This window comes from Propithecus coquereli, unplaced genomic scaffold (assembly GCF_000956105.1).
Source record: "Propithecus coquereli isolate 6110/MARCELLA unplaced genomic scaffold, Pcoq_1.0 Scaffold507, whole genome shotgun sequence".
NCBI lineage: Eukaryota > Metazoa > Chordata > Mammalia > Primates > Indriidae > Propithecus > Propithecus coquereli.
In genome coordinates, this window is record NW_012150919.1 from 15,808 (window position 1) to 159,588 (window position 143,781).

Sequence of the window (143,781 nt, forward strand, 5' to 3'; positions counted from 1 at the left end):
GTCAACAAGAAAAAGGCACATAACCTAAAACACAAAATGATGTTTATGGACATACACATAAAAGTACAAAAACATGAATGGGAAGGAAATACACCAACTTCAGCAAAGTTGGTATCTCTAGGAAAGTGAGTAAAGAGACTTAAGTACAAAATTTTTACTTGATGTTTATATTGTCTGATAAAAGATCTGAATCAAACATTTCAAAATCTTAACGTTTACTGAAAATGGGTGGTAGGTACATAGGTATAATTAATCTTGTGTTCTTCTATTTTGAAATACTTAAAAGTAAAAATCCTATAAAAGCAACATATGTGCATTTAAATCCTACCAGAGATAACCATGTTTAAAAAATGTTAAGTTGAGGCATAAGTGACATACAATAAACTGCACATGAAGTGTACAATCTTATGTTTCACCTGTGTATATCCATGAAAGCACCACCACTATCAAGATAATAAACATATCCACCATCCCCAAAAGTTTTCTTTATGCCACTTTGTAATCCTTTCTCACCCCCATCTCTGGGCTCTCCCTGCCAGGCAACCATTGATTTGCTTTCAATCACTAAAGGTTAGCTGGCATTTTCTAGAATTCTGTGCAAGTAGAATCGTAGTATGTACAATCTCATCTGCCTTCTTTCACTGAGCATAATTATCCTGAAATTCATCCATTCTTAGCATGCATTAATAGTTTATTGCTTAGTATTCCTTTGTATGGACATACCATAATTTGTTTATTCATTCACCTGTTGATGGACATTTGGGTTGTTTCCAGTTTTTAGATGTTATAAACAGATGATGAACATTTGTGTACAAGTTGTATGCTGATCTATGTTTTCATTTCTCAAGTGTGACCACTACTACTCAAAACTGTCAAAGTGTTCAAGAACAAGGGAAGTCTGAGAAACAGCCAAGGTCTAGAGAAGCCTAAGGGGACATGATGACTAAATGAAATGTGATAGTCTGGATAGGAGCCTGGTACAGAAAAAGGACATTAGGTAAAAACTAAGGAAATCCAAGTAAAATATGGATGACCGCATCAATATTGGTTCATTAGGTGTGACAAATGCATCATACTAATGTAAGATGTTAACAATAGCAGAAACTAAGTATGGGATATACAGGAACTCCGTGGTATCATTGTTAACTTTGCTATTAATTGAAAACTATTCTAAAATGTAAGTTTACTTTTAAAAACACCTAAGAGTGGAACTGCTGGATCACATGGTAAGTAAATGTTTAACTTCTTAAGAACTTACAGTATTTTTCAAATAGTTACACAATTTTGCATTCCTACCAGCAGTCTGAGAGTTCCGGTTACTCTACATCCTTGTCAATTCTTGGTAAGGTCTTCTTAATATTAGACACTCTTACAGTGTCTTACATTAATTTTTCATGTATATTTTGTTGATATATATGACATATACACACGTGTATGTGTGAGAGTACATATATGTATTTTTTTCAAACAAGATCAGACTTCCTGGTTCTTACAGGAAATTGACAGTTGCCTAAATCCAAATCTTTTCATACATCCTTCAAAACCCACACAGATCAACAAAAGCAGCAAAACTACTGAATATTTAGGAGACAGAACTTACTTTTCACATAAGAGGAACCCAACTGTCCAAAACCTAGATGTCCATTTCTGGAGCCCACACTAGAGAGAACTGTTGTAGCAGCAAACAAATAGAAAATAACACTAAAAAATATAACTTACAATTGCATTAAATGCCCATCAAAATCTAGAGATAAATCTAACAAAGGATGTATATTATGTCTATAAAACATTGAGAAAAATTAAAGATTTGATAAATAAACGGATATGGACTTTATATACCAGCTTCGTGGATTGGAGGACTTTGATTCACAGATTCAATACAATCCCAATCAAAATCCCAGCAGATCACTACGGGGTGGGAAGGGTGGACTGGCAAGCTGAAGCTATAATTTATTTGTAAATGCAAATATCCAAGAAAAGCCAAAACATAAAGGGCAAAATTGGAGAACTTCACTACCAACATCAAAGCCTATTACAAAGCTGTAGTAACTAAGATACAAGGATAAAGATAAATAGATCAAAACAAGAAAAATGTATCCAGAAACAAATCTGTATATATACTATGGATGTCTGATTTATGAGAAAGGTTTTTAACAGTTAAGTGATAAGGATTTAACTTTTTATTGAAGTATAACGTACATACAAAAAGGTATGAGTGTACTGTTCAACGAATTTTTATGTACTGAACACACCTTGTATAATCACTCACATATACAGAGGTAAAAACTAACGGTACAGCCGGGTGGGGTAGCTCATGCCTGTAATCCTAGCACTCTGGGAGGCCGAGGAGGGTGGATTGTTTGAGCTCAGGAGTTCGAGACCAGCTTGAGCAACAGCGAGACCCCGTCTCTAGCAAAAATAGAAAGAAATTAATTGGACAGCTAAAAATTAGCCAGGCATGGTGGCACGCGTCTGTAGTCCCAGCTACTTGGGAGGCTGAGACAGGAGGATTGCTTGACCCCAGGAGTTTGAGGTCGCTGTGAGCTATGATGATGCCACGGCACTCTAGCCCGGGCAAGAGAGTGAGACTCTGTCTCAAAAAAAAAAAAAAAACTAACTAACGGTACACCTCAAGCCTCCTTGCGATTAAAAAGGATTTTTTTTTGACACCTAAATCTTTTATTGGGGAGGGGAATGGGCCTCTTGGGGGCAAGCAGAGGGACTTCACCGCATGGCTTGTTCATTGGCACTGCTTCTTGAGTCCTGGGGCTTTAACACATCAGGCAGCTCCAGCAGGCTAGAGAAGGGCTCAGTGCACAAGGCCTCAAAGATTTCTTCTGCCCAAAGGCCGGCACCACTGTGGCTGGGGCTTGTGGCCATGCCCTTTGGCTGGTGAAGCCACATTCACCCAGTGTCTTGTCATCATCTAGGAGCTGCTTGTCCTTGTATAGCTGCTGGTCGTGGGGCGGCTGCTTGAGAATGCCCTCGATGCACTTCGGATTGAACACAGTGCTCAACTCCTTGGCATCTGTGAAGATGGTGGTCTTGTGGCGCCAGAACACGTCCTTGGGGCAGCAGGCCAGCTTGAGCGCTGAAGTCCACCCCTCCACATTCCCCTACACTGTCCTGCCCGCCACCCCTTCTCCAAAAGGAATTTTTCCCCCTCTACTGTCCTGGGTGAACTGGCTATTTACACAGAACAAAATTAACCTTGACCCTCTACTTTATACCATATATGAAACTAAATTCCAGCTGGGTTGTAAATCTAAGTGTAAAAGGTAAAACAACTTTTGAAATGAAACATATACTACTTTCAAGACACCGGAATAGGCAAACATTTCTTAAACAGGCCGCAAAACACTAAGTATAATGGAAAAAAGTCAATAAATTGTACTTCATTAAAATTTAAGTTTTGTTATTTGAAAGACACCAATTAAGCACATAAAGACAAACCACAGATTGGGAGAAAATATTTGTAATACATATTTCAGACACAGAGTCAATATGCAGAATATATAAAGAATTGCTACTAGTCAACAAGAAAAAGGCACATAACCCTAAAGAAAAACGAATTCAAGTCCTAAAGAGGCTTGACTTTAGGAAAGAAGATATCCAAAGGCTGACAAACATGAAAAGGTGCTCAACTTCGTTAGTCATCAGGGAAACTGAAACCACAATTCATCAAAATAGCTAAAATGAAAAAGACAATATCAACTGTTTGTGAGGATGTGGAACAACCCAAACCATCACACACTACTGCAAGTGTAAACTGGTGTAACTGTCATAAAAAACTGGCAGCATCTCTTAAAGATGAGTATATGCCTACCCTAGAACGCAACACTCCCTTCCTTCCTAGGAATATACCCAATAGAAATAAATTCACCAAAAGATGTGTTCATAGCAGCACTATTAATTATGGCCCCAAATTGCAAACTACCCAAATGTCTATCAACAGTGTAATGAATAAGCACTGGTATATTCGTACAATGGAATGCTGCACAGGAACGGGAGCGAATGACCCAAGACCAGTGGTTGCAACATGGATGAATCTCACAGCTAAAGAGTACATATTTATGATTCCATTTATATGAATTCAAAACCATGAAAAATTAACCTATGCAATTAAAATTCTCCACAGTAACTGCCCTTCATGAGTTAGAGACTGAAAGGGATGCAAGGAGGCTTCTGGTGTACCATTAGTTTTTGCCTCTGTATGTGTGAGTGGTTATACAAGATGTGCTCAGTACATAAAAATTCATTGAACAGTGCACTTGTACTTTTTTGTATGTACATTATACTTCTATAAAAAGTTAAATCCTACCCGAAGGATGGACATATTTGAAACTCGGACTTGGGGGGGGGCAACATATGTAACCTAAACATCTGTACCCCCATAATATGCTGAAATAAAAAAAAAAAAAGTTAAATCCTTATCACTTAACTGTTAAAGCAGTCACATATTAAGGTTCCAAGAAAAATTTTATTTTGTGGGAAACAAGACTTCCTGAGAGTAATTTCAATCATCTCCTGCTAGGTGGGACTGAATGTATTAAACTTTGTTTTGGAATAGTTTTTCAGACAATTTAGTGGTGATACTGTTTATGATCCTGCAAAATAAAAAAGGAAATCATCTCAAATATTCAATATTGGGCTACAACTGTATAATTCCTAAATTAAAAGTCAGCAGTCCATTTATATCTGGGAGCTGTTTCCATGGTTAAGTTTAATAAAATTGGAGCTCTTCACCTATGATACAGTATGTATTTTCCAGTATGTGTTAATACTTCAGATATATTAAAAAAAAAAAAACCTTTAAAATCAGCATATCAGTCCTAAACCTTGCTTTGAACTACTTTGGCTAATCAAGTCCTTTTATAAACCTCCAAGCTACTTTAACTGGTTATTGAAAAGTCTCATCTCCATGAGTTAACACGAAACTTTTTTCCTCTAGTCACTGCCCCCAGCCATACTATACATTTAATCTCCCTACTCACATAGCAGTTAAGGTGTCCCTTAGTGATGTCTTACCACTTTTCACACCTTTACAGACACTGTTACTAAAAACTGTTCATAAATGCTTCAATCACATGTCCATCTGCAGCCCATTTCCTCCATTCCCCCACAGAATACAACAGATCTGTGCTTAAAGGACTAGGAAATGTGCAACGTGCCCTCTAGGTGGCAGGCATCTCTCCCGTGAGGAGCACGCACACCCCCACTGCAGTTGCTTGGGTAAGGAAACCCAGCTCTGGCCTGACCTTCCAAGCCCAACCCCTCACGCAACAAGGACCTTTTCGGTGGGGCACAAGCCAACAAGCTCAGGCCTTAGGCAAAATCCCCTTAAACCACAGGAAGTAACTTTGTGTGTCAACAGGGAGAATTCAGACACTCCAGCTATGTTCCTTCCCTGGCCCATCTCCTCATCATCTCCCCTCAATCAGGGGTAGACGGGAAGTCTGCTGTCTAAGGGCTCGACTTTGCCTTCTCTTCTTAGAAGCACCCTGAATCTATACAAACGCTTCCCTTGGAAGACACTCCCCCCTGCTGTCCTGAAAGAGAAGCTGCATCCCACTCCACCCTCCTCCACTGAGAGGGGGAAGGAATCTCTTCAAGTGCCTCCCTCTCCCTATGTGGTCTTCTTATAGACCAGGGAAGGGCTGAGATAATGCTTGTGGGTAGCAAGGAAAGCTGTGTGGCCTTTTGCTAAGCCCCACAGGAGATATCTGGGCCCACCTCTTAAGGACTCTCATTACACCACAGGTCACTTTACACCTCTTTATTCTCAGCTTTGGGTCCTAATGGCCAATTCTGGGGCAACAGAAAAAAAAATCTATTCAACATCCAGTTAACAGTTAAATAATTTTAATTCTCTTTAAAGCCTATTTCAAATGCTGTTTCACCCAGCAGTGTTCACCTAGGTCCCTAACCAAAGTGACCTCTCCCTGACCCTATCACAGCACTTTTCCAATAATGCCTTATCAACTGGGCATGTACTTCTCTATTCTCAATGCTTACCATGCAATGAAATTTATCACAGCTAATAGTACAGCCTCACAAGTGACTTATACCAAAACATTTGTTCAAATGAAAAGTACATAAAATTTGCAAAGTTAAGTACATCTGTGTGAAACAAGTGTGCAATTTTAATTCTAATGACAGATAACTGAGTAAATAAAATGTTAGCAAGATAGCAGGAAAAGGATCTTTTCCTTATGTCAGAGCCCAGCACTGAAAATGAAATGTGATCTATGCAAAATGCAACTAGCCATGTGAAATTCTGCATTGGGATATACCATTTCAAAAAATTTGTTTATTACAAAATGTGTTATAAAAAAAAAACTGGTGAGGAAAAGCCTACAGAAAAAAATTACCCATAACACCTTCATTGTCACATTTATAACATTCTAGTCTTTTTCTACGCATATACACATACTTAAGGCCATACTGTTTTGTACTTTGCTTTCTTCATTTCAGATACAATGGTTATCTTTTTTTGATATTAAGCAGTCTTATACAAACATATTTAATGATGAAGAACATTCCACGGTATGTCTATGCTATGATTTACTTAACCTTCTGTTGTTGCCAAATTTTCCCTAGTTATAATGTCATAAACAATCTTAAGTTTCTACAATTCTGATTATTTTCTTAAGTAACAAAATTACTCTTGACGAGAAGCTACAGGTTCAGGTTATTTCTAGAGGTTTTTCATAGAAAATATATATATCCTAGTTTACTTCCTCATTAACCTCAAATGTGGGTATTTCTGCTGGCCTGTTCTATATGGGGTTCTTCCTGGGGAACACAAGGAAAATGCTCTCTGCTATACACCAAGCATCCTTGCTTGACCACTCAGGAACAAGGGCCCACAGCCCTGAGCACATATCTCAGGTGGGAAGTAGAGAGGGCTGACCACACAGGAGAGCTAGGCAGGTGTATGTGAAGGGCTTGGAAGACCACCTACCTTGACAGGAACCTTGCCCACAATCCCTTGAGCTCCCTTAAATCTGAGGAACTACCTTAAAATCTGAGCCCCATAAGAAACCTGTCAGTCTGGTCGGGCAGGTACCATTCCATCCTACAGTTGAGAAAACTGACCTCTTTACCTCACTGCCCAAGATCAAGCTTAGAATCCAGGTTCCCCAATCTCTTCAAGGTACTTTTCCCACTGTACCTCTTAGAAGGATCCTAAGAAGGGTTGGAAGAGGCTGAGAAGTCTATACCTTGTAGCTTGGCCAGCCACTGAGTTGGGCAGAATGTAATGGTAACACCCGCAACAGAGCCTGGCATCTTAGCAGTGAGGCCGCCACTGGGCTCCCTGGCCAATTGCAAATATACACTCCTGAAAGCTCCTGTCTCATCAATCATGGGTCCTTTCCCTTAGTTCAACAACTTAGCATATTTTCCTATAAACTAGAAAAGTTTCCAGCATGTCTGATGCAACCCAGTGAGGTTTTAAGCCACTGTTGTCATTCTTATTGAAATATAATCCATGCAGTTTTCTCAAAGGAGAAAAACATGTATTAGAAAAAAGAAAGGACTCCTTGAACATTTTTTTTTTTTTTTTGGCATGACAGGGTCTCACTCTGTTGCCCAGGCTGGTCTTGAACTCCTGGCCTCAAGCCATCCTCCCACCTTGGCCTCCCCAAAGTGCTAGGATTACAGGTGTGAGCTACCACACCCAGCCAGACTCCCTAAACTTTTAACTCAGGGTAAGCTAAAGGAGAACAGGCTCATGACTTGTATTTTACATAATACTTTTTTGGAAGTTAGAAGAAACAAGAGACCCTCCCATACCCCCCAAATGTGCCCTTCTTTCATTTGCTTTCCTGTACAATTTAATAGAAATAAATTCTACAGATGTCACAAGTCGGTCTCCTTAAGCCTTTCCCTCGAATGTTTAGCTATTTAAACATTTAAACATATACTCCTGAATCTTTGTGGGAATTATTTCCAAGACCAAGCTAAAAAATAAAAATTTATAAGTAGTATAGTTTTCCCCTTTAGTATATGCAAGGATTAGTTCCAGGATCCCTTGAGCATACTCAAGTCCTGCAGTGGGACCTGCAGAAGCCTTCTATACTTAAATTTAGCCCTCCATATATTGTTTCACATCCCACAAATACTGTATTTTCAATCTGTTTCATTGAAAAAAATCTGTGTGTAAGAGGGCCTGTGCAGTTAAAACCCATGTTGTTCCAGGGTCAACCGTTATTATCAGTCCTTGTTGTGAGAATCCCTGTTGTTGCCAAGTTTCTTCAAGGTTCATTTAAAAAATTAAAAAGATATCCTTTCGTCTAAAATAATTCAAACTTACAAATATTATGTACGCATAATAATTAAAAATAAAATAACTAAAAAAAATCCCATCAATATTCTTAAAATGTGCTGCAACTCCTGGAGAGGATTATGAAACACTGTTAGGATTCACACCTCCTTGGGAAGAGTCAACTCCAGGACACACTGCCCTCTCCCTCCACTATTCTGTGAAGTATCTTATGATATCCTAAAATTTAAATGCTTGTTGACTTGCACTCATGCTTAAAAGCTATTAAAACATTCAAGAGCTGCACTGTCCAATGCAGTAGCCATTAGTCACATGCGGCTACTAAGCACCTGAAATATAACTAAGTCCATAGTAAGATGTTGTAGATATTAAATATACACAGGATTTTGAAGTCTTAGCACTAATAAAAAACATACCTCCTTATAGTTTTTACATTAACTTTATTGACAAGTTATATGTTGGGTTAAATAAATTACTAAATTAATTTCATTTGTTTCTACTTTTTAAATATGGCTACCAGGAAATCTATAATAAAGTATATGATTCACTATATTATTTCTATACATAAATATTCTTATCACCTTTGGCCTATTCTTTAAAATCTTCCTGTGTATCATAAAATATTATAGATTTCTATATCCTAATCAAAATCAGTCTTCACCCAGAGAGGGATTCAATCCACAAAGTAAACCACAAAAGGAGCAAGTATTGCCAGAGACTCAACCATCATTTCTCACATGCTTCCCATGGAAGACCACCTGCATGCACTGCCTAGCAGCTGTTCACACATGTATCCAAGCCTAGTGCAACCAAGTTTTCAAATCTAAATCACCTGACAAATGATCATGAATTCCCCGGTTTATGGGTGTCGTGCAGACTCTACTGAAATCCAGAGAGTTATCCAATATGGCATTTATCCTCCGAAAGATACTGGCATTGCTGCAAGTGGAGAGCGCAGGTGCTTCCTGGTTGTCCCAGCAATCTTTTATCCTTCCCGCCTCTTCTTCCTAGACACGGAGAAAAGGTATTTAGGTTTTCCATGCTACTTTCTGATAAAGAGACTTCACACTCTATTTCTCTCAACGCAATACCATGAATTAGACAAAGTAACAAGGACTTGGGTTTCTTGCTTATACACTAAAATACTTAATGAGTATTTACTAGGAGGAAGGTACTCCAAGAGAACTGCAAGAAGGAAAAAAAACACCAAAATATGAAGGCATTTCCTCAAGAACCTCCTAATCTAATGGGATACACATATAGTAATTAACATGACATGGTAGCAGCATGAGCTTCAGAATGTAAAAGCTATAATGAGACCTAGTTCAAATCTTGGGATATATCCATACACTGGAATATTGTCTGGCAATGTAAAGGAATACAGTACTGACACATGCTACAACACAGATAAACCTCAAAAACATTATGCTTAGTGAGAGAAGCCAGTCACAAAAGACTATATATTATATGAATTCATTTACATGAAATGTTCAGAGTAACTAAATCTAAAGATTAGTTGCCTAGGCCTGGCAAAAGAAGGAAGGTTAGGGTCTGTTGGATAGTGGGTACCTGGTTTCTCTTTGAAATGGAAAGATTCCACAATTAGATTATGGTGATGGCTGCACAATTCTATATACATAGAGGTGATCCTTGAACATAGGTTTTAACTGTGTGGGTCCACTTATACATGGATATTTTTCAATAAACACATTGGAAAAATTTTTGGAGATTTGTGACAATTTAAAAAAACTCACAAACCACATAGCCTAGAAATATCAAAACATTGAGAAAAAGGTATGTCACAAATGCATAAAATATATGCAGATGCTAATCTTTATTTACTACCATAAAATATACACAAATCTATGATAAAAAGTTAAAATTTATCAAAACTAACGCACATAAACACAGACCATACATGGCACCATTCATAGTGGAGAAAATATAAACACATGTAAAGATGACTATTAATACATTAATACATTATTATTAACATTTTAAAATAACTGCACAAAATTAACTGTGGTATATACTGTACTACCGTAATAATTTTGTGGCCACCTCCTGTCGTTACTGTGGTGAGCTCAAGTGTTGGAAACATCCACTTAGAACACTGTGTGAAGCTAATCTCCATGTGAGCTGTTTGTCTCTCTGCTAAATTGCTTAGCGCAGTAAAGTGATCTCTCATGATTCTCCTGTATTATTCATCGTGTTTAGTGCAACACCATAAACCTTGAATGATGTCATGAGACCCATATAAGTGATGCTGGAAGTGCTTCCAAGAAGTCGAGAAAACTCATGACATTACAAACAAACAAACAAAAAAGTTGAATTGCTTGATCTGTACCATAGATTGAGGTCTGTAACTGTGGAAGTCCACCAATTCAAGATAAAGGAATCTAGCATAAGGACCACTGTAAAAAGAAAGAGGAAGGAAGGAGAAAGAGAGAGAGAGAGAGGCAAGAGAGAGAGAGAGAGAGAGAGAGAAAAGAAGGGGAAGGTGGGGGAGCAAGAGAGGAGGAGGGGGAGGAAAAAGAAAATTCATGAAGTCATTGCTGCAGCTATGGAGCAAGCGTGGGAACTTTGCACTTTTTGTGAAATATCTTTCAAATCTCACGTTTACAGTGCAACTTTTATATGAGTGCAGGAATGCTGTAAGAAAGGCATACCTATAGACTCTAATGATTTGAGAAAAAGTGAAATTGTTATATGATAACTTAAAGCAAAAGGAATGTGAAGGATCTAAAGCTGGAGAATTTAATTCCAGCAAAGGACCGTTTGATAGTTTTAGTGGTTTGGCTTTAAAAAATGTCAAGATAACAGAAAAGCAGCTTCTGCTGACCAAGAGGCAGATGAGTTTCCAGATGCCCAGAAGCCATTAAGAAAATCATTGAGGAGAAAGGATATCTGCCTTAACAGGTTTTTAATGCAGATGAAAGTGCCCTATTCTGGGAAAAAATGTCACAAAGGACATTAGTAAAGAAGAGAGCACCAGCATTTAAGGCAGGAAAGGATAGGTTAACTTTGTTTTGTGCAGTCAGGTTTATGACCAGGACTGTCCTTATCTATAAAGCTGTTAACCTCTGAGCTTTGAAGGGAAAAGAAACAACAGATACTAGTCTTTTGGTTGTATGACAAGAAGGCCTAGACACAGGCAACCTTTTCTCTGGATTGGTTCCACTAATGCTTTGTCCCTGAAGTCAGGAAGTACCTTGATAGTAAAGGACAGCTTTTTAAAGTTCTTTTGATTTTAGACAATGCCTCTGACCATCCAGAACACTATGAGTTCAACACCAAAGGTGAAGTGGTCCACATGCCCCCAAACATGACATCTCTAATTCACTCTCTAGATCAAGGGGTCATAAGGACATTTAAGGCTCATTACACACAGTATTCTATGGAAAGGATTGTCAATGCTATGGAAGAGAACTCTGATAGAGAAAACATCATGATAGTCTGGAAGGATTACACCACTGAAGATACCATCATTGTTACAGAAGAAGCTGTGAAAGCCATCAAGCCTGAAATAATAAATTCCTCCTGGAGAAAACTGTCCAGATATTGTGCGTGACTTCACAGGATTTACTACAGACCCAATTAAGGAAATCATGAAAGAGACTGTGGATATAACAAAAAAGGGGGGCAGCGAAAGGTTTCAAGATATGAATCTTGGAGAAATTCAACACCCAACAGATACCACACCAAAGAAATTAACAGAAGACGACTAGATGGAGATGAGTGCTTCTGAACCAGTGCCAGACAATGAGGAAGACGATGTAGGAGAAGCAGTACCAGAAAACAAACTGACACTAGACAATCCGGCAGAATGTTTCTAATTATTCAAGACTGCTTTTGGTGTCTTTTACAACACGGACCTTTCTATTACACAGGCACTGAAATTAAAGCAAACAGAGGAAGAAGGATTAGTACTATATAGAAACATTTTTAGAGAAATGAAAAAGCAAAAAAGGTCAGATAGAAATTATGATGTATTTCCATAAAGTTACACCAAGTGTGCCTGCCTCCCCTCTACCTTGGCCACCTCTTCTGCCTCTGCCACCCGAGACAGCAAGACCAACAACTTCTCTTGCTCTGCCGGCTCAACATGAAGACAAGGATGAAGACCCTTATGATGATCCACTTCCACGTAATGCACAGTAAATATATTTTCTCTTCCTTATGATTTTCGTAGTAACATTTTTTTCTGTAGCTTAAGAATACTGTATATAATATATATAAATATATACATAACATACAAATGTGTTACATCAACTGTTTGTATCATCAATAAGGCTTCTGGTCAACAGTAGGTTATTAGTAGTTAAGTTTTTTTGGGGGGGTTAAAAGTTATACACACATTTTCAACACAGATTTTCAAATCTGTGGGGGATTGGCACCCCAACCCGTGTTGTTTAAGGGTAAACCGTACTAAAAGCCAACGAATTGTAACATTGAAAGGTGAACAGATGGTATACAAATTATATCTCAATATAGCTGTTTCAAAATTTTGGTTCTGCCATTTACTAGCTGTGTGATGTCAGACAGTTACTTAACCTCTGTGCCTCAGTCTCTCCATTTGTGAAATGGTAGGAACAGGTTACCTACCAACTTTTTTTTTTTTTTTTGAGACAAAGTCTCACTCTGTTGCCCAGAGTAGAGTGCCGTGGCATCAGCCTAGCTCACAGCAACCTCAAACTCCTGGGCTCAAGCGATCCTCCCTGCCTCAGCCTCCCGAGTAGCTGGGACTACAGGCATGCACCACCCCATGCCCGGCTAATTTTTTCTATATAGATTTTTAGTTATCCAAATAATTTCTTTCTATTTTTAGTAGAGATGGGGTCTCACTCTTGCTCAGGCTGGTCTCGAACTCCTGACCTTGAGCAATCCACCCACCTCGGCCTCCCAGAGTGCTAGGATTACAGGCGCGAGCCACCGCGCCCGGCCATACCTACCAACTTTTTGATGATATGTATAATTAAAGCAGTTAACATGGCATACAGTACCTATTTTTATATCTGAAACATAATTAAGTACAAGAGAAGATGTAAGTATCAAAGTAATGCAAACACCACCCAAAGGTAACTGGTTAAATAAGTTATACAATTCTATGTGGTCATTAAAAGTACATACAACTCCATTCAATGGCATGAGAAGATGTGTACATTATTGAATGAAAAAAATTCCTAGATATATAATCATGAACTGAACCCTTACACAAAAACTATTCTTTTGATGATCTCTATCACAGTAAATAACAACACCATCCACAAAGTTGACTCCACCATTCTTCACTCTTCACTTTCCCTTATTCTTCCCATTCAATGCCTAACATACTAAGCAATGAAATATTGGCTGACAGATTAAATATTTTCAGGAGAGTCTGCCTCACCAGTTCTACCATTTCCAATTATCTCGGGGAAAACAAAAAATAGACTAAGTAAGGAAAGTGGCACTTAATTTCTTCTAGCTGGTCAAGTGAAACAAAACAAGGAGAAAGGCTGGGTGCAGTGACTCATTCCTATAATCCCAGTACTTTGGGAGGCCAAGCCAGGAGGACTGCTTGAGGCTGGGAGTTCAAGACCAGCCTGGGCAACAGAGCAAGACCCTGTCTCTACAAAAATTTTTTTAAATTATCCAGGCATGGTGGCATGTGACTGTAATCCCAAGGGACTGAGGTGGGACTGCTTGAGCCTAGCAGTTGGAGCTTACAGTGAGCTGATCTTGCCATAGCACTCCAGCCTGGGTGACAGGCAAGACTGTCAGAAAAAAAGGGAAGAAAGACTTCGGGAAAGATAGCCAACTAGAAGCAGGTGTGCTGCCTCCTCCACAGAGAGGAACCAGCATAGTAAGTAGATACATTTCATACAGATTATCCAGAAGAGAACACTAGGATTCACCAGAGAAGTGACAGGAAGCACCACAAGTAACTAAGCAAAGGGTTCACAGGAGCTTGCCTGGCCAGGGACTGGCTGAGAGCCAGGAGAAGCTCCTGGATGAGGGGAAATGGGAGCGAAATTCCCAGGGCTTCACACTCTGAAATGGTCTTTTATAATCTTGGCTATGGGAGAACCTCTCAACTCACACAGGCCTCCTGCCTAACATAGGGAGCTGCCTAGAGACTGCACAGAGACATTGCTCTAGAGGGGAAACCCACACAGAATCCCACCCACAGGCATCACAGCCTAGAGCTCCTCCATCTGGGTGCCATTTTGAGCACCTAGATGCAACTGCTGCCACTGTGGTGCTACGGATGGAGAAGGGGTTCCCACGTAACCTAGAAAGGTCCCCACCATCCTGCTATGGGCTGCTATTGAGACTGCAACTTGAGCGGATCACGCTCCCCACAGCTTCTTGCCTGGAAGGGGCCCCAAGGTGTCATTTTGAGAGCTGAATGCTGGGCCAGGTTGCACTCTGCCTCCAGGCTGAGTTCGAGCCCACGTAGTTGTAGCCACCACCTGGCTGGAGAGAGAAAGGGAAACCGGGCTCTCAAACGTATACACAGAATACCCACTGCCCTGCCATGAGCTGCTGTGAGACCTAGATGAAAGTGGACTGTACTTCCCACAGCTTCTTGTCCACACTTCTTGCCTAGGAGGAGCCCCACCCTCCCTGGTCACAGGCTCAAGGCATTTTTTCTTTTCTTTCTTTTTTTTTTTTTTTGGGACAGGTTCTCACTCTGTTCCCTGGGCTAGAGTACGGTGACATGATCATCGCTCACTACAACCTCAAACTCTTTGGCTCAAGTGACCTTCCTGCCTCAGCCTCCCAAGTAGCTGGAACTATAGGTGCGCACCACCGCATTCAGCCAATTTTTAAATTTTTTGTAGAGATGGCGTCTCGCTATGTTGCTCAGGCTGATCTTGAACTCCTGGCCTCAAGTAATCCTCCCACCAAGGCACCATTGTGAGAGTTTAATGCTGGGCTGCGCCCCACCCTCAGGCTGAGTTTGGGCTGATGCAACAGCAGCTACTGCCCCAGTTGAGGAGGGATATGGAAATCAGACTCTCCTACGCATACCTAGGACAATACCCACTGTCCTGCAATGGATGGCTGTGGGACTGGAGACTAGCCCACTCAACCAACTGCAGCTACCAACACCACCACCATAGACCCTTTGGGTCCTAGTGGATTGCTCTACCACTGCTACTGCCATCACCCACATCACATCAGCTGCCTAGGGGCCTGAGAACCCACCCACACACCAGCCCACTGCTCTGTTAGCTTCAGAGCAAGCCCACGTGGAGGTCTAAAGAATCGGCTCTACAGTATCCACTAACACCAGTGCCAGAGTAAGCTGCTTCTGGGGCCTAAAAACAGGCAGTCAGCCCCCTGGTGCCACCACTGGGGCCTAAAGACTGGCTCAGTTGGCATCCATGTCCCAAGCAAAACTTCACCATAGCCTCAACTAATAACTGTACTCTAAGCCACTGAAGAAATCACAGATACCGCTGACCCTGTGTACTGCTGAAGAAATCACATAAAGATCTCACTACCATAGGCACCCATAATCAAAGCCAAAGTGTCCTACTCAACCAATAACATATATGTATCTTCAGGAAAAAACTCTCCCTGGAAGGGTGGGCACAATGGCTCATGCCGGTAATCCCAGCACTTTGGGATGGATGGATAGATAGATAGATAAATAAATAAATAATAGATAGGGAAAAACCCAAGCCTGCTGTCACTCTGTTTAGCCTATTAAAATCCATCTACAAGATGGATTAGAACGACCAGGAGCATTCATAGTTTTATCCGCTCTGCAAGATGACCTTAAAGGAACAACCTTGAGCCCCATACCAGCCTTAAGCCCTTGAAAAAACTGGTATCCTTTGCAAACTGTGAAGATGACCAGAATACACAATTCTGGAAAGGTGGTTTTCACAAGCCCTCTATAGTAGCATCACTGTGAACTGTTAAATCCACTGACATCCAAGGCCCTCTTCACAAATGTAGATTTCTAAGATGATATTCAACTTCACTAAGGCAGCTCCACAAAGACTGAGATACAAGTGTGTTTACAATCTGCAGATCTTTAAGGTTATCCCCTTCATTCATTCACTGCCTAATAAACACATTAACCAACTGCCTACGCTCTATAGTGAGCACCCCAAGGGTCAGCAGCTTAGAGAGTCAACCAAAAGTTAGTTTTGAAGTCTAGAAAGGGAATTAAAATCTGATGTTATAAACCACCATAAAACAAGCTATAATGTGCTGTAAACATATACTGTCCTCTGAGTGACCTAAGGTGGCTCAGAAGAGAGAACATGCCTGGAAATGGGGGTAAAGAGGAAGGTCTTGAAGAACACAAGAGATTAGAGAGGCATTAACCAAAGTGGTAGGGCATTACGTACAGAAGTGAGAAGAGTGGAAAGGCAGCCTCATCCGCCAGGTTAAGGTGTCAGCACTGTCTTCTATGTAAGAGGTTGCCAAACTTTAATAAGCCCTTTAAATACACAAAATTAATCTAATTTTTATTTATTATAACAGAAGTACTATACATAAGGATTTCCAGATCCTGGCCACATCTAAAGGCAAGTAAATGACAACTGTAATTAAATCTTAGGAGACCACCAGTAACTACAAGACAAGAGCAGGAGGATCAGCGGTAAAAGTGCCACAGTAGTCTAGGGCTATAGTCCCCAATCCCCAGGCCATGGCCCAGTACCAGTACATGGCCTGTTAGGAAATGGGCCATGCATCACCACCTGAGCTCCGTACCACACCCCCGCACAATGACACCCCACCCCTGGGTCTGTGGAAAAACCGTCTTCCATGAAACCAGTCCCTGTTGCCAAAAAGGTTGGAGACCACTGGTCTGGGGGTGCAGATGCAGCCTTGGGAGGCCTTCTGGAAGAAACTTATTTCTCGGGAAGGGAAGGAAATCTTACCTTTTCAAGGAGCCTGAAAAAAATCTAGTTTAGGAATATGTCTGGCCACCCTGGCCCACTCCTAACCCAGTTAAGAACATATACCACAACCTCCAAACTCAAGGAAAATGGTATCTGACATGCTCCCCTCCCCTTCTCTCAGGTATACCAAGTCAGATCTAGTTTGAGATGACTCGGTGTAATTAAAGTAACTGAGGTGCTCAATTTATAACCCAACTGCTTGATCGTATCAGTAAGCACCAATGTTTGCCTTGAATAACCAATTTGGAAGGAAAAAAAATCAAAGCCAGCATGCTCAGATGCGGAACAGATCTGCCACTCTCCTTGTATGTACAATATGGATAGAAATACTAGTATCTCACAGGGCTTTTGCGAATTAACATACATAAAGTACGTAGCACAGTGCCTGGCATATAATTCTGTGCTGAACCAATGAATGCTACCAGTGGCAGTATCAGTACACCATGGGGTCGGAGGCCACCACAGGGATCCTTAAGGAAAAGGATGTATTTGCTCATTAAATGAGACAAATGAACTAAAAATCTAGAGCAACTATTCCTTTGAAGACCCCAAGCCCCTCTGTGCCTGGAACCCTGTAACTCTTCCTCCTAATCATTTGACTTAAAAAGCTTAATTAAAAGACTAGAGATATGATACAAACAGAACTACCTAAAATCTGAATCTACTACAAGTCAAGCATCCTTCATCTGAAATGCTTGGGACCAAGAAGTGTTTTGGACTTTTTTTTAAGATTCTGTAATATATATGAGCTATCTTGGGGATGGGACCAAAATCTAAACACAAAATTCATTTATGTTTCACATACACCTTATACACATAGCCTGAAGGTAATTTCATACAATATTTTTGATAATTTTGTGCATGAAACAAAGTTTTGGCTGCATTTTAAGTGCAACCCACTAAGTCAGGTGTGGACTTTCTACTTAATGATATCGTATCGGTGCTCATAAAGTTTCAGATTTTGGAGCATTTCAGATTAGAAATGCTCAAACTGTATAACATGTATTGATCCTTTTAAACTCTTCGGTTAAATGAATTAATAGTTTCTCATTTTCAAAATGGAAACCTATTATCCCACCTCCATACTAATAGACCTATTTATTTGTATAGTCTGTCTTAACTTTGATCAGTGTATAGGTCTGACTTCAGACCAATGTTTTGCTATGAGGAAATTCTATTGCCTGACAGCTTCTGCAGTTACTTTGGCATATTTTGCCATAGAGTGAGAACATCTGCAGTTTTTGACCTTAGTTGGTTTTTCACTGTAGCCAGCAAAGTAGGCTTTAAGATAGATCAGAGACTTAAAGAGTACAAACTTTAATATTACTGAAAATCAGGAGTCAACAGGAAGAATCACTTGGCAATGCTAGAAAAGAAAAACAATAACTCTTTTAAAGTTTAATGCTGATGATACAGTAGAAAAATGGCCTCAGATAAAACTAGTTCTACATACCTATTATTAGAAAGAATAGCTGATGAGGAACCTCTACTAATACAAGTTATTTTAGATCAGGTCTCAATTTTCTCCTCTTGAATAGATAAAAGAAATGACACTCCCATCATGAAACAGTGGTTTCCTATAGCCACTGATCCTCCTGGGACACGAAAAGGGAGGGAGGAGAAAGTCTAGAAAAAAAGCATTCCCCTTTTCCACAAGGGAAGAATCCTCCTCCACAAAACTTTACATCACTGTTTCAAGAAGCGGAACGACCACAGGCTTTGGAGTACAAACACCAGGTCTACCACTTAAGTACTGCTCTGAGCCTTGGTTCCCTGAGGTATAACAAACGGGGTACCACCTTCTTTGCAGACTCTGTAGCAATCATTAAGTACATAAAGCACATGAATATGCTCAATCAACAACTTACCAGTGGCATATGTTTAATTCCACATAGGTGATTAAACTTTGTTGTTTAGAAATATGTTTTCAACTTACCCTAACCAAGTTCACCAAGAAGCTTATTCGTTCATTTTAGCATATAACTGTGTTTCGTTTTTTGCATCTGTTTTAAAACTATCACAACTTTTTCTTTAAAAACATGAACTCCACACCATGTGGATATGTTTGCTGGTTAAAGAATAAGATCCCCAAATTTTATTCCTATTTGTATGGTAGAACAAATCTACAATTGTCTAATTTGGAAATCCTGGCGTTGTCTTCAGACACCATACTCCTCAGGTTCAACATGGTGATGGACAGCCATTCCCTTCAGGCTAAAATCCTGATTTGGGGATATTCACCTGTGATAAATAAATGCCAACTCTACCATCTCTGGGTTGATTTTTATTCAGTTTGCCTTTAATCAATACCACAATACCCAATACCACAATACCAACACTGAAGATCCCTTTAAGACTATCACTATAAATCATCTACTATGGATTCATCACAAGCCAGTTGAGAGATGATGGAAGATTTGTCTGAAGGGCACACAGTTTACTCCTCCAGACTGAGTTTTAAAACTAGGGTCCATGGATTGGAATCTAGTGAGCCCCCTGCAAAAATATGTTCACATTAAAATTTTTTCTGAGAATAAGACTTTTTTTTTCATTTAATCAGGTATTTAAGTGCATTGGGCTTAAACATTTAGACTTTTGGGGGGACGGGGAGTGAGACAGAGTCTTGCTCTGTCACCTGGCTAGGGTACAGTAGCATCACCATAGCTCACTGCAACCTCAAACTCACTCCTGGGCTCAAGTGATCCTCCTGCCTGGGACTACAGGTGCATGCCACCACACCAGCTAATTTTTCTTTCTTTCTTTCTTTCTTTTTTTTGTAGAGACAGGGTCTTGCTCTTGCTGAGGCTGGTCTCAAACTCTTGGGCTCAAGGAATCCTCCCACGTGGGCCTCCCAGGGGAGTGTTAGGATTATAGGCACAAGCCACCGCACCTTAGACTTTTTTTTAATTAAACCAGAGCACAGAATTATAATTAGATGCCCCAAAGAACTGGTTCTGCCGAGTTATACTTTGGTAATTTGCCATTAGTTTTATACTAAGTAATAATGAAGGTAAACAAAATCTTCAACCTCATGAGGCTGAGGCAGGAGGATCACCTGAGGCCAGGAGTTTTTTGTTTTTTTTTTTTTTTTTTTTTTTGAGACAGAGTCTCACTCTTTTGCCCGGGATAGAGTGCCGTGGCGTCAGCCTAGCTCACAGCAACCTCAGACTCCTGGGCTCAAGCGATCTTCCTGCCTCAGCCTCCTGAGTAGCTGGGACTACAGGCATGTGCCACCATGCCCGGTTAATTTTTTCTATATAGTTTTTAGTTGTCCGATTAATTTCTTTCCATTTTTAGTACAGACAGGGTCTCACTCTTGCTCAGGCTGGTCTCGAACTCCTGAGCTCAAACAATCCGCCAGCCTCGGCCTCCCAGAGTGCTAGGATTACAGGCGTGAGCCACCGCGCCCGGCCGAGGCCAGGAGTTTTGAGACTAGCCTGGGCAACACAGCAAGACCCCATCTCTACAAAACTTTAAAAGGTTAGCTGGGTGTGGTGGCACGCACCTATAGTCCTAGCTACTGCAGAGGCTGAGGAAGGAGAATCACTTGAGTCTGGGAGCTCAAGACTGCAGTGAGCTATGACTGTACCACTACACTCCTGCCTGGGTGACAGAGGCCCTGTCTCAAAAAAAAAAGACTAAACTAAGAAAAAATTTATTAGGTTGGTCCATATGAAATGTTTTTCAACCAACAAAATGGCAATTTCACATAGTTCAATCGGATATTATTTCATAAATACTGAAAACCTGCTAGGTTAGATGTTGAGATTACAGAGATAAACAAAACATAATCCTTGCCCTCAAGACAATTAGTTAAGTGGGAGAAAGAAAACTTAGCTAAGTAGAGATCAGGAAAGCACAAAATGCCACAGGAGAAGAGAGGAATAAATCAAGGTGTCTAGAATGGTTTCACAATTCAGACTTTTTAAGCTAGAAAATAAAAAGCAGAATTTCAATAAGCAGGCATGAGAAAGAGTACAACAGGCAGAGAACAAGCAATGAGAGGCTTCAGAATACAGTAAATTCAAGGAAGGGAAGTGGTCCAACATGGCTGAACAGGGAGGTTTCACCAAGCCTAAAGGAGAGATAAAGCTGCAAAGGCATTTCAAGATTTAGGGTTTTAAGTTGGGACAAGAAAATTCACATGAACAAAAAAACAAAGGCTCCACAGTTGTCTCAGAGCTGTTTCCTGACCTGGGCTCCATCTCCTCTCCAGACACAGTTTCTCAAGCTGCCCTGATGCAGAAGGAAGAGGGAGTTTAGAGTCTAGGATTCCAATTTGAGGCCCAGTGCTCCATTAACTGGTTGCCTTTGACCAGGATTTTCAATTTCTCTAAACATGTCTTTCTCTCTGTCATGTGTAAATGACAGAGTCAAATTCTCATGAGGAACAAAAGCAACTAAAAGGCTCTGGACAATTGGTCATACAAGTCCTATTCTTGCCCTCCCCAATTTGACATAGCTTCTATTACCATTCTTTTTCTCCAGGTATTGAAAACTGATTATTGAAAAGTCTGTCTTTTCTCACACCCTCAAGATCTCTTGGTCAGTTATCCCTGTCACATCTCTCACCTCTATTTGTAACCATGATCAGCTCTCTCCCATGTTTAGACCTTTCCTTAACCTTACGCTCCCCTTCAGTAGCCAGCCTGTCTTTCCTCAGCTTCCCCACCAGGCTTCTGTACAGAATGACAGTCCTGTCCCTACTGCCTCACCCTCACTGCTCTCTTTAATCCTTGAAGGCAGGCATCAGATGCTTCTTCCCATCCCACACATGCAGTTCTGAAAGACTTTTTAACCAAGCTCACTGTGCCCTAGCGAGTCCTAGGGACATTTCTTAAGTCTTTTAAGATGTTTTCATTCCTCCTTGGATGTTCCTATTAGAGCTTTGAAAAGCACAATCTTGATCACCTACTCCATCAGGCAGTGCTTCTAAAGCATTGTGGTATCAGGACTCTTTTAATGCTCTTAAAATTATTGAGGACCTTAATAATACTATTGAGAGCTTTCATACAGGTGGATCATATCAACATTTACCCATCAGAAATTAAAACTAAAAACTAAATTTATTTACTAATCACTTAAAAACAAACCCATTACATATTAACACAAACAACAATTCTCCAAAAAAAAATTTAAGAGGTTCTCACTCCGTCACCCAGGCTGAAGTGCAGTGGTGCAATCATAGTTCACTTCAACCTCTAATTCCTGGGCTCAAGTGATCCTCCTGCATCAGCCTCCTGAACAGCTAGGACTACAGGTGAGTGCCACCATGCCTGGCTAATTTTTTTAGTATTTTGTACAGATGGGGTCTCACTATGTTGCTCAGGCTGGTCTCAAACTCCTGGCCTCAAGCCATCCTCCCTCCTTGGCCTCCCAAAGTGCTGGGCGTATAGGCTCAAACCACTATACCTGGCCCCAAAACACAAAAAAATTAAGAAGTGGCATTCTTTGACATTTTTGCAAATCTCTTTAACATCTAGTTTAATAAAAGATAGCTGGATTTTCCTGTCTGCATCTAATCTGTTTCCTTTCTGTCTGTAGTTAATCTGTTGCCATGTGTTGTTTTGGTTGAAGAAGAAAATCGAGTCTGAAAGTATATGAAGTCTATGAAGAAAATGTAGTTGGAAAAAGGAGGAAAATTTAAATAAAAACCTTTTCAAAAATTGTGGCTATTCTTCTAATACTACACCAACACTCTCAACAAGTGATAACTTCTTAAAGATTTAGTTGCAACTCAGACTCCAAAACCAAATGGACATACTCCTGATATGCTGTTATATTAAAACACACAAATCTATCTCCACTTTTGATGGACCTTTTACCCATGTCTGATTTTATAAAATGAGTTAGTCATCTGACAAATACTGGTTCACTGAGTTATACGAATATTGCAATTGTGGACACACTAGTTAATAGCACCACCAATCTCATCAGGAGTCTGAGTACTGGGAAAGGTATCAAGCTCATATGGTAGCAGATAAAGGTATTCCAAAATTCTTTCTTCTTCAGAGCTCAAATTGTATCATTAGCAACAAATATTATCAGTTATTTGTTACGAAACGACTGGTTTGCTTTGTTCATTTTCAAGAAAATGTCTATCAAATACCCAAAGTTGAATAACCTGTTTGTCAGCTGTTCTATTAAAAAAAAAAAAAAAGATGTTTCACAGAAAAATAAAGAGAGGCTTATTCTTCTTGAAACTCATATACCTTTCCTTGAGGCAGTCACTGCACTTGGATATGAAGCAAAAGTACTTTACACTGACATTTCATTTGTCACACAATATTAAAGGCATATACTCAAGGGCTGAGATTTAATGAAATTAATTTTTACTGCTTCGTCAAGGACATTCGTAAGTGAAACTGACTTTTTCTGGGAACGTGCAGCATGAAGAATACGATGACTGCTACAACAGTTTCATGTCATTGCCCTGATTCCTGCTACGGTGCCAGGGGTTTTATCCACCCCTGCTGCTTTTGCACCATCAATGCAAATGTCAACATGGTGGTGGTGAGGGGAATCAACTGATGTCATCTTAGAATTATGAAAATAGTTTGACCGTGAATCTCTTAAAGAACTGTGGGGACCACAAGGGGTCCAAAGACCTAGCTTTGAGAACTGCTGCCACAAAATAAAGGCCAAGCTCCTATGGACAGCATATAAGGCCCTTCACAGTCTAGCATAGCCTAGTGGCCAAATTAGACCTCTACTACTTTAACTGAGGGATAACACAGTAAAGGGCACTAATTGTAAGTGTGTAACTTGATCAATATTCACTTATTTGTATATACTTGAGCAACCAGCACACACATCAAGATACAGAACATTCCCGCACCCTATAATGTTCTCCGGTGCCCTTACAGTTCACTATTCAGACTCCTGGTGTTGCCAATTACTTTTACCTACTTTTGAACCTCTTATATAAATGGAATAATGTAGGTATGTTTTTGAGTCTGGCATTTTTTCACTTAGAGATTTCTACATGTATGTAGTGTAGTAGTTTATTATTGTGTAGTACATTATAGATGTGGATATATCACAATGTATTTATTCATATTCCTGCTTACCAGTATACAGAAGAGTTAAAATAGCAGGTCTGACTGCTGTCTTTTGGCTGCAATCTGGGAACTTGGATTGTGAGTTCCCACCATTCCCATCAGTGGAAAATATGAGTTACTATACCTAAACTGAACAAACAGTACGGTTTATGCCGAGTACCTGCTCTCCTCCTGGAGTCTGGAGTTTTGGTACATTCCAGGCAGAGGCTGCCTATTTAACCAGCCCTCAAATACAAACAAAACACACTCTGGGTGCCAAGGTTCTAACAAGCTTTTCTAGCTGGCAACATTTTATGTGTGTTGTCAGTTGTGGGGGAATTAAATGGTGTGTAACTTCCCCTGGGAGAGGACCCGTGGAAGCTTTTACTGAACTTTGCCCCAAACGCCTTTTCCCTTTGATGGTTTTTCTCTAAATCCTGTAGTTGTAATCTCGGCCATGAGTACAACTATCTGCTAACTCCTGTGTATCCTCCCAGCGAATCATCTAACTTGGGTACCATCTTAAGGACTGCTGACAGAATGGACATTTGGTTTTTTCTTCAGATTTTGAGTATTATGAATAAAATTGCTGTGAATATTCTTGTGTATGCTTTAGTCATATGTACTCATTTCTCTTGCTATTAGGAACATAAGTATCATTGCTAGATCACAAGACAGTACCCCTTTTACACTTAAAATCCTAATCATATTGTACCTTCCAGTTACCTCAAAACAGTCCACTGTTTCATACCTCATCTTTGTACACATTCCTTTTGCCTAGAATAACCTCCACATCCCCTATAATACCTGTTTTGGCAAAGCCTTTTAATTTTTTTTTTTTTTTTTTTGGTGACAGAGTCTCACTGTTGCCCAGGCTAGAGTGCCGTGGCATCAGCCTAGCTCACAGCAACCTCAAACTCCTGGGCTCAAGCGATCCTCCTGCCTCAGCCTCCCGAGTAGCTGGGACTACAGGCATACACCATGACGCCGAGCTAACGTTTCTATTTTTTGTAGAGATGGAGTCTCGTACTTGCTCAGGCTGGTCTCAAACTCCTGAGCTCAAGTGATCCTCCTTCCTTGACCTCCCAGAGTGCTAGGATTACAGGCATGAGTCACTGCACCTCACCCCTTTTAATCTTTCATCTGCCTACTATCTCTGCATATATTTATTGATGGGCTTACAATACAGTATATAACTTATTTATGTGCTTGTGTTCCCATTAGACTATTAACTGTTTGGAAGCTGGGACTCTATTTACCCTCTTGTTTCTTATTTACCCAGAGTGGCCCCTGGAACATGACAAGAAAGCAAAAAAATAAATAAAGTTGTCATCTTTGGATTTCCAAGCATCAGACTATATTATTCATGGGTTCTTTGTTTTTTGTTATGTGGAATTGTCCTTGATCCAAACTTAAAACCCCAAATCCTGAAATGGCTGCTCATGGCTGAGAGCTTTGACACTGGGAAGAGATAGAATTGGTGAGTGAATATTTATCTTTATCTTATGGGGGGGATGCAGAGGGGAATAGGAAGGATCCAGGAAAAGGCTCCCTCATCCAGAGTTCACCATCCAGGGTAGGAGATACAATAATCCACTAAGATCCAAGGACTGAGGGTCAGGGGCATATGTCTGGGGAGCAATGACAACACTAGTGAGGCAGAGTTCCACACGGTGGAGGATGTGAGTAGGCAAGAACAATTAAGGACAGTGGAAAAAGTGAATTGAAAATATTCATCCTAGGGAGACCTGATCTAGTGACCTAGCAATGGGAATGGAGAAGGAATGAAAGGATACAGTGGCCAAAGGAGACACAAACTTGGGATCACATCAAAGCTTTATAGTTAAAGAAACTGGGAAAAGGTTTCCAAAGGAAAGCTCCAAGTAGGTACTTACTGAGCATTCTTCTGTATTGGGGCCTCTAATGGTAAAACAAACAAACAACTCACTCACCCATAGTTCTTACCCCCAAGAGGACAGTACAATCTAGTTGGAAAAAATTAAACTGGGTGGAAGGGATAGAACTGGATTAGCCCCAGGGGATGAGGAAAGGAAAGAAAACTGATTCTATTTTTAGACCTGCTGGGTTTAACATGCCTGTCAGATATATGCATACAGAAACATAGGTCTTCAGAACCACCAAGGCTAAAGAGCTCAACCTAAAACTTGGACATGTAGAGAACTGGTACTTCTATAGGAATAACATGGGCCCCCTGAATAAAGAGACAGGAATGATCCAACAGACTGAACTGTAAAAAAATGTGCATTCAGGGGGGAAAAGAAGCCCGTAAGTGCCAAGACAAGAAAAGACTGGTCAGATAGGAAAAGAGAAATAAGAAGCCATAGTCTTATGAACCAAGTGGAAATTTTAAGTAAAATAAGATAATCAGAGACCAACATAGCAGAGGTTGAGGCATATGAATTCTAGAAATAGCACTAGTCTAGGAATGAGAAAACCTGGATTCCAGTTCTGGCTCTATCATTCATTTACTGTAAAATCAGAATAATCACTTTTCATTCTAAGATTAAGTCTCCTTGTCCATGAAAAAAGGGAGTCAGATTATAACCTGGGTTTAGTATTAACTCCAAGTTATCCCTGGGAGACAGGTCTCTAACACCTTTTGAGCTTCAAAACAATTCCAAGATTACAGTTTTAAAAGAAGGTCTCAGGAGAAAGGGCAGACTCAGGAGACAGACGGATGGTGTCAGAGCGGGAACCCAGGAGCACAAAGCCAGAAAGCACAGGTGTTAAGTAGTGAGAGATTAAGTGTTCTGTCAAAACACAAAAAAACCCTAACCCACCCTTCAAGGCAACTGCTCTCCTTCCAGCAGAGGACAGCTACTCCCCACACCTTTTATCAAAGGGGACTGCAGGCAGTGGCACTGTATCAGTCAGGATGGTACTTATAGTAGCACATTACTTTGGCCAGGAAGAAAGAAGCCAGTAATAATATTAAATTACTCCCAGAATGAACAGCTACTTGCAACTGTGACCCAGTTTTAGCATATAAATCAACCTTTAGACCAGCCCTCTGGGGGATTCTCCAATTACCTCAAGGGAAGTCATCACAAAACACCTTAAAAAAAAAAAATTAAAACAAAGAGTGTTAACTCACTGCCATCTAAAAGGACTGGTCCACCACAGAGGAATTATAACAATAAAAAAAAAACACAAAAGTAGAATTCAAACGTTATCCATGCCTAAATGTTCTCCTCAACTATTGAAAGCAAATCTTAACCCCATGTAGTCAGGAATCCCTCCCGCACCCATGTTATTCAAAAACACATTATAAACTAAGGCAGCAAAATAATCCCTAACAGGAGTCTTTTTAAAACTCAACACCAAAACTCACCGGAATTACAACTACAATGTGAATTTAAGACTTTGAAATTTGGATACTCACTTTTTACAGCAAGTCAGTAATTTTCCTATGAAAAATATAAAATATTACACACAGCATGTACCTTTTAGCTCAATCTTTTCAGCCAGTTTACTATAATTGAGAAATACCCTGTTTGGGGGTCCTATCTTCACCACAAAAACTTGCAGCATTTGGAATCTGTGCTCCCAAGCAGATTTAACTCTAAAAAGACTGCAACAATGGCAGGAAAAAACACAGGGCATTTCCAGAGCTACGATGTGGGGGGCAAAAGAGGGAGAGTTTGTAGCTTATGAAACACTGAAAGGGAGCAATCAGTGCTTCTTGGTTTTAGTTCAAACAACAGAAACAAAATTCTTTACGTAACTTCTTTGACCCCAACCTCTAGGTCCAATCCCCTTCTTATCCCTACGTTCCAAGGGCTTTCTGGCAAATTCTCTCCAGAATCACTACAGTCTATACACTGCCTAGGAAATACAGATTTGCAGAACTGGATGAGATTAGCACAGCTTTTCCATAGCAGAGAAAATAATTTGCTATTTGAGTCCATGAATCTTTTGTCCTCAGAGTTAGTAGTGGAAGCAGCAAGAGTTTAAACATTAATATCCCAGTTTGGTATACACTCCTGTCCCAAACTTTAAGCCAGAAATACAAACCCACTAATTAATTCACCCCTTAAACAAACATAATTTTAAGATTTGCTCATTTAGTTAAGGGACCTAAATGAATGAGAAAGCTTGCACAGACAAAACCTAGCATATAAATGCAAAAATACCAGCAGAGAGCTATTTAGTCACCTCTATCCTTCCCCATCCCGCCCCCTGCCAAATCTGGGAACTGAACTCACAGCTGAGCATTTGGTTGCTAAAAAGCTGCTAGGAACCGGTAACATTTTAAAGTTTCCATCTCTCCAAAAACTTTCCAGGATCCAGATAAGCAAGCTATCAAGCTTATACTGGAGTTTCATTCACACAGGAAAACAAAAAACAAAAGCCTTCACAAAACCTCTGAATAATGCTCTTTACTGCTTTAAATCCTTGGGAGTAAGACAAGAAAAAGTACATACTGCTTCACATCTGCTAGTGTGACTGTATGTAATGCTAGGATTCTAAGTTTTACCCAGAATTGAAATCCCACCCCCTCATTCCTGGGCCAGGGCCATTTTATTATGCCCTAGGAGTTCATCCCAGATGATTTTACTACATACTGCTAAAAAGCTTTTATTAATTCTTCCTGGAAATCTCAGAGATAGGACTGTGAGAATTTTGTAAGATCCATTTTACTTGTATAGGACTTGAATAATTATAAAATTTCAAAATTGACTTGCCTGAGAAGGAAAAAGTTATGGAAATTGTAACTGTTCTGAAAAAGGAGTCTTTTGTGCAGAGGGTTGGGAGGGTTATTCCCATAGTGGGAGGAGCCTGCTTTCTCCAGACCTCTGGCTGTCTCAGGATCAACTAACTGCTCCGACACCCATCACGGAATGGTAGACACAGCACATTCCTCCTGATATCAGCACTGCTATATTAACCTTCAGAAGACCCACGCTGACTTCTACAGCAGAGATTCCCATCAACGTAGTTAAGGTTCCTTGCCTGTAAATATGATTAGACCACTACTCTTTTTCTACAATGTATACCACCAATGACCCCTTGATCCTCTGACATACCAGAATACACATAATGTAAAAGGATGAGCTATAGCACCAGAAAGGCCTAGGTTCACACTCAATTCCATCACTTAATAGCCTTGTGACTTGATTTCTGAGACTGTTTCCTCATGTGTAAAATAGGGTGGAAATCCAACAGGGATGTTTTAAGACAGATCCTAACCTAGGCCTCACCTCAAATCCAACATTAGACATGATACATTTGGTCCACGCAAGGTTTAAAGTTTATCTGCCACATTTAAAAGCCAGGGAATTCATCAAAATAGAGATTGCCAGACTAGAGAAAAAGTCAAAGATCGAGCAACTCTGGGCCCACATTTTTGCTTGGCAATCATCAGCCGGTGGCTGCTCCCTTTAGAAAAGCATATACTCTGTAGTTCAGCAAGCACTATTTTCCTTCCTTTTCCTTTACTCACTTATGCTACCTCGGTCCCCTGTAGCGTTTGGGTTTGCAACCCATTTTAAGGATTAACAACAACATTAACAGCTTGTGGCCAATGAAAATGCTTATTAAGGCAGCTATTATCATTAGTTTACTCCTTAACAAGTTTGGTGCTGAGCCTAGAGTCTTACTACTTTACCACCCTCCTCCCTTTTCTGTCTCATGGGCGCTGGTTTGTGTACCACAGTGACAGAAAAGCCCACGGAACTATTCCTGTATCAAATGCCTATGGCCTAAGTCAGACTGCAAGTATTTCCAAGATCATTCTCCACATGCATCAGCTCTCTAACCTCTTATTTGCTGCATAGGCTGGCACAGCCTCCCTCCCACACATGGGAGCCTAGGCGGGGAGCTGTTTATAAGACAACAGTTTGGAGAGGAGAAGACAAGTATTTTTACACGACAAAGACTGACTGACGTCCAGGGTAGTCAACTTCCACAATCTATTTCTATAAACTAGGCATCCACTGTCAGACTACCCAAGTTTAAATCAATGTGACCAAAAACACCCAACTCTCATCATCGTGCGCTGGGATGATAGTACATAATAAAAGACTGGTGGTGAACCTGAAGGCTACTGTCCTTACGGGCTCTTGACAGCCTAGAGCCCCACTGAGCTCCAGAAGCAGAACTTCCACTCTTTTTCTACCTATGAGAAAAACAAACCAGGAAAACAATCCCCAGCGTGTTTAAATTCGTTTTTTAATCTTTTAACCCAGGCTGTGTCCCCAGATTCAAGAAAAACCTGAACTAAGGGTACAAACTATCCTCAAGAGACACCTTTCCAGCTAGCACAAAAGAGGCAGGTGGCACATCTGCGTCTTCCAGATAACCAAATCGGACCCACTTGCCCCTTGTCCCACCGAAATGAGAAATGACGCACACCAGTCGTTTACTCAGGTGCCAAGAGCGAGCGGGGGAGGGAGAGCGGTAGCCAGGGAGACCAAAGCAAGCAGTTGCCAGAGAAACGCAGCGTTATCAATCAGAGCCCAGCCCAAAGACGGCGGGCGGACGGAAACGGCCTCCCCCCGGCCCGGCGGCAGGGCAGCAGTCACCCGCAGCTTCTCAGAGCTGACTTGGCGTCTTCCGCACTTCCGACTTTTCCCACATCGGCAATCCCGTCTGAGAGCACCGTGCACAGAGGCAAGGCCCGCACGGAGCTAAGCGCCGCAGAACACCGAAGCACGCGCACGCGAACGTACCAGAGGTTCGCTAAGTAGTTCTCGCTCCCTGGGCGCGCGGCCACTTACAGACACTTCGGCTTTGCAGGGCCTCTAGGAACAGAGCCACAAAGCCACGGTCGACTTGACCTCCGAGAAACCCACTAGGGGGAAAAGCCCGGGAAATGCTGCCAAGTGGGACCACCGAAGGGGAGGACCCTTTTCTGAGTCCCCACCCTCCCCGGAGACTCCAAGCAGACACAGCCTTCCTAACCACCTGGCTCGTCAGGCAAACCGACCAGTCCGCTCCAGCCACTGCGCCGCCAAACCCGAGGCCGAAGCTGAAGGCCGCACCGACCTCGCACCGGAGCTGGGCACCTGGCCTTGTCCCAGACTGAAGAGGATGACTGGAACGCTGAGGCCACATGCACACCTCTCGAGACGCCACAAAGGCCCACAGGAGCACGGTCTGGGGCCACTCCCGCCGCGCCACCTCCGAGGCCTGCCTGTGTCCCCGCCCCCGCCCATGTCCCCAGGACCCACCTCAAAGCCCCCAGACCCGCGAGGCTCCCGGCCTTGAAGCCTTGCCAGCCACCCTCGCGCACCCTACCTGGCCAACCCGCCCCGGGGACGCCAGCGCCAGCACCACTCCAAGGTGTGAAGCCACGTGATCTCCTGAGCTGGGGAAGCCCGTGGTAGCACGAGGGGATCGATCCCTCCGCCTTAAAGGGGCCGCGCCCGCTGCCGTCGTGCGCTCTCCGCGTCGGCGCGGGGTCTACGCCATCAGCAGCCGGGCTCTGCCCCGCCCCCGCCACCCGCGGGGCGCGAACGAGACTCGCGGGGGGCGTGAGGTAACAGTGCAGGTGGCTTCGGAACTCACGTGCGAAGGCCGTGAGAGAAGGCAGTGCTGGGGCGCCGGGGTTCCTTTCCGTCCGGCTGGCTCCCGTCTGGACATACGCTCGAGGCCACCAGGAGTCCCCGTGCCGCGTGGCGGCCCCACCGGCCTCCCCCTCAGGGTTGCGGCTCCTTTAAGCCCAAAGGCCCTGAGTCACGGGGAGGCTCCCTGCCCCCCTCGCCATGCACCCCTCCACGCGGCCCCACGCCCGCGGGCACGTGACCCACGCCCCGCCCGGGACTCGCGCGCACGGGGCGGGGGAGGGGACCGCAGGGCGGCCGAGGCTGCGCGCGGACCGTTAGCTGCGCCTGGACGCGGCCCCGCCCAGCTCCGCCCAGGCCGGCGGGCGGCTCTTACCAGCGGGAACGCCATGGGCCCGGCGTGCCCCTGCAGCGCTGAGGGACCGGGCGGCGGGCCGGCGCGGCCAGGACGCGCACACGCGTGGGCGCTATTTTTGCAGCGAGCCGCACGCAGCGCCGCACCCCGGGCGGCTTATAAAGCTCCGCGGAGCCGCCCGCCGGCCGGATGCGAAGCACCTGTGTCGCCCCGCCCGGGCCCTCGCCCCCGCCCTGCCCCTCCCCCCCGCAGGCCGGGCCGCGGGCGCCGCCGCCCACCGGGAGCCGGAGCCGCGCGCGGGGCCCCAGATGGGGGCGGGCTCTGCAGCCGCAAGCAGCAGCCGCTGCTGGCCAAGGCCCCCCGGGGAGCCAAAGGCCGAGCCTGAGCACGCCACTCACCTAGTGGCCCTGGCCAAGTCACTCTGCCGCCGGCCTCAGTTTCCCCCTTAGGAAAGAAAGCGCGAGTCACAAGCGCTCGCGACGCGGCGGCGATGTCCTGTGCCAGACCCTGTGTCCGCGCTGCTTCTCGCCCAGTCACCTCTCCAGGGTGGGCGCGAGCCCGGCGCCCCTGCGCTCACACCTCAGCGCCGGCTGCAGGTGGCGTACTCACTGTAGACCGGCTGCTCAGTGTGCAGGAGAGGGGGGCCGCGGGCGTCAGAGGATTCCAGAAAGTTCCAAAGATATCAGGGGTCCTCTTTGGAGGACCCCTCCCCCTGGGGAAACTGCTTCTGACGCTTCTGCCAGACCGAGATAGGAAATTTCACAGAGAGGGGACAAGGGACAGGCCGGGACATGGGCGAGAGAGACCACCGTGGGCCGGGCTGTTGTCGGGAGAGGCTCTCGGGGCAGCTGGAACAGCAGCGGACCGGAAGCCCCGGCAAGCGCGGAGGCGGAGATGGCATTCCAGGCGGGGACACCCAGCGAAGGCGGAGAGGGAGGACGGAGCAGAGCGCCTCGATCTGGGGACAGAGGATGATGTGTGCGGATACCGCAGGAGGGAAGCCTGGGCCCAGTTTGTAAAGGACCTTTATTCTGCGGACAGCGGAAAACTTACTAAAGAATGGTAAAAGGAGCTGGTAGTTGTCAGGTCTCTTTTTAGGTGTTGCTGGAGACTTAATAGAGATTGGACAGAAAAAGGGCAGAAACAAGGGCCTGGAGTGGGGAGGAAAGGGACGAGAGTTTATACGGCATTACTGAGTGTTTTACACGTGTTACCTTATCATCATGACACTATTTATTAAGCACTTGCTATGCTCAAGCCTTCCCGGCAGGCTGGTGAGGCTGGCCTGCATCTCCTGGCTAAGGAGAGGGGCAGGTAACGAGGTTTCTGCCTGAGGTGAGGGAAAAAGAGGAAGTCGATGGGGTAGCCTAGTGTTTCAGAAGGATTAATGGGGGGAAGGTGGTGAGGGCGAGGACAAATGCCGGTGCAGAAGTCTCCGAGGGGGCTGAGGGACAGTGAGTGTTGGCCAATCCCCATCCACCCATAGGTCCACGTACAGGAGCTTCCTTGGATTGTTGAAGTCATGGGCCCAGAGGGTGAAGACTGCAGGGGCAAGGCAGGAGCAGCTTTGCTGGGACCTTCCTGCAGAGCCCTCCCCATCCCCCCACCAGCAGCCCACTCGCAAGCCTCGCCCTGGCCCACAAGCAGCGTAGGACAGCTGCTCCCAAGTGGTGGATCTTGCTTGTCCTTGCAGGGGGTGCCACGCCCAAATGCCTACAGCACGGGAGCCAAGTGAGGCTGATTAAGAATACTGGAGACCCAAGGCGCAACTAAAAGGCTGTTAGCTGACCAGCACCATGCAGGAGTGAAGTTCCAGTCCAGCCAGATCTTTCAAGAAAAGCTGGAAATAGTTTTAAAAAATAGTGAAACCTTTAATGTGAATTTTAAATTTGGTTACTAATTCAAATTGAAAGAGCTAAGCCCAGCATGTCCAGGGACCCCATGCAGCTCACTGGCAGTGGGTTTGTGATCCCTGACATCCTTTCTTTCTCTCTGACCCAAAATTGAGCAAGATAAGAATCTGAAACCTGGAATAGTGCCCAAGGAAACATGTCTAGCAGCATTTTCGTATTTCAAAATTTCCAACCAGAAGAATACTAAGGCATCTTTCGGGTGACTTAAACAGAAATTTCTGCTGCTTAAAATCCCTCTTCCTAAACTTCCTGTTGCAGGTCATAATAATAGCTCATCTTTACTGAGGTACCTACTTTGTGCTTGGCACAGCTCTAAGTGCCTTGCCTGTGTTAACTCATTTTGCAGTTGAGGAAACTGAAGCTCAGCGAAGTCAAGTAACTTGCCCAAGGATTCCCAGCTAGGAGTGGCAGAGTAAGGACTCAACCCAGAGTTCTTCTGGCTTCAGAGCTTGAAGTCTTAACCAGATGAGAACAAAACTTCCAGCACCCTTATGTGTGCACTTCCCTGTGAATGACCCCAGAGCTCACTGCAGACGGTGAGGGAAGAGGCGACTGAGTCCAAATAAGGAGTGGGCTCAGGTGTGGGTGAGTCCTTGCTCCCTGCCCACACTTGCAGCTCGTGCAGGAAGAACAGTCCCTCTGGCTAGGTGTCCACAGTCCACAGGGCAGGGTGTGGAGAGCGGTAGAGGTAGAGATACTAAATGACTCAGTCAAGTCCCCACGGCTGGTCACTGGCAGAAGTAGCGGGGGCAAACAGGCAGCATTATCCATTCTCCAGACAACAGTCTTTGAGCCCAGCTATGCCAGGGACTGTCTCTGCAGTCAAGCCCCAGATTTACAAGACAGATTTTAAGTGTAACTATGCTTGGCTGGATTTAGTTTTAAATACATGTACTGGGGGACAGGAGGGACCCTGTAGTCTTTTATATTATGCTCAGGTGGTCAGTGCTTCCACCACAGGCTGAGAGAAGAGAGGAGATTCCTGGGAGAAAAGAATTTCCTGGTTGCAAAAGAGCAGAAAGGGGATTCACTTTGGAACTCAAGACCACAAGGTAAAGTGGACACACAGTCTCTGCTCAAGTTTTGCCAAGCTCTGTACAGAAAAGACCGTGTTGTTTTTTTCATGTCCTTTTAAGTAGGATAAAAGAGAGTGGATCAGCCCCGCCTTTCATCATACCCACATGTAAATTTAAAGTGGGTTAAAGATATAAATGTGAAAAGCTTTACTTGAAATATTTTTAGAAGAAAATATAGAAATATAGGAGAATATTTTTATTACTCAGCCTGTGGATGAATTTTGTAAATTAGAAACAAGCACAAGATAGAAGATGATAAATTCAACCTCATGAGAATCAAAACCTTTGGTTTATCAAAAGATACTATTTAAAACTTGAAAGCTGGGCACAGTGACACATACCTGTAGTCCCAGCTACTCAGGAGGCTGAGGTAGGAGGATCACTTGAGCCCAGGAGTTTAAATCAAGCCTGGGCAGCATAGTGAGACTCCCATTCCTGAAAAAATAAATAAAAAATAAAAACTTGAAAAGACAAGCCATGAAGTAGAAGAAGATATTTGCAATTTAACTTCTACTATCAATGAGGGGAAAAAAACCCAACTCCATAGAAAAATAGGCAAAAGATGGGAATAGTCAATTGACATGAGTGAAAATCCAAATGGCTAATAAATATATAAATAGATGCCCACCCTTACCAGTAACCAGGGAAATGCTAGTGACACCACAATCGAATGCCATTTCACACTCCCCAAATGGACGAAATGTGAAAGTCTTGCTGTCCCAAGAGCAGTGTCGCTGCTGGTGAGGGTGTAAACTGGTTCAGCCACTTTGGTTTGTGCTTTTGTTTTGTACATGGGGGGATGACACACAGTGCATAAAGTGGACAAATCTTAAGTGTACAGCTCAATGATTTTTTTATCGACATACATACCCAGGTAACCACCACCCACATCAAGACATAGACTCTCTCCAGAACCCCCGTAGAGTTCCATCATGTCCCTTACCACTCCCTCCTCAAGGTAACCATTATTCTTACTGCTTTCATCACAGATCCATTTTGCCTGTCCTAGAACTTAATATGAGTTTTGGCTTCTTTCATTCAGCATGTCTGTAAGATCCATCCATGTGTTGCACGTAGCAGTAGTTCATTGTTTCGTATTGCTAGGTAGTATCCCATTGCATGGATATACCATAATGTACTTCTCCAGTCTCCTGTTGATTGGAATTTCAATTGTTTCCACTTTGGGGACTATTATGAAAAAAGCTGCTACAAACATTCTTGATATGAAGTACAGCCACTCTGGCAAGCAGTTTGGCATCCTGTAGTTAAGCTGAAGAAGTATATACTCTATGGCCCAGAAATTCCATTCCTAGGAAAATATGTTAAGGGGCATGAGTAAAATGCCTGTAGCTGTTTTGTACGTAGTTGGAAAAACAAAACAAAACCAAATAATCTTAAATGCCCACAAACAGGAGAGAGTGGATCAATAAATTGTGGCATAGTCATACAATGGAATACTATGTATAAGTAAAAGTAAATGAACTAAAAGCTAGTCATGTCACCATGACTCGGAAACAATACAGTGAAAAAGGCAAGATGTAGGAGAATACGTACTCTAAGATGCCATTTATATAAAATTTTAAAACATGCAGTACACTGCTATCAAAAAGTACAATACTGTGTATCATTCAGGAACATATCTGTGTATAGTAAAAGTACAAAAATACGTGGCATTGACAAACAAAATTCAGAATGGTGATTTATTTCTGGTGGGAAAGGAAGAGCTCATGAAATGAGGGTGAACTGGTAAGTGCTTTCATTCTTAAGTTGAATGATCAGTACACAGGTATTATATTCTTTAAACTTGAAATACATCATAATTGCTTAAAGAGCCAGAGGAGGGTGTAATCAAGGGCAGTGATGTGCTGGTAGATGTTTTGCATTTGGCTGGGGGAGGGAAGGGATTTGTAGTACTCGCCACTTTGCATGGCATAAATACTCCCACCAGGGTGATTTCAAACTATCAGTGTGACATCATGCGGCTCACAAAATTCCTGGAAGGGTTAACAGCTCTCCTGAGCCAGTCCGAGCGGCTCAGGCATCACTCAGACACCGAGCGTGCAAGCAGAGTGCTCTGAAGGCCAGAGCTGGCGACCCAGGCACCCTCTGAGGACTTTTCCAACACTCTAAGAAATGAAGTGAACGCTGGATTGTATTCATTTTTTTATTGCTGTTCAGTTACCCCCAAAACTAAGCAGCTTAAAACAGTAAGAATTTATTATCTTGCACATTCTCTCAGAGTCAGGAATCTGAGAATGGCTTAGCTGGACGGTTCTTGCTCAGGATCTCTCAGAGGCTGCAGCCATCTGGAGCTTTTCCTGGGGCTGGAGGATCTGCTTCCCAACTCACCAACGTGGGTGCTTGCAAAAGCCTCATTTTGTTCTCACCTCTCCATTGGGCTGCTCAAGACAGGGCAGCTGGCCTTCTCCAGAGCAAATATGAGGCACGGGGCCCCAACAGAGGTGGAGGTACAAAGACTTTTATAACCTAATCTCAGAAATGACATACTATCACTTATATCCTATTATCTACACACACACATCCATGATAAAAATGTGGGGGGGTGGGGATGACTCAAGGGTGCAAACCCTGGGAAGCAGGAATCACTGGGCGCTGACTTGGAGGCTGAAGCTGAGTGCTCACTGGTGGATGCCCAGAGACGCTGTCCCCTTTGTTTTGCTGGGGAAATTGAGACGTTCAGAGATTTACTTGAGAAGATGCAGCTCTTCTTGTCAGGAGGGTCCGGAGTCCAGGGTCTCAGTCTTGCCTTGGTCCCCATGAGAAGCACCAACCCTACCTCTCCCTGACTTCCTTCTGGAGGTGCAGATGCTGGGGTCCCAGCATATCAAGAACTAGATCAAGGTCACCTTGCCCAAGCTCTCAAGAATTCCTTCTTCCCTAGGCTGTTCCGTTACACTCTCCCCCAGCCGAAAATAAGAAGACAGCCCTGATTATCTCCACATCCCCCAGCCCTGCTGTGGGGCTATTGGTAACACATCGCTAGCAGCCCCAGAGAGAAGCACATGCCACTGTGTTGGCATTGTCAGACACAAGTCCATGCTGGCTTTGTGTGACCCCACTGCCATTCGGAGTCTGGTGTTGAACAACAGTTCGACAGGGCTCAGTATTTCAGGGCTGTGTAATCTCTGAGCAAAATAAAACACTGCCTAAGCTGGAGGGAGGCAAGAGGAAGGTGTGCTGTCATGCTGCTTCGTGATCTGATGTTGTTTACATGGGTTACAGTCTACGAAAACTTAAGTTGTACGCTTGTGATTTGTACAAATTTTAATGGGAACATTATACTTAGAAATTTATAAATTATGTAAATGTATAAATTCATAAATTTATTTTTTTAAACTAACCCAGAACTTAGCAAATAAATTCATAAATATAAATATTAAAACTTAAAAAGTTTTTTAAATGGTCCCAAAAACGGGCATAATGTATTCAGGGCCTGGAAAGACGGGAAGCATTCTTCCTGAGCTGTTGCCAATCTCTGTCCTCCAGGGACGGCACGGAAGCGAGGCCTCAGGGACACCACAGCGTCTTCTGCAGTGACGGGGTGGTGACGGGCAATAGTGAGGGCTCCCAGTGGTCGGGATCAGCGGTGTGTCCCTTCTAATAGGGCAGTGGGATGAGGGATGGGGGGAGAGACAATGGGGTCAAACCAGACCCATTAGGAAGATCCAAGAAGGTACACCCAGCTTCTTCTCCTTGAGTGTACCCTCCTTTCAACTCTCGTTCTCCATATCCCATCCTGGGCTTCACAGTCCCAGGCACCAGCTCACCATCCTTCTCTTGACTGCAGGAGACAAAACTGACCACGTAGTGACAGAACAAAGACCCAGGGCCAGGCCCTCTGGTGGGCCCTCAGGATTTTGTTTTCCCTTTCCTTTTCCAGCCAGGACAGGGAAAATCCAGCCGCTGAGCTATATATTCAACATCCATCTCTTTGATCTGGAGGCAGGGAGGTGGCCCTCAAGATGCCCAGCAGAATGTGCTGAACTGGCACAGGGGTTTGCCATGGGGGCTGGATGGATGGGGGTTCAAGCATGGGCACAGCTAATGCCCCAACTCCAGGGTCCTTGTAGGGGTTTCCTCAGCATCTCTAGATGGATCCATTCCCCAGGGCCACCAGCCCATCCAACCATTGCAACCAGCCAGGGGCAGTAGCCTGGCCAGAAGCTGAAGTCATGTCTCTTACCTACTAACCAGGGCACTGCTTTAAAGCCACCCTGGACTGAATTCCAGTTCCCAGCCGAGCTCATTGTCCTCTGACTTGCCGAGGCCTGTGGTCAGGTTCAGACCACACTCAGACCTCCTGGGTCCCCACTGATGCCCTATCCCAGCCTTGCGAGGCACTTCCTGCCTCTGTGCCAGTCCCTCTGCTTCTGTTCAGTTTCAACCCCCTTCCACAACCCTTCCTGTGCACCAGCAGGTTCCTAAGCATGCTTCCCAGTCTGCCCTGTGGTCCTAGGCCAGCTCCTGGGCTGCCCCATCAATGCTGCTCAAGGGAGGCATTTCCCTGCCAGCTGAGATCCAGGCAGCCTGTGACCAGGCCCCAAAGGCCCTGGAGACATGGCGTCACCACAGTGGCAAAGACCTGGGCCAGTAACAATGTATAGGATATCATATGGGAAACAATACTGTGGGAGGAAGTGGAGATACCTCAGCCTGTGCGTGTCTGCCTTGCTTTCACCTGTGTGTGCTAGGCAGGCCCCGTCTCATCCCTGGAGACTCGCTCAGGGACGCTGCCGTGGCAGGGCCGTGGCGGGTATGGCTGTGGACCTAGAGTCTCGGAAGAGATGGGCTGGGCTGGGCTGAGAACGGGGGCAGGCGCCAGGGGTGGAGAACCTGCTGCCTTAAGGCCACATGTGGCCTTCTAGGTTCTAAGTGTGGCATTTGACTGAATCCAAATTTTACAGAACAAATCTTTTCATTAAAAGGTGTGCAGCAGAGAAAGATGAAGCTTTTCTTGCCACCCCTGCCTGGCTGGGAGATTGCCACCTCAGCACTGCAGCCCTCCCACCTGGGCTCCTCCTCCTGCCCAGCGCAGTCATACCCCGCCCCCCTCCATCTTGCTCTCCTGCTTCCTGCCTCTCCCCTGCCGCAAGCACCGAACCCGTTTCCTTACGAAGAGCTGTTATTGCTAATCCCAAAGCCTGGGACACGTGCCAGCAACGTCAACACAGAGCTGCGCCAAAGTCTCCGGCTCTCCGCGCTCTCACTCCAGGCCTGAGATCCCGGTGCCCTTTCCAACAGGTTCTGGGAACCTCGGCTGTGACCCACATGAGGAATGTTAAGGGACCTGCCTTATGACACTTCTGGTTCCTACCTACGGAATCCACGTGGGGGGCTTTGGTGCAGAATAAAGACGGGTCAAGAATTCTCTGATGGTCACTGTTCAGGTGTCTTAGGAAGTGGCCCCACCCTCTTTCTCAGTGCTGTGGGCAGGGCTGATCCAGAGGCAAAAGTGAGGATGCGTCCACTATTCGAGTGGATGCTGACTAGCGGATCAGTTCCATCTCAGAACCTGCAGTGACAAAACAGTGATTCCAGGGAGACTTTGGGGACCAGCTCTCAGGGAAGCAGCAGCTCCAGCTGCTCTCTGGTGCCACGGTGCCTGGCAAATCCCCAGAGCCAGAGGCAGGGCTGTCCCCTGCCACTGCCTTTGTTCTCCCTCCTTAAGAGGAGGGCCACACCTGCTTCACTGTCCTACCCATGAACAGACTTGCCCAGGGGTGCAGAAGTGGCAGGGTTGTGGGGACGTAAGGCCAAGGAACTAAAGTCCTGGTCACGGAGGATCGGAGGCTCAGGCACCACATCTCAAACTATCGCTGGGCTGTGCTCCTTGCAACCCGGCCAATCAAGATGTTCTGTGGGAAAAGCATTCCAACATCAAAACCAAGTTTGGGGAACTGCAAGCTCTAGCCCCTTGAGAGGGAGAGATGGTCACAATGCACGTTAGCATAGTAAATGCTCTGAGCAGGCCTGCGGGAAATGAACTTATTTCACTTAAATTCAAAATTCCTAAATTTATTTGATCTTGGACTTTTTTTTTTTTCCTGGCAGAACACATGCTAAGGGAATGCCTTTTATACCTTTTGGAACTGGTGACCACTCAGCCTCTTTCTTACCAGGACAGGTGTCAGGGAGGGCCCTGACCCTCACTGCACGCACCAGGTTCATCCCAGGCGTGGAGACTCATCCTCACTACTGAAGTGTGGAGCAGCAGCAGCAGCTGCGTACCTTGTCGAAATGCAGAATCCCAGGCCCCACCCAGACCTAGTGATCAGAATCCACACGCTGACTGGATGCCCAGGTGACTTGACACAGGGGGGTTTGAGAAGCACGGTTGCACCTCTTCTCCTTGTCCCCTCTAGGATGGCCAGGTGGGACATCCTACCAGCCAGGTTGGGGCCTCCACACCCCATATTCACATGTACTTAACATATCTTGAACTGAGCACCTTTTTCAGGAATTCCCCATGTTAGGAGTCCTTCCCAAGGGCCCATGAGGGGACCAGGGAGTCTGCCAGCCATTGCAGAGGACTTGCTTTTGCAGAGGCTTCTGGAAAGGACCAAGGGGTTCTTCCTATTTGGCCTCCCCATCCCTGCTCAGATGTCTCTTCCCTGGAGATGCCTACAGCCTTCTAGGCACCCTGACCTAGGGACGGTAACCTTGGGGATCCAGCCAGAGTTGCTCCTGAGAGTCAATCATAGCCCCCCGCACCAAGGTCACAGGGCCAAACACAGCCACCCTGAGCAGCCTCCCCCAACCCCCTTAGAAGGCGAGGCGAGCCAGCCTCTGGGGAGAAGGCATTTTATTGAGGCTTTGCTACGTAAATAGCTACAGAAAGCTGGGAGGTCTGAAGGGAGCAGCTGCCATCTCCCTCTGCACAGGTCACTAAGGAACTCATGGGGAGGGGACTGGGGAACGGGTCTGGCAATGACCAGAGGAAGAGAGGGCCCCTGGATGCTGTCTGGCATGAGCAGGCTGATGAGAGAGAGAGAGAAGATAAGTGAGAGGAACTGACAGCCCAGATGTCATGGCGGAGGCATGGGTGGGGGCCAGAGGGGTCACAGCACTTGGGAGTCACTGGGTCAGGGCCTGTGTCACATCCTTCACCAGCATGGTGCCAATCACCATTTTCTCACTGTTGACAGTCAGCTGGGCAGCTCCAGCTGGCTGGGCGTCCAGGGTCAGCAGTACCAGACTCCCACTGGTCAGCGTCCTCCCGGCAAACCTGGGGTGAGAACAGAAGAAGAGGCAGGGAGAGCAGCTAAAGTACTGGATTTGGAAGGGTGTGGGGCCCTTCCTTCAAGATAGGCCCCCCAAGAGCCCATCTCTTCTCTACTGGTGGCCTAGTACCTGTACTCATTGGATGTCCCACAAGGGACACGGCCCAGGTTGGCAGTGGCAGTCACTTTCTGTACCACGATGTGGTCACTCCGACAGGTGTCTGGAAGCGTGAGCTTCTCTGTGATCTCGTTCATGCCCATCAGCTTTCCTGGGGGCAGAGGTCACGATGAGGGCACAGGCGTGGTGGGTGCAGAGGCCAGCAGCTGGGTCTGCTTACAAACGTCCATCAAGCTCCCCAGGCCGGGCAGGCCTCACGCTATGGGCAGGTCAGAATCTCCCTCATCAGTCTAGGGAGGGGATACTTCCCTCTTGGGCTTGGCCCTCAGTCAGGAAGCCTTTGTCAGCCTCCCTACCCCCACACCCCAGGGCTTCATCCACGATGACCAAAGACTGATTTGGCACTTACGCCTGTCAGACATCTGGCCAGTGGACCTGGTGGCCAGTCGGTTCTTAAGAGGGTTCCCCTACCCTGGACCTCACACTTTTTGGTCTTTCCTAGGCGGCCCTCAAACTCCCGTTCAATTCCCTCCCAGCCCTGGAGGTGGAGCCCTCACAAAGAGCTCACAGGCGGCTGCCAGACTCCCGGCACAGTCCGGCAGTCACGGGCAGCGTGCGCAGACAGGCTCCCAGCGGCGCCTCTGCGGCAGCAGCTCCAGACCAAGCCAGAGCTCCTGAAGCCCCCAGGCCCTCACAGCATCCCCAGGGCCCCTCGCTCTCCAGGCTGACCTCTCCTCTCCACGCACAGCCTCTGGCCCCGTGTGAGCTCCTCCCTCTGTCCCCTGCACGCTAGCAGCCTTCTCTGCAGCCTCTCTCCTCCCTCTGCTGCTTCTCCACTCTCCTCCTTTCAAGAACTGACACCCCTCTCCTGTGTCTCCCATCTCCTTCATTCCCGACGAATAACGTTTCCTTGCCCTTGTCCTTTCAATCTGTTCATGTCGAAGTCTCCCTGTTTCCAAAAAATCATTTCTGGAAGTGAGATCCTTCATCCATGGCCTGTCTCCCTCCCCCTTCATGGCCAAAGTCCTCCAAGGAAGACTCCATTTCCTCAAGCCTTGGTCTCCCTCAACCCTTTGCAACTGGCCTCTGTCCCTCCTTCAGCAAGGACCCGCTCGCCCCAAGGTTGGCAGCCGCCACCTGCACGCTGACTCTGAAGGTCTTTGGTCGGCGTGGCCTGCAGACCTCCCTTAGGCACCTTCTGCCTCGTCACCTCTCCTGGTTCTCCTCGCACCTCTCCCTCTGCTCCTTCTCTCACCGCTCCTCCCTGTTCCTGTGTAGAACACAGCTTTTCCCCAAGGTTCTGCCCCTGGCCGCCTGACTGGTACCCCCATGCTCCAGGGTCATCTCACTCACACAGCTTCATCACCACCTCTATGCTCCCGACTCCGGCCTCCAAGTGTTTCCTGAGCACAGACCCACGTTTTCGATCACATACTACTAACAAATATCTCCTCATGAATTTCCCAAATGCATTTCAAAACCAGCTTATCCAAAACTAAGGGAGGAGGGATCGTCTCTCTTCTAGACAGGAGATGTTACAAACTACAGCCTACAGGCCAAAGCCAGCCCACCACCTGTATGGCCCATGATGTTTTTTTTATTTTTAAAGTGTTGGGAAAAAATCGAAAGAAGATTAATATTTCATGACACATGAAAATTATATGAAATTTCGGTTTCAGTGTCTATAAATAAAACGTCTTTGGAACACAGCCACACTAACTCATTTACATATTGTCTATGGCTGATTTTGTGTTAAAACAGCAGAGTTGAAGTAACTGCAACAGATACCACATGACCCTCAAAGCCTAAAACATTTACTTTTTGGCCCATTACAGAAAAAGTTCACCAACCCTGGGCTAGATGAAGCGCACCACCATTCCCACTACCATCTAAGCCAGAAATTCTAAAATCAGGTTTTTTTTAAATTCACTTTTGAGCACCTGTATGGAGTCGGCTTACACACATCCCTCTGCCCCAGTCCCCGCTGCCCACTCCTGGGGGGACTCACCCTGCTCCTTCTTGAACTCATTCTCACTCATGAACACAGGGGCCATCAGCTCCCCCACCGGCGGCTGAATGGAGACGTAGAACTGTCGGTTTTGGGTGCTGGGAGGGGTGGGCGGAGACAGGGAGAGGAAGTAAGGCCAGCACCTCTCCTACCTTGTCGAGAGGCAGCAGGGGAGTGAGGTCAGACCTGAGGGCCTGGGATGGCTTCCAGACCCACCTGATCGTGACATATCCCCGCTGACGCCACCTGCAGCTCTGGTTCACTTGACCCTGCCTCTCTCCAGCCCACCCTCCGACCCACAGCACGAGTTGGACACATACCACAGCTGGAAGTTGGCCGCCTGGGTTGAGTCACAGAAATTAATGCCCATTACAGCAGTGGCAGATTCTCCAGGTGCCAGGGACTCTGAAACGGCGTGAGGCAGGGGAACAGGAAGGAGGGGAGCCATCACCTGACAGGTCTGGAATCCAGCCTAGCCCCACTCTCCCCTCCACTGTCAGAGCTGCCCAGCCCTCTGTGGAATCCTGGCTTTCTGGGCCCCTGGAAACTGTTCCTGGTTTCCTCCTGAAATCGAAGCACCCTTCCCCCCACCCACCCTCACCCCCATTTAAGTCAGTCCTGAAACAACCAAGGCCCAGGTCTTCTGCCACAAACACCTCCTGCCCTGATACGGACTCACGTGTTTGCTAGTCTATCTTATCCACCAGGGCATGGACGTTAGATGCCATCTCTATGTCCCCATAGCCTGACCCTGGCCTGGCACAGGAGGGTATCTCCCCAGGGGACTCCTCCTCCTCCACTCCCATCCAAGGCCCTTCCGCACCGATTTCAGGAAATTCCTGGATGCTGATGCCAGCAGGTAGTTTGGGGGTGCCCACGCGCAGGCCCTTGATGGGGGTATCAGAGTTGTTGGAGAAGTAGATGTGCACAGACACCATGTGGGGGTCCCCGGAGAAAGGCTGGCGGCTGAAGGCATAGTCCACAGCCAGCCCCTCGCCCGCTACCCGGTGCAGCAGCTCCTGGCGCCCAATGCTCGCCACTGGACTCAGCAGCTAGAGTTGGGCGGGGATAGAAATGAGTAAGAAAGAGCGAGCCTGTCCCAGCCTTGCCCCTACCTGCGGCCATGCAGCAGTGGGGACTCAAAGCTATCCTCTCCATCACCCCCCCACGCACAAATGCACACCACAGGCTGCAGCACAGAGACGTGTCCCTCCCCACTCCTACTCACCGAGGGCGCCAGAGAGGAGTCTGTGAGTGTCAGGCCCTCCAGGTCAGCAGCCAGACTGCTGGACACGACCGCGGGGGGAGACACGGGCTGGACACTGGGAGGGGTGACTGTGGGAGTAGAAAAGGAAGACGATGATGAGGGAGAGGCAAAGTACAGTCGTCTCAGGTTGAGCACGGAGCCCCGGGCTCAAGGAGCAAACAGTTCAGCACCACGGACAGCGAGGCACACGGCTGTCGAGAATACCCGCCAGACCCCAGCCCCAGACCTGGGGGGTGGCCTGCTGCCCTCTGAGGCCTGGAGATGTGTTCTGTCTGCCCTCTGCACCCCACCCCACCCCCTCAAGACCTAAAAGAACCTGATCCAGAGCCCCGTGGACCTTTCTAAGTCATACTCCCAGGCCTCCTTCCCCTGGAGACTTCTACCACCCAGACTCACAGTCCTCTAGATCAAGCAGCGAGACCTCCTTGGCTGCAGGGGCACTTTTGCTGCTGGGAGGCTGCGAGAGAAGGAAGGGACGTGGCGTGAGGAAGGGTGCGGGGAGAGATGCCATGGGGACTGTTCTGGACGGTCGGGAGCCGGCGGCAGGCGCCCTGGCCCGTGAGCACACCCCTCTCCGCCCCAAGGCTCTCACCGTTCTCCTCCTCCAGGAGGCAGGCTCCAGCCGCTCTTCCTCCGACTCCGACGTCGTCTCGGACTCTGACGAGCTACTGCTGGCATCGCTGCCCTCATCTGAGGACGAGCCTTCGCCTTGTCCCTCTGGCACCTTCTTCCTCTTCTTCGTCTTCCTCTTTTCACCTTCCTCCTCACTCTGTTCGCTGGAGGAAAGTGGGCCAACAGGGCTCAGGCCTGGCCTGGGCACCCCCTCCTTGCCTCACAGAAGCAGGCGGAGCCCTGCAAAGTGGGGTGGAGTGGGGACCTGGGCTCCTACGGCTGGGCCCAGCGAGCGCTTTAAACCCGCTCGCGCCCCTCAGGCTCCAGGCCCCCGACTGCTTCTCCCCGCCTGCCCCAGAGCAACCGAGGCGTGAGCTGGCCAGAGGACGAGCTGGGGGCTCTGAGGGGACTGGCGAAGGCTGAGCGCTGGCCCTGCTTTTCCGCAGGAGACCTGGCGCCCCCCCAGCCATCTCGCTGGCTCCCCTCTCACCTCTCGCTGCCTCTCCCTTTCTCCTCATCCTCATCCTCATCTTCATTATCAGACTCACTGCTGGACTCCCCAGAGCCGCTGTCGCTGCTGCTCTTACTGTCCGACTCACTCTCAGACTCGGGGTCTGTGGAGGAACCGCATCAGGTCCCCCGCCACGTGCAGGCCCCCGTCACACACAGGCCCCCCCCCACATGCAGGTCCCCCCCCCAGGTGCAGGCCCCCTCTGGGTTCCGAGCAGGCGCCCTGGGCTCCCAGCTCCAGGCTCAGCACTGAAGCCTCAAAGCCATCTGACCTCTCCCGGCCCCAGATGCTAACTGGAACCGACTGGGACGCAGACGGCTCCCTGGACAGAGACCTGCACAAGCACTCACACATCTGGGACACGCGATCCCTCAGGTGCACAAACACACGCACAGCACCTGACGAGCAGGTGCGCACCCCTCAGACACAACCGTGCACACACGCACACCTCGGGCAGTCACGCAGGAGCACCCGTGGGCAGAGCGCAGAAGCCACACCCTGCCCATCTCCTCACCGCTGTCTGCAGACTCCGTGGGGCCTGACTCCCCCTCAGAGTCTGAGTAGAAGGGTTTTTCCTTCTCCTTCCTCTTCTCCCGATTTGAGCACTTGGTCCACTCAGGTACCTGGGGAGGGGGTGGCGTCGTGTCGTCACGGTTGGAGGTGGGGAAGGAAAGCACAGGCCTTTCTTACCCTTTGCCCAACCTCTTCTGGGGGCCCTACCTGGTCCTGTCCCCAGAAGGGAATAATGGGGGAGGGCGAAAGGGGCCCTTGTCCATGGAGGGGAGGGGACACTGCTCACAGAGGGGCACTGCCAAACCAAGGAGGGGACAGCGGAGGGAAGGCGCAGGCACACAGCACACGGGGGAGGGGAGAGAGCACAGCACACAGAGGTGAGACCTCAGTGTATTCGCCCAACAGGCCCACGCGGGTCTCAATAAGGGAGAGATCTTCTTCCTGTGTGTAGGGAGCGTGTCAGAGGGCTGGACCAGCACTGCCAGGGCTCCTTGCCGTCTGTCCCCTGCTGCAACACACACAGTTCCACCCTTCCCCGCTGCTGACCTCCACATTGCGCACAGATGGGTCCGGGGCTTCCTCTGGCCAGTCTGGGAGCTCCTGGTAGCCTGTGGCCTTGGCATTGAGCAGGTGGGACAGTGAGCCCAGCTGGAAGTGGTCCCGGTCTGCAGATAGGTTTAGAGGTCAGGCCAGTAGCAGCAGCGAGGAAATGCCCTGGGAGTTGCTTCCTGGGTGGGGCTGGGTGGCAATTCTGGCCGGGACTCCCTGGCTGGGTAGCGGAGGGGGATGGACGTGTCCCCCAATGGCTCTTTCATGCTGACCGCACCTGCGGGCCCACATGCTGGAAGAAAAGGCTGTCCCGCCAGGCCAGAGCAGGGACTGAGGGTCAGGGAGGTAGCCTGCAGGGGTGGTCAGGAGGAGACTCTGGGCCCAGAGGTGCTGCTGGCCTGTCTGCTCGGATCTCCCATGGGGAGGCAAAAGCGTGAATGTGGCTTCTCCCCCAGGGCAGTGGGGCTGTGGGCCACTGCACAGCCAGGCCTGGGAGGGAGGCCCGGGGACGAGGATGCAGCTGTAGTAAGAGGCCGGCCAGGCCCCATGGGGAGGTGAGCAGTCACGATGGGAGTGTGGACAGAGTCAGGGTCAGAGGCCAGGCCTGGGCAGTGAGGGAGAAAGGGACCGTTGCCCTTCTTCTTTGCAGATTTTCCAAGCTGCCCCCACTCCTCAGAATATCCCTGTTCCGGAGGCCCAGGGAAGGGAAAGGGGACAGAAAGACTTGGGAGAACCGAGCTTCGTGGAGGAGGCTCCTCTCCTGCGTGGCTTCCTGGGGTCCAGAGAGCCAGCTGGAGGGCCCGCCGGTCCCAGGCCCCTCTCAGAGCCCTTGTCATGGGAGAGGGGCCTAAGGGCCAAGCCCATGACCAGAGGCAAGGCTGGAGGCTGGGGTTCGGGCTGACCTCTAGTGACTCAGCGCGCAGAGTGCCACAATGGCTTTCTCAGGGCCTTTATAAGCACACGCCTCTCCTTTGTGTGCTGTTTCACGTTCTGCCTTCCTGCGCCCTTGGTATTTAAAATCTCGATGTAGACCCCCAAGCCTGTGCCTGCTCAGGGAGGGAGATGAAGGGGGAGCACGTGGAAGGGCAGGAAGGCAGACGCTCAGGTGAGAGATGGGCCGTGGCTGTGGGTGGGTGGAGGGGCGAGTGAGCCTCGGTGCTGCAGGAGGGGCGAAAGGGGCGAGCGAGCAGGACTGGCATCCCCAGGGGTCCTGCCCACAGAGCCTGGTGCCTGGCTGAGGCTGGGCCCGGGGGAAGCTGCGGCTGGGACCCTGGCCAATTCACGGCCTTCCCATCGGGAGGTTACCCTTGGTTTCAGCTCCCACCTTTGAAGGATGACTCCAAGACTGGGGCTGGTTTGGGTGCCAGGAAGAGCTTCTTGGCATGGCGGCTGAGGGCCCCGCCCTGCTCCGAAGGGACAATGAGCTGCCGGGTGAAGCGTGCTCGGTCGCGGATGTCGTAGTTCTGGTCGTACTTGGCCAGACTCAGCACATACTGGGTCAGCAGCTTGGTCTGGGGGAACGAGAAGAGGTGGGTCAGCAACTGACAGAGGGTGGGACCCAGGAGGCTCTGAGCCAGATGATCTTCAGGCCGCCACCTCCGAGCAGAGCTCCTCCTCTACCCCTCGTGACTGGCTGCCTCCACCCGGCATTCCCTGCCTGCCCTGCCACGGCTCTGGGCTCCCGTTTCCTCTCGTCTCTCTGGCCCTGACCCCGACCCCAGCTTTGACAGCTTCCCCTTGGGATCCTCCTCCCTCTTGGCTCTAGACTCCAACCTTCCTCAAGTTTGTGGTCCCACCACCCGAGGCCCAGCCAACCTCTTTACTCTCGGGTGGCAGGGTAAGTGGAGGTCTGGAACATTCTGCTAGACCTCACGGTTTCTAGGCTCCACCACCTGGGGGAAACCAGACAACAAAAACAGAGCGGAGATAAACGGGGCTCCCTTTGGCAGGGGCTGCCCTCATGCCCTATCAACCCACAGAGTAGTTTCTGAGCAGCCCAGGGGTCTCAAAGCGCCCAGTCCTTCCCTAGAAGGTTCTAATGAGATCAGAGCAAACTGCAGCTGCCCATGGGTTTGCTGAAATCACATGGGGTTCACAGTCTGCAGTCAAGGCAGCTATATCCAAGGACACAGAAATCTCCATTTTCTCCCTTGATCGTCCAGGGGCGGGGAACCTGCGGCCTGGGCATCACGTGTGGCCTTCTGGATCCTCGAGTGTGGCTCTTTGACTGAATCCAAATTTTACAGAACAAGAGGGATTTGTTCCGTGGACTTTGGATTCAGTGAAGGGGCCACACGTGGGGATCTGGAGGGCCACATGTGGCCCTAAGGCCGCAGGTTCCCCACCAACACAACAAAGGCAGCAGCCCTCGTTGACCGAGTGGCCTCTGGCACTAAGCACCCAGCTAGGTGCTCCGTGCCATCTCGTTTAACCTCCCCAACCCTTCGGAGAGGTCTGCGTCACTGCTCCCACCTTACGGAGGAGAAGCAGAGTCATGAAGTGACTTCTCCTGGCGGAGGAGCCCATCAGTGCTGTGCCCAGCCTGCACCCATTGCAGCCGCACCCCGTCTGCTTCCCTTCACTGCCTTCCTGCTGGCATAAGGAGGCTGCCCTGACCCAGGCCTCACTGTCTCCATCTCTTGCAACCAAGATCAAAACCACCAAGTAGTCAACAGCCAGAGTGCCCAGGGGCAGCGGAATCAACAGGAGGGAGCCCAGAACCGACTCCGGTCTTCCTGAGGTTTACGGTGACATACTGTCATGCCCAGCCTCGACAGGGCTGATCCAGCCCTTCCGGCAGGGACATCAGGCAGATGTCTAGGAGGGGCAGAGCCGCACGATGCTGACCCAGAGTCAGAGCAGCTGCTGTGGCAGAATTGCCCCACACCGCTCTAGAGAGCCACTGTGGCTCCACCTTCCTACCTACAACGTGGCCCACAAGGACTCCGGTGGCCTCACATTCAGCTCGGTCTCTTACAGCACAGCAGCACCTGCAATACTGTTCTAGTCACAGATAAGCACCCCCACGCATGCTCCCCTAACAGAATGGATTAAAAAATATGAAAATAAGATGGTGCTATCGCAGTGGACTTCATTGCCAACCCGCCCCTCCCCCGGCCAGACACCATCTGCCCAGCGAGCTGGTGGATGCCCTTATCAACATGGTCCCTTATCAAGCTGCTGCCGATCCCCACTTTGGCTTGGACAGTGTCATCCACAGACTCCCCAGCTGCCTGACCACAGACTGCCCCCTCCCCCTAAAGTCCTTGCCTAGTTCTAGAAAGAACTGCTCAGGATCTGGATCCATCTGTCAACAGCCAACAAAAGGCAGCACTGGTTCGCCACCTCAACACTGCAGGATTTGCCTGTAACAATTCGTTACCCTTCTCCACCCCAAGGAGCCCTGCCCACCTAGCCAGGACGTGCAGGAACGACAGGCTGCTCAAGAGGGCCTATGAGACATGCTTCGGCGTGCCAAGAACAAAACAAGGTTCCCACTGACCAACGGGCTCCAGCTGCCGGGGAAGAATCCTAAGTGGGGAACACTGACTCCCCCCTTTCCACAGCCTATGCCAACATACCTGCTACCTTGCAACCACCTGTTAAATCATACTTAGAAAACTGGCTTTTCAGGAAAAATAAAATAATCCTCACCTTACACACTACACACAAATAAGCTCTAGATGGATGCGGCAGACAGACCCTAACTAAGGTCTTCCTTGCCAGTCCCTGCTTCCTGGTATTTGTGCCTTTGTGCAATCCCCTCGCCTTGGCTAGGGGCATGACCTGAGACTTGCTTCTAACCAATAGGATATGGCAAAGGTAATGGGGTGAAACACAATCTTAATGTCTCATAAGATTATGTTTCACTATGCAAGACTCCATCTTGCTGGCAGACTGGCTCTCGAGGCTTTCTTCCTCGTGGCTTTGAAGAAATACGTGACCATGTCAGGAGCCCCACATGACAAGGAGCTAAAGGTGGCCTCTAGAAGATGAGGGAAGCCCCCAGCTGACAGCCAGTAAGAAGCCAAGGCCTCAGTCCTACAACTGCAAGCAGCCAGATCCTGCATCATGTGAGCTGGAAGTGAACCCTTCCCTGGCAGAGCCTCCAGATGAAAACCCAGCTGTGGCCGACGCCTCAATCGCAGCTTCGCATAAGACCCAAGCAATCCACACCCGGACGTCTGACCTATAGAAGCTGCGAGAAAATAAACAAGTGCTGTTTGAATCCACTAAATTTACGGTGATTTATTATGCAGCAGTACAAAACTAACATAATGGATTAAAAAATGTGACAACAGAAAAAAATCTGGAGGAAATTCTAAGTGAAAATTTTAATTGATATGTGAATGGAAAAAAACTTTCTAAATATGAAAGCATTGGAAGGAAACAAATGAAAAGATTAAAATATTAGACAACACACAAATGTACAACTTCTGGATACCTATATACAGGCACCAAAAAGTTCTTTTTAAAAAAGCTAAGGAAGTATAAGATTAATGGTGGTCTCTTCTAAGCGGTATATTTATGGATAGTTTAAACTTTTAATCAGTATTTTTCTGGATTTTCAAAATGTTCTATGAGGAGCATGCATTACCTTTAGTATATAAAAAAAAATGTTAAGTATTTTTCTTTCTGAATTCTGCAGAATTGATCAGAATCTTCCATTCACTGTAGAGGAACTCAGATGGGATGGTTGTAGCTCCCACTGTGCCCCCGGAAGACCCGCCCACACACGTCTCACCTGGTGCGTAACAGCGAACTCGAACTCGCCCAGCAGAAGCATTCCAGGCCATTGCCCCAGGTGCTACATGTTCAAGTGACTGTAACAACCACCGCCCCCTCAAGCCCACTGTCACTGCATCTATTGAGCCTTTGTGGCCTCTGGTCTAGAATCTGATCATCTGCTGATCAACAGCAGGGCAGAGGCCTCATCTTGGTCATCTCCTTGGCCTCAGTGTGGGCCAGGATCTGGCATGCAGTGGGGTAGGAAGCTGGGGGCAGTGACTGGAACTGCTGGGGCCTTTCAGTAGGCCCAGACTATCACCCCAGTACCAGGAGGGGAGCATCACTGCTGTTTTGCAAGGATAGTCATGTGTGTATTCGAACCACCTCCCTTCTAGTACAGCAAGGATCCCCTCTCTCCACAAGTCCTAGCAGAGGTTGGGAAGAAAGAAGGGAGAAAAAAAGGGAGGACAAAAGTTCTCTTTATTAAATCAAAGAACCATTTTAAGGGGCCTGTGTCTGCAAAGACCCACCTTCAGGTGAAGGGTGGCCTGGAGGTCAGTGTCCATGTGCCTGAGCAGCCTATTCTGGATGCCCCTCGTGCCCTGCCTTGGAGGGGGGTTCGGCTGTACATAGCTACAGTTGTCTATGTTAAACCTGGCTACAGCTCTTACTGCTCTGTGCTTAGAATGTTTATTTTTGTCCTGTTTCTCCTACTTGACTATGAGCATTTGGAGGCCAATGGCATGTCTCACTATTAGCCACGTCCCCAGGACACAGTCCAGTGCCAGGTAAATAGAAGGCACTCAGGGAACGTGTGCCGAATAAACGAGAAAATGCACACGCAGCCAACAGCAACAACCTGGGGAAATGCCCGCGGACAGGTGCAGGCTTATGAAAACGTGTCAGCCTTGCCGCCCTGGGGCTCGGAAGCCTGTCTCGGTCCTGGCATGTCAGGAGCCTACCTGGCGGCTCCCCACCCGTGCCGCTTCACCTTCCAAACATCTCTCCCACCGGCTCCTTCCTCCCATCTGAACAAAGGAAGCACACAATCACTTGTTCAATGACTGAATGCCTCCCCACAGCGCTCCCTTCTAACTCCCCTCTCTCTGGTCTGCTTCCCCGCAACGCCGCCGAGACCCACAGGCTCAGCACCTGGTTGCCTCCACGTGGAGCTGCTGTCCTTTCTGACTCCGGATCAGGGTTCCGGCACTTGGTGACTGTGCCTACCCCAGCATGAGGCTCTGGAGCTCACTCTAGCCACCACAGATCAAAGGAGTCACTGAGGAAGCACAAGTGCCACCATCCAGAGACTCCCAAGGGATGGCATCTTTAGGGTTGGCAAGGATGTTACCCTCTCCAGGGTACAGGCCTGCTGCAGAGCCCAGCCACTCACCCAGATGTTCTGCTTCAAGGGTTGGTAAACTCTTTCTATAAAGGGCCAGAGAATAACTATTTTAGGCTTTTCGGGCCATACAGTCTGTTGCAATTAGTCATCTCTGCAGTCGTGGCACAAAAGCAGCCATCGATGACACGTAAATGAACGAATGTGGCCGTGTTCCGAAAATACTTTAAGGCGTATTTATGAAAACTGGCAGTAGGCTAGCTTCGGCCCATGGGCGGTAGTTTGACAATCTCTGTTCTGTTTAACTTAGTGAACAACCAGTGTGGAAACTGTCGTGGTGTTAATGTCCCCAACACCTTGAAAAGCTCTGTACGTTGTACTTTATTCTTAGGAGAACCTCTTGGAACCACCTCAGGGGATGCAGACACCCACGAGGGTCTTAGCACCCTGCTATTCCTGCTTAGATGCGCTTCCTTCTTGGCTACGGCACCGCTGGTAACCCTCCACCTTCAGAATGACAATGGCCACCAGCAAAGCCCGAGCAGAGACTTGCCCCCTTGTCGCTGGCACAGACAGGCCAAGCATCGCCAAGCTTTCAGAGGCGGCACAGACCACGTGTCCTGGGAGGCGTGCTCCCTCAGGAGTGGCAGGCACTTCCTTAGCCCCAGCCAGATGTGCTTCCTCACAGCTCCACTGTTCTAAGGGTGGCAGATACAGACACTGCTACTAGCAGACTGGAGGTCACAGTCTCACAGGAGAGCCATTTCAACAGTGACCACCAGCCTAACCAGGCTCTTCGGTCCCCAGAATAGCTGTGGACACTGGGGTAGCATTGGTTACCTGGGCAGACCAGACACCTGCCCTGATTTCCCTTTTATGCAAGCGGAGCTGGTGGTAGGGCCTGCCTAGGGAGGGCCAAAAGAAGGCTGGCTAGGCAGTTTCTGGGGACCAGAGTATTCTGGGGGAGGGCATCTCTCAATTTTTACCTGTTTTTTGTTTGTTTTTGAGACAGGGTCTTGTTCTGTTGCTCAGGCTGGAGTGCAGTGGCATCATCATAGCTCACTGCAACCTCTAACTCCTGGGCTCAAGTGATAAGGAATTTCTGCCTCAGCCTCCCAAACAGCTAGGACTACAGGCACATGCCAATACGTCCAGCTAATTTTTCTATTTTAGTTTTATTTTTTTGTAGAGACAGGGTCTTGCTAGGCTGCTTAGGCTGGTCTTGAGCTCCTGGCCTCAAGTGATCCTCCTGCCTTGGCCTCCCAAAGTGCTAGCATTACAGGCATGAGCCACCGTGCCCAGCCAATCTTTACCTGTTTGGAGTTGGTCAGGTAGAGCTTGGCTGCTAGGTTGATGATCTGCAGTTTGACAATATCCTCTTCTGCTGTGAATGACTTGGCCATTTTTCTCAGGACATCAGGTGCAATCCTGGGGACATGCTCACAGTACTCCCCAATGAGCCACAGGATGCTGGCTCGGGCCATGGGCACCTGCCAGTGTGGGAGAGCAGTTAGGGCTGGGGTAAATGTGGGGACGTGGGTAGGGACATGGCACTCCACTGCGGCGGAAATGGCACTCCTCTCATCTCTGCTGGCCTGTGGTATTATGGGTTCTCTGGAAATGGGAGTGGGGGGTGGTGGGCATTTCCTGGACAGCATCTCTCCTCTTCCCTAGGGCTCGTTAGCATGGGTGGAGCCTTCAAGTCCCAAAGTCAGTCATGGTTTAAAAGACTGATTTTCTGGATTCATTGTACCCTCCCTACTTTATTGCCATGTTACTCTTCCTGAATCTTTAGAAACATCTTCTTTGGATGTTTCAACTGGGCAGTGCAACAGAAAAACACAGGATTTGTAAGTCAGCCATCCTTGGCTTCAGAGAGAAAACAAGAGTGGCAGTAAAGGCCACAGAGCTCAGCAAGGGGTCCCCAAAGAGAAGGCAAATCTTGGGCAATAAGGTCAGGGTCACATGGTCCAGCATCTTTCCTCCTTCTATCTGAAGACATTTCAGAGCCAATGTGGAAGGTTTGGAAGTTGATTTTGATAAGGCTAGGGTATTTAATTACAGGGTCTTAAAATCATGGGAAGGACACTAGGGTGAGGAGAGAAACATGTGGCTATTCCCTCACCTGGATGTTGTCCGTGAGCTTTGCCAAGTGTTTGATGATCTCTCCATGTTGTGCCGGCTGCATCTGCAGCAATTTCTTAATGACGACCACTGACTCTGCGACCACAAGCTCTAGGGAATGAAAATGAGTGTGTGGACCCCAGGACAGTCGAATGGCCAAACCCAGGCAGTGGACACATCTGCAATGTCCCCAGGCCCTGGGATCTCTTCCTCAAATCCCTCAAATTCTCTAGCAGCCCTCTGAGATGCAGGAACACCTGGACACCAATCAAGGCAGACAGACCAATGGACACACATTGTGCCTAGACAGACAGGTGGATATCCACTGGCCAGCGGAGTCAGACATGCGGGCACCCCTGATCATCAAGGTCGGACACTCAGACGGCCAAACACTGACCATCGCGGTTGGACAGCAGCTGCACCAGGCCGTTGAGGCAGGTGTCACGGACTCGGCCGATGTTAGTTGCACAGCGTCCAATGGCCTGGATCGTGGCTGCCACAAAGTCCTTGTCCATGCTTCGAATGTAGGTCTGTGAGACACCATGACAGAGAAACCCTTAACAGGTAGTGACCCTTTGGTGACTCCGCAGGCCTGAGGGTGACCTTTAGGAAGGCTATGAGCCCTCATTTTGACTCATCATGCCAGAGACTAAATCTCGGGAGAGGGAATGACACTTCCACGCCACACTCAATGACTCCTCAGCCCAAAGCCAGCAGAAGGCACTGGAAGGGAAACTGAGGTAACAGTTTGTCCTGCTTTGGGCTCTTACGAGGAGGTTTGACGCGCCAGGGCAATTTTCACTGAGCATGGGGATCTGAGGGGCCCCTCTCCTGGGCCCATCCAGCTGGAAGCAGCCCCCACCCCCGGCTTGTACCTGGAACTCCCGTAGGACAGTAGGAATGTTGGTCTCATTGGCCAGATTAGTCAGCACCTCCAGCTGCAGGGACGGGTGGAGAGACAGAAAACAGGTAGGGTGGCCAGTGGGCTTTCTACGCTTTCATTTCAGACCAGAAAACAATCTTCAGGACAGCCCTGCATCATCCTTAGACTAATGACAGAACTGACGGGTCATGAAATTTGTCTGAAATTCAAGAGGACTGGTTTGCCTTTTAAGTGGATCCCCTACAGAGTGTGCTTAGAGTATGATCACGTCGGCCCCATTGAAAACTCAAAGCTTCCTATTGATTTTAGGACAGAGATCAACACCTTTACCATGGTAAGTTCCTGAATGGTCTGCCCGTGGTCTACCTCTGCTCTCCCACCACTTGCCCTCTAGCCCTTTAGGCCCAGTCCCACACCCCTTCCCGTGTCCTGTGTGTGGAGCGGTTCTCTTCTCCATCTCTGCATAATTCATGCTCAGTTCTCAGGCCTCAGCTCAAGCCTCATATCGTCAAGGCAAACTTCCATAACAGCAGACTACGTGAGGTCTCCCTTTTTTATGTTCTAACAGTGCTCTGCACTCTTTCTTACCACATTTTGTTTTTAAAATTTTGTAGAGACAGGGTCTCACTGTGTTGCCCAGGCTGGTCTCAAGCGATTGTCCCACCTCAGCCTCCCAAGTAGCTGGGATTAAACGCATGAGCTACCAGTCCAGCTTCTTTCTTACCAAATTTTATGAACAGATTTTTACATTTATCTTGTGATGAGCCGCTTAATGTCTCCTGTTCCTTGTAACCAGATTGTAAGTTCCACAAGAACAGGTCCCTGATTAGTTTACTCCATCTTGTACCTCTAGATCTGCAGTCCCCAACTCCTAGGCCATGGCCTGGTACCGGTCCCTGACCTGTTAGGAAACAGGCCGTACGTCACCAACTGAGCTCCGCACCCCTCCACCCCACCCCCAGTCCGTGGAAAAATTGTCTTCCATGAAACCGGTCCCTGGTGCCAAAAAGGTTGGGGATCTCTGGTTTAGGTGCAGCAACATGGCTGATACACAATGGATATTCAGAAGGGTTGGGAGGATTAACTGTTGCTGAAGGAATCACTCAGCAACGAGGGGGCAGCGCAGGAGTGCAGTGGAAGCATGGGCTCCTACCACTCTTCCTGTCTGCGTATTTGCACGAAAGCCGGCAGGGGCAGGTGTGAGGAAGCCGTAACACTGTGGGTGGGAAAAAGAAAGCTGCAGAGGGAGAAGCATGAACCTTGGAGTCAGCAGAGTTGTGTGACCTTGGGGTAGTTACCTCGCTTTCCCGAGTCTGCATTTTCATACAGTGGAGATCATGTACGCTTCCTGGAGTTATTACGAAAGTCGGGTTACTTCATATGTGAAGAGTGGCAGGTGTATTCCAGATACCAGGCAAAGAGCAGTTACCTGCCCCCCACTCTCATTGGCCCAGCTCCCTGAACACACAGCTCCAGCTGGGGCAGCCATGGGCTTTGCCCCAGAAAGAGGCACCAAGAGGGCGTCTGGGCGTTGTTTGAGGGGGTGTGCGCGGTAGGGAGGTGTGGAAGCGCTGCATGCACCTCCGTCCATCACTCACCTTTAGGATCTTGATCTGGGTGGGGTCGGTGGACCTGATGTAGAAGCTCTTCAGGTAGGGCTCAAACATACCCTGCACGAGAGGCAGAGCCAGGCAGCTCCACCGCAGCCCCAGGCCTGCCTGTCCTCCACAGCCACCCTCCTCTGCTGGCCCGGGGCCCAGGATCCTTCCCACCTCACCACTGTCCTCCACTCAAGTCTTCCCTCCTCATCTCAGATCTGACTGGCTCTTTATTCACTGGGCACCCCCTCAGCGGCCCTTCAGGATCCAGGCCCTGCTCCCGCCTGTATTTGGGGTCTCCCCTTCCCATGCTCCGCTCAGCCAGGGGTTCTCCCATCTCGCCTTTCCTCCGCCCGGGAACCGCCCTAACAGCGCCCCACAGCCCGCAAGGCCGGCCCGGGCAGCGGGGACAGGCGTGGTCGCATGCTCACCCGGCGCTTGATGGACATGGTGGCCACATTCTGCAGCACGACATACTGCACCTCACTGCGGAGAGGACCGGTCAGAAGTCCCCGGACCCCTCGGTTGGGGCAGGGGCAACGGGTGAGGGGAAAAGGGGCGGACCGAGCAGTTGGGAGGAGAGGACCCGAGGGAGGCGGGTAGGCTTATGGTGAGGAGGGTGGTGGGGCCGGGGGCGAGGCAGGGGCGGGGCCAGAGCAGCCCGGGGCGGGGCCGGGGGCGGGACCAGGGCGGCGCCCACCTGTGGCTGCGCAGCAGGCGCACCAGCGCCTTGGCGATGACGCCCACCTCCGCCTTGGGCGCCAGGTGGAAGTACAGCTGCGCCACCGCCATGACCACGGCTGCGCTGCGGCTCTGCAGCAGCGGCTTCGTGTTGCGCAGCAGCAGCCGGTGGTCGGGGTCCATGACGTAGGGCTTCCGGGCGGGCAGGGTCGAGGCCGCCGCCTCCTCCGACCCCGCACCCTTGGCCTCGTCCTCCTCCGAACCGTAGAAGGCTTTCTCCGGGTTCTCCTCCAGCAGGGATTCCTGGAAGAGACGGACGGGCGTGGGCGCCGCCCCGGGCGCCGCTCCTCCCCGGGACGGGGCCCACTTACGTTCTGGGTGGGGCTCAGGAACTGCGTGCGGGCGTAGCGCGTGAGCATGCTGATGATGACCACCTGGCCCCACTCCTCCACGTCGATGAGCAGGTTGCACAGTTTCCGGTAGTTTTTGTGTATCAGGTCGATGCGCTCTGGGCAAACCTCCTCGAAGGCCATCACCACACTGCCCGCCACCAGCTGGGGAACGGACAAAGCCAAGAGAGGGTGACCGTGAAGGACAGAAGGGCCACTGTCTGTCACCACCCATCCCGGTGTGCCCATATACACGCACCGTGGTCTTGTCCGCCAGAAGCTTCTCAATGACTTCTATCAGCTGGTCCTTCTGGTCAGAGTCCAAACTGAGGGGGAATTGGGGAGGGGAAGTTGACCCCCGCCAGCCTTCCCAGCGTCTGCCCAAGCCATGCTCACCTCCTGCACCCCAACCTCACTCATGAAGAGGTGTGAGCCCCACCTCCGTTGCCTTTCATCTGTCAGTTCCCCAAACTGTCTTAAACTCTCTGAGGAGCAGCCTGCAAGACTTGAGAGAGGCCAGGGGCGCGCTCCAGCCCCCCGAGGGATTGGGGCATACCTGTAGAGTTTAGGGATGGCATGGGCAGCCGTTTTCCGCACATAGGGTGACATGTCCGAGGCGGCTTCCTTGATGGCTAGCATCATGATGGGCACTATGATGGGCACGCGGATGCTAGAGAGGACGCGGAGGGCACTGGCACGAATCAGCTGGTTGGGGTCCTAGGAGCAGAGGTGGAGGCAGAGCCATGAGAGGGCACCAGGTGCCCTGATGGGGGAGGCCACAACTTTGGAAGTCACTGTCCCCAGCTACCACCAGCTCTTGCTTCCCTGCCTCCTGACCTGAGCCTGGATGATGTGCCAGTGCTGGCTACCTGGGGGGACACTGACTCTTGGCTCTGGCTGCAGAAATCTGACACCTGAATAGGTGTCGCAATGGGCAGCTTCACTGTCACAGAGAGTGAAAAACATTCAGACACCTAAAGGTCCTGAAACACCTGCAATACCTCCTGTTCCTCAGGGTGGGGGGGGGGTGTCTCTGTGTTTATGCCTGAGGTGACAGTCCACCAGATGCAAGATGGTCTCCATTCCAAAGAGTTCATCCTTGCATTCCTCTCTCCCAGCAATCGCTCAAAAGCTGCTCTTCTTCCACAGTGTTTAACAGAGTAAGTGTGTAGGCCCCTCCTCTTAACTCCTGTTACATCCTGTACAGACCTTATAAACATTAGGCACGATGTATTGTGACCATGAGGCTTAGGACTGTCTTCCCACTAGCAGCAGCAGCAGCTATAAACTACAGGCCTACTTTGGAGATATTGCAGGCTGGGTTCCAGACCACCGCCATAAAGCAAGTATCAAACTAAGCAAGTCACACAAACTTCTTGGTTTTCCAGTACACATAAAAGTTATCTTTACAATATACTGTAGTCTTTTGCATGCAATAGCATTATCTCTAAAAAGCAAATGTACGTTCCTTAATTTAAGAATATTGCTAAAAAACGCTAACAATCATTTGAGCCTTCAGCGAATCACAATCTTTTTCCTGGTGGAGGGTCTTGGCCTCTATGTTAACAGCTGCTGAGTGATCAGGGTGCTGGTTGCTGAAGGTTGGGGTGGCTGCGGCTCTTCCTTAAAATAAGACAACAATGAAGTTGGCCACATCGATTGACTCTTCCTTTCACAAAAGATTTCTCTGTAGCGTGCAATACTCTTTGACAGCATTTTACGCACAGTGGAACATCTTTCGAAACTGGTGTCAATACTTAAACCTTGCCAATGCTTTAACAACTAAGTTTATGGGACATTCCAAATCCTTTGTTATTATTTCAACAATGTTCACAGCATCTTCACCAGGAGTAGATTCCATCTCAAGAAACCACTTTCTTTGCTCATCCTGAAGAAGCAATTCCTCATCTGTTCAAGTTTTATCAAGGGATTGCAGCAATTCGGTCACATCTTCAGGCTCCACTTCTATTCTAGTTCTCTTGCTGTTTCCACCACAGCTGTAGCTACTTCCTCCACTGAAGTCTTGAACCCCTCAAAGTCATCCTAGAAGGTTGAAATCAACTTCTTCCAAATTCCTGTTAATGTTGATATTTTGACCTCCTCCCATGAATCACAATTTTTTTTTTGAGACAGGGTCTCGTTCTGTCACCCAGACTAGAGTGTAGTGGCATCATCATAGCTCACTGCAACCTCAAACTCCTTGGCTGAAGCAATCCTCCTGCCTAAGCCTCCCGAGTAGCTGGGACTACAGGCCCGCACCACCATGCACAGCTAATTTTCCTATATTTGTAGAGACAGGGTCTTGCTCTTGCTTAGGCTGGTCTTGAACTCCTTCCCGGCCTCAAGCAATCTTTCCACTTCGGCCTCCCAAAGTGATAGGATTACAGGTGTGAGCAACTGTGGCTGGCCACAGATGTTTTTAATGACATCTAGAATGGTGGATCTTTTCCAGAAGGTTTTCAATCTACATTGTCCAGGTCCATTAGAGGAATGAGAAAAATCAACTATCCATAGCCTTATGAAATGTATTTCTTAAATAATAAAACTATTAATTCTGGAGAATGATGGACAATGGGAGGGGAGCTAGAACACTAAAGAAAGATAGATGTTACTCTGATTTCCTAAAATGGAGAAACAGAAGATCCACACAATTACAGCTAAGATTGATGGGAATCCCTGGCAAAATTCTGGAATTGGTTTTTAAACATATGGTTAGAAGCTCTTATTTAAAGAGGAGTCTATATTTTCTTAGAGACAAATCTTGTCACATCAACTGCTAAAACCTGTTTTCCTTTTTTTGTTGTTAATGTTTTATTTGGAAATGGTTAGAGATTCTCATGAATTTACCAAAAAAAAAATCTGTTTTCCTTTTTGATGGGGTGACTAGGATGGTAGATATTAGTACTATGTATCTTGATTTCAGCAAGGTGTTTGTGGGAGTCTTGCAGCATTTTCTGCATTGCCATTTTTGAGGTAGGCCTTTTGTTTCACCTAATATGCATTCATTTTAAGAGCAGAATTCATGTCTATTTTATCTCTTTACCACTCACAGCTCTTTGCACATAAAAGGTGTTAATTTTTTTTTTCTATTGAATAAGATCCTTCCTAAGAAGATGGGAAAATGCCAGCTGCCTGTACGGTTAGGTGGATCCACAACTTGGTAAAATGGTGCACTTAGAGAATGCTTATTAACACATCAGTGTCAACCTGGAAATACGCTATGCCTCAGGACTCGAAATCTGTTGCCCTGGTCTGAACAGCTTATCAGTATCTTGGAAGAAGACATAAAGTCAGGGGGGACCAAATTAAGATTCAGAATCACCCTGGCTTGGACCCTATGTTAAACCAATAGCATGAAATATAGTACGGTTTCATAGGGAATTCAAGGGATCAGTTGCACAAAGACAGGATATAAGGAGACCTAGATTATCGGCTTCAAGCAGATTGACCCCATGAGTGGTCTGCTAACAAAGTAAACATGGCCTCACGCTGGGCTGATAAAAAGAAGGGGGAAGGCTGGATCTAAATGACTGGTTCCAATGTGCAGAAGAGGCCAAAAACCAGTAAAAATAGCAAAAAGGAAAACAAATTGTAGAGGAACACATATATAGTATGATATCACTTACAAAACAGTATTTTATATTGTTTAGGAATACGTAAATAAGTAGTAAAAGAATAAATACATACATACAAATGATAAACAGGGGAAGATACATAAGCTTTGGCTGTTTGATAAATGTTTCATTTCTTATGCTGGATATATAGTTGTTCATTATATTATTCTTTATGCCTTTTGTAAATCTGAAATAAACTTTAAAAAAATTATAGCTATGGAGTTTCAACACAATGTCATCATTAAAAAAACCCAGATATCAATAGTTGTAGTTGTCTTAAGGTGCAGCAAGTTGCTTTATGAGGGGGTGACGTCTCCATCACTGGAGACACCCTGTCAGAGATGGTCTAGGGCAAAGATTGGCACACTGCAGCCCTCAGGCCAAATCTGTGTGCTGCCTTTTTTTTTTTAAAGACAGGGTCTTGCTTTGTCACCCAGGCTGGAGTACAGTGCGCAGTAACAACCATAGACCTTAAGCGATCCTTCTGGCTCAGCTTCTTGAGTAGCTATAACTATAGGTATGCGCCATCACATCCAGTTAGTTTTTTTTTTCATTTTTTGTAGAGACAGGGTCTTGCTATGTTGCCCAGGTTTGTCTTGAAGTCCTGGCTTCAAGCGATCCTCTCATCTTGGCCTCCCAAAGTGTTAGGATTACAGGCATGAGCCACTGTGCCTGGCCTGCTGCCTATTTTTTATAGCTTTACTGGAACACAGCCATGCCCACTTTGTTTATGGCTGCTTTTGCACCACAAGGGGCAAAACTGAGTAGTTGCATAGTTGAGACTGTATGGCCTACAGAACCTAAAACACTATTTGGTACTTTACAGAAAGTTTGCTGACCACTCTTCTAGAGAAATCACTGCCTTGACTTGGACTACATGAGCTTTGGTTTTCTAAAAGGGGAAAAGGAGCAGATTGTAGAAACTGTAGGTAAATGTAAAATCTGTACAGCAATTCCAGAACAGTTTTTATAAAATGATTTAACCCTGATTCAAACCAAAGATTAGTTGCCTGACATGAATCCCATGGTTTTGACTTACACAAAGAACCTGGCACAATGCGTGCCACAGAGACACCCAGGTATATGCTAAATTAATGAATTGTACCTATTAACACAGGTGATTGTGCTTTCTACCTTACCCCAAAGAAGCAGCCTCTGTCAGCCCCTCCTCCTGGCCATAGCAGAATGAACAAGGGGTGAGCCCTGGATTGGGGAAGCCAATTCTTGGTCTGCCCTGCAACCTATAGAATTGCTGGAGATGAAAGGATGAGCTGGACCTGTTAGAATCCCTCCCACAGGAATTTGCACTACAAGTGTGAAAAGAAGAGGGGAGTTAATGGCTGTAATTGGAGCTGAAAAATCTGTATGGAGAGCAAGTAGAATGGCATCGCTATTGCTCACTTTACCCTCAAGGTGTATTAGACTCCCAGAAAAGCATGCACCTACCGCATGTGAATACAACTATAGGTCTTGGGCAAGACAAAACAAAAGGTGAGAATAGCACGGGGGATTCAGGCCACTACCAGGCCACAAGTCACACTGTGCGCACACAGGGGTGGGCGCTGAGGAGCTCTCCACTGTTAAAGACTCTCCACTGTCAGGGCTCAGGTGGTTCCTACCTGAGGTGGTCATCACCACCGGCCCCTCAGAGCAGGAGGGGCATCTCTTATGACCGTCTGAGTCTGACTCCTGCTCTCTGAGGGTCTGGCTGGCCTCTCCTCTGACTCTGACCCCCAACTTTAGACAGGCAGGAAGGGGCCTTCACGGCCTGCTCCCATGCTCACGGCCTCTCCCTGGGCCCCCTCCTGCAATGCGGCCCAGGCCCTGGGAGGCAAACTGAGACCTCTGACCTTTAGGCCACGTTGGAAGGTGGAGATGGACAGCAGGGCCAGGTCTTGCTGCTCCTCGGCATAGCGCACCAGGTACACGTACACGAGCTTCTTCACCTGGGGGACAGCAGGTTCTCAGCAGAAGGTTTCTCGGCAAAGGCTGATGCCCCCACCGCCGGGGGCCCCTGGGGACAAATTCTTCCAGTAGTGGGGAGAGCAGCCCTGAGTGTCTCCGGGGCCTTTACCCTGATCCACATGCAGTTCAGAGACATGTAAACAGTCTTCTCCTGAATCAAGGAGATTTCTGAGCAGATTGGGCCCCCACGGGCTGAATCATTTAGCATTTCCTTCCTCACCGCCCCCCCGGCTTGAGTTTAGTCCTGGCAGAGGTGGGGTGAGAGCTCTCGCCAGGCAGTGCTCACCTCTATGTTCTTGCAGGCCACGTTCTTCACCACCGCGGGAAACAGGTCTGACGCATTCTTCCCTCGGGCAATCATCTGGGTAGGGGTGAAGGTAGGGGAAGGAGGAGGCAGGGGCAGGTCCACCAGAAGCCAAGGACAGCTGTCCCTGCACACCCAGGCCCCTCCCCGAGGGAGCCCCCCTCCCCTCTCACCGCCACGATCCTCTTCATGGCCTCCAGCTTGAGGGAGTCCTTGTTGGTGTCCAGCATCTCCTTCAGGTCGTCATGCCTGGTGGGCGCACAAGAGGTCAGCAGAGAGCATGAGGGTGGGGGTGGGGTGCCCATCAGGAAGGTCCAGGCAGAAAGAAGGGACAGGGGCAGGGAAGGCACAGGCAGGACCCAACCAGAGGGGAGGGACCAGGGCTAGGGGGAAGGTGATAAAGTGCAGATCAGGGGACTCAGGGTAGGAGAAATGTGTTGGCCAGCCAGTATTATGTGTTGTCCCTCCTGAAAAGATATGTTGAAGTCCTAATCCCTAGTACCTCAGAATGCGACCTTGTTTGGAAATAGGGTTGTTGCAGATGTAATTAGCTAAATTCAATGAGGTCATACTGTAGTAGGGTGGGTCCCTAATCCCATATGTCTGATGTCTTATTAGAAGACAGCCCTGTGAAGAGAGAGGCAGGGAGAAAGCCACATGCGGACAGAGGGCTGGAGAGATGCATCTGTAAGCCGGGGAATGCCAAAGACTGCTGCAAACCACCAGAGGCTAGGAAGGGGCAAGGAAGGATCCCCTACTGGTTTAGGAGGGAGCACATGGCCCTGCCAACACTTTGATTTCAGACTTTTGGCCTCTAGAACTGTGGGACAATACATTTCTGCTGGTGCGAGCAACCCCGTTTGTATACTTTGTTACAGCAGCGTAGGAAACTAACTCGGGCAGGGACAGAGGCCAGGAGACAAGAGGAAGGGTGAGGGGTGGGTACGTATGGATGCTGCTCGGAAAACACCGTCAGTCAGATGGATGAGAAGGACAGTGGAGAGGTCGTGGGTGTCAAAACAAGAGCAGGACACCCTTGCCCTGCACTGAGTGCGTTTCCAGGTCCTGACCTCACTGACTAAACTGACTGCAAGGACTGGACAGGTCCCAGAGACTCCACATTGTCCTTGCAACAAAGACCCGACTGTCACTCACCATTCAACAGTCATTCAAGGAAGTTATAAAACCCTAGTAGGGGAAATAAAGATTTGAATAAATGATCTTCTGCACTTGGCTGAGGGGAATAAGGGTGGTGCCTAAGCCAAAGCCAATACACAGATCTCATGCAATCTCAGTCCATTGAAATTTCAAAGGGAGCATTTTGTCAAACTTTGTGAAATGACAGCAAAATTGATCCGAAAAAAAAATCAGTAGGTAAGAACTCCAAAGAATATTTTTGGAAAAAGAAGACAATGATGACAGACAACTCACCCTATCGGAGTTCAAAACAAAACACATTGGCTGGGCGCGGTGGCTCAAGCCTGTAATCCTAGCTCTCTGGGAGGCCGAGTCGGGTGGATTGCTCAAGGTGAGGAGTTCGAGACCAGCCTGAGCAAGAGTGAGACCCTGTCTCTACTAAAAATAGAAAGAAATTATCTGGACAACTAAAAATATATAGAAAAAATTAGCCGGGCATGGTGGCGCATGCCTGTAGTCCCAGCTACTCGGGAGGCTGAGGCAGGAGGATGGCTTGAGCCCAGGAGTTTGAGGTTGCTGTGAGCTAGGCTGACGCCACGGCACTCTAGCCAGGGCAACAGAGCCAGACTCTGTCTCAAAAAAAAAAAAACAAAACAAAACACATGACAATGATAACAGCTATATGCCAGGTTAAAAATAGAAGGTCAGAGGTCATGGGGGGAATTCCATAAGTCTAAGTTGATACATTAGGAACAAACAACTCACTAAAGTTCTAGTAAAAGAACCCTTTCTTCCTTTAAATAAATGCTCCTGGGACAACTGTTCCACAGCAAAAAATAACATTTGTGCATATATTTCACATCGAAATGAACCCCACACTTGCTTAATAGTTAAAGTATTTCTAAATACAGAAGGAGAGATTTTTATTTTTAAAGTGATAAAATTATTAGTAACAGGATGGCTAGGTTTAATTTTTTAAAACTTAGGCATATAAAAAACTAAAAAAAAACCCACTAAATTTAAGGAAAAAAATAAGGCAATTGTATTAGTTTTCTAGAGCCACCATAATAAAGTGCTCTAAGATCAAGGTGTGGGCAGGGTTGGTTTCTTCTGAAGCCGTTCTCCTCAGCTTGTAGATGGGCCTTGTGGTATTACAGAAAAATACATATTTGGTCACTGCCTCTGGTTCCTGAGACAGAGTTCCTAAAGCCTTAAAACCCTTGGAGATAGGGGGACTAGGACAACGTTTTGTTCTAGTATTTAGTCTTTGACCCTTGTTCCTGACACACAGCTCCTAAATCCCTTGGATCCTGGGTGACAGGAGCACTTTTTTTTTTTTTTTTAGAGACAGGGTCTTACCATCACCCAGGTTGGAATACAGTGGTGTGATCATAGTGCACTGTAAGCTCAAACTCCTGGGATCAAGCGATCCTCCTGCCTCAGCCTCCCGACTAGCAAGGGCTACAGGTGTGTGCCACCATGCCCAGCTAATTTTTTTTTTTTGTACAGATGAGGTCTTGCTATTGCCCTGTCTGGTCTCGAACTCCTGGTCTCAAGTGATCCTCCCGCCTTGGCCTCCCAGGGGGCTGGGATTACAGGCATGAGCCACCACACCCAGGCCAGAGCATCTTTTGTTGTTAGAGGGTTGGAATTTTGAGCCCTACGGTCTCACCACAGGGATCAGCAACAGCCAATGATGTCATCAATGATGCCTATGAAATGAAGCCCCCATAAAAACCCAAAAGGAGAGCTTCCAGATTGCTGAATTGTGGAGGTGCCTGGAGAGTGGGACACCGAGAGAGGGCATGGAAGCTCTGCACCCCTTCCCACATGCCTTGTCCTATGTGTCTCTTACACCCTGCTGTTTATCTATACTCTTTATATAATATCGTCCTTTATAATAACTGGGTAAACATAAGTAAAGTTTCTGAGTTCTATGAGCCACTCACATAGTTGAACTCAAGTCAGGGGTCATAGGAACCCCTGATTTACAGCTGATTGGTCAGAAGTAGAGGTGACAGCCTACTACTTGCAACTGGCATCTGAAGTGGGCACAGGCTGGTGGTCTTGACGAGCCCTTCACCTGTGCGATCCGATACCTTCTCCAGATAGACTGACTTAAACTAGAGGATGCCTAGATGGTGTCCGCTGGAGAACAGGTTCTTGGTGGGGAGAAAGCCCCACACATTTTGGAGACCAGAGATGAAGAGTTCTCTGGTGAGCGGTGTGTATGAGAGCAGGAGAAATGCGCTTTGTTTTTTCCTATCTCTTACAAGTCTTCTCCCTGTGTCTTCACATAGCTTCCCCTGGTGTGTGCCTGTGACCAAGTTTCCTCTACCTATAGGGAAAGCAGTCGTATCAGATCAGGACTGACAGTAATGACCTCATTTCAACTTAAGCACCTCATTATAGACCCGATCTCCAAACAAGGTAACGTTTTGAGGTACTGGGGGTTAGGACTTCAACAAAGTAATTTTGCAGGGACACAATTTAGCCCATAATAGCAACGAAAGGCAAAATATTCAGGATATGGTAAATGAAAGTTTACTATTCAAAACACATAAAGAACTGATATAAATTTATAAGGGCCATGTCCAGAATTTACTGTCAGGGCTCTTGCAAGCCCCTCTGCCATCTGCTTGCCCCTCCGGGTAGACACAGCCCTGAGCTGTTACTCCCCATTCAGTGAGTGGAGCATGGGCTGGTATTCCTTGGCCAGGTGCCTTTGTGCAGTGAACAACCTGCCTAACCATACTCAGAGGACGTGGAATTGGTGGTCAAGAAGTGATCAGCGAATGTGAATGAATCGTTGAAAAAAAGGCGTCTGTATACGCCGATAGAGTTGTGTGACAACTGATGCACTCATATGTTGCCAAGACAATGCCAAAATGTGGTGAGCAGCTGTGCGGGGGGCCCTGCACTCCCAGATGGCACTCTGATAACACCCTGATAACCCGCAGCTATTGACCCAGCGCAAGAACCCAGCCCTGAGAAGTACCACCAATGGTAGAAATTAAAAAGCAGCGTGGGAAAGTTAGTCAGAGATGTGAAACATTTAGAAACCACAGAAAATCAGAAAGTGGGGGTAGTGGCGTTAGGAGAGGGAGAGCATGATCACAGCCACGAAGAGGCAAATGTGACGCTCAGCTGCTGATGCTGAGACATGAGTGACAGACGATGAGAGGAGAAGGGCGGACATAACACACCAGGCTGCGGAAATGTGAGTTTCCGGCAGACTCAGTGAGAAAGGACGGAAGGGGCACTAAGAAGTTGTCCCGAGAAGTTTACAAACTGTCTTTCCTAAAGAGACTTTGAAGGAAAGCACAGTAGAAAGATGACGCCTTCCTGCACACAGAGGCCCTTAGCTGTCAGGTGGGGGCAGAAGAAGACATCCGGCTCTGTCCTGTTAATCTAAACCTCCCCCGCCTGGGGCGAGGACACCTTCTCTCCCACGGCCAAGCCAAGGCCAGAAGACAACTACCTTGTCACCCTCCCAAACACAGACCAGGCTGTCTGTTCCTCAGAGGGTGGGAAGGTGCCCTCTGCCTTGAGCTCGGACAGCTGGGGAGTGGACAGGGGTACAGACCATGCGACTGGGCCTGGGCAGCAGCGAAGGGCTGGGAAGAACAGCAGAGCTTCCCTAACATACAAACGTGCCCCGCTGCACGCCCAGGCCCCTCCACGCACACACCCCACGGACACCTAGGCACTGGCACCACCCGCCTGGACCACAGACACTCCTGTGTCCCCTACAGACACACAATCCATACATAAACCCACACACATCTGCAGACACACACCCACAACCCCCAGAGAAACACACACTCCCCACATATAGACATCTCCCTCAGAAACACCCTCCACACATACACCCCCACACCTCACCTACACACCCACAAATCCGACAGACATATATCACCACGAGACCTCTCCACGCTCACCCACACCGTCATATAGACACACGTGTCGCACACGGCACAGTCGCACCTAAAACACACACAGAACTTTGACAAAACTTGGCCACTCTAGTCTCATTCACCAAAATGCCTAATGGACTCCTCTTTGATATTTGTGATGATAAATTTAGGCTTCCAGAACAAATCCATCCAGACTTGGGGATCCTGACCTCCTTCTGAGGGGTCGCCTGGGGTGACTCTTCCCTGGGCTTCAGCAGGAGATGGCCAGAGCCCGCCCAGTCTCTAACGCTGGGTGTTCCCCAGGGCTGACCCCCTCACACGCGGGTGTCCTCACCACACCCACGAATGCCACAGGCCCCTGTCAAATGCACATGCCCAACCCAGTGCGTACATTCCAGGCCCTTGGACGAAGGGGATGGAGAGAGGGGAGGGGTCGTGGGGTGTAGAGCAGACAGCGCAGGCAGGGCTGACTGGCAGAGGTGCACCGACACAGACGGCCGCACCCGCCTGGAACCCACGCTGGGTCCCTCATCCTCACTCCAGCAGCTTATGTTCCCAAGAGGCAGAGAAAAGGAGAGACACAGCCGCACCCTGATGCCCTGAGACATCCATCTCCCATAGTCAGATCTCCTTACAGGGCACACACCCTGACCTGACCCCTGGCCCAGCCTGGCCTGAGGGACTGTCCTGGGGATGGCCGGAGCCAGCCAGGTGGTCAAGCGTGGTATCTGGGGCCAGTCACACTCACCTCCCCAGATACACACCTCCCTGTCCACACACTGGCCAGGGAGAGGCTGGACAAACTCCACCTGTGTTTTATCCTATCCCAAAGCTCACCCAGAGCCCACTCTAGCCAGGGACCCCGGGCAGGAACGGGTCAAAGTGGGACCTCAACCCTCAAGAATTTTAGTATCCTCCTCCCCTTAGAGCCCCCAGGGAGTCAAGCTCCTCATCTCCCCCACGACTCGCACTCTCAGCCCACACTACGCCCCCGACCACCCTTCCCCCGCAGCCTGCACCCTGAATGTCAGCCCCGTCCTCCACCTGAGGAGATGGGGCTTGGAGGAGTCTGGGCTGGGAGTGCAGCTGCCCTGCCTGGCCTTTCTAGATGTCTGGCTGGGGTGGGTCCCTGAGGATCCCTCTGTACCGTAGTGGCTGGCTCTGGCTCTGGCCGGCCTCTGGGCAAGGTCCTTCCAAGGACGCTTCTGGGGTTGTGTCTTCCTCCGAGGCCTGCAGCCACCGAAGCTCCTCAGGCTGCAAGGCCTGGTACCAGGGCGGGGAGCCACCTTCCGGGGCCAGCACAGGGCTGGCAGCCTCCTGATCAGCCCCGCAGGCCCCTCTGACCCCTGGCCTCACCACAGCCCCCGGGAGCTGCAGGAATCGCTGCATTGGGCACCAGGTCCTGCTCCAGGATGGGGCTGAGCTGGCCAGGACGCTGGGGTTGCTTGTCACTGTCACCAGACGGCCCGCCCCCGAAACTCAGTAACCAGACACTGGCAGGGAGGGAGGCTCTGGTTTCCTCTTCACTGCTCAGAGACAAGGCCTCAGGAGGGACAGAAGGGTGCAGACTGTGGACTAAGCCCACCCCCAATCTCTGGGCAGGGCACCAGGCAGTCAGTGGAGTTGACAGAGAGGGGAGGGATGCCTCTTCATTGCCAGCCCCACAGCCACAGCTGGACCTCGGCCTCCCCGGAAATCTTACATGTCCCCTTCTCACTCTGCCCCCAAGCCTCTTGATCCTCACCTGCCCCTCCAGAGCCAATCCTCGACTTTGTTCTATCAGCCTTCTCTTCTCTCTACTTCCTCCCCACTGGAGGACCCCTGGGTCCACCAAGGCCCCCAGGCCCATCCCTCCACCTGCTCTCACTCACATCCTTGGCCCTGGTGTCCCACTGTCCTCCAGCGCCCCTGCCCTGCCAGTGCTCGCTTTAGTTCCCATATTTCAAACCCCTTCGGCCCTCAGGTTCCCCCCCACACAGCCTTGCCCTTGCTCCTGCAGCTTCACTACCTGCTTCTCACAGAGGAAAGGCTTTAGATGAAATCCCCTGTAGCTCCTTGCCCCAGACTCAGATCCACCTGCGTCTACACTCTCCTCTCCTGCCTCCTCCCTCTGGGCAGAGCTGGTCCCCTTTGCACCCGGGCCAGTCCTCCCACCCAGCTCTCCCTCCTACCTATCACTGAGGGGCCTGCACCTCCTGTGTTCCCTTAAGCGTCTCCCCCACTCCCGGCTCCTTCCCACGAGCAGTTAAACATGCTCTAGGCTCTCCCATCCTAACAACAAACACAAATAACAATTAAATAAAACTCCTGGAACCGATGTTCTCCTCCAGCAGTTCTTTCTCTCTCTCCCCTTTGCAGTCAAACTTCTTAAAAGCAAAATTCCCATTCGTTGTGTTTTACCTGTTTACTCCCATTTGTTCCTTTATTCACTTCAGTCTGGCTTTAGATGCCATTTAGAATTCAGGGCTGAAGGGTCATGATCTCTGCAATTTACATGATTCAGCCAAAAATGCATCTGGACAGTTAGATAAAGCACATATGGCGTGATGTCCATGATGGTTGGATCTACGTGGATGATACACATGTATTTATTGCATTAATGCTATTCATTTGATTTTTCTATATGTTTAAAATCATGCATAACACAATGTTGGGGGAAAAATAATTAGTGCCTGTTCTTCTTGCTTTGCCAGAACTGGTCTCCCCAGGCAGGGAGTAGAGAGTGGAGTGGGAAGGAGCTGACCTCCTCTTTGCCAACAATGGTCATGAACTTCTTTCCTTGTTTGATTTGACTTTAATGGGCCTTGATGCTATTTCCTTCTTGAAATCACATTTTATTTTCTTCTTGCCTTTTGGTTCACTTCTTCTCAGTACATTGAAACACTCTCCCCCTGCTCTTCGGTCACCCCTAATGCTGTGTCCTCAGGATTCTGACTTGCGCCCTGCTGGAACTCATTTTATACCCTCTCCTTGGGTTATCTTCACTTCCTCCTGTAGCTTTAACTAACTTATATATGATATATGTTAACAATTCCCTGATCTCTTCTGGAATCCAAATCTTAATATACAGCTATCCACTAGATTTGAATGCCTTTCAGAGTTTACAATCTCAGCATGTCCAAAGCTGGGCTCAACATTATTTTCCACAAGTTTGCTTGTGATACTCTTATTTCTAATCACACTGAAGAGCACCATATCCATCCGGCTGCAGGAACCAGTAACCTGAGTATCATCCTCCTCTCAGCCGCTCCCTCTTGCCCCCACTCCCCACATCCAATTACCCATCATATGGGTGGCTTCCACCTCCTCAGTAGCCCTCAAACCCTCTGCCCCTCCTCTAATCTAGCCACCATCACGCCCCCTGCCTGTTAACTTCAACACCCCGCTCACTTGTCTCTATTCAGTCCAACTCCAATCTCTTCCCCACAATCCAGCCTGTGATCCTTTAAAAATACAAACCTGATGATGTCGCCTGTTTAGAACCCGTCAGCAGTCCTCCCCATCCTCATTTCTGGTACTTGGTGGCCTGTGCCATGATTCTGGCTCCACTACAAAACCTGTGGCCTGGCTCTCAACCTTCCTACAAGCCCTTTCCTCTGGCTGGAACACCCCTCACTCTCCTCTCTCCCTGGTCCAGGGACCAGGTCCTCACCGACATCCCACTGCCCCTCCTACACGGAACTGTGGCTGGCTGCTGCTTCATCTGTGCGTGTCCCTGAAGGACAAGGATGGTCTCCTGTCCACAGTTGTAGCCTGTGACTGGCACGGGACCTGACATGGTCGGCCTCTAATAAATGCTTGTTGCAGAATTTACGAATAAACAAATGAAGGACCAAATACGAATGAGTCAAAGGTGGGGGCAAGTTAAGGTAGGGCTGAATTACAGGGCAACGTGGGGAGGGCCAGATGGGAGGTGGGGACCAGAACCGAAGGAAGTGAATTGGCAGCAGGGGCCAGGCCTGGGAGGTTCTGCATCTCCGTCCAGGGCCCGCCTTCCCGGAGAGGCTCCAGGCTCAAAGTCAGGTCCGCTGACTCAGACCCCTGCCCCCCGTTTTGCAGGACCCGACCCGCTTAGCGCGAACAAAGGCTGGGACCGGGTAATCCAGCGCCGCGAACCCGAGAAAGCCCTAGGCCCGGAAGGCCGGCCCGCCCATCCCCCACCAGCCTCCCCCTCCCGGGGCCGCGCCGCGCGGCCGGGCGCTGTCCATGGTGCCCGCGCCGCCGGGCCTCACCGCTTGTAGTCGGAGGAGAAGATGCCGCCGCTCGCGGGGTCGTGGCCGTACTCAGGCTCCCCGGGGCCGGCAGAGCCGCCCTTGTCTTCGCTGTAGGCGGGCGCGGCCGACATGGGGCCGGCGCGGGGGCCGCGGACGGGCGGGGGCCGTGGACCGGGCGAGGCCGTGGACCGGGGCGCTGGCGCGGGCTCGGCTCGGCGGCACCGCGGCGCGGGGCGGAGGCTGCGCGCGGATTTATCAATCAGGGCCGCGCCGAGGCTCTTAAAGGCGCCGGCCGGCGGGGCGTGTCCGCGGGGGGCGTCGGGGGCGGCGCGGCAGGGCCGGCCCCGCCCCGCCCTCGGAAATCCCCCTTCTTGGGACGGCTCCGCCCTGTGAAAGGACCCGGCGCGCCCGCCTGCCGCCCTGGTGACGGGACGGCCTTCCGCGGGTGCAGCACACCTGCCCGCCTCGACCGCCCGGCCTCGGCGCAACGACCCCCAGGGGCGCCGCTCGCGCCTGTGCGCAGAGGGGCTGTGTGCGCAGGCTGGGGGCCTGGGGCGGGAGGGGTCCCCGCGCCGAAGACGGCCTCAGAGATGCAAGGACGCGCTCTTTCCTGCACCACCTTGCTTACAAAATCTAGTTTTCCGGTGGGAAGCCGAGAGGCCTCCTGGAGTTGGTGGCATTTAAGGAAGGGAGGGGGCTGTCCGGGAGCGCCGAGGAGTCCTCAGAGCTGTGGCCCCCAGCCTCCGGGCTGCGGACCGACGCTGGTCCGTGGCCTGTCGGGAACCGGCTGCACAGCAGGAGGTGAGCGGCAGGCGAGCGAAGCTGCGTCGCTGGCATCGCCGCCCGACCGAGCTCCGCCTCCTGTCAGATCAGCGACGGCATTAGATTCTCACAGGAGCGCGGACCCCACTGTAAACTGCACATTGGAGGGATCTGGGTTGTGGCTCCTTATGAGAATCTAACGCCTGAGGATCCGAGGTGGAGCCGAGGCGGTGATGCTAGTGCTGGGGAGCGGCTGCGAATACAGATTGTCATTAGCAGAGAGGTTTGACTGCACAATAAACGTAATTGCGCTTGAATCATCCTGAAACCATCCCCCACCCCATCCATGGAAAAATTGTCTTCCATGAAACCTGTCCTGGGTGCCAAAAAGGTTGGGGACCGCTGCCTTAGAGGCTTAGAGAGATGGAGGGCAGGATAGCGAGGGCCGTGAACATCTAATTAAACTTTGGGAAACAGTGTAATGAATCTTTCCGAACCCCCCTTGTCTATGCCTAATTCAGGGTCATGTCCACGTTCACCAACACCTAGGAAGGAAGACAAAGGGCCTCCTGTGACCACCAGAACTCCTGGGTCATATGAGGCCTCCAGTTCAGCTCCCACAGCCTGGGGTACCCCAAGGCCCAAGGAAGGATGGGAAAGTAGTGAACCGGGCTAGGGGAAGAGGTGGGATCTAGTTGGGCCCGAGTTTGGGGAATCAAGTTGGGTAGCTGGAGTCTCCTAGCGGGGCCTGAGGAGTGGAAGGGTCCGTAAGGCCTCAGTGTTGATCTGTAGACTGGGATGCCAAAGCCTACATGGCTAGAATTAGTGGGCCTGGGTAGGAATGGGCGGGGCCTAAAAAGGTGGAGCTTGGCTCAGCCGAAGGGTCTACCTGGGGAATGAGAACCGGGCTTGACCGGGCAGAGGAGAGGGCGGAACCCAGGTTTAGAGTTTGGTAGGCTGTAGTAAGTAGCCTGAGGCCTTCCTGGCTTGGGGCCAAAAGGTTTTCAGAGGGGTGAAACTCAACCAGTGGCAGGTCTACTTGGTTCCGGTGGCTTTGGGCCTGCCAGAGTACAGCCGATCTTGAGTTTGGAGGAACGTGGCCTGTGTGGGGAGTGGAGGGCCTGGATTTTGCAGGAGCACGTTGGCAAGGCGTGCTGGTTAGTGGGCTCCAGAGGTGGGTGGGGTCCTGCGTGGGTAGCTGGGCCAGCTCGCCGAGCTGCTGGACCTGTCCTCCATTTGCAGGGAGTGCAGGCCGGGGGCTGGCCGAGCAGGCGCAGTGCAGACTGCACACAGTCACTGCGCGTGGGGCGATAGGGTGGTGGGTGCACGTCCATGGCTTTGCGCACGCGGTGCTCCAGCGCCACGCGGTCAACGCCACCTTGTCTGCGCTGCAAGCGCCAGAGCCCACGGTGGGAGCGCAGCAGGGGCACCGCCCCTGCTTGGATACAGTGTCATCCCAGGAGCCTGGAAACGTGTGTGCAGCCCCTGGCCACCTGGATTCTTTCTTGTGGGGCTCGCCAGATGGGTGCAGATCAGAGCCAGGCTTATGTACTATACCCGGGATCCTGCGCCCTCATTTCCTAGCCCTGAGCGCCCCAAAGCCCCTATCTTCAGAGACCTGCACCCCCAGCCCTGGACCACAGTCTTCATCCCAATATGCAGCCCATTGGTGGGGAGTGGCTTGGCTGGGCAGCCTCTCTTCACAGACTTGGGCCTGTGTTTCCATTGGAGGCACCCACCCTCAATGTGGATGACTTCTCCATGGCTACAGTATACGCCCACGTGGGCCCCGCGCCCGCGTCCTTTGGGAGACATCAGCCTGAACAGGAAGAGATTTCCTGGCTCAGGTTCCGTGCCCTCCAACTCCACAACCTCGAAGTGACCCAGGAAACCCTCAGAGAGGAAGAACTTAACGGCACTGACTGCCCCAGTCAGGGCCTGGGAGGAGAAAGCCACCAAACCGCTGGGCATTTGCACAGGCGGGCTGGGGTCCTTCTACTGCTCATAGGGTCAGATGGTCAACCGAGGGCTCAGGGAGACCTGGCTTGGGGCTGAGCTCAAGGTGGAATGGCTTCACTGCCACACACTTGCCTCCTGTGCTTAAAAGGGACTCCAGAGACCTGGACACCCCAGATACATCCTGCCCTGAGACAGCCCTGAACACCACTCAGTTTCCAGCAATTGGTACTTCCTCCCCATCCAACTTTGTCTTCTCATCTCAAATTCCAGCCCTCCACTCTCTTTCCCTCTCCCTGCTTAGATCCCCTTCCTCAGCCATCTCCCATCTTGCCAATCCTGCTAAAGGCAACACCAGGACTGGGTGTCAGCTGATACCTGGGTTGAGCAGAAAACCTGAAGAAAGGGGGAAACCTGGGTCGGAGCTGAACCCAGAACAGGCATCTCCTCTCAAGTCTGGGTGGAGAAAGGCCTCTCCAACAACCTCAGTGGCAAATATTTGTTGAGCTCATTTGATCCTTACTACAATTGCAAGATGGGTACAGTATGCCCATTTTCAGGATAAAGAAACTGAGCTTCGCAGAGGTTATACACCACTGGAGTACACACAGCTCATGTATGCCTGCTTGACTGTGTCCTGTGCCCTTTGTACTAAACATCAGTCACCTGTCTTACCTCTTTTCCTTTATAAGAAAGTGAGAAATCCATTTAATTCAGGCTTCTCCTCTCTGCTGGGCACAGAAGGCTTTTGGGACTTGGGAGGATGGCCCCATTGCCTGGGAAAGGGGGTAAAGGCAGGGCCTGTGGGCGCCGGGCTTTCCGAGGCTGGTGGAGGAACTAGGAACAGGAAGTGATCCCCCTCCCCAGGTCTCTGGGCATCTTTGTTGGAAAGGAGAAGGGTTGGCTTTAACAGATGTGACTTGGATAGGAAGGACCCGTATACCAGTGAGGAGCAGGGCTGCCCAAATCCACAGTGCAGAATGCCAGCCGTTTTTTTTTTTTTTTTTTTTTGAGACTGAGTCTCACTCTTTTGCCCAGGCTAGAGTACCGTGGCATCATCCTCGCTCACAGCAACCTCAGACTCCGGGCTCAAGCGATCCTTCTGCCTCAGCCTCCCGAGTAGCTGGGACTACAGGCATGTGCCACCATGCCCGGCTAATTTTTTCTGTATAAGAATGCCAGCCGTTTTGTGGCTCACTTGTCTTTGCCATCCCCGACCCTTCCTTTCCCTCCTGGCCCCAGTCCATAGTAGCCTCTGCTTATTGCTCCGTGAGTCATTTTCTCAGACTGGGAGCTGTGGAAGACCCAGGTGACCAACTCATCCCAGCCTGCCTGCGACTTTCCGTTGTTCTAAAACTGAAAATCTCTCATCCAGGAACCCAAGGGAACCAGGACAGTTGGTTGCCCCAGGCTCCGGCCTCCCCATTTCCGTCTCCCTCTGTCTCAGAAGGCCGCAGGGAGGACCCAGTCATGTGAACGTCCTTTAGCTATCATTCATGCCCTCCTACCATCCACCAGGTAAGGAGGGCACCTTGGGTCCTCCACCCCCATACCCACTGGGCCAAGCAGAGGTTACAGCTGTGGAAGAGGGCGGACTGTTCTGTCCCCCGCTGAGGCAGCAGGCACCCCGCCTGGGGAGAAGACAAGATGAGCTGAGGTCTCTCCAGTTACCTGGGACTTGAAGCTCATCTAAGGAAATAAACAAACCCAGCTGTCACCACCTGGCCACCGAGGAGGTGAGGATGGAGGCCATTCTACCTCTCTCCTGTCTCCCTCAGGCTCCACACTCTGCCTGCAGGGCTGTTTGTATGTCAGCACGTGGTTGTGCATTTGGTGCGCCCATGAGTCTGCACTAGGATGCTGGACACGGGACTGGGAGACCTTAGCCCTGTCTGTGCCACCTCTCTATATGGGACATCAAATAAGCCATTTCCTCTCTCTAGGCCTCAACTTCCTCATCTGTGAGCTAGGGACAATAAGCTAGGGGGTGGCTGGGAATCACAGGACCATTGTGAGGCTCTGGGAGCTCGCTGTGGGCTGGATAAGGCCAGAGGAACGACACTGTTATCGACTATACAATTTACAATATTCTCTCCCACTCTGTGGATTATCTTTTCACTGTCTTTGATAGTGTCCATTAATACACAAAAGTTTTCCATTTTGAAGTAGTCCGATTCATCTTTTTTTTTTTTTTTTTTGGTTGCTTGTGCGTTTGATGTCATTCTTAAGAAACTATTGTCTAATCCAAGATCACACCTATGTTTTCTTCCAAAAGTTTCTAGTTTTAACTCTTACATTTAGGCTTGTGATCCATTTTGGGTTAATTTTTGTATATGGGGTAAGGTAGGGATCCAATTTCATTCTTTTGCATGTAGATATCCAGTTATCCCAGCACCATTTGTAGAAATAGTCTTTTCCACACTGAATGATCTTGGGACTCTTGTTAAAAATCAATTGCCTGTAGTCCCAGCTATTGGCAGGCTGAGGCAGGAGGATTGCTTGAGCCCAGGAGATTGAGGTTGCAGTGAGCTATGATGATGCCACTGCACTCTAGCCCAGGCAATGGAGTGGGACCCTGTCTAAAAAAAAAAAAAACAATCAATTGACCATAAATGTATGGGTTTATTTCTGGACTTTCAATTCTGTTCTGTTCAATTGATCTCTATGTCTTTACTTATGTTAGTACCATGCTGTCTTGATTATTGTAGATTTATAGTAGGTTTGAAATTGGGAAATGTGAATTCTTCAACTTTGCTATTCTTTTTCAAGATTATTTCAGCCATTTAGGGTCCCTTACAATTACATATGAATTTTTAGGACCAGCTTGTCCATTAACGTAAAAAGAAAAAGAAATGGCTAGAATTTTGATATAGATTGTGTTGAATATATAGATCAATTTGGGAAGCATTGCCATCTTAATATAAGTCTTCCAATCCAAGAGCACAGTATGTCTCTGCATTTATTTAAGTTTCCTTTAATTTATTTCAACAATGTTTTATAGTTTTCAGTATACAAGTCTTACAGTTTTCTGTATAAAATGATTCCTAAGTATTGTTTTTGATAGTATTATAAATTGAATTGTTTTTGAATTTCATTTTCAGATCGTTCATTGTTAGTTTAAAAATACAACTAATTTTTGTGTATTCATCTTATATCTGACAATCCTGCTGAACTTGTCTACTAGCTCTATTAGCTGTGTGTGTGTGTATGTGTGCGTGCGTGTGTGTGTGTGTCTGTGCATTATTTAGGGTTTTCTACATATAAGATCTAGTCATCTCCAAATAGAGACAGTTTTACTACTGCCTTTCCAATTTGGATGCTGTTTATTTTTCTCGCTAAATGTTCTGACTAGAATCTCCCGTACAGTGTTGAATAGGGGTGCCAAGAGAAGATTGTTCCTGATCGTAGAGGGAAAACTTTAGTCCTTCGCTATTAAGTATGATGTTAGCTGGAGGTTTTGTGTGTGTGTGTGCTAAAACATACAAAACATTAAATGTGCCATTTTTAACTATTTCTAAGTCTACATTTCAGTGGCATTAAGTGCATTTACATTGTCACACAACCATCACCACTATCCTTCTCCAGGTTTTTTTCATTGTCCCAAGCCAAAATAACTAGCAATCCTGTCACAGTCTCTGTCTCTTTTTAGGAGGCCATTGTAACAACGTAAAAGGACAGTACAAGAAAAAAACCCTACAGGCCAATATTTCTTAAGAACATAGATAAAAAAAACTATCTTCTAAAATATTAACAAACTGAATCTAGAAATGTATTAAAAATCATGATCAATTTTGAGAGCTTACCCTCAAAATTCAAGCATGGGTTAACATTAGAAAATTTATTAGTAGAAATCACTGCATTACCAAAGAATAAATGCCATATATTACATCTTATTAATATTAATTACACAAAAACATTAGTCATAGTTTACCATCTGTTCTTGATAAAGGCTCTTAGCAAACCAGGAATGGAAGAGAATTTAATAAAGGTTATCGTGGCAAACATATTTAATAGTAAAATGTTAGATCTTCTTTTATGGGTTGAATCGTGTCCCACAGAAAATCAGAAGTTGAAGTCCTAACCAGTATGTCAGAATGTGACCTTATTTAGAGATATGGATGTTGAAGATATAATTAGTTAAGCTAATATGAGGTCATTAGGGTGAGTCCTAATCCAATATAACTATTATTCTTAGAAAAGGGGAAATTTGGACATAGACACACACACACACACACACACACACACACACACACACACACACACACAATGCCAGGTGAATGTAAAGGCAGAGATTGGGGTGATGCATCTACAAGCCAGAATAGCTGGCTTGAGTTTCATCTGCTGCTCTGAGTTTTATTTCCCTAAGGCAGATCATTCTCTTTAGGGAACACTTACTCCTCTGTTCTTAGTTTTCAATTTAGTTTTAGTTTAGTGACTGGGGCAGCTAGTCATTTTACATGTAGGATTGGGGTGGGGAGAGCTACAGCATTAACCCTATAGCCACGAAGGGGTTCTATAGATTGTCTTTCAGCTACCCCCTTTGATATCAGCCCTATTTCCACTCTCTGTTTTTGTTGACTCAATCTGGAGCCTCTTGAAGGCACTCTTGGCAAGAAAGACTCCACATTTGCTAAGTTCTCATCTTTACAAGCTCCAGCTTGTAGCTTTCTTTGTTCCCACCTCACTGCTGCTGTGGGAAAAACAATGAGCCCAGGATCCAGTTAAGAATCCCAGTGCACATCTCAGGCAGCAGGGAAGAGGGTACCTCAGGGAGGACTCTGATCAACAGTCTCCACAGTAGGTTAATTTTTATGTTGAGGTTATTGATAGTCTATGTTAAAAATCATCCAACTCCCTCCCTGTGTTATAAGTGAGCGTCATCTACTTACCCAAAGTTCCAGGTAGATTTTCCTTCCAGAGGAAAATGACTTACTTAAAATGTTTGAATATTCCAAATCTCTTCTCTCTTCTGGTTATATTTTTAAGTTAATTCATTTATAGTCTAGAATTTTCATGCTTCTCTTTCCAAATTGGTTAGCTCAAATCAATTTCTCAAAATAAAATCCCCTCTAAATATTGCAAACTTTGAGCTTCTTGACCTAAAAATGCTGAAGGCTGGACTTCACACTTCAGCAGACAAACCATTAAATACCTCTGGAGTGGGGAATCTTTTCATGTTGGAAGGCTGTGTTAATTTAGCTGTAATCAAATAAGACCCCAATCAAGAAACTTCAATTAGCTATAATTAAAAATCTACATTATTTTGTAAAACTCTAACAACTATGTACTTAGTAATTTCAAAAAATTAAAACTATTTGTTAATTTTAAAGTTAACTAACCTTTTAACGACTTTGTGTCTGCTTTTTATCGGATAGCATTTGAATATTGCAGCATGGAGGTCCACAGTTTCAGTTGATCCTCTAGATGGTATCAGTCATTTGTGACCTTAAGGATGTCTTGATTTGGGTTAGGCAGGAGAATGTAGATTCACGGCAGTAAGTGGTTGAAAAGCAAGAAAGCATTTTTCTGGCATGTTGCTGAAGGCGTGGGTATTCCACTGCATTTTTCCATATTTCAATTGGATCTTTCTTAGCATCAAATGACTTTAAAATGTCGCCTACTGAGAGCTCAATCAATTCCATCTGCAGTTCCTTAGATGCCTTGATGATATCGACTAAATGAGGCTGAAATGCTAATTTGAGTGTGGTGTCATTCTCAAAGTCAGTGACCCTTTCATTGTATTCTCCAATTAATAGATCTGTAACAGCTGTGTATTCTTCAAATGATCCACACATATCATCCTGCTCATCAATGACCTTTGCTAACTAGGGAAAATATTCATCCAAAATTTCCTTTTGAAGAAGTGTTTTCAAAAATATATAGCTTTTTTCAAAATGCTTGGATTTTTTGACCACATATCATATATAGACTTAGTTTTACCCTGCAAAGAAATATTCAAGTTGTTTTTATTTTACATGATACCACACAGAAATGATACATTCCTATAGAAACCTTCTTTCAATAATTCACATTGCTGATTCTGCTCTTCATAAAATTTAACTATCCGTTCTTGCAGAGATAAAACTTTGGCTAACACCTGTTTCTGCGATAGCCAAAGTACTTTAGAACAATATGGCAAATCCACACTGAATATCTCATCCTTCAACTTTGGTATGTTACAAAACTGACAATGCTATGTATAGTTTTTGCAAAATGTCACTTAAAATAGTGGCTTTAGCACAGAGATTTTGCTGAAGCAAGATACAATGAAAACAACTGAGAGCATCTGGATCTGTTAATACTTTTCTTTATCTGTGCAATAAATGCTTCATGTTTTCTTGTCATGGAAGGTGTGCCTTCTATATATACACTCACTAAATTTACCAAATTCAGGCCAACTTCACGACATTTGTCTTGAAAGTTGTTGAAGATATTATTCCCCATGTTCTGTTCACAAGAATGCCAAAAGCAAGTAACTCTTTTTTTTTTTTTTTTTTTTTGAGACAGAGTCTCACTGTGTTGCCCGGGCTAGAGTGCCATGGCGTCATCCTAGCTCACAGCAACCTCGAACTCCTGGGCTCAAGTGATCCTCCTGCCTCAGCCTCCCGAGTAACTGGGACTACAGGCACACACCACCATGCCCAGTTAATTTTTTCTACATATTTTTTTAGTTGTCCAATTAATTTCTTTCTAATTTTAGTAGAGACGGGGTCTCGCTCTTGCTCAGGCTGGTTTCAAACTCCTGAGCTCAAACAATCCGTCCGCCTCGGCCTCCCAGAGAGCTAGGATTACAGGCGTGAGCCACCGCTCCCGGCCAGAAAGTAACTCTTCATAGCAAAGAAAATCTTCTGTTATGACCCAAATGAAGTACAAAACCTGCACTGAGTCAGTAGTATCAGTTGATTCACCCAAAGCAATTGAATAATGTAATGTATAATTTCCTTTTGACGTATTGCATGAAGTTGTTAAGTTCAAGGTTAATTCATACTGCTGATCAGTTATGGTTCTCCTTGAAAGAGGCAGCTGCTTGTACTTTGAAATGTTATTGGGTTTTAAGCATCCCACAACTTTGACAATGCATTCTTTCACAATTTCTACATCACTGAATGGTTTCCCTTTTTTTCCTGAGTATATAAGCTACTTTATAAGTTGATTCAGTGGCATTATTTCCAGGTCTTATTGCTGCTTGAAAGAATTGTCTTTGCTGCTTTTGGTTTTCATCTTTTAATTTCTGCAATACAAGCTTTCATGCCTCTCCCTCTAATTTAAAATACTTGTGGTCTTTATGAGTGTTATTATATAATACTGATGAGCACTAAATTTCTTTAAGGTGGATATTACAGTATTACAAAGCAAGCAAATAATCTTATCTTTAGCAGAAACAAGACAATATTGCAATTGCCAATCCTCAATTAAAAAATCTGTTTTCTTCCTTCAGCGTTCTCTTGGTCTTCTTTGATATAATGGTCTGTTAAGCAGACAGAATCAAAAAATACTGTTGAGCTGTGCAACTATTCACAAATTCCACTTCAAACAGAAACACAGTGCATCATTGCCAAAAGTTGGTAACAGACTGGTGTACTCGACCCCCATAAACTCTCACCAACCGGCCTCATACAGTAGTGGGGCCACTCAGGTGGGGGAAGTTAGAACTAACTCATGAGCATAGCAGCCATCAGTTTAGCCCTTATGGCTTACTAATGTTCTAATTGTGCCGGTCAGTCTGGGAGGATTATTTCCTTGAAACTTATTTTGCTCTTTGGTATTTTAAATATGTCCCATTTTAAAAGTAAAATAAAAATATAAAAGATGAACAAAAATGTATTAATAAAAATAAAAGGATCTGTTCTGTAGAATTTAGATTCAGTCAAAAAGCAGCACTTAAGGCCGGGCGCAGTGGCTCATGCCTGTAATCCTAGCTTTCTGGGAGGCCGAGGCGGGCAGATTGTTTGAGCTCAGGAGTTCGAAACCAGCCTGAGCAAGAGTGAGACCCCCGTCTCTACTAAAAATAGAAAGAAATTGATTGGACAACTAAAAATATATAGAAAAATTAGCCGGGCATGGTGGCGCATGCCTGTAGTCCCAGCTACTCGGGAGGCTGAGACAGAAGGATCGCTTGAGCCCAGGAGTTTGAGGTTGCTGTGAGCTAGGCTGACGCCATGGCACTCACTCTAACCCGGGCAAAAGAGTGAGACTCTGTCTCAAAAAAAAGAAAAGAAAAAAAAAAGCGGCACTTAAGGACCTAGAAGGCCACATGTGGCCTTAAGGACACAGGTTCCCCATCCCCGAACTACCTTCTCTGTTGGGCACTGGTTTGATTGGTCAACCTAGTATTCACTGGCCGCACATATATCATGCAGCATAACTTCCCTGTCAGAGATAATGGGGTTCTACAGAATATTATATGGATATTATAAATGAATAGCAATATTGAAATAAGCTTTTGAAATCCTGTTGAATGAACAAACAAGTGTATAAAATTGTTCATATGTAAAATAAACAGATGAACCTTAAAGTAGTTGGTATTAATTTAATGGCATTGTGGATAGGAAAATTTTAATTCCTTTTATAATATTTTAATGCTGATTTAGTAACAAAGGAGTATTTCTACACAAAAAGAAAACTCTAGAAAACAGTAAGCCTTCTTGGGAAGATAAGAAAAATTTGCATTAAAATTATTATAATGAAGATAAAAGATTTACTCAGAGCTCCACTAGAGAAATGAATCATTTATTACTGAATAGGTACACATTTGAACTTTCTCATCCATTAAGTGAATCCCTATATAATAATAGTAAATACCATCTAGAAGGAAAGCTGCAGAACACATAGTCCAGCTCCTGGGTTTTACAGTCAGATGACTTAGCCTCATATAGCAACCTCATTCCATAATCTTCCACAAAATTAGCAACAAAATCAGGCATGTCAAGTTTTTGTTGCTTGGGAGAATGGCTGCCAGAGAAACACTCTAGAGGTTAAACATGGATAGATGCAGAAAAAGCATCAATCGATCACTGTGTACCCCTTACTTTCACCTACATTCCTAACCCGTCTCTCACGGCCTGTCATCATTACTCCCCTTTTATTTCTCACTTAAGACTCTTAGGCCACATGCTGAATGACAATAAAAAGATTGTATATCTTAGCTCATACTGCTGTAGCAAAATACCATATACTGGGTGGCTTAAACAACAAACATTTGTTTCTCACAGTTCTGGAGGCTGGGAAGTTGGAGATCAAGGTGCTGGCAGATTTGGTTCCTGGGGAGGGTCCTCTTCTGGGCTTGCTGAAGGCTGCCTTCTTGCTGTGTCCTCACAGGGCAGGGAGAGAGAGAAGCTAGCTCTCTGGTGTCTCCTCTTTCAAAGGCACTAAAAGTATTGTAAGGGCCCCACCTTATGACCTCATCTAAACCTAATTACCTCCCAAAGGTTCCATTTTCAAATACCACCACACTGGGGGTTAGGGCTTCAACATATGAACTGGGGAGAGGGAGCACAATTCAATTCATAGCATTGTATCTACTCAACAGTTTCTCTTCTTAGAATAGTAGTAATAAACACAATTTGAGAGCTTGCTATGTGCTAGCATTGTGTTCACTTAGACCTCATTATATTGTAGCCGAGGGAACTGAGTCTAGTTCACTCACTAGACTAAGGTTACAATCAGTAAGTTGTTGTAGAACTAGGATTCGAGCCCAGACAGTCTGACTATAAATCTCAAACTCCTAATTCCCACCCTATACTGCCTCAACCAGAGGAAAAATCATTTTGAAATCTGATGAACTGAGTTCAGGAATTCGTTGTTTTAATTGTTATACTTTTATGGACTGGGTAGAGAAGGGCTCCAAATATTAAAGCGATTCTTTTGATAACTACTCATGAAAAAAATCAACCAGACAGACAAGAAATGTTTACAATAGAAAGCTAAAAACAAACAAAACTTTGGAAACCATAAAAAGCCAGTTTGAAAGGAGTAACTCCTTGAGTGTCAACCACATGAGACATGCCTCCTAGGAAGCAATCAGAAGTGATGACCTGTCAAATTAGCTTAGAAGGAAAAAAAAGGTTCCAGTGAGGGTCTAGGGAAGCGGCACTGTCAAACCCTGCTGGTGAATGTGTATTTATATGTATGTAAACCTTCAAAAAATTTATTCTCTTGACCAAATAATTTAAACTTGGGTACTAATTCTAAGAGAGTCAAGATGTATGCAAAATTTTGTGTACAAGAGTAGTCATTATATTGCTTCAAAAATAGATTGTATATGTTCTGCTTATTAAAAACATGCTAATTGTAAAAGTTCAGAAGACAGAGATTTCTATAGAAATAAAAACAAAGAACTTAGGATATTATCTCTCAAATCTAACCATTGTTATAATTGGATTCCTTTCCCTCCTCAGTCATGTGTATATATCTAATTTATATTTTTATAACTCATTGTTTTGTAACGTGTTTTTTAAACATACTTCTCTTACCTAGTTATTAATGCCCAAAATACATATTTATATCATTTTTAATGAATGCCTAGCATTCTACTGTATGAATAGACCATAATTTAACCAGTGAACTCTTTTATTTTTTGAAACAGAGTCTTGTTCTGTTGCCCCAGCTAGAGCGCAGTGGCATCATCACTGCTCAGTGCAACCTCAAACCTCTGGGCTCAAGAGATCCTCCTGCCTCAGACCCCTGAGTAGCTGGGACTACAGGTGCACACCACCATGCCTGGCTAATTTTTCTATTTTTTGTAGAAACGGGGTCTTGCTCTTACTCAGGCTGGTCTTAAACTCTTAACTTCTAGCGATCCTCCTGCCTGCCTCCTCCCGTCCTAGCAGGCCCTGAGGCAACCCCTCAGAGGCGGCATCAACCTACGGACTCTTCCGAGCCTGCGCGCCGCGCCTTGGCGCGCCTCGTTACGTCACGCTGTTGCGTGGGGGCGGGACTTCCTCCCCACGCCCAGGAAACCGGAAGGGCTCTTTTCCGCCGGAAGGATAGAGGCCTTGGGAAGAGGATCAGACACCGAAGGTTGGCTCGCGTCTGTCGCGTAGAGTAAGGCTTGTCTCTGACCACCCTGCGCGGCGGGTGACAGCAGCGTCCTTGTAGGCAGGCTGGCGTGTCGGGTTTCAGAGGATGCGGCCGGGAACAGGGGTAAAAGCGAAAGGTTGGTGTATCTATCGCGGGGTCAGCGCCACCTGCAACCTGGGCCTTATTCCTGGTTCACTGTGCTTAGTTTTCTCGACCTCGTTTGAAAAGCGAGTTTGGTAGCCTCCGGAGCTTCGCTGGGTATAAATGTGGAAGGGACAAATACACACTCAACAGAGAGTAAAGTCGAAGAAAAGGAATTACAATTTTCATATAGGTGATGCTATCCTGTGTCGCTTAAGCCTTTAGGCCTGTGCAGACCCAGACATTCTGAATCGGTGATTCCTGCTTGAGGCAGCAGCACTTTATTGCATTAATTTTAAAACACACACGGAGTTGGTCATTTTTAAGCTTCCTGAAACTGCCAGCAAAATCATTTGGTGTCAGAGGTGGAAAAAGCCATCTTGGTCATCTGCCTAGTTTCAGCTTAAACTGAAGCATAGTGAGAGAAGAGAGGCTCAAAGTCACACAGCTTATTTAGTGACAGAGCGGGGACTAAAAGCGCCATTTCTTCGTTTCCAACCTGGAATTCTTTCCTCTATCCCATACTGTCTCTTTGGATTGTGAAACAATTTGTCGTTTGGGGACAGGAGGTGAGGTGGAGTGAAGTGGGTGGTGACAGACGTTTAGATACAGTATGAATCCATCAAAGACAAAGTCAGTATGTGTCAGGAGTTAGAACTGTCAGTCATCTACATTTTCCATACTCTATACCTGGAGATGAGTCTGTCATGTCGCTTCTGTCATTTCCCATTCAGCATCACATATGTAGTAGCAACATGAAGATGGAACTTTCATTACCTGTTACATACCTTTACACAGAAAGGCTTGGGGTTCATTAAACAAGATATGTGCTCACCCTAGAAGACTTTGGTCTGATTGCTTACCTGAGCTCTCAGTATGATTATATGCTGTATTAACTCCAAAGTTATTCAAACTCCAAGTTTATCCAAAACTATATGACTCAAACACCACCTCTAAAGAACTTGTAAGTTGCCCACAAGTCCAGGCGAGATGCTGTAGAGTGCACTACAGTCAAGCCTGAGCTGTCTTAAGTAATAATACATTTGGTGCTTGTGCTTTTTAGATGCATTGTGCATTGCTGCTATCATCTTTCTCATGTCATGAAATGGACATGTGTTGTCGGAAAGTGGCAAGCCTGTGAAGAACGTAAGTGACCCTAAGAGGTCCAGAAAACAATTCGTACATTAGCAAATATTGAAAAACTGTTAGCAATCACATGGGGGAAATCTTAAGACTGATCAACTAGATGTTGTAGGGGAGCCATGAATATGTACACGATTTTCAAACTTTTTGGTCTCAAGACTCCCTTTAAAATTTTTGAGAGGCTGGGAGCAGTGGTTCATGCCTGTAATACCAACACTTTGGGAGGCTGAGGCAGGAGGGTTGCCTGAGGCCAGGAGTTTGAGACCAGGCTGGGCAACATATTGAGACCTCATCTCTACAAAAAATAAGAAAAATTAGCCGGCTGTGGTGGTGTGCACCTGTAATCCTAGCTGCTCAGGAGGCTGAGGCAAGAGGATCACTTGAGTCCCCAGGAGTTCTAGGCTGCAGTGAGCTATGATTGTGCCACTGCACTCCAGCCTGGGTGAGTAAAAAGAAAATTGAGGACTCCAAAGAGCTTTTGTTTATGTGGGTTATTTATAAAAATATTTATGGTACTAAAAATTAAAAACTGAGAAATGTTTTTAAACACATGAATCCACAAGCACACACTCCATTAGTTGTCATAGTGATGAATGTCCTCTGGTTAAACTCCATTGTGTTCACTCATGGTTTGAGAGGGAAAAGGGCAAATAATGTCTTAATATTATTATGAAGATAGTATTGTCCTCACTATATCCTGAAAGGCTCTCAGCGGTCCCCACAGGGACCACATTTTGAGAACAATTGTTCTGTGCAAATGTTTTAAAGAAATTTTAGATTATGTAGACAAATGGTTGCTGTTGCAAGGGATCATAACACGAGAAGTGTCACTTTAGAAATGCAATAACAAGCACAGTCTTGTATTTCCAGGAGCTGTAATAATTCCAGGCACAGGGAACACAAACAGATGTCCATTTTGTGGTGTTTTCATCCAATTGCATTTCTTTTTCTTAAGAGATAAGGCCTCTCTTGTCCATGCTGCAGTGTAGTGGTGAAATCATATGTCACAAGAACCTCAAACTCCTGGGCTCAAGCGATCCTCCCACCTTGGCCTCTCAAAGTGCTGGGATTACAGGCGTGAGCCACCGTGTCTGGCCCCGTTGCTTTTTTATACAGTTTCAGACAGGACAACTAGAGAATCAAGGGCTAAGATGAGAAGACTCTACCAGTTCATTGGATTTGAACATGCACAAGCCACAGTCTGTTTTACTCACTCCCTTGGCCAATTAAATCACCTTTCCCTACCAGAAACCTCAGCGTGTTACAGCATCCAGCTTCCATCTCCTTTCTCTCTCTTCCAGACTCATGACTTTTCAGTGGGTAAGTTCCCACTACTGAGTTATACTTGATACATAAATAGGTAAATAGTGTTTTAAATGCCTTAATTTTATGTAGAAATCCTCAGTAGACAGGTAGATATGTGGTTATTTGGGAAATTGGCTTGAGATCCTTTGAAGGACTGAAAACATATATTTGTGATTTAAAATAATGGAACATGAGATCGCACTAGCTGAAAATTCTAGCCATTCTAGCCAAAGAGGGACTTTTGTTAGGTACTGGGCTACTTTAATTGTTGCTTTCTATTACATGTGAGGGAGTCTCTCCCATAAAATGATTTTTATGGACACTTGACATTTGAGAAGGAATCACTTGTGATCTGTATAAGCCCCTGAGTTTGTCATTACCTTTATAGCATATAATTTTCTCCATAAAGTTTTAGATTCTAAAACTAGCAGACAGCAACATAGTCATGTTGTACTATAAATATAAGATTGACAGTTAAGCTTACTCAGTGGCCAAGGGGCAGCTTCCACTCACCAGCCTCCAGGGTATGTGAACCAAATTTATAATTCAGAATGTTTAAAATACACGTTGTAGATCTTTGTGCTCTCTTAAGATTGGTCAAAGCAATAATAAATGTTAAATGTGAGTGTCAAAGGTCTCTTGCAGCGATGGAAGGAGCATTCTAAACCACATCCTTCTTTCCCATCTCCCAGATTCTTCTGTGCTCCCTCCCAGATTAGAAGTCACCACGGAGCACTATTACTAACAGTGTCAGATCCCTCAGGTGTATTGGGAAGAAGAAAAACTGATGTTTTTGGTTTATATTTTTAATCTTCCCCTCCATCCACCAAGCACACAAAAATTTGAAAGCTGCTTTGCTTTCTAGTGAAGAGGCTTTTCCTTGGATTTAAAAAGTAATTTGATGTCTCTTTTCAGGTGTATGAGCTCCCTGAGAATACAAAGCACTTGTTTCCATGTTCTGATCATTCAGAGATTATGAAGGCACAGTGCCTGCCTTTGATTGTTCACAGTGAGGTGGAGCAGGCACAAGTCAATGTTGCAGTATGTCTACTTACGTATTCTAAAAGAGGTGAGTGTGTGGCACTTAGCTTGGGAGAGGGAAGAAATAGTGCTTAGAAGAGGTGATTTTTTGAAAAGCTGTATAGGCATTAGTTGGACAAGGAAGGGGAGGTCCATTTTGAGTACCTAGGAATTTGTGGCTGGCTTATAAATTGTAAATGGTACAAAAGACAGTACCAAGTATCCTACACCTTTCTCCAGAATACCGTCCTTATCTTTAGATAGTGCTTCTTGTTTTTTCTTCTGTCTCTCTGCCCCTCTCCCCTTAATTAGATGGATGTTCAGAAGGAAGTATGAGGGGGCAGAATAATCCTTTTACCAAGAAGTAATGTATATACCCAGTAAGTCTGTCTCTAAAAGTTATGTTCCTCCTTTGTTAAAATGCACAGCTGGGAAACCTCAATTTTGTTAGTTGAGTACGTTCCCAGTGAATGGATTATATTCCTGTCTGCAATCCAGTCTGTTTCAAGTTAATGGTGTCTTTTAAACTCCTTTCAAGGAAGAGACCCACATTTAGGCTTAGGAAAGAATGGGAGAGACAGCAAGATTAGAATCCAAGTTGAGACTACAAAAAACACTTTTATTGGCTACATCTGAGCGATTACATGTTGTTTGAATCCGCTGTAAACTGTTTAATGTGTATAATTCAAATAAATGATAGTTTAATTCCACTGATTTGAGTAAGGTGAAAATAGAGCAGAAAAACTGCTTCCATTACAGTCTGGGAAAGGGAAAGAAAAACAATCAGTGAGTTGGGATTAATTTTTTTCTGGGGCTGGCAATAGCAGAAAACAATCAGTGAAGTAGTCAGACATGATATACTTGAAAAGAACCAGCACACCTGTTCAGTAGCACTCGAAAATTTAGGGCAGTTGTTGTGCCCAGGTCATAGTCACACTATATCCAGGAGACTTCTTAGTGACAGAAAGATGCTGACCTGGGGTCTTCTTTTCCAATAACAAACTCTTATCTTGCATTTAGATTAATTAACCATTGGTTATGTGAAGCAAACATATGTAAAGAGTTCAGATCTCTTAAAGCTTGAAGTTAGAAATGATCTTTCCTTGAACATCTTGAAATGTTCAAAGACCATGTTTTAAAAGTTGGACTTAGTTATGTTCTTCTGGAGACTAAGAAAATAGAGTCCTTGAAGTCAAGGTTACTCTGCTTTTAGCCTCCTAAATGAAAAGGTAGATAGAACAGGTCTTGTTTGCAAAATAAATTCAAGACCTACTTATCTACCAACAGCAATTATATACTTCCCATTGTCTTTCTATTGAAAATAGGAATAATGAGTTTATAGATAAGAAAGGTAGAGAAAGACATAGTGAACACATGAGAATCTTACTCTACTAATTGATAGGAAGGTGACTAGAAATTAGAGAAGCTGTTTTGGTAAGTTGAGGAGAGAGGACTCTTCCTGTAGCGCAGTCTTTGTAGAGTCCAAAAAGTTTTCTAATAGCTGAACCTTTCTGCAGAGAGACCAGTATAGTCTCATTTATGGAATGCCACACCACTGTGGGCATCTGCCAGTGTATGAGTTATGTAAAGTTATGTTTTGTGTTTTTGAGACAGTGTCTCGTTTTGTTGCATGAGATTGAGGGTGGTAGTGTGATCATAGATAGCTCACAGCAACCTCAAACTTCTGGCTCAAGCCATCCTCCTGCCTTAGCCCCCCATGTAGCTGGGACTACAGGCACTCACCACCGTGCCCAGCTAATTTTTCTGTTTTTTTGTAGAGCCAAGTGTCTTGCTGTGTTGCTCAGGCTGGTCTTAAACTCCTGACCTCAAGCAGTCCTCCCACCCTGGCCTCCCAAAGTGCTAGGATTACAAGCATGAGCCACCACACTCAGCCAACATTGTGATTTTAATGCCTTTTGAAGGACTGGAAGTATTAAGAAAAAGGCCCCCCTGCCCATGCATTTGCTCTGCTTTATACTGATGACCAAGTACATGCTTCAGAAATCTTTTATTAGATATATACATGTGATTGTGTATTGTTTGAACCAGCAGGAAGTTGATTATTAAACAAACTTTTCTAAATAAAAGACAATTTTATCAGAAACCAATGTAATTTTATTTAACCAACTTTCCAATTCTATCCGATAAGGCACCTTCACTTCTAAATACCGTGTTCTGCATTGCTAAGCCCATATTAGTTTAAATCAAGATTCTGTGGTGGTTTTACTCTCTTTCCCCCTTGGTAAGGTGGGGAGGCCAGAGCTTGTGTTAATGACTTGCTGGGAATTACCAAGCGACGCAGGTAAAGCTGAGAAAAGAACAGATTTGGGTATGTTTTAACTGCCCAGTATTGGGGATTGTGCCTACAATGGGTCTAAGTTTTAAAAAATCTTTTTCTGTTTTGTTTTTTAACAGATTTATCAGCAGGTTGCAGGTGAACATGGCCTTGAGGTAAATCCTGCCCCTTGTTGAAATTTAGTTTCAGCAGATTAATCATGGTATTTTAAGGAATTAGAGTATTTCACAAAAAACAAAAGTTCTGTTTGGTTCTGTTCTAGACTTATTTTTTTTTTCTAAATAAATGAGAAAGATGTTTCAACAAAGGTTCTTTATGCTGAATAACTGTGATGCTTGGTCATCTGCCTTGTGTAAGTGGATTTTAAATGTCAAAGACAATTCTAGACAGTTTTCTTGGTCAAATAAAAATCTTACTAAGACCTTAAAAGAGTCCAGTTTTTATCCATTTATCCACATTCATGTTAACATGTGAAGTACTCCATAAGGCCTGTTAGAACCCTGAATTCAAACTCCCCTTCTGTGTGATACCCTATTTCCTATTTGGCAGGTTCTATTTCAGTAGCTGAGAACATTTTTGAGTATACACACCCATGTAATCATTTATAACTTGAACCGTTTTGTGTTTACATCTGCTGTACCTTATTTCAGGGTAGGTGACCCAGCTTGGCAGAGCAGGTGTGTGTGGGGGTGGGGTGAGTGGGTCGTGTAATGAGCTATTGTCAGGATGAGTTGTTAATTCAGGAACCTGAGCTGCTGTTTATACCAGTAGGCAGAGCTCAGTAGGAGGTGAGAAGTGTTCAGTGGGTTAGACTGTGCGTGTACTGGAAAACATGAAAGTTTTAAAGTGAAAGACTTTTTCAGTTAACACAAAACCTTAAGTGATGAGATTAGGGCATCTCTGGGTTTAGAGAGGCTTCCATGGGGCACGATACAGAATTGTCTCTGATAATTGCTTCACACATGAGTTCTCTGTTGACTCACAAGCTTTGAAAATGCTGTTTGTGCAGAGCTTACGTGGTAGCTGGAAATTGGAAGTGGAGAACCAGGAATGCAGCTGATGGAGTTGGGCATCGAGGCAGGACGCCTTAGAGCTGCTGGCTCAACACCCCTCTTCCCATCAGCACTCAGCTCTGCCCTTTGGGGGGCTGATGATTTGTTTTTAAAAAATCGTTTTGCACTTGCAATATACCATATATTCTTAGGTGCTGTGAGTTTGTCATTGAGTCTCCCAGACCTGTGCGACAAGTATTTTTCCTTTTGTTTAAAAGGAAACAGCAGCTCTGGAAGACAAGGTGACTTTTCCAGGGTCATAAGGCAAAGCAGCTACAGAGTAGGAATCAAACATAGGTCTTCCGATTTCAAATCTGGTTCTTTTTACATTGCAGGACAGTTTGTAGAATCAGTTGTAACTAATGTTTTCTATTTTGTCTCCATCTATCCCCCCTCAACACACACAACAAAGCACCACATTTACATGTGTGCTGCTTGTAGTAGTAGTGTCCCATGTTTCCCAATCTTGCCATCGAGCCACAGAGGCCCTTCTGTTCCTTCATACTGCCTCCCCTCTGGGTTTTTTCCATCTCCAGGCCGTAGATCCTTTGCTATAGTTTTGACAGAGCCCTGCCATCCTTCCCTTGGAGAGCAGTGAGAGGCCACAGCAGTGGCTGGATGAAGAAGATTCTCATTTATTCAACAAATACTTGGTGTCAACTGTTATATGTTAGCCCTTGGGGATCAAGTGGTGAACAAAACAGATACTGTCCCTGCCTTCATGGAATTAGGCCTCGCAGAGGGAATTTCAAAGCTGGAGAGCAGTGTGAGTGCCATGAAGGAGCGGAACAGGGTGTTTGTTAGTAAAGAGTAGGGGAAGGGGGGCGTCACCACGCGCGGCTCACTACTGGGCAGACGGGAGGGGAGGCAGCATCGGGAAGGGGACGTGGCATCCCTGCTTCTCTGGCAGCCTCTTACCCTCTCAAGTCTGTTCTCACTGACTCATGAAATGTCACAAGTGTACTGGCTGCTGGAGCCGGTAAGACTTCGCCCCCCTCCCCCAAGCTCTGTAGGCCTTGGAGACTCAGGAGACTTTGCACGTGCACAAGTAGACAAATACAGTCTGACAACTTGAACGACTTGAGTTCATTTAGTCTGAGCCCTCATTGTGTAGCCGGGCCTGCTAACGACTGCCCTAGCGTCGCACCGGTGCACTGGACTAGACTCAGGTCAGGTGAAATGAGAGCCAGCACACTGGTCCGCCGGTTGGTAACATGAGCCATAAACGGTGCCGGGCACGTGGTGCTTGAATGCCAAGTTCAGCCAGCTGAGGTGGGAGTGGCCACGAGAGGGGTAGGTATACAAGACAGGAAACGACATCAGAATGGTCAGAAAGTGACATGCTTTGGCATTGAAATGCCATTATATATCTTCAGAAACCCGGGCTTTTCCAAAGAAAAACAGGGATGTACAAACTGGTGAAGCTGACATTTGAATGTGTATAGATGCTGAGAAATGTCCACATTGAAAAATGACAACTTTGAATTTTCATAGTCTAACAGAATGCCAATCTTCTCTGGGGGAACTGTTATTCTTATATCTGGAGTTGTTCTGTTGTGCAGAAATTCATACTTATGCCTGAAAATCAAATGTTGATAAAAACAAAGCTTCAGAAATTCTTCAGATGGACTATGCAGAACAGTTCATATTAATTTTATTCACACTCCTATGATTTTGTTATTTTCTTGTATTAAATGACTACCAAAGTAACAGGCCATTTCCAAAACTATACTCTCTAAACCATATCTCTTTTCTAAAATTTGTCCTAAGAAACATTTTCAAACTCTGTTCTCGAGCAGCCTCTCAACCTAAGAAACTCACATACAGTATCATGAACTCATATTGCATCAAAACTAGCACTGAAATAGAACACATTTTAAAAATTTGGATTTCAAGGCTCAAGTGTGTAACTCCTTTGTAATAAAGATGTTTGAAACAGGGAACCTTGGGATCTTTCATGTGATAAAATGGGCCTTTTGGTATAAGCTCTTCCGTGCACAAGTACTCCAGTTCTTAAACTTTCAAACTGAGCGGGGCATCCAATGAGCCTGTCGCTGATCGATGGCGCTACTACCTTTTAACCGTGCTGTGTATCCTGGGTGCTTTGAAAATGGCTGAAACCAAAACCAGCCACAGGAATCTCCTAACCCAGCTACCTGCAGACATTTGAAGAGCTCTGTGTGCCAGCATCCCGGTCCAGGCTGTGGGGATGAACACCTGGAATACGATCGGAGTGTGTCGGAGCAAGCCAGCCTGTCTCCATCTCCGTTCACCTTATCTTCTTTTCTTAACTAAGCAGCCACCAGAAGCTAGGAGTCCTTCCTTCTTCCTTCCCTCCCACCGCCAGCAGTCTAAGACTATGGAACAAAACATGAGTCTGCTGGGCGATCTTATTCTAGGATACCATACCCACATTCTCCACTCGCAGCACGCGCGCACGCACACACACACACACACACACTCATTCCTACATTTTTCCAAGGAGGATACAAGAAGCTGCTCTAGCACTTGGCCTGTTGCCTCTGCCCTTCCTTTGTCTTCTATCTCATGTTTCCAGCCTCTTCTATTTTGTCTTCTGCCCCCCACTCTTCCCACTGCTAAGTGTCCTTGATGCTCCTTCAGTTTTACTTTGCCCCTTACCTTTCTTTTTTTTGTTGTTGTTTTGTTTTGTTTTGTTTTGTTTTTTTGCGAGACAGTCTCGCTCTGTTGCTTGGGCTAGAGTACCATGGCGTCAGCCTAGCTCACAGCAACCTCAAACTCCTGGGCTCGGGCCATCCTCCTGCCTCAGCCTCCTGAGGAGCTGAGACTACAGGCACATGCCACCATGCCCTGCTAGCTTTTTTCTGTTTCTATTTTTAGTTGCCCAGCTAATTATTTCTATTTTTAGTAGAGACAGAGTCTTGCTCTTGCTCAGGCTGGTGACGAACACCTGACCTCAAGTGATCCTCCCACCTCAGCCTCCCAGAATGCTAGGATTACAGGCGTGAGCCACCGCGCCCGGCCTGCCCCTTACCTTTCTAAAGAATAGGAGACTTTGCTGTTTAGTCTTACTTCAGGCAGAATCCCCAAATAAAGTATTTGGCTCAGTACACAGTAATCCTTGCATTCCCCAAACTGGGTCTCAGGTTTAGTAGCATTCATTATAGTCTCAGTCTCTTACAGGGAAAAAGCTGGTCTTCCCACTTACACTTGGGCATGACAGATAATGTTTAAGTAACCACGTTGGAGGCTCATGGGCAGAGAACACTAGATGAAAATTAATAGGATTCATCAAGCCAAGGAGGGTGAGAGGCCCCATGTTACAAAAACGGTGTGGTTTTGGGGTTTCTTTTTTCCAATTTTTGAGGTGAAGGTTATAACCGTGGCCTTCTAAGTCTGAAAATTTTGCCCATTGCCCTGGGCTTCGAAGAATTTTTCCCCCAGCCATGTGGGGCTACACCACGTGTGGAGACCAAGTGCTTAGCAGCAGAAGCAAACTAGAATTAGCCATGACCATTAAGCCTTTTACCCACATTTGCTTAAAAAGATGGAACTGGGGCTTCAAATTAAACCATCCATGTAATAACACTGAAACGGAACATAGATGAAAAATCACTTGCTTAGCAGTTAAGAATGCAGTCATTAGAGCCAGACTTCTTGAGTTTGAATCCAAGCTCTGTTGGATAGCTTATCTAACTGCTGTGAGGCGTAGCCTTCTTATTTGTAAAGTGGGATAGTACAATTTTGAGAAGTAAATGAGATAATGCACGTAAGAGTAGAATAGTGCTCGGCACATAATGATCTCTCCATGAATTTTAGCTATTTTTACTCAAAGAAAAGCTGTTCTTTCTCTTCTCATCTGGACTTTAGGGAAAGTGGCTGGCAACAACCCCTGAAATATCTTAGAACATTTTGTAAAACATAATGTGGGCCTTAATTGTTATTAGTGAAAACCTCTCGCTCTAATCTTTCAAAAGCAAATTTTAGTCTTAGGTATCCAGATTTTACGTTACCTCGATGATGCAAATGTGTGCCTCATGCACCAGGAAAGGCAGTTTGCTCCTAGGTCCTCCTGTTTAGGGACATCTTCAAAGGCCACACCAACTGTGTAGTCCAAACACTCATCCACCTCCACTTCCCAGTAATGGCGCCCTCGGACTGGAATTAGATTTCCCAGGACAGCAACACACCTGGTTTTAGAAAGTGGAAGTGATAGGATGGCCTTGCTAATAAATTGACAGGGAAAAATAAATGATCTAACCCACAGTCTCTAAATAACAGCATGTACCTTAACTCCTGTCTTTAAGATTAATCACACCAGCTCTCTCGCTAATTGATCGCTTGTAGAGATGTTTTTATAGCAATTAAAAGGAGCTGAGCAGACAAAAGGAAAGTGTAAATTCTCCTTTGCATTCACAAGACTTCCCACAAGACCACATTCCAGAGAAGTTGATAAGCAGGTCTCCAGAAGGAGGAAAAAAAAGGAGAAACGGCTGCCAGCCCCTCCTGTTATTAGTCTGCAGCCAAGAAGGAAAAAGGCAGAACGCAGCAGTTTTACAGCTGCCTCCTGCTAATTAGTCCATAGCCACTTCTGTTACCAGCTGACAGCCATTGCTTTTTTTTTTTTTTCCCTTTCTTCTCTTTGCCCCATAAAAATCCTGAGCTGCTTCTGCTCAGGGCTGGCATTTCCCCTCTTCTCCTTTCGGGTGCTGTGCCATCTCTCCCCTCTCTCTCCTTCCCTCTCTCTCTCTTTATGAGAAAGTAAAATAAACTTTTTACTTCTTTATATCCTAATCTTTGCATTGAGAATTCTTTCTCCACTCATGTACAAATTCCCACCCTAACAGGAAGCACATGTGATTGCGGTACCCCCGGCCTTGGCCGTGCATGTGAGTGATGCCAACTGCTAATGTCAGTCAGCGGGTGATCTGTGAAGGTGGAGGGAGGTGCTTCTGGACGCCTCGTTTATAAAGCGCCCTTAGCTCACAAAGCTCAGCTGGCTGATGCTGAAGGTGAAAAGCAGATCATTGTATTGCTCGGTAATGGGAGAGGAGGGGACACGAGACCAAACCAATAGAACAGCTCTGTTTGCTCTTAAAAATGATTTGGGACTTTTTTTTGGAGACAGGGTCTCACTCTGTCACCCAGGCTGGAGTGCAGTATCGCAGGCATAGGTCACTGTAACTCTTGGGCTCAAGTGATCCTCCTGCCTCAGCCTCCCAAGTAGCTAGGACTACAGGTGTGTGGCACCATGCCCAGCTAATTAAAAAAATAAAATTCTTTCTGTAGAGACAGGGTCTCACTGTGTTGCCCAGGCTGGTCTCAAACTCCTGGGCTCCAGTGATCCTCCTGCCTCGTCTCCCAAAGTGCTGGGATTACGGGTGTCAGCCACACACCCAGCATTAGGGATTTTATGGTAATAATAAAGGTTTGGTTTACTTGTTCATAAAAAAAAAAAAAAAAAAGGATTGAAAACACAGACTACAGCACAGTCAAGGGAACCACGTGCTTGAAGTTCATGAACTGGCCTGCGCTTGCTTATGGTGCAAAATGAACATGGAGGGTCTCTGAGGTAACCCTAGTGTCCGGGATGAGCCCGGGTGGAAGACAATTCAGAGGCCAACCCAGGAAGAGCAAGACAGCAAATCCCTCACAAATCAGCAAAATCTACCTCCACGCTTGGCACTGGGAACAATTTTACTGACAAAGGTCAGAGTTACGTTTTGCTCTACGACAGCAGACTACTCAACAGAGGAAGGTTTTCATTTAAAATCAGATTACATCAGTATTTCCAAAATGAATGTTCTGCTTCCTTCAGGAGACTCCTGTGTTAACCAAAATTTATGTAGCCCCCAACATCCCTAGAAAGATTTGTTCAGCTGTCAGTAAAACTTTCTCTTTACTCTCAAAGCCCCACGTTCTGCATGCCCAGGCAAAGCTTCCGGAGGGAGGGTGCCCATTAGTTACCCCTCTGCCTCGGTCTCCTCACCCATACAATGAAGTCATCTCCACTCCAAGCTGCAGACCCACATGTCCACCTGCTGTTTCAAATTCAGAATGTCCTGGACGGAAACAGCCACATTCTCCACCCCTCTCACTTACCGAAGCTTGTGTTTGATGTTTTCTCCATTTTGGTTAATAGACTTACTAGCTACCCAGTAACCCAAGGCAGAAAATTAACACAGAAATAGCATCATGGCTACAAACTCAGCTTCGAGTTTTATTCCAGCTTCAACCCTTAATAGTATTATGCCCTTGGGCAAGTTACTTCTCTGTGCCTCGATTTTCTTATCTGTGATTGGGATTGATAACAGCATGGACCTCACAGGGTGGTTGTCAGGGTGAATGAGATAATCCATGCAAAGGACTTGAAGCACAGCCAGCCCCTGGTGAGCACTCTGTAAATACAGCAATGACATTATAGTCCCTGACTCATGCCCCGCTCTGTTGCCCTCTAAACAGCCGGCCACCTAGCCTGTTGGTTTTATGTGCTAACTGGCTTTGAATCCCCTGGCTCCTCTCATGCATCCTGCTGTGTAGTCGAGGCCTCCACAGTTCCTCATTTCCCACCTGCTTCTCCCTCCCCAGCTCACCCTGCACCACGCACTGTCTTTCTGAAATGTTAGTCTGTTCCTGCCGTTCCCCTGCTTTAAATCTTCCAATAATTCTCGCCACCTTAAGGATAAAATCCAAAGGTTTTTTTGGTACTGGACTGTATCTGTCTTTCCTGCCTCATCTTCTGCCTCTTCTGATTATGGACCCTACCCTGCAGACACGCTCAGATGAGAGCTTTCTCGCTCCCTCCATCTGTACACGCGCAAAGTACTCATCTGCCTGTTGGCCTGGAGAACTCTTATTTATCCCTCAAGACCCTGTCCCTCCAAGAAGTCTTCGTCCCTGTGGGTCCCACGATGCCTTGTCCATACGTCTACCTCATCTTTTACATGTGTGCCTTTCACATGTGCATCTTCCCCCTTGAAGATGACTCTTGGGTGGGCAGGGATTGTCCTCTTTATTTTTTTACACCCAGCACGCAGCAGTGTTTCACAGGGCAACGGTATATTGGTAACAGGGTATCAAAATGTACTCTAACTCGGCTGGACCCCATAAAGCCAAGCACAAAACAGTGGGCACTGAAAGCCCTAGTTAGAGCAGTTATTTCAAGGTGAGATGCTAGACCACCTAAGCAGAACTTGCAGATGGCCAAAAAATGGTTTTGCGACTTTTAATGCAACACCAAGAAGTTGAAGATGCTGGAGGCTTTGTCCAGAGAGCTTTCTTACAATTCACACAAAGGAAGAGTGAAGCAGCAGTGGCCTGGTCCGAGGTGTGTGTTTTCCCAGGACCAGGTGTGACCAGAACACACCATAGGAATTGTGTCCCAGTGTTTTGTTTTGTTTTGTTTTTGATGGAGACACAGTCTCGATCTGTTGCCCAGGCTAGAGTGCTGTGGCATCATCCTAGCTCACAGCAACCTCAAACTCCTGGGCTCAAGTGATCCTCCTGCCTCAGCCTCCCGAGTAGCTGGGACTACAGACATGTGCCACCACACCTGGCTAATCAGCTAATTTTTTCTATTTTTACTAGAGACAGGGTCTTGCTCTTGCTCAGGCTGGTCTCAAACCCCTGAGCTCAAGCGATCCTCCCGCCTCGGCCTCCCAGAGTGCTAGGATTCCAGGTGTGAGCCACCTTGCCTGGCCCCCAGGATTGTTTTTGAAGAGATCCTGCCCAAGAGGGCTTCCTGTGAGGGTCCAGGAGACCTCAGCGGAAGAAGGCTAGGGTTGTGGTGTTGGACGCGGAGGCTGATGGGCTGTGAAGGGCCCCGAGAGGCAGGGGGCTGCCTGGGGCCTACAGCTGCGCTCAGAGGGCTCAGCGGGGCCTACAGCAATGCCCGTGAGAAAAGTCAGCTTTAAACATTGCTTTGGTGACAGTCATGTAAGACCTTTATTGCTTCTTACTCCTCGCTACATACCCCACCCCTGGGTTGAATGAGCAGAGGAGGGAAAGGATAAAATTATTTTCCTCTAGGAGAAGAAATGAAATTTTATCTGAGGAATGCAAGTCCTCTTGATTTCAGGCCCAGGGAGACATTCAAATGAGATCACAATCACATCCTACTCCTCACTTTGAGCTATGTGTTCCTCTCTTGAAGCTGCTTGCTATCGCCACAAGCTGCTATAAATTAACCTAACGATGCCCCACTGGACACTATACCCCACATCCTATAGCTCAGCAATGTACAGCCAATCCCTAATCAGTGTTACTTCTGCAGGCCAAGGAGAATTCCCAACAAACAAGTTAGTATCGGCCCACCCTTGTCCCCCTTTTTGCCTTTTAAAATGCACTCCTAACCGCTGCTGATCCGAGCGCATACTCAGGGCAACGTGATCTATGCTCCCAGGTTGCAGTCCTCAAGCTTGGCCCAAATAAACTCTCTACTTACATTAATTTTGCTGCAGTTCTTCCTTCTGAGTCAACACTTCTGTACCCTGCAGAGTTGTGTTGTTTCACACTGAAGCTACTCATAGTAGGCCGTGGCCCACGTGCAGCAAAAAGGCCAGCAGGAAGCCAGGGTCAGTGGAAGAGCCAGCAGAGAGGACTGCCCAGCTCCCAGACAGGAGGGGAGGATGCAATTTCCCATCAGTGGCCCTTCCGGCCTCATAGGAGTTTGCTTCCTTAGAAGATCCTCCTGACTCTAAAATCAACCTACCAGGAGCTTTTTGCCCTGACTACCAGGAAGCTGAGGGGCCACGTTTAATGCTTAATCCTGGAAATTAGCCCTTGGAGTTAACCTGTGTTCTTTTTTTCCCCTATTCCTTTTTTATTTCAGGATTGTATGTTTGTTCCAGATTTTAACTGTTTCATAAGTCTTTGGAAAGAAGTAAGGAATCAATCACTTCAACATTTATTGTGTACCAAGCCCTAGAAGCAGCTGGAGAGCCTGCCAGCCAGCACGTGGGCGGCCACCGCTCCCTCGGGCCCTGTGCCACAGCGAGGGCTTTGCAGCAGGCTCGCTTCACCGCCGGTTTTTCCTCGGGAGCTTTGGCACCAGGTACCACCGTGTCGGGTGGGGCACCAGGCAAAGCGGCAGCACACCGGGGTCCTTGTTTCTGCTCTTGCACCTCACGCGGCGCGTCCGCCCCCCGCCGGTCCCGCCGCCCGCACCCCTTCCACACCCTGCCGCCCCACCAGGCCCCCACCACCTCACGCATTTCCGGGATTCCTCCCCCGACCCCAAGGGCTGCATCTGGGTGTCCCAGTCGGATTTTGCCCGCATGTCAGCGTGTATTAGGGACGTTAACGAAACCTTGCGCGCGCTTGGCGACGTACCTGGTAAACCGGCCGTCGCTGGGTCGTGGCTCCCTCGCAGGGGTTTTCCTTTCGCTCCGGGCGACTGTAAGCCCATCTTCAGAAACGGTCAGCCAGGGATGGCAGGTGTCCTTGTTTAGGTGAAAGTAGCTTCCTGCGGGGGAGGGAACACGCGGAAGACGCCAGCCAATCACTCCTGCTCTCTCCACCGGGCGCTGCACGTGGCTCTTGCTCTGCGCATGGCTGGGCGTAGCTCGGGACGCACGCAGCCTGCGCCTCGCATAGTGGCAGCCTTCCCAGGCTAAGGACGGCAGTTAGCGCGTAGCGGGCGGTGCTTCTGTGCCTAGTACTGAGCTAAGCAGTTTGCAAGTCTTATCTCCCTAAGTGCTCACAATTACCCCCTAGAAACAGGCGTTACTTTTCCATTTTGCAGATGAGGATGGTTAAGAAATCAGCTGGTAGATGATAGAACCCGAACTTGAACCCCAGCTGCTCCGATTCCAGAGACTGTGCTCTTAACTTCCACTGTAAATGCCTGCACATGGACAAGGGTGTCTAAACTACTTGCCAAGGGGAATGGGGGGCGAGGGACTTCTTAATGACCCCTCTGACAAGGGTTGGCAAAATTCAACATTCAGCTTGCAGCTAGGGCAGTGGGGGAGAAGGAAGGAGATTAGAGTCATCCCCAAATCATGGTTAAAACAAAGCTCATCAAAAGGTGGTACAGGACAGAGCTAACAAAAAATTATTTATTTAAAAAAAATCCAGTCCTCTCTCTCTCTCTCTCTCAACAAGGTCTTGCTCTGTTGCCCAGGCTGGAGTGCAGTGGCACAATCACAGCTCATGCAGCCCCCATCTCCTGGGCTCAGTGATCCTCCTGGCTCTGCCTCCCAAGTGGCTGGGACTACAGGTGCGTGCCACCATGCTTGACTAATTTTATTTATTTTTTTTGTAGAGATGGGGTCCTCATTCTCCATTATTGTCTCTTAGCCAAGCTCTTCTGTTCCTAAGTTACCATTCTGTCACTTCTTATTTTCTCAAACTCTAGTTCAAGCATCACCATCAAACTGTTCAGTTATTTTCACAATTTGATGCTACTGGAAATTTCACTTGCTCCCCGAGCTGACTGTTGAGGGGGAGGCATGTTCCCGCCTCGCAACCAGCACAACGCGTGGTTCTCACTGCCTCCCCCCAGTCTCAAAACAAAGATCACTTTTGAATACGTAATTTTTTTTGCCGATTTAAGTTTCTTATAAATACACTCTTAAAATATTATTTGAACAAATGACGAAGAGACAACTGAATAATCAAGAGCGGGCGGTGCCTCTTGCTCTATGTTCTCTTTTATCAAAACAGCCAGAATTTGACATCGCAACACCAAGTCAGCACTGGCATCAGAGGGCCAGACAACTGAGGGAGGCCCCAGCACAAAATACAAGAAAAACCTGGGTCCTAAATCTAGCGCTAATCCCTGCCAGCTCTGGACCTTCGGTGGCCCCTCCACTTGCTTCTCCCATCTATGTGGAAGGAACCGGGCAGTGCCCCTTGTCCGGGCTTTCACTGTCCGTGGTTTCAGTTACCCGAGGTCAACTGCAGTCTGAAAATACTGTGTACGATAAGATATTTTGAGAGAGACAGAGAGGGAGGGAGAGACCACATTCACACAACTCTTATTAGGGTATATTGTTACAATTGTTCTATTTTATTATTGTTGTGAATCTCTTACTGTGCCTATTTTATACATTAAATTTTACCTTAGGTATGTATGTATAGGGAAAAATATAGTACATGTAAGTTCAGGTTTCCACTGGGGCTCTTTTTTTTTTTTTTTTTTGAGACAGAGTCTCGCTTTTGTTGCCCAGGCTAGAGTGAGTGCCGTGGCGTCAGCCTAGCTCACAGCAACCTCAAACTCCTGGGCTCAAGCGATCCTCCTGCCTCAGCCTCCCGAGTAGCTGGGACTACAGGCATGCGCCACCATGCCCGGCTAATTTTTTCTATATATTTTTAGTTGTCCAATTAATTTCTTTCTAATTTTAGTAGAGATGGGGTCTCGCTCTTGCTCAGGCTGGTTTCGAACTCCTGAGCTCAAACAATCCGCCCGCCTCGGCCTCCCAGAGAGCTAGGATTACAGGCGTGAGCCACCGCACCCGGCCTTCCACTGGGGCTCTTGGAATGCATCCCCCAAGGATAACGGGGACTCTGTATAAGTGGGGGCAGGGCTAATCACATACCTCTCTTCCCGGCGTTGGAAAGAAGGACAATATGACACAAGCCTCTCAGTGAAAGACCCCAGTCGGGGCAGTGATGTCCTCGAGCCCTCGGCCCACCTGCCTCTGCATCTCACCTTCGTGCCCCAAGCAGCCAGCCTGAGCTCTGTTTGCTCTGGGAGGCGTGGAAAGAGCCACCTGGCTTCAGTGCACCTTGGCAAAGCTCCGAGCCCAGAGCTGCAGCAGTGCTGGGACCATAGAAGGTGTGTGGGATGTTTCTAGTGATGTTTCTGCTAACTCGAGACTTGGACATGAGGTGTGACAGTTCTGTGACATGATGATGGAGGGGGAGCTGGAATTAGGGATGTTAGGCAGGGCCGGGAGGAGGCTGGGCAGCCAGGTCTTGGGAGCTGCTTGGGCTGATGGCAGGGACGGGGAGGGGAGCCACGGCTGATAGCTCCTCCTGGGAATGTCATAAGACCCTGCACTGGGGTGGCGTTCAGCCTGTATGTGATAGGAGGTGTATGGGCCACCAGGTCCAGTGTGACAAGCCTCTTGTCCACCTGAGGGTCATGGAGAAAAACTTTTGAGTTTTTCTTACTCAGCCACCAAATTGCTCTGTGACGTGGGCCTTCAGTCTTCCCATCTATAAAATGGGTCCACAGGCTTTCGTCACCCCTGAGCCCTTTCTTGGCTTTTTTCCGTGAGTCCGTATCTACATATTCACCTATTTTCTAGTGAAGTCCCAGCAGCACTGGGGCTGCCACAAAATGACCATTTTGGGTCCCAGGGAGTGTGTGGCGGGGCACAGACCTGCGGTGTGGACTGTTGCAGGCTGACTCCTGGCGCTGGGGCCCCCCACGTTGAGGGCTCGCACGTAGATCAGGTAGCTTTGCCCGGGCTGCAGCTGCACCAGGGACTCGCAGGTCGGGATGCCCACAACGGACCTGGACGAGGAGCAGAGCGGCAGTCAGCGTGGGGACCGGGCATCTGGGCCCAAGCGCCAGGCAGCCCTTCCAAAGCTAGGAGGTTTAACTCAGTCTCGTGCCCCCATCTTCTGACCACAGCGGCGCCGCAGCGGCTGCCCCTGGGCTCCCCACTGCAGCCTCTGAGCTACTTTTCTCACGTTGCTGTTACTGCTTGTGTTTGTGGCTGTCCCCTCCAAGCTCCCCAGCCTGGCTTCCCAGCCACCCAGCACCCAGGCATCTGTCTGACTGGCGCGTCCAGATCCGGTGCGCCGCCGTGTGTCTGTTAGATTGTCACCTACCTTGAGGGGAGGGGCCGGGTACCACTAACGTCGGTACAGTGCTGGGCCCACGGAAGGCCCCCAGTCCGAGTTTATGAACACACGACTCTGACTAGAGCTGAAAGGGCACGGAACCCCCTGCCCTTACCCCCTTGAGGACAGCTGCATACTGGGAATTCTCCGATTTATTTCAGTCGTGCTACGCAGGAATACAAGCCCATACTCGCCACTGTCTGAGTTGCTGTGGTTGCCGACCCCATTTCAGTCCAGTGGGCAAGAGACGCGTTTAGGTGATGCCACACCCTCACCCAGACGAGGTCAGGCTGTCCAGGTCATCTCAGCGGCTGCAGCTCCAGGCCAGAGGGAGCTTTTACTTATTCACCCAGTAAACATTAACTGAGCTGCTTAGGTTCCAGGCACTGTATAGGGAGGCCCTGGGGCAAACCGAATATAGTCCCCGCCCTCACAGAGCTTACAGTCTGGCTGGGAAGAGAGGTGCTCCTTGAGCAATCACTGGAAGAAATGTAGGGTCGTAACTGTGGTAAGTGGACAGTGAGCTATAGAGTTTATATGGGGCTGACTTTTGAGCAGAACTCTGAAGAATGATTAGGAGGTAACTGGATGAAAAGAGGATGGAGAAGCTTCCTACACAGCAGAAGCATACGCAAAGGCCCTGTGGCAGGAAGGAGCATAGGAAGTAGGAGGAACTGAAACATGACTGATGCGGCGGGAGCTGGAGGGGGTGGGGAGCTGGTGCAGAGGGGCTGGCGAGGCAGGAAGGGGCCGGAGCCTGTGTGGGAGTTTTGCCTTTTCTGTAGCAGTGGGCGCCATGATTGGGTTTGTACTGGGAGAGTCATCACCAACCACCTCATAGGTCATCTGTCAGGTTGCTGACCAGCCCTCTGATTGATTATTATGGGTTGGTCCCAGGTGTCAGGTCCTAAACTATCAGCACAAATAGCAAAGGAAACCTGAACCATTAGGGTGGCCAGAACACTGGCCCCCGGCCCCTCTCCTGTACCTCAGATACCACGGTTGGCTGTGTGTGGCTGGGGGTGAGATGCAGGTTCCCAGCCCGGCATTTCGCAAAGAAGAATCTGCCGCTCTAACAGCCGACACCAAATACCCGCTCCATGTCTCCAGAGCCGGGTCAGCGCGTCCCTGTGCCACACAGCAGGGCAATGCCCCGGCGACGCGGCTGGGACTGGGCTGCCTGGTTGTCAACCAGAAGGACATCCACGCTTCCTCCCCGCGCACAGCTGCAGGCTCCTGAGGTCTGCAGGCCCTGGTGGTCACCGAGTCCAGCCCCCGCCTGTTCGTGAACCCTCCAGCTCTCTGACAGCCAGGGTGACCTGGGCCTCCGCACAGCCTTCTGTGATAGACGCAACGTTCTTTGTACACTGAGCTGCTCTCGCTCTCGCTCGCTCTCTCTCTTTTTTTCTTTTTTTGCCCCATGCTCTTCCCCCTCTACTCCCTGAATTCCAGCCGGCGGGTCCCTCCAGTCTCGCCAGTACAACCCACTCACTCCTACTGGGGCCTGTGTCCCTGCACCCCGAACCCACGGATTTCAGGGCTCAGTCTTTCCCACCTGTTGGGCCTCAGTTGAAACGTCCCCTCCATCCCGAGCAGACCCTCACTCCACCCCACCCTCTGTCTCAGTACGATTCTTCCTGCTTCCTCACACCACGCATCTTGCACGTCGCTCTGTTGTTTGCTTTTCGTCTGTTTCCCCACGTGACCGCCCGCTCCGCGAGGACAGGGGTTTGTCTGTCTAGTTCCCCGGTGCCTGGCACAGGGCCTGGCACCACCCAGGTGCTCACTGCTTGTTGAATGAATGAATGAATGAATGGTTTGGGGCTTGAAAAAAAGCAAACATGAGGTTAAACTTACTTGTTCATTCATCCTTCACCTTCAGTCATCGCATTCCAGCTACTCACGAAAACGAGGCCACCTAAGTCAAGGTTCCCGTGTGTCACAAATGCTGACCTTCTCTCCAGACCCCGCACGCTTCCTAAGCCACGTCACTGTGTCAGGTGTCACACGCCCAGCAAATGCCCTCGTGACTCACTCAGTTACGCCGGGGGCCTCTGGCCCTGCCGCCCGGGTCAGCTCCAGGGTGTACGAGTCCACGGGGTTCAGGTTTCCAGACTCCCAGCAAACCAGTGCAGCCTCTTCGCAGCTCCTTATCTCATCGGTTTTTATGATGGGGGGCGAAGGCGCTAGTGTGGGAGAAAGGGACAGACAGCGACTGCCGTGCTCACGGGCAAACCACGCCCACCCTCCCCCCCACAGAGGAGACTCGGTGCAGTCAGCAGCAAACAGGGAATCCCTTTCAGGTGTTCCTGCAGTGGAGGCTGGTTTTGATGTTCAAATGTCAGTGTGACCTAGAGTAGCACTTTTTGTTATTTTGAGACCAACCATGAGAAAATGTCCCTGTCACACCAGACATATAGATTTGGTGTATTAAATAAAAGAAAAAACAGTACACAGCTCTTCTGCCCTTCCAGATGAAATCACAAGCCCTGCCGTGTCTAGGAACCCACGACTCTCGTCCCCGTGAACAGCGGCTCCGCTACAGAACACGAGCGGCCCCCTTACCTGTCATGTATACCGCACGCTCACTGGGGGGGCTGGGGCCAGCCCTGTTATGAGCTGTCACCCAAAATTCATACTGAGTATTTGGCACAAGTTTCATCACTGAGCAATATGTTTCTTTGACGGTCACGGTAAACTCTGGGGAAAAAAAAGAAAGACAAGAATTCAACTCTGAAGGTAGGCCACGTGGCTCCAAATTCCTTGTGCCGAATCCCACTGCAGCAGGTGCCGAAACTGGCTGCAGGTTCCTCCCGTCCCCCTCTGCAGCGGGACTTTGCTGTGCCTCCCATTGAGAGGTTCCGCGTTTCTCGTGATCCTGGGAGCCGGGCTTAGCTCCGTGGCTTGCTCTGGCCAACGGGGCAATAGCAAACATGACGCAAGCCGGGGCTTGGGAAGAGCCGGTGCACAGGGGCTCGTCCTCCCGCGGCTGGGAATGCTCCACCTCCACGAGAGCAAGCCCGGGCCAGCCTCCTGGAGGACGTGGGACCACAGGGAGAGAGGCCTCAGCCACCCTAGACCATCCAGCCCTATCCAAGGTGGCCCAGACCAGAAAGACTGTCCAGCCAACCCACAGAATTGTAAGAAATAATAAATGTTCATTATCCACTACGTTGCAGGAGGGGGTGTTGTTATGCAGGAAAAACTAACTGGCACAACTCCAGACATTTCCAGAATCTTGAAAGGCTGTGATAACTCATGAATCCACCCTCTGATATTAGTTCCTATATAGCAAAGTGGCCCGTTTGAAAGATCTTCATACAGTGTCATGATGCAGCCCATTGCAATGGCTTCTGTGTGCCTGCAGGGGGCGCCGGCAGGGTAGATGCGTGGCAAAAGCCAGGGTTAATCAGGTCTGATTCTTGGTCCTCGACCTCCCTTTTCCAAGCTCTGCCTTTCCCCCATGTCCCCTTTCGTCCTGATGCTGACCACCTCCCCTTCCTCATCATTACTTAAACTTCCTCTTACTCCAGAATCCCCTTCCTGGCGGAAACACCGTCCTCACCTGGAGCTCGAGCCCTCCGCCCGCGAGGCCTGGTACACCTGCTTCTCATCCTGCTTCTCTCTGGTCTCAGTTTCCCCATCCATAAAATGGAGAGCTCTACGTCCCTTTCCGGAAATCTCACTCCGACCCACAGGCACGGGGCAGGCCCAGCAGGCCAGTCCCGATGCCCCGATTCCTTCAGAGGCTCCGCTGGGGCTGTCCTGTGTGTGACCCTCCCTCTCAACAGGAGGATGGCTTATTGGTTACCGAGGGGAGCGGGTGCCTGCCCCAGCCCCAGCCTCACGCCAGCCAGCCCCCTTTCCCTGGGCAGCGACGGGCAAGAGCTGCCCGCAGGAGCTGGCGCACCCTGGGAGCGTGGAGCCGGCCACCGGCAAAGGCCCTCGCGCCTCACGCGGTCTGCACACTAACTCCCGGGTTTCTTCTGCAGCACTGGGTTGCTCTGAGAAGGGCCAGCCCAGTCCTCACGTGCCAGCCGGGCCTCTCCCTTCCTGTGCACATTGCAGCCAGAGACGACCCTAAGGACCACTCCGACCTGATGGCTGTGGATGTGATCTGGACCCCTCGGCCTGGCCCGGTCGTCCTCCCAGGCTGGCGCCAGCTTGCCGTTCTAGCCCTTTCTGCCATGCTCACCTGCCTGCACCACCCCCCTGCTCCCCGTGCTCCCCATACCGTCTCCACCTTCCTGACTGCCGGGCAGGCAGGGCCCGGGCCTCTGTGAGCCGTTCCGTGAGCTTGAGCACGTTCCTGGCAGAGCCTCACCTGCTTGGTCCTTCCCAGGTGAGCTGTCCCGCACTGGCCGGTAGGACAGCTGGTAGCTCTCCACGGTGTCATCGGAGTACAAGCTCCAGCACACTCGGACTGAGGAACCCGTGGCTGAGTTGGGGGCCTGTGGATTTATCACTGGAGCAGAAGGAGCTAGAAAAGGAAATTAGAAAACAAAAATGAGGAGCCTTGAGCAGAGGTGTGGCGTGGGAGTGGCCCCTTTCACAGGCCCACAGGCCCCAGTGCATGATGGCCTTTGGGAAAGGAAGAGGCAGCCTGGAGCGGACACGGACAGGGACAGAGACGCAGAGCCTCCCCGCCCTGAGCCTGCAGATAACAACCTGCACTTCCCTTCTTGCTTTGAGGAATGCACGTGAGCTCGGGGAGCAGGGGCGGGTGACAGGGACTCGGGCTGGGATAGAGTTTGCAAGTCCTGCTGCAGGTTGCGGGTCCCCTTCTGGCCTCTCCATGGCATCTGAAGAGGCAGGACCACCAGAGTCACCGCACTGTCGCCCCCGCCCCGGAGCGAACAGAGGGAAAGACGCCTTCAACAGCAGGGAAGGAGAGGGGCGTTCAACACCCATCTTCCACGTGGCAGCCGGAGAAGATTGGGGTGGCCCAGTTGTGCTTTTCAGAACCAACTTCCCTGGAGTCTATCTATGAAGTTAATTCTTTTATTCTGCATAGGTGAATACTTCCGCCTCCTCTACCCCCCGGTCTCACACACAACAGAATGGAACGAGTGGTATTTGTCCTCCGTAATTCTTCTCCATGGCCGCACCTCTCTCCATCCCAGGATTTAAGAACATCCTTAGTTTCAAAACTTGGAATTGAGCGATCCAGGCAAGAGCACAGCTAAACTCAAAGGAGTTTATTTACCTACAGCTCATGCGTTCCTTTCTGCTCAGGGGCTGGAAGATTACAACGTGACACAGGCCAGGAGGAAGACAAAAAACTTATATCCCCAAATGACAAAGTCCAGGCCGCACAGAAGATGCCCTTCTGCACACTGTCAAAAACAGCTGCACCTAGAGGTGCAGTGTAAGAGGAGGGGCGATTCTGAGAGCATTTAGCCCCTCAGGAGGCACCAGATGCAAGCAGGAGGATGGTGGTCTGCACGGGACCTGGACACCAAGGGTGAGGGAAGATGTCACTCTTTCCCACATACTGACTTGGGCAATCGTGCCTTTCCTTCCCGATGACTAGGCCTGATTATTTGGGCAGCACCATCCCTAGGTGGGAGAAAGGACCCTCTAATGGATATCGCAGCTCGGTGAAATCCCCACTTGACCCAGTGATTCTAAGAATGGCCCCCAAGACCTATGATTAAAGATGTTCATTACAATATGGTTTATAACGGCAAAAAAAAAAAATAAGAACTCTAGAAACATCCTAGTATCCAACGATTGAGGATTAAGTAAACAAAGTATGTGGCCATTAAAGTGATGACACAGAATTTATCAGAAGGAGAAGATATCCATCATCATTGTTTTGCCAAGAAAAGCAGATTACAAAACAGATTTATTCCATTTTTATTAAAAAAAAATCTGTGCAAGAAAAACATGAAATGATATATACAGCATTGTTCGCAATCATGCTGTTTAGCGTTGCTGAGAAAGGGAAGGTGAGCCGTCAAAAAATGCTGAATCATAGAATTAGCCTTAGAAATAAGTAATCACAATCAGATTTTTAAAGAGCTATTTAGCACCATGTAATGTGCTGTACATACATTATCTCATTTAATTCTTCAATCCCTAGGAAGTGTTGTCATGTCCATTCTACAGGTGAAGAAACCAAGACTCAGAGAGGTTGGGTGAATTGTGCAGGGTCACACAGCTAGCAAGTGGCAGAGTTAGGATTCTCACCAGCTCCATAAAATTCCAAAGCCCATCTCTTAACCACTAGGCTAAAAACAGCCGCCCCAGAGGAACATAAATACAATGTTTAAGGAAATAAAAACTGGGCTTCTTGCTTGGCATAAATCAGGCAGGAAGGCAGGTGCTTAGGAAGCCGCACAGGCTAGGAACAAAAAGTATCTCAAGGCTGCCTAGAGCCGGGAGGGTCAGCCTCTGTTCTCACACTTACAAGCCATTAAGACAAAAACAGAAAGAAGGAAAAAATACTTGTTTCTAAATCTTTTTTATTTTTTTTTAGACATTGAAGGTTCTTACTCAAAGCTCAGGGAGTCTTTAGGGTTTTCTACCATAATACTGTGTCATCTACAAACAGAAAATTTACTTTTTCCTTTCCAATTTGGATGCCTTTTATTTCTTTTTCTTGCCTAACTGCTCTAACCAGGACTTCAGTGCTTCACTGAATAGAAGTGTTGAGCGTGTTCATCCTTGTCTTGTTTCTAATCTTATAGGAAAAGCTTTTAATTTTTCACTGTTGAGCATGATGTTAACTGTAGGATGTCATATATGTGTATTATGTTGAGTGTTTTTTTAATCAGGAAAGGGTATTGAATTTTGTCAAATACGTGTTCTGCATCCACCGAGATGATCATACGATTTTTATCCTTCATTCTGTTAATGTGGTGTATGACATTGATTGATTTGCTTGTGTTGAACTATCCTTGAGTCCCAGAGATAAATTCCACTTGATCATGGTGTATGATTCTTTTAATGTGTCATTTAGTTCAGTTTGCTCAAATTGTGTTGAGGATTTTTGCATCCGTGCTCATCAGAGACATTGGCCTTTAATTTCTTTCCTTGTAGTGTTTTTGTCTGGCTTTGGTATCAGGGTAATGCTGGTCTCACAAAGTGAATTTGAAAGTGTCTTCTCCTCTTCAATTTTTTGGAAAAGTTTGAGAAGGATTGGCGTTAGTTCTTCTTTAAATGTTTGTTAGAATTCACCAGTGAAGCCATCTGTTCCTGGGCTCTTCTTTGTTGAGAAGTTTTTGATGACTCATTCAATTCTTTACTGATTTTTTTTCTTTTTGTTAACACAGTTCAGCCCGAATCCTTATTCATTATTGGTCTGCTCGTATTTTCTGCTTCTTCATGACTCAGTCTTGATAGGTTGCATGTTTCTAGGAATTTATTCATTTCTTCCAGGTTACCCAATTTTTGTGTGTGTCAATATTCATAGATCTTAAGAGATCCTTTGCATTTCTGTGGCATTAGTAATATCTCCTCTTATTTCTAATTTTATTGATTTGAAATCCTCTTTTTTTCCCTTAGTCTAGCTAAAGGTTTTTCAATTTTGTTTATCTTTTCCAAAAACAACTCTCAGTTTTGTCGATCTTTTCTATTGTTTTCTGTTTCGTTTATTTCTGATCTAATCTATATTATTTCCTTATTCCCTTATTTCCCCTAAATTTGGGCTTAGCTTGTTCTTCTTTTTCCAGTTCCTTGAAATGTAAAGTTAGGTTTGTTTATTTGAGATACTTCTGAGAAGGGTTCCATTTCTGAGATGGTTAGTAGCACTCTGGGCTCTCAGATGCTTCTTCTTTCTTAATGTAGGCACTTACCACTACGAATTTCCCCCATTGTACCACTTTTTATCAAAAAGCATCCTTGTCAGTGAGGATGTAGAGAACTGGAACCCTCATACGCTGTTAGTGGGAACATAGAGTGATACAGCCCATGGGAAACAGTGTGGCGGTTCCACAAAAATATTAAAAATAAGCTGAGCATGGTGGCTCGCACCTGTAGTCCCAGCTGCTCAGGAGGCTGAGGTGGCAGGATTGCTTGAGCCCAGGACTTCAAGGCCAGCCTGTGAAACAAGCAACACCTCATCTCAAAAAAAAAAAAAAAAAATTAAAAATAGAACTATCATGTGATCCAGTAATACCACTTCTGGGTGTGTATCCAAAAGAATGGAAATCAGGATCTGGAGGAGAGATCTGCACTGCGTGTTCAGTGTAGCATTTGCTGTTCACTATAGCCAAGGTATGAAAACAACCTACGTCCACCAACAGATGAATGTGTAAAGAAACTGTGATCACTCACACACACACACACACACACACACACACGTGTGCGCGCTGGAGTATTATTCAGCCTTAAAAAAGAAGATTCACCCATTTATGAGATGGATGAACCGCGAGGTCATTATGCTAAGTCATATATGCCAGTCACAGAAGGACAGACACTGCGTGATTCTACTTACGTGAGTTACATAAAACAGCCACACTCGTGGAGGCAGAGGACAGAATGGTAGTTGCCGGGGGCCGAGGGGAGGAGCAGATGGAGACTGATTGCTCAATGGGTGTGAAGATTCAGTTATACGAGATGAGTAAGATCTAGAGATGAGCTGTACAACATAGTTCCCGCACCGAACAATACTGCATTGTACCCTTTAAAATATGTTAAGGGGATAGATCCCATGTTAAGCAGTCTCACCACAAGAAAAAAAAAAGAGCTCCAGGGAACCCGAGCTTGCCGAGAAGCACGCGCCCGGGTGAGATCCGCACCTGGAACGGCATTAATGGAGCCCATGAGCTGCTCTACGTCAGAGAAGTCCAAGGTCTGGTCTTCAAAGTCAGGCTGCGCGGAGATTTCCACATCGGTTTTTGTTTTCAGGAATTTCCCGAGTCTGTTGGTGTAAAAAGACATGTCAACAGGAATGCAGGGACATTCTCCTCAGGGTGTATCTATAGTACAGCGGTCACTAGCAATCCCCGAAGAGGGCCTTTTCGCTGAACTTTCATTTTCTCAGTTTCACATGCTGTTGGCTGCTGTCTGCCATCTGCTTTGGTGACTGACCTAGGGGTTGCCAGTGGGGGTGGGGGGATTGGTTTGTGCTTTGAGGAGGAGGAGAAAGGGTGGGGTCATGTCAGAGGATGGGTGGGGGACATCTGCCAGTAAGATCCAGGTCCACACCCTCCGGAAGATCCCTCAGGTGCTAACCTGGAAGTTCCCACCCCAAGTCACTCCAGGACCCAGAAGGCAAGGAGGGCTCGAACTCTCTGGGCTTCCTCTCTGTGTGGCCCTCGGCCCTCAAGTTTCTGATCGTGGGACTCTGGGTCTCCTTGCACCTCTTCCTGATGGTCACGGGGTTTGTATGTGGCAGAGGCAGCATTTGGAACCAGGTGTGTCTTTGCCGAAACCCATGCATTTAACCCTTACATCATTACGCTTCTGTGTTTATGCTGCTTTATAGACATGACCTAATTCGCATCTCCTAAAGCATCCTTGTTTGTAGACAAGGTGGGCCCTAGTCTGGCTGGACTTGCCCAGGGTCATGGGGGTAGCGGAATCTGAACTGCTGCCTGTGTGACTCTAAAACGTGTGTGTCTTCTGCAGCCACACGGTCCGAGTCCTGGCACAGCTGGACGACATTGGGGGTGCTCCCAGGTCTCGGTTCCTCCTGGTGAAATGGGGGGCTGTGGAAGAGCTGACCATGGCTCTCAGCCTGGGCCTCACCATACTCGCCCCCTTCCGTCCCCGAGAACCTGAGCTCAATACCTAGAGGCTCCTGGTGACCCCACGACGTCATTCTGAAGCCAGTGCTATTGTACTCTGAGGATCAGACACGAAAGCTGAAACTGGGAGCGTGTAACAAGTGGAACTGATTCTACTTGGCAATCAGAGGTGCAGGAACAGAAAAGGAAAATGCACGTCAGAACAAACGTATTACCTGTCGGCCATCAGCACCGCATCCTAAAACGGAAAAGGAGAAATATTAAATTGATTTTGGAAATAAATTTCTTTTTACAGTTATATAGTAACATAAACATACTAGAAAACTTGGAAATTAGGAAAAAGATAAAAGGCAGCCGCATCCCACACCCTGACAAACCGCCCCTGCCCACGGGTGTTCCTCCACGCCAGGCGCTGCTTTCCCCGTGAGCACCGTGCGGGCGCTGTCCACGTCGCTCACGGTCTGCGGGGCCGGCAGCGCGCGCCTGCGTGACAGTTACTTACGAACAGTTGACGAATGGAAACTCCGTCATTTACTTGACTGTTCCTCTAGTATTGGATATTTGTGGTTGTTTCCAATTTTTTACCATCGTAAATAACGGCGAGGAACACCTTCACGTTTGTCCCTTTGTCCACATTCCGGACACAGTGGCACCGTGGGATGAGCATTCATGGCTCTCACGGTGTCTGCCAAATTGCTCCCCAGCTTCACTTGCGGGTCCCTCACCCCGAGCATAGCAGGGAGGAGGCGCTGCTGGGCTCTGAGGGGTGACTGTGGGCTTGGAAAACGTAGGGCCCACACTTGGCAATGGGGCAGGTCTTGGCAATGATTTCTTGAATTTTCCCCCCACATCCTGGACACCACATCTGCCCTATACTCCTGTGGGACCTTGTGAAGAAAGGGGACTCTGGCTCCAATTCAGATTGAAATTTCCACACCCAACCACCTCGAGGATTGGGTCAGATTTCATCTGAATTTGAGAAAATTAGGAAGTAGATTTTTTTTTTTTTGCATGTCTGAGTTTCCGAAGATGTTTAATTGCTACACTTGTAACTGGGAAATTTAAGGTGCCCTTTCAGCCTTGACAACTTTCCCTCCAGAGCTCCAAGAGGCCATCTGAGGTGGCCAGAGCACGGTTTCTGCTCGGCTCCAGGGTGAGGGGACAGATCTCTGGGTAACCAGAACGGAGGAGCAAAGCACTGGTGGAGGGACGGAGTCAGCGTGTGTGCACCTGCCCCGCCCCTCGTGTGGAAGCTAAGCAGAGAGATGGGGCGACAGCCTCCCCATCACCGATCCGGTGGAATCAAACGGATACAGACGCCTCTAGGAGGAGGGAGGGCAGCCTGACCTACCCGAGCTGAACCTGTCATCTCAGTTCATAATTCCATGTCTTCCCTTTACCATCATTACTGACCTTTATGAAGTCAACCTTCTCCTCGTGACACATCTCCTCTATCGTTTCCATCAGTTCTTTGCAGGTGTCCAGGTTTTCTCCACAGCTGACCAGCTGTCCGTATAAGGCTTCCAGCTTCTCTTTCTTTTTCTCCCCTAGAGCTTGTATTTTTTCTTCATATTTCTGAGCAAGTGTTTCCAAGATTTCATTGTAATGTGACTCAAAATTTTGTTCTTGTTTTCCAAAATTCTCCTGCAAGACAGCTGACCTCAGTCATCATTTCAGTGCATGTGGTGTGTTGATTAGAGTCATCAGGGGCATGAAAATGTGTCTATTCAGAGCTGCTTTAGCCCCTCCACTTTGTCTCGTCATCTCTTGCCAGGATGTTGGGGTGGAAGCTGGAGAAGCTGGGACCCAGGAGTCCTCAACCTAGAACCCCAGGAATACTCTTAACAAAAGCACTGCTGTCTCTCCTGGCAGCAGTTTGCAATCCTCCCCCGGTTCCAGCTACCTCCTATCACCATGACAACTGGCCGGGGAGATGATCAGGAACAAGTCACTGCTGCTGCACCTTGGACCTTAGTGCAGAACTATTTTCCCTGAGAGATTCCCACCCATCATCCCTTCCTGATATCTCAGCATCTCAGGATGCTCATCCTCACTCCCTGGTGTTTGGATCATACAAATACCAAGTTTACATCAACTAGGATCAACAAAGGGAACCATGAAAGCAGAGGGAACAAAGGTTGTGGCTGGCGGCACTGCCTAGTAGATAAGAAAATGCAGGGAGGCAGGGGGAGGGTTCTGGCAGGACTTAATCTAAGAGCACAATAGATGAGAAATAGTAAGTAGAGTATAACAAGTCCTGGTTCCCACCACTTATATGGTAAGCGCAGGAGAGCTCTCAGGGTTCTGACTGATGTCATCTTCATTAGGTGATGGGGACGTTTCCAAAGAACGGGCTCTTGCCAATCATTCAGGGCGTATTATGAGCACGTGTATGTGCATAGGACTTGCTAAGAATGGTGGGAGGGAGGGGAAAGCCATAGATGACTCCCCAGTGTTGAGTATGAAAGGACGGCCTCAGAGCCCCCTCTGAGGCTGAGGATACTTTGGTCTGAGAGTAAGCTGGCGAGCAGTGCAAGGACTTTCGTCTTGGGCGTGACCCACTCTACCACCACCCTGTGCTGGGCAGCGAAGACCTTGCCCCTTCCCTGTGCCTTCCACAGGGGATTAGTGCAGTGGATCTCCTCCCCTCTAAGACTGGGGGTGAAGAAGGCCTAGTTTCATGGGAAAGGGACCCGGGTCCTAGGTAATTCATATGAGGAGCCCTGTTGATGTAGTCTGAGGCTGCGTAATAGAAGCAGAGCATCCACATGAAGAGAAGAGAGAGGGACGTCCCGGGGTCCTCAGCCCTGGTTTACCTCATCTGGAAAGTCGGGCTGAGCTCTGGCATCACAGTGGTGTACTGCGTTCCTACTAGGGCACACCCAGGGGACTGTGACATGTTTGGTGACAGGCATGGAAACATTAACCTTATGAGAAATAGAGAACATCTGAGGAAGAGAACATTTCTCAAAGACAGAACGGGTACGTTGCAGCGCCGTATCAAGGCTGGCCGATGAACGAGAGACTGGCCTTGTTCTGTGAGGCTCTGGGGGGTGCGGGCCGGTAGGACCAGCTAGCAGAAATCACAGAGCAGCTGCGTCTAGCTCAGTGGCCTAGGCCTCGGGATCAAGAGGCTGCATTCTTTCCCATGTCGGGACGGAGAGACAGAGTTCGTCAAAGGGTGGAAAGTCCCTTCTCATCCTGGAATTCTAAATTCTTACTGATCTCTCAGGAAAGTATGGAAATTTCTAACCAGACAAAGACAACACAAACTTATTTTTTTTTAACCCATGCACAGCTAAAAGTATGCCTGCGCTTGAGGAGCAATAACTGGCAGAAGTGGGTATTTTGCCTCTTAAAGCAACTAAAAGCTGTTAGACAGCCCACACCTGACTTTCCGCACTCAACACTGTAGGTTCCCCCAAAGGCCTAGAATTGACAGCCCCAAAGAACAAGGAAACAACAGGGAAACTCACCGTCTCTGTTTACAGAGCCAGTGCACCAGATAGTACCCAAGGGATTGTCAGCGAGACAAACAACAACAACAAAACCAGGGCAAAAGAAAGCTGTTCACCTCACCACCCGAGCTCAAACGAGGGGCCTTCACTGCACGATGCTGCCATTTAGTCATCTTTGTTAGAATAAGGGTCTAAACCATGTGGTCTAAACGATGTCAATTGGTGATTTGGTTAAAGGGGCATGAGGAGAAAAAGGAGCTAGTGAAGGAGAAGGATTGTGATTGGCAAGTTTCTGCCTTATTTTTTCATGCAACAAACATGTATAAAATGTCTGCTCCGAAACGCACCACGTGGTAGGACTGGGGCTACCGAGACACAGAAGACCCAGCCTCCCACTGGGAGTTCACAGCTCGGCAGGGACAGCTGACAGGTAATCAGTTCCACGAGATGTGCACCCAGCTGCTGTGGCAAGTCAGGGGTAGGGGTGAGGGGAGAGGGGCAGTGGTGACCTCTCACATTCTAAGAAAACAGATTTTTTAACTTATGCTAGAAACAGCTTCTTGACCTAGCCATGGTGCAGGCATGTGTGTGTGTCCGATGAAGTGCTCAGGTGTGCTCTTACCTCCACCGTGATGAAAACCTCCTCCAAGTGGTTGGCAAAGTTTTCCATCTCGAGAATCTGCTTTTCCAATTTGTACATGTTTTTGTGAATTTCATCCTATCCGACAGAGGATCACAAAGAAGGTGTTAATCTTTTCTCTCTCTTTTGCAGAAGGCATTCTTAAATTTATTCCCTGCCCACATACTTGAGATATGAATATGATACCGAGACAAAGAAGAACCAAGGAGACCAGTTTACCTTGGCACTTTCCAGGGCTTTATTGAGGGGGATCACTTCATGCTCCTTGTGTTCATCAAAAACCTTCTGAAAAGCTCTTATTGGAGTTTTGCAAGTGACACAGAAGACATCAACAGCTTCCTCCTCATCCTCCTCTTCCGGGATGACGTAGCATTCGTACTCCTCACTGGCTCGGCCGTGTGCGTACCTGTAGGCTTCCCGCAGGTCCTGGCACTGACCTGCCGAGCCCCACCCTCCGAGGCCCAGGTCCTCGGCCTCTGCCACCTCTCTGGTAAGTCTCCAGTCTCTCTGCTCCCTGGCTGGGTCTCTCCTCTTCATCATATGAGGAGGATACTCTGAAACCCCCATCCCGGGCAAGTTTTCATCAACAAACTCATCCCCTAACTCGTGATCGTCTTCAAGTCCGTATAAGTGGACAAGTTCATCCACTTCCTCTTGAAGGTCTCTTTGAACCTTACCATCCCCTGCCCCTCTTGGCTCATGGCTCATTTCAGCCTGGACTACTTCCCTCCTCATCCTAACGTTTGGATCTGGGAAGATCTGCAGCCTGTCTTCAGGGTCATACAGATCCGCGTGATAAAAGTGGAAGTCCCCGGGAGAAGACCTGTCCAGCCCCAGTTCCTCCCCGGCTTCCTCCTCCATTGTGACTCTGGAAGCCCTGGGAGTGCCTTCGTACAAGGTCCAAAGGTCCTTCCTGGACAGTTAATAGTGAATATCCTGGGTCCTGGGACACGAAAAGAAAGGGAAAAAATCAGTTCCTGAGGAGGTCATTGCCGCCGACCTTCATGGCTAGGGTGGGCTCTGCTCATTCACAATTTAGAAAAAGAAACCACCTGAGCCTGGGGTGGTGTCACTTTGGACCACACCTTTGAATCTGTAAAGAAAGTTTTGTTTTCTCTAGGAGGATGAGCTTTCTAAGCTTAAAAGACAGGAGAAATCGCAAAAGAAATGTCAATAGATATGGTTAATGAAAGACTTCTATACATTTTTTTTAAAAAACTTAAAATGTAGGCAAAATAATGGGAAGAGTCTCAGGCAATTGTTATTTTTAAAAATTGTATAAATCATTCTGCAGAAGAATGGACTCAGTGAAAAAATTAAAAACAAAAATTTGTATAAATTAATTGAAAAAGATCTCAATAGATGAATGTACACACGGTTCATGAAACAATTGCTTTTGTATGTGATACGACCTGCACAATAACATTTGCAAACCTGTTCGTACTTATCAGCAACAGAGAAAAAATAAAGAAGATGCGATTTTGCCTTTCCAGTTAGTGAGTATTTTAAAATACATTAATAAAATGATGCGTGAGGCCGGGCCGGGGTGGGCGCTCTCACGTGCCGCTGGTTGGAATGTGAACCGGTGCCGCCTTTCTGGAGAGCAAATTTGGCAACCTGGCTAAGGAGCCTTAAAAATGTTCACACTCTTTCACCTAGTTATCCTCTTCTGAAACCTAGAGGAAAAATCCCAAATACAAGGAAAAAATTACTTTTATATAAAAATGTCAACCACAAAAAATTTCATAATTTTTTGAAAAGGTCTAACGATGGGGAGAAAGGCTAAGCCAACTAGAGCAGGTACACGATTTGGAATACAAAGCAGCCTTTAAAATGTTCATGGAGAGCAAATGATAACTTGGAGAGTAAAATGAACAGAATACTTAGTATATGTAGAATACGATGTTCACTATTTTAACAAAGGTATATAACATCTAGAAAAATGTAATAACTATAACAGTAGTAGTAATACAATATTAGTAGCAGCTACACCGTTGAACACTGAGCGTGTGCTCTCTCTGTGCGAGGCAGTTATGTCTATGACGTTCTCCTTGCATCGACCCCATGCAGTAGCACTGCTATTGTCCTCATCTCATAGATGAAGAAACTGTGGGTCAGAGAGTGTGTCCTGTGCAAGGTCCCACCGTTAGCAAGTTGTTAAAATGGGATTTGAGCCCTAGTCTGTGCGGCGGCCATGAGACCGTACTGCACAGATGACCAACTACAGGGAGCGCAGTTGACGGAGGCTTCAGTTGCACTCTGACCTCCACTGCCGCTGCCCGGAGAACACAATTCCCACACACGTCTGCCATCCAGCCACAAGGTGCGGCAAGGATGCGGAAAAGGAAGATCCATTTCTGGTTGACACAAAACTCCTCCGATGGCCAGTTTTGGCCGGAGGACTCCCCGACACCTTGCGTGGCAGGCTGGGGCGCTTCCCGAGCTTCCCTCCGCTCTCCTTCACGCAGGGTCAGGCTTGGATCATGGTCTGATCCATGTATATATACACACATACACAATTGTTGTGCATTTCTGGTGGATTGACTCTTTCATAATTATCAAATGTCCCTCTTTATCTCTCGTAATGTTTTTTTTGTTTTAAAGTCTTTTTTCTGATGTCAGTATAGCCACTCTGCTTTCTGGTGGTTGCTGTTTACATGATGTATCTTTTACCATCCGTTTAGTTTCAATCTATTTGTACCTTTGAATCTAAAATGTGAATCCTGTAGACAACATACAGTTGGCTGTATTATTAATTTTTCTTATCTATTCATTATGAAAAGCTTCCTAAGAATTTCTAAATGACAACACTGTTGGAGTAGTTCAAGTTTGATGTCTTCTTCCAGGTAACAAAACGGCATTTCCTATGAAATAATATACCACACCCCCGAAGAAGAGTCCTCCTCAGAACCTGATAATTAACATTCCAATTCTCAGTTTCGTAGTAATAGTAAAACAGAGGTTAGGAAAGAAGATTAGCAACCACAAGTCTGCCGAGAACTAAAGAAGTGACATCAGAGGAAGACGGTTTACTACAAAGAAGTATTAAGCTATGATAGGAGACTGACTATAGAAACTAACGAGGGATCAACTGGACAGGGTTCAAATTTCATCGAAGAAGTTGTGCATACCACCCACGTCGTGGCCAACAGGCTCACTTAGTTGTCCTGGCCAGAGCTGGTCCACGTTGCCATGTAAGCAAGAGAAACACACAGAGACACAGGTGAACCGAGGCTGGCTGGCAGGTGACCAGAGTGCGCTGAAGTATTGGTGGAGGCATCAGGTACGTTAGGAAAACCAAGGAAAGACCCCGAGTCAGCGTCACCCAGACAAGCTGCTCTCAGAATCTTGACCCTCAGAAACCATACAAAATAACACATATTTGTTACTTTCAGCTGGCACATTTTGGAATAATTTGTTATATAATGATAGATAATGAATACGTTATGCCAGCCTGAAAATAACCTTCTTTGCACCTGGCTTTCCCCTTTTGCTACCGTGTTCTCTCCCTCTTCTCTTCGCAGTCAGGCCGATTCTAAGGGGGTCACTTACACCGCCGATTTCCAGACTACAGCAGATGCGTTAATACACGAAGACCTTCCAAGGGTCACACGGCATAAATCGCTGTGGGTGTATGAGTTTCCACGTGCTCACCCTTACGTTTAATCTTGCCCAGCGCTGCTCCGCCTGGGAACCAGCCAGCACTGGAGGCTTCGTGCAGATTCTCTTTGCACAACAGCCATTCTTCTCCTTAACACAAAAGTAAAACCTGACCTCCTATTCATTCTGAATATTACATTGCGCTGTAAGATTTATTCCGTGGGAATTTTTTAAATCTCCAAGGGGCTAAATGAAAGGACCATTTGAAGTATTGGTATCAATATTGAGAGAGTGAATGACATTAATGAATGGGTAAGAAAAAAGTTTTTCAAGCTGAGTGGTTTCTAGTTCTTTGCTTTCAACAAAATTGAAGGAGGATCTAATCAAGTTGTCAGCTAATATATGATTAAAAATAATTTTTCATGATAGATCACTATATAATTTTTGGCATATATTTCAGAAAAAGTTCAAGGAATCAAGTGTCATTACTATAATAAAGTGCTTTCATTTCCATCTACTGATGTAGGTGAGCAAGGTTGCTCAGTGCTTATATCCACAAAATGAAAAACAGGAAGATAATTGACTAATTTCTGTTGCATTCTAGAATATGTAATTTTCATCTTTGGATACATAAATTTTTTTTTTAAAAAAAAAGCCCCATCCACCTCATTAAGAGATGCATTTCCATTTTATTTCTGTTTAATAATTATCAAAATTTGTGATGTATTTATGTTGTTTTTCTTAGATGTGACTAAAAATTATAAGTATTGGTAACTTAATCCTGAAGAACAAAGAGCTTACTATTTATTTAGAGACTTGTGGTTCCAAGAAAATATGAAAAAAATTTAAATCTCAAGTTATATATGTGTATTTTTGTGGAGAATCATCACAGGTGACCAATGAGAGACTTTCCAATCATAGAAAAACATTACATTAGGGTGAAATTCTGTTGAGAAGTGAAACAGAAATACAAATTTAAGGAGAAAAAAAGAACAATGTAAAATTTCTAATGTTATAGAAGAGTTTGTTCTTGCATTTTTTAAGACACTGGATGAAGGGTATGAAGTTGCTGGTATTTAAGAGTCTCCACTGAATAAACTAAAAAGGGTTATAAAGTAGTTTTTCAAAAAAATATGACTATTTATAATATGCCAGAAAGTATATCTTTTGCAACGATTTTATACTGCATATAGCTTTATGCAGATATAATTTACACACCATAAAGTTCACCCTTTTAAATGTACAATTTGGTGTTTTCAGCATATTCACAGAGTTGCATATTCACACTTTCATTACCCCTGAAAGAAGCCACCTACCCATTAGCGATTATTCCCCACTCTCCTCTCAGCCCCAGGTAACACTAATCTACTTTTCGTCTCTATGGATTTGTCTATTCTAGATATTTCATATAAATGGAATCTTACAATAAGTGTTTTTTTGTATCTGGCTTTTCAATGAGCATGTTTTCAAGGTTTATTCATGTTGTGGAATGTACTAGAACTTCATTACTTTTTATAGCTGACTAATATCCCATTGTAAAGATAGGTTATATTTTGTTTATCCATTCATAAGTTGATGGACACTTTGGTTGTTTCCACGTTTTGTGTATAAGTAATGCTGCTATGAATACTCATGCACAAGTTTTTGTGTGGACACGGGTTTTCGTTTCTCTTGGGTATAGACTGAGGAGTGAGTGCTAGATCATGTGGTAACTCTGTGCTTATCCTTTTGAGGAACTGCCAGACTGTCTTCTAAAGTGGCTTCAACATTTTGTATTCCCACCAACAGTGCATGAAGGTTCCAATTTCTTTACATCCTCCCCAACAATCGTTAGTGACTTTCTGATTAGAGCCATCTAGTAGGTATAAAGTGATACCTTATTGTGGTTGATTTGCATTTTCCATATGGATAATAATGTTGAACATCTTTCATGCACTTATTGGCATTTTTACATCATTGCAGAACTGTCTATCCCAATCCTTTGCCCATTGTGATGGTTAATTTTATTTTAATTAATTAATTTATTTTTAGAGACAGGGTTTCTCACTGTCACCCAGGCTGGAGTGCAGTGATGTCATTGTAGCTCACTGTAACCTCAAACTCCTGGGCTCAAGCGATCCTCTTGCCTCAGCCTCCCTAGTAGCTAGGACTACAGGTGCCCACCACCATGCTGCGGTAATTTATTTAAAATTATTTTTTTGTAGAGATGGGGTCTTGCTATGTTTCCCAAGCTAGTCTTGAACTCCAGACCCCAAGCGATCCTCCCACCTCTGCCTCCTAAAGTGTTAGGATTATAGGTGTGAGCCACCATGCTTGATCATGATGGCTAATCTTATATGTCAATTTGGCTGGGCTGTGATGTCCAGATATTTGGCCAAACATTAGTCTGGATATTTCTATAAGAGTGTTTTAAATTAGTAATATTAATATTTAAATTGGTGAACTTTGAGTAAAAAAATTGCCCTCTATAATGTGAGTGAGCCTCCTTCAATCAGTCGAAGGCCCGAATAGGACAAAGATGGACCTCCCTGAAGTAAGACGGAACTGTGACAGAGATGGCCTTCAGATGTGAACTGCGACATCTTCCCTGGGTCTCGAGCCTGTGCACCCGCCCTGCAGATTTTGGACTTGCCACTACCCATAATTGTGTGAGTCAATTCCTTAAAATAAATTTTTCTCTCTCTCTGTATATATGTACACACACCTGCACATTTTATTGGTTCTGTTTCTCTAAAGGACTTTGACTGAAACTGCCCTTTTTAAATTGTGTTATTTCTCTGTTTATTAAGTTGTGAAAGTTCCTTACATATTCGGGATATTAATCTGTAATTAGATATAGGATTTACAAATATTTTTTCTCCCATTTTCCCAGCTCTTTTTACTTCCTTGATGGCACAAAAGTCTTTAATTTTTATGAAGTTTAATCTATTTTTTTCTTTTTAGCTTGTGTTTCTGGTATCATATCTGAGAAACTATTGCCTAATCTGAGGTAATTTAGACTTTTGATAAGGAGGTTCACAAGCAAAAAGTTTGAAGACCACCACTCCACACACTGCAATCTGGATTCCAATCCCAAATACTGCCAGAACTATTCCTGCTAAGGTAAACTTTTTTCGTTTAGAAAAGCAGTTAAAAAAAAAAATTTAACTGCACTAACGGTCACAAACAGGTACAATTGATGTTCAAATATTGGCCTAAATTTCGGGAGGACTGTTTGAGGCCAGGAGTTCAAGACCAGCCTGAGCAACATAGTGAGACTCCATCTCTACCAAAAACAGAAAAATTAGCCAGGCGTCGTAGAGTGTACTTGTAGCCCCAGCTACTCTGGAGGCAGAGGCAGGAGGATCACTTGAGCCCAAGGATTGGAGGCTGCAGTGAGCTATGATGACACTACGGCACTCTAGCCCAGGCAACACATCAAGACCCTGTCTCAAAAATAAATAAATAAATATTGATCTAAATGTCCAACCACCAGAACTGTTGTACCGTGGTAATTAATCTGCACAGGTACTTTATCAACAACATATTCCTATATAAAACCAGAAATTATGTGAGCTGCTAATCTTATTCCCTAGTATCTTTTTAAAAAAAACTTTTTGAAACTTTTTGAAAACTTTAAAAAAAACTTATTGAAACATAATGGCATACCATAAAATTCATCTGCTTCAAGCACACAATTCAATGATTTTTAGCAAATTCCCCAAGTTGTGCCATTTAAAAAATTGTGCCTAACCTAATGCCTTTTTAAAAAACCTAAAACAGCACATATACAACAAGGTTTTGAGGAAAATAACATAGGCAAAAAAGCCAAAAACCAAAATTTCAGATACAGTTTAGCATTTTCCTCCTTATCTGTAACGTTTATGCTCCGGTTTCCCTCGATTTCCATTTCTGGGATCAAAGTCAGCAGGCAGCTGTTTGTCTTCCTCACCCGGGTCACCGAAGTCAAATTCAGCAGCTTCCTCGTCAGCTCTGCTTACCTTTCTGCGGTGAGGGACTCTGTCACCTCTGCTTACAGACTGTCCTTTTAATACGCATTTCCAAAACTGTATTTTTAAAAAGCCATTACCTTTTCTTTCCACTAGCTCCACTGTCTTGTTTTTTGTTTTTTTTTTTTTTTGAGACAGAGTCTCAGTCTGTCACCCGGGCTAGAGTGCCGTGGCGTCTCAGAGCTCACCACAGCCTCAAACTCCTGGGCTCAAGCGATCCTCCTGCCTCAGTCTCCCGAGGAGCTGGGACTACAGGCGCGCACCACCACGCCTGGATAATTTCTTTCTATTTTTAGTAGAGACGGGGCCTCGCTCTTGCTCAGGCTGGTCTCGAACTTCTGACCTCAAGCGATCCTCCTGTCTCGGCCTCCCGGAGAGCTACGATTACACAGGGGACACCGTGCCTGGCCTATTCCCAGTTTAGATTCCTTTTTGCGATGACATTTTCTGATGGCCTAACTGTGGAGTCTGCGGGCCGGGCCGGTGCTCTCCCGAGCACTCCGTGCTGTTGGACCCTACTCACCGCCCGCTGTGACTCCTGGGCCCGGACTGCCGAATTGCTGCTGCGGGTCCCGCCCCGGCCCCAGGCTGCTCCCCAGCGTCCGTCCGCGTCTCCAGGCTGCCGTGCTCGCCCCTCTACCTGCTCTAAGGGGCTTGTCGGCTCTCACGGCCTCTGCGTCCCGCGCTCAGGGGCTCCAAGTGCGGTCTCCAGTCCGGGCCTCTGCCCCAGCAGCAGCGGCGGCGGCGGCGGCGGAGCGGCTGCCTCGCCCAACACCTGCGGCCTCCTCGCCCTCCGCGCTGCCAGAGGGCGCTGTCCCCAGCTCACCGCGTGCGGGACATCCCCTGGGCCTCCCAAGCCACAAGCCTGCGGTCGCCTCCACGGCAGCCCGTGTCCTCCGCCAGCCCTGCCAGAACTCCGCTCCTGCTGCGGGGCTGCCCACACCTTTGTGCACACGCATCACCTTGGGATCAGGGTTCAAGGTAGATGCAGACATTTTAGGGAGAGGTCTGGAGACCGCATTTCTAACTAGCTCTCAAGTGGGGCCTGTGCTGCTGGTCCACCCCGGGCCGTAGGAGACGCCTGGGCGCCTCGACACACTTCCTGAAAACCCCCCTTCTTCAGCGGCTCTGCACTCTGGCCCTTAGTACCTGTGACGTCCTGCACTGACTCCCTGGGTCCCGCCGCCCCTGCATGTCCCTGATCTAGGCCTCCAGTGTCTTCCCTGTTCCTCAGCCTCTGTCTGTGGAGACCGAGGAGGCTTCCGTGTTCGCCCTGTTCTCTCTGCCCTGTGTCCAAGGCCGGTCAGAGATGACACTTTGCCCCAGTGGCCTAGACCTTTCTCCTCCTTCCCGGGGACAGACAGCCAGGCTCTGCCCACTGCCTGGCCCACACCCTCCAAATTCCGTCCTGTGAACACAGGAAAAAGACTAAGAGTGGTGATGAGGAAGGCAGAGGCGCCCACCCAGTTCCACATCTGGCTCCATTTTAGGAGGGTCTGACCCAAGAATAGGAGGTTCTGGATCCCAGTGACGGACCCCCGCCCTGCTCTTAACTGGGAGGGGCCCTTAGTCACCTCCCTTCTGGGGCTGGGTATCAAATCTCTGTCCCGGATTTAATCACGGCCACACCCCTCCACAGAAGTCCCTCACATAACCCCCAGGGGGCTCGCCCTGGAGCTTAGTGACGACAAGACGAAAACACAAGACCCCACCGGCCTTCCCTGACCGGGGCGGGGACGGGACAGGGCAGTGTGACTGCACGGACTCAGCCCGGTGGGCCCCTGGGGCCTTATCTCTTCCCTCCTTCACTCCGAACAGGTTGCCGTGTTTCCATCTCTGTCAGCACGATACAGAGAGGGAAACTTCCAGAGGTACACGGTGACAGAGACGCTGCTCTCCTAACCCTCTGCCATGCCCGCTGGGATCCGGGTCCCCTACGGAAACTTTGCTCCTGAGACTCCAGGCCTTGGGCTCATCACACGTGGGGGCCTCCCGTTCTCTAACGCTCCGAAGTGTCACCCAAAACAGCTGGTAAGCATCACTTTGGTAGCGTCTGCCGAGGCGACTGCCACAGCCACGCAGGACTGACGCGCACAGGCACCAGCTCCACCGTGGCTGGTCCACACCGACCTAGACCACCAACAGAGTCAGGTCCACCCCACGTGGGGACAAGGGACGGATGAAGGTAGGCTTCCAGAGGTCACAAGGCAAGTGGCTTCCAGGCTCCAGGGCCAGTGTTTTATCTCACAGCATCTATGATTTATGAAGATTCCAGAATCTGGGGTTTTGGGGGGGTTACTCCTAAGAACCCCGCCCACCGTTAGACCCTGGCTAGGGCAGTGCTGGCCCATCCTCATGAGCACGGCCTGTTCACAGGGCCGGAGAAGGGTGGCCTCAAGCGAACTAGGGCACATCTTCCCACAGTGGGTCTGCGTCCTGACAACACTCGTGCTGAGCAGGGCCAGGACACCTCCCCTCCACACACTCCAGCCCCAGGGGACTGCCAGCTCCCCCTGGGTGTCACGCACTTCGCCTGCACTTTAGCCCACGTCTTACCCCGATGGTTCCCAAGGTCAAAGTTGCCTTCCAGCTGTGGAAACACCATTTTGCCTCCTCTCTCCTGATGATCCATCCTGGGTCCCTGAGTCCCTTATTGTAGTGGATGGTTCTCAACAAAGCAGTCAGATCCTCTGTCCTGAGAAGCTCTGAATCCTGCCTTCACACTCCCGTGTGCCTACTTGTCCAGCTCATCAGTTACTCCCCTTGCGTAGAAACAACGTCTCACCATTAACGCTGCTTTGAGCTCTTGGCATGGCGGGGTGGGAGGGGAGGCGGAGAACGGAGTGGAGGGCACTAGATCCGGAAACAGAACCCGAGAGGGTGAGGGGGCGCGCTTCCTCTCCGGGAGCCTCTTATCAGCCAACAGCAGCAGCGGGTCTCTGAGCTTGGGGCAGTTCCCCTATCTTCCCTCCACCTGGGCTCGTGGTTGCTGCCTCTGCTCCCGGGCACTACAGGCCCCACCTGGCCTCGCCAGAGTTGGGAGCAACATGGGATGTTGTGGGGCAACATGGAATGACCTGGCAAGTCTGCACCCACGCAGGGCATCTGGGGAAGCCCGAGGTCTGTCGGTGGCTCCGGCTGACCCCGGCACATGCGTGGCCTGTGGTGCTGGGCATCGCTCATTGCTCCAGTGCTGACTGTTCACAGGGGGTGAGGTGCGGGTTCAAGTGGACCCAAGAGCACAGAACTGGGCCAGGTGCGGGGTACAAGGGATGAGACACAGCTGCTGGTCTCACGGAGGCGCAGACAAGTGAATGAGTGATTGGAACCCCAGCTGGGGCTGGTGCACACCTTCTCAGAGATGCCACCCTCCCTCTTCCTTGGGACCCCAAGATACCTCTCCCTCCTAAAGCGAAGGATCTGGTCACTCAGGCCAAAACCACGCTGTTCCTCTGTGGCTCCAACGTCACACCTTGTAGACAGAAGTCTTCCTCGAAACCATGTCATCTCTACGGCCTGCTGACCGTGCACCCCAGTGTGCTCAGGCTGAGAGTCCCCACCCTTCCCCATCTCACTGCTGTTCCTTAAACCTCTGCCCACCCACGTGGCCAATTCCCGCCACTCCCTCCACGAGGGCCATTGCGTTGCTACTGTCCATTAATAATAGCACGACACCCACTCCATCAGCATACAAACCAGAGACCAGAAGCTCATCCTTGGCAATGACCTGATCTAACTAGTAACCAGTTGATGCTGACTCCAGCTCTACCTCCTGAGCCTCCAGATGTCATCCCCCCTCCTGTCATCCTGCCCTTCCCCAGATCACTGCCCTCTGGATCCTGCATCTGTATTCGGTCTCTGCTGCATCCCAGCACTGTGACCTCAGCAAAACTATCTCTTGGGGCCTCAGTTTCATGGACTAGAAAATGATTTTGCTAACAGTGTCTACATCATCAGGTTGACATTTAGATGAAGTAACATAATGTACATAAAATGCTTAGCATAGGACATGGCTTAAAGTAATTCTCAATAAATGTTAGCTGTTGTTGTTGCTACTGTTATTATCATTATCTGAGCCTCAGCATCTCCCACCTGTGCTAGTTAAGAAGCTTCCTACCTGGTCACTCATGGATGGCAAGGACCAGCACGGAAAATGAAAGCTCCCAGTGGCCACAGCAGTGTGGAATCATCTGTGGCCACTGTGGGAACATCTGTCCCTTGAAAACAGCTGATGGTGGGAGAAGCAGCAAAGCAGAGCAGCTCGTAACCAGGCACAGCTGCTGGCTATGAGGGCAGCCCTCTTGCTGCAGCAAGAGCTTCCCGGGGCCCGGGCGGAGATGTGGTGTCGTAGGGATGGAGAAGCCCTTAGAAAGCATCTCATTCAATTTCCCAATTTTCGGATGGCAACACTGGCTTCCTGTGGAGGTAAAGGGCTTGGTTATGGCCAATTTTACTTCATGAGAATTTATCTGGGCCACTCTGTACTTAGCCGTGTGCTGGGTGCTGGACACACCGCTAGTCAGGTGGAGAGCTTGGCTCCAAACCCAGGTTTCCACTAGGTCATACCACTGACAGACAGAGGGGCAGCCCACTAAAAATGCCACTTACATTTCCATGTGATTCTGTATTACCAATAAATCAGCATGGGAATCCGTTCGACTAAAAGCTGGAATGCGAAATACCAAGTTGAACTGTTAGAAAGACACTTGCATGAGGACTGGCAGACATTTAGCACGGACACTAGTAAGAACACGATCTTCACGCCACCCACCATTTGCCCTTTGAACACACAAACTGGTCTGTGCAGTCAGCATCAGAGTAGGAATTTTGCAACACACCCCACAGTTAATGCTCTTTTCCTCAACACCTAGACTCTTCTAGTTTCTGAACAGAATCAAAATTAGGGGAGAAAGGAACATGGACAATAAATTGTCATTTTATAGATGATGAAACTAAAGCTTAGAGCAATCTATAATGACCATATTGGCTGGATAGCCTCACTTCTGTGCCATAGGGTGGCAATTAAAAATTAAAAAGATGTTTGCTTAAGGCTTATATGTGCTTTAATTAGGAAAGTCCTCCCAAAATGTTTCTTAACCTTTTATGGGTCACAGGCACCTCTGAAAATCTACTGAAACCTGTGAATTCTTCCCGGAAGTGATCCCATGGGGCACGAATGTAATTTTGCATATAATTTTAGAAGTATATTCATGTAGTCCCTAGAAATTCCTGAGACACATAAAGAAAAGTTGCTTTGAAGTGTTAGCTGCACGATAATGCAAAATGGTTCAAAGTAGCTTTGTAGGCACAGCTCAAACCTGAAAACTTCCGACCGCAAACTTTCTACTGGGAGCCGTGTGCGTAGTAAGTGAGAAATGATTACAATGCCGTTTTTCAGTATTTGACTCCAAGCATGACATTATGATGTGTCAGCACGTGCATGCAGATTAAAATAAAAAGTATTTATCAGCATAACACTATAGCCAGATAACATCAACATCTAGGATTCCAAACAGTTCTAGCAAATGGGCCCCTGAACTAGAAATACCGTGAAGACACATCGCAAGAGTCACCAGCATCTCCCTACCTGCATCGGAGCCTCTCTCACACCTCGCACCAAATGCAAACTCTTGCTACAAGAACACAGAAAACATTTACACTATTCATCGTAATTTAAACATCTTTCATGTACCAAGGTATCTCCTCCCACCTGCAGGGAAGATACTGCACGTACATTGTGGCATTCAGTTGAGATTCTAATAACACAATTTGCACTGGAAAAATAAGACTATCCAGAAACTTGCCTGCTAAGGGTCCGTAAATGCTTCTTGTAACTCAGAGGACCCGGATTTCTGCTGGAAAGCTGGGTCTGTGCTCGGCAGGCTCTCCCTCCTGGCGGCCTTTGCATGCCCCACAGGTTGCCCCTGCCTATTTCACACCCGAGCTTGCAAGCGGGCACCAGAGCAGGATGGTAACATGAGCCGCTCCAGCCCCAAATAGCAACAGGCCTGCCGTGAGTGAAAGTCCAAATATAGACCTGCTGCAGCTGTCTTGCCACCTCCTACTGCTCAAGTGTCACCAGGAGAGGTCACATGCTGTGCTGAGTTACTTCCTTTACTGTTGGAGCCTGAGACCTGTGGCTGTCCCAAGGACTCAGACAGCTGGTCATGCAGAGAGGGCCGGGGGCTGTCACAGCAAGGCCAGGAAGGAGACTTCTGGCAGCCCTCGGGCGGTGGCCTTCCACCTGGGCTTTCCCAGGGTCTTCTCCCAAGGCGTTTTGAACAAGCACAACTCTGGAGTTAATCAAATGCTACTTAATTGTTTTCACCCATCATTCCTTTAGAGTGTACTCAAGATGGGAATTCTTCCCCTCTCTGAATGAAAATCCAGCAGATTTGATGACTTTATTCTCCCTCTTAGGTGACACACAGTCCTTAGGGTCACTTGAAGTCATAGTTTAAAATTCAGTAATTGAATGTTCAATATACTAATAAAAAAGCCAAACCTGGTTTAGCCAGCATCAAAATCTTCTCCCCCCACAGCTCGGGCCTCATTAGTATGAAGCCTGCCCTGGGGAAGGGAGACTGGGCTTGGCCTGTCCTTCCCATACCCTCCCTGAGCTGCTGGTTTGGATACCATGGCTCCTATTTGAGTAGGTGCCACAGCGGGTGCTAACTTCAGGCTCTCTGAGCCTGGAAGGTGCTTACAACTGACTCTCTCTTTCACGGGGAACTTTTGTAAATCTCCGGAGATCTCTTCCCTGAAGTTCTCACAACCAGGCTGAAAGCCCTTCTATTCCAAGCGGTCATTTTTATTTTCTTTTTTTGGGGGGAGGGGGTGATATTTTGTAGAGATGGGATCTCACTATGTTGCCCAGGTTGGTCTCAAACTCCTGGCCTCAAGTGATCCTCCTGCCTTAGCCTCCCAAAGTGCTGGGATTACAGGTATGAGTGACCGTGCCTGGCCTCAGGGGGTCTTTTTTCCCTCCTTAAGGGCCCAGGGGACCACCTCCTGAATCTCTCAAGTGAGGGCTCCTCGTCACGCAGGTGCCCCTCTTGGGCACAATCTAAGTGGCTCCTTTCTGGCTCTTTCTTCCTGTTGACCCACATCTGGTTCTTGGAAAGGAGGCTCCATCCTTGGTCCCAGTAAACTCTGGGATGCAGATGATCCCAATGCAGCCATCCCCTGGCTCTCGTCGCGGGGCATCAGTTAGTCCAACTGCAGGAAATACAGCAAGCTCCCTTTGAAGACGCCCCCCTAACTGGGCTTGGGATTGGAGGGTGGCATGACCAACCCTTCCTCCAACCTGACAACAGCTCTCTGCAGAGAAATTGCTCCACCACTCTTCCTCCAAAACATCTTCTCTTTTCTCTATTCTGACCCTTTTTTACAGTGGACTCTTAAACAACTGGAGGGTTAGGGGTGCCAACTCCCTGTACAGTCAAAAATCCACATATGACTTTACTAATAGCCTACTGCTGCCCAGAAGCCTTACCGATAACATAAACAGTCAATAAAATATATTTTGTGTTATATGTATAATATACAGCATTCTTGCAATAAAGTAAGCTAGAGAAAATGTTACTAAGAAAATCATAAGGAAGAGGAAATACATTTACAATACTGTACTGTATTTATCCATACTATAAGTTTACGTCGTCTGCTTATGAGATGAATCCTCTGTCTGAAATGAGGAGCAGCTGAGCTGCAGACCTCAATCTACAGCACCTACCAAGCAATGCGGCTTTCTCTTGTAATGTCAGGATTTTTCTCTGCTTCTTGGGAGAACTTCCAGCATCACTAGTGGCATTTCTATGGGTCCCATGATGTTATTTGTTTGTGGTACTGCACTAAACACAATGAAAAATACTAGAGAACCTAGAGAGATACTTTTTATTGTGATATGCAATTTACTGGAGAGATAAATTGCTCACATGGGGGCAATTAGCGTCATAGGGTGTTTAGGCAAATACGTGCAACACTTGAGCTCACCACAGTAGGAACAGGAGGTGGCTACACAATTATTATAGTAGTACAGTGTGTTTGACCAAATATCTGAGCACCCTGGTGGCCCAGCCAAGCTGACACATAAAATTAACCATCACACATATGTAAACATATGCTGTAGACTATGTCCCTTCCAAATCCATATGTTGAAACACAATCCCCAATGTGATGGTATTTGGAAATGTGGCCTTTGGGAGGTGATTAGGTCATGAAAGCAGAGCCCTCATGAATGGGACTAGTGCCCTTATAAAGAAGGGCCCAGAGAACTCTCTCATCCCTTCTGCCTTACTGTGAGGACACGGTAGGAACACAGGTCTCTACGAACCAGGAAGCAGGCCCTCACCAGACACCAAATCTACTGGTGTCTTGATCTTGGACTTCCCAGCCTTCAGAACTATGAAAAAAATAAACATTTGTTGTAAGCCTCTTGGTCTTCTATGGTATTCTGTTATAGCAACCCAAATGGACTAAGACGACATACACACACACACACACACACACACACGCACACAAAATGAGAGCAGGTTTATCTCTTTTGAGTTATTTTACTTTCTTCTTTATGTCTTTGATAGTATCTATTTTTATAATATCATATATATCTTTTATTTTTAAATTTTTATTTTTTATTATAATAGTAATATATGGCTATTTGGCTTAGAAAAAAGCAAATACAACCAAAGAATCATAAAGTAAATATAAACTGGAGGAGGCAAGATGGCGGATGAGAAACACTACCAGCCAGAGCATCTCTGCAGGAAGGAGAAATTTTAGATGAAAGAGAAAAAAACAAACAGACAGACAAACACAGATCAGATGAGGGTCAGAAGGAAGGGTGCCTGAACCTACAGGAGACTCCACGGGAAGAGGTCGCAGAGCAGAGCTGTAAGGAGAAAGGCATCAGCAGGGATTAAGCCCCAAGAGGCTTGGAGACCAGCGACAAGGGTAGGTGGAGCAGTTAAAATTCCCCTCCCTTGCATCTCCGACTGCTGGTGGCTCCTGAGCTGCTGGAGTGACCTGCCGACACCAGCCCAGAGACTGCTGCCGCCAGTGCATGGAAAGCTTCTTGCGGACCGGGCACCAGGCTCCCAGCTCCCCCGGGACGCCTCCCACCCCACAGACCTGAGCCGGTTGGCAGGTGCCATGTTGCTTCTCTACCCACTGGGCACTTGTCCTTCCTGGTAGGGCCTCAACCCTCAGGATCTGTCTTGCTTGTCCCCACACAGGCATTTCCCAACTCCAGCCCAGACTGCAGGAGCCACAGGGGTCCAGTGGGTCCCAGGAGATCTGCGTGACTCCAGAGCCCAGTCATTCTGGGTGGACAGCCTTCGGAGAGAGGGTCGGAGGTGACCAGTGTGCAGACTTTCCTCCACCTAGTTCTTTATTCTCCCCTTCCCTTCCCCTACCTGTGGCTGCTGAGAGAGACAATTTAGCCACCACCTGGAGACATCCACAGGAAATGGGGCCCAGACCTTTCCTTTTGGGGTCCTGCAGTGGACTGAGGGATGCTCGGACTGTGAGCTCCCTACCCGCCAGTGCTTCCTGGTGCTGCTTGCCCAGTGACTCCAGCAGAGCGGGGCAAACCCCAAGGCAGAAGGACATTGAACCAGCTTGGGATCCCTATGGGTGACTTGGGACCAACATTCTTCTCCCTGGCATGGTCAGGGATTGATCTATGGGGCTGGTGGACCAGCCTGCAGGACAGATCCGTACACCTAGGTTTTGACCGAATTGCCCAGGGACACAGAGAGGATATTTGTGAATTAGTCTCCTGAGATGTGGGTGCCTACAGGGGCAGATCAGGGGTGAGAGTGCAGAGTGGGTCCTAGCTGCGGTCTGCTTGCTGGGCACACCTCCTCCCACGGGAGGGCCGCACTCCCAGGTAAGGCCAGGATCCAGGACATGGAACCTCCCGGCCCATAAAACAGTGCGGGGGAGCTTAGCTGGTGGCAGCGGCCCTGGGAGAAACCCCAGAATAGGGGAGGGTGGAAAGGAGCGAGGCCTGCTCCGGACTGCCAGACTGCAGGTCTCTGACAGCCCCACCTCCACACACAGACTTTCTGGTTCAGTGGGGCCATTTCAGCCCCTCCCTGGAGGCTTTGCCCAGAGGCAGGGAACAGACCTTTGACCCCTGCTAAAAGCATCTGTGGAGCTTGAGAGCAGGCTAATCCAACCCAGCCCCACCCAGCCTCACTCCCCCACCTGCCCCTGCTGAGGTGGAGAATAAGGACACACCTGGAAGCTCCAGGGCCCCACCCACAACCTGGGGCACTAGAGGGCTTCTGCGGAAGAACTAGAGCTGGTCACAGGACCCACTGCAGCTCGTTCCTCCTGGCAAGCGCCACCTATTGACAGGGAGGTCAATTTGCAGCCCTTTTACTGCATTTACTGACTCATCATACAGGGTGTGGTTTGATTCTCACCCACACGCCACCACCTACTGGCTCAGAGCTTAAACTGGGCATAGCATTATCTAAACAAAAGAAAATCCAAAGGTAAGAAGCAACAGCTACTCCAGATGGGAAGGAATCAGCAAAAGAACTCTGGAAGTATGAAGAATCAAACGGAAAGGACAAAAGGGAGCACCAGCTCTCTAGCAATGGATACCAACCAAACTCAGAACACTGAAATGACAGATGAAGAATTTCAAACATGGCTTGTAAGAAAACTCAATGAAATGCAAGATAAAATGGAAACCCAACACAAAGAAACTACAAACAGAATGCAGGAAATGAATGAAAAATTCACTAAAGAAATTGAAATATAAAAGAAAAATCAAACAGAACTTTGGGATATGAAAAATTTATTCAGGGAATAAAAACACAGTGGAAGTCCTCAAGAATAGGTTAGATCAAGCAGAAGAAAGAATCTCAGAGATTGAAGACAACACATTTCAATTAAACAAGTCAGTCACAGAGAAAGAGCAGAGAAATAGGAGGAAAGAGCACAGACTACAAGAAATACGGGATTATGTGAAGACACCTAACATACGAATCATAGGCATCCCTGAGAGTGAAGAAGAAAATACACAAGGGTTGGATAATCTATTTGAGGGAATAATGGAGCAAAGTTTTCCTGGCCTTACTAGAAATCTAGATATCCAGGTACAAGAAGCTCAAAGGACTCCTGAGAGATTCATCACAAAGAGGAAAGCACCAAGACACACAGTCATCAGACTGGCCAAAATAAGCACAAAAGAGGCCCTCTTATGAGCTGTAAGAGGAAAGCAGCAGGTAACTTACAAAGGAAAACCTATCAGACTAACTGCAGACTTCTCAATTAAGACCTTACAAGCCAGAAGGGACTGGGGCCCCATTCTCAGTCACTATTCTCAAACAGAATAATGTCTAGCCTAGAATTTTATATCCTGCAAAACTAAGTTTCTTATATTAAGGAAAAATAAAGAACTTCACAGATAAGCAAACACTGAGGGAATTCATCAAGACAAGACCTGCCCTCCAGGAAGTACTCAGAACAATGCTACATAGGGATCAGCACAATAGACACTCAACCAGTGTAAAGTCATCCAGAAGCTAAAGGTCAAAGGCCAGATACCACAATGGCTCAAGAGAGAAAACAAAGCAGCAAAGTTCCCCATAGCCTGAAAGCCACCCACCTGCCTGGGGCCACTCCCACTACCAGGAGCCCTGCCCCACGGAGCAGCAGGGTCCCCACGCACTTGCTTATGCCTAGAGGACAGGCTCTCCCTACCCATAACCACAGCCTGTGCCTGTGCATCACTGAGGAGCCTGAGAACAGGCATGTCCAGCCAGCCTGGCACCACTCCCCTGCAGTGTCCAAGCATGCCATCCAGGGGCCTGGGATCACTCTGCCAAGTCCTCCACCACTGGAATCAGTGCACTCCTCCCAGGGACTTGAGGACAGGCCCACACAGCCTGCCACTAACACCACTGCTGGCACTCACCTGCACACACCACATGGGGGCCTGGGGACTGACCCACCCAGCCCATCACAACCACTGGTAACATGGCAAATGCCACCTGGGAGCCTGAGGGTTGTCCTACCACCACTACTACCATTGCCCACACCATGCGCAGTGCCCAGGGTCTGAGGACTTGCCCATTCATCTGGCCCACTACTGCCACTGCTGCCACCTGAGGCAGCCACCCACAGGCCCAAGAATCAGCCCAACCGGACCTGCTAACACCAACACCTGCATATGATGCCGGAGGGCCTAAAAGCAAGTATGCTCATCCTGCCACTGCCACCACTGGGGACCAAAGGCTGGCCCATCTGGCATTCCTGTCCCCAGTAAGGCATCATCACAGCCTCCACTAATGACTGCAGCCAAGCCGCTGAGAAAATCATAGACACCACTAACACTGTTCACAGCCAAAGAAATCATACAGCAGCAACACAACTGCATGCACCCAGAAACAAAGCTAAAGTGCCATGCCCAACCAGCACCACAGATACATCTTCAGGAAAAAGTCTTCTCCTATGAAAGCCCTTCCAAAAAAATTGGAAGAAGTGACTGTTACACCAGATGTGCAGGTATCAACAGCATAAAGACAAAAGAAACATGAAAAAGCAAGGAAATATGACACTGCCAAATGAACACAATAATTCTCCAGCAACAGATTCCAATAGAAAAGAAATTTAATTACCAGACTTCAAGCTATATTACAAAACTATAGTAAACAAAACAGCATGGTACTGGCACAAGAACAGGGACACAGACCAATGGAACAGGACTGAGAACCCAGATATAAAACCATCCTCATATAGCCATCTGATCTTTGACAAAGCAGACAAAAACATATGCTGGGGAGAAGAGTCCCCATTCAGTAAATGGTGCTGGGAAAATCTGATAGTTACATGTAGAAGACTGAAACAGGATCCACACCTCTCACCTCTCACAAAAATCAACTCATCGTGGATAACAGATGTAAACCTAAGACATGAAACTATAGGAATTCTAGAAGGAAACATTGGAAAAACTCTTATAGACATTGGCCTAGGCAAAGAATTTATGAAGAAGACCCAAAAGGCAATCACAGGAACAACAAAAATAAATAAATGGGACCTGACCAAATTAAAAAGCTTCTGCACAGCCAAGGAAACTATCATTAGAGCAAATAGACAACCTACAGAATGGGAGAAAATATTCAGATGCTACACATCTGAGAAAGGGCTGATAACTAGAATCTGTATAGAACTCAGGAAAACCAACAAGAAAAAAAATCAAACAACCTCATTAAAAAGTGGGCAAAGGATGTGAACAGAAACTTTTCAAAAGAAGACAGACTAATGGACAGCAAACATATGGAAAAATGCTCAACATCTCTAATCAGCAGGGAAATGCAAATGAAAACCACAGTGAGATATCACTTATCTCCAGTGAGAATGGCTTTTATCAAAAAGTACCAAAACAACAAATGTTGGTGTGGATGTGGAGGGATAAGAACACTCATACACTGTTGGTGGGACTGCAAGCTAGTATAACCTCTGTGGAAAGTAGTATGAAGACATTTCAAAGACCTATAAGTAGATCTACCATTTGATCCAGCAGTCCCACTACTGGGCATCTACCCAAAGGAAAAAAAAGACATTCTACAATAAAGACATCTACACTCGAATTTTTATAGCAGCACAATTCACAATTGCAAAGATGTGGAAACAACCCAAGTGCCCATCAATACATGAACGGATTAATAAAATGTGGTATATGTATATGATGGAGTACTACTCAGCCACAAAAAACAATGGTGAACTAGCACCTCTTATATTATCTTGGATGGAGCTGGAGCCCATTCTACACTAAGTGAAGTATCACCAGAACGGAAAAACAAGTGCCACATGTGCTCACCATCAAATTGGTACTAACTGATCAACACTTACGTGTACTTATGGTAGTAACATTCATCAGGTGTCAGGCAGGTGGGAGGGGGAGGAGGGGATGGGAAAATTCACATCTAATGGGTGCGGTGCACACTGCCTGCGTGATGGGCACACTTGTAGCTCTGACTTGGGTGGGGCAAAGGCAATATATGTAACCTAAACGTTTGTACCACTGTAATATTCTGAAATAAAAAACAAAACAAACAAAAACCATGACACATCCAGAAACAGAAAAAATATATGT

General features: G+C 47.5%; 2 protein-coding genes and 1 pseudogene across 5 annotated transcripts; all 3 read right to left on the bottom strand.

Moving 5' to 3' along the window:
- Positions 1 to 2,724: 2,724 nt before the first annotated feature.
- LOC105820103 lies at positions 2,725 to 32,153 on the bottom strand (annotated as a pseudogene).
- Positions 32,154 to 41,918: 9,765 nt separating this feature from the next.
- On the bottom strand, positions 41,919 to 75,102 carry AP3B2 (adaptor-related protein complex 3, beta 2 subunit). 3 transcript variants are annotated; one of them, XM_012656524.1, is made up of 27 exons: positions 74,840 to 75,102; positions 65,727 to 65,802; positions 65,536 to 65,610; positions 65,135 to 65,230; positions 60,227 to 60,387; positions 59,930 to 59,996; positions 59,653 to 59,835; positions 59,301 to 59,584; positions 59,032 to 59,086; positions 58,601 to 58,672; positions 56,995 to 57,057; positions 56,517 to 56,649; positions 56,121 to 56,230; positions 55,309 to 55,485; positions 49,250 to 49,436; positions 47,923 to 48,041; positions 47,761 to 47,817; positions 47,378 to 47,486; positions 46,843 to 46,966; positions 46,333 to 46,516; positions 46,137 to 46,197; positions 45,702 to 45,808; positions 45,297 to 45,525; positions 44,794 to 44,878; positions 44,474 to 44,571; positions 42,478 to 42,616; positions 41,919 to 42,352 (listed from the first exon to the last, which is right to left on the bottom strand). In XM_012656524.1, the coding sequence occupies exons 1-27, from the start codon at positions 74,950 to 74,952 to the stop codon at positions 42,202 to 42,204; spliced, it is 3,315 nt and encodes a 1,104-aa protein (XP_012511978.1). In that variant the 5' UTR covers positions 74,953 to 75,102; the 3' UTR covers positions 41,919 to 42,201. The 3 variants fall into 3 exon arrangements, with proteins under 3 accessions (XP_012511978.1, XP_012511979.1, XP_012511980.1); XM_012656525.1 differs by lacking the exon at positions 47,761 to 47,817; XM_012656526.1 differs by lacking the exons at positions 47,761 to 47,817; positions 65,135 to 65,230.
- A 21,741-nt stretch (positions 75,103 to 96,843) lies between these two features.
- Positions 96,844 to 122,943, bottom strand: FSD2 (fibronectin type III and SPRY domain containing 2). Of its 2 annotated transcripts, XM_012656546.1 has the most exons (12): positions 122,302 to 122,943; positions 122,065 to 122,160; positions 119,398 to 119,628; positions 118,200 to 118,222; positions 117,034 to 117,155; positions 112,614 to 112,769; positions 110,855 to 110,989; positions 110,325 to 110,475; positions 107,824 to 107,957; positions 104,825 to 104,957; positions 99,508 to 99,684; positions 96,844 to 97,093 (listed from the first exon to the last, which is right to left on the bottom strand). In XM_012656546.1, the coding sequence occupies exons 1-12, from the start codon at positions 122,941 to 122,943 to the stop codon at positions 96,844 to 96,846; spliced, it is 2,250 nt and encodes a 749-aa protein (XP_012512000.1). The 2 variants fall into 2 exon arrangements, with proteins under 2 accessions (XP_012512000.1, XP_012512001.1); XM_012656547.1 differs by lacking the exon at positions 110,855 to 110,989.
- Between the last annotated feature and the right edge of the window lie 20,838 nt (positions 122,944 to 143,781).

Excerpts from the sequence above, each read along its gene's own strand:
- FSD2 (XM_012656546.1), bottom strand. The coding sequence starts at position 122,943 with ATGGAGGAGGAAGCCGGGGAGGAACTGGGGCTGGACAGGTCTTCTCCC. Across the intron at positions 119,629-122,064 it reads AGGTTTTCATCACGGTGGAG|GAGAATTTTGGAAAACAAGA; the intron begins GTAAGAGCACAC and ends GCTGTCTTGCAG. Across the intron at positions 110,476-110,854 it reads GCGTGCGGTATACATGACAG|CGCCTTCGCCCCCCATCATA; the intron begins GTAAGGGGGCCG and ends CTCCCACACTAG.
- AP3B2 (XM_012656524.1), bottom strand. The coding sequence starts at position 74,952 with ATGTCGGCCGCGCCCGCCTACAGCGAAGACAAGGGCGGCTCTGCCGGC. Across the intron at positions 44,572-44,793 it reads GCGGCCAACTTCCAGCTGTG|CACCCAAAACCGACAGTTCT; the intron begins GTATGTGTCCAA and ends CACCCCTCCCAG. Across the intron at positions 42,353-42,477 it reads GGGACATCCAATGAGTACAG|GTTTGCCGGGAGGACGCTGA; the intron begins GTACTAGGCCAC and ends TTCTCACCCCAG.